Source organism: Perca fluviatilis, chromosome 23 (genome assembly GCF_010015445.1).
Source record: "Perca fluviatilis chromosome 23, GENO_Pfluv_1.0, whole genome shotgun sequence".
NCBI classification, from domain to species: Eukaryota; Metazoa; Chordata; class Actinopteri; order Perciformes; family Percidae; genus Perca; species Perca fluviatilis.
In genome coordinates, this window is record NC_053134.1 from 25532807 (window position 1) to 25653136 (window position 120330).

Consider the following 120330-nt stretch of genomic DNA (forward strand, 5'->3'; position numbering starts at 1 on the left):
GGAAGGATGGAGGAGAGAAAGAGAGACAGAGAGGGAGGAAAACCAGGATGGAGAAGGAGAAAAAGACAAGGGAGAGGGAGGAGAAGTAGGGATGGAGAGAGAAGGAGAGAGAGAAAAAGAAGAGAGACAAGGGAGAGAGGGAGGAGAGAGTAGGGATGGAGAGAGGGACAGAGAGAGAGAGGAGGGAGAAAGAGGTATGGAGAGAGAGAGGAAAAAAAAGAGGGAGGGAGGGATGAGAGAAAGAGAGAAAAAGAAAAAAGAGAGACAAGAGAGAGGGAGGAGAAAGCGGGATGAGAGAGAGAAGGAGAGAGAGAGAGAGAGGGAGGGAGAAGGAGGGATGGAGAGAAGGGACAGAAAGAGAAAAATAAAGAAGGAACAAGGAGAGAGAGAAAAAGAGAAACAGAGAGAGATAGAGGGAGGAAGAAGCGGGATGGAGAGAGAAGGAGAGAAAAAGAGAGAGAGAGAGAGAGACAGAGAGAGAGGAAGGAGAAGGAGGGATGGAGAGGACAGAGAGGGAGGGAGAAGGGATGGAGAAAAGAAAAGAGAGAAAGAGAGAGAGAGAGGCAGAGAAAAAGAGACAGAGAGAGAGAAAAAGGGAAAGAGAGAGATGGAGGAGGGCCTGTAGCCTGTAGTATCTGGGTGTGTCTGTGAAAGTGTTGTCATGGTAACGAATGGCCAGTGGATATGTTTATAAACATGATTTGATGTCTGTAATCAAGAGTTGATGAGCAACACCTGCTGAATCTGTCAGCTGTGCTGTGCTTCAGCTATTCAGAGTCCCTGAGGCGAGCTCTCAAACAAAAGCCTCACAGTGGCAAAGCGATAACTGCTATCAGTCAAATGACGTGATCCTGAGCATCACAAGGCCTTTGTGAGCGTATCGTTATAAAATTTATATGGATAAGCAGTAAAAATGTGGTCATATCAGCGATTTCAAAAGTGTGGTTCGTTCAGTGTTTCGCTGGGAAATATCTAGGAGTTTGATCATTGAAGCCAATGGAGAACGATATGGACATCTTGTCATTTGGAAGCTCAACCAGCCAAAGTAAAGGCGTATCACAAAACTTGAGCAGATCTTCTGAAACTAGACAAAAATACCTACGTTTTGATGTATAAATTGTGTATGACAAGTAGATATTGTGGGCGTAGAGCAGTTTACAGACAAAGGAACTAATATAATTTTTGAAGCTTCACCTCTAGCTGTGATGTCATCCACTCTAGCTAAAGCATGCAATACACACCCTGTTTAATCGATAAAATTTCCTGAAATAATCACTAAACTTAAACAGATTTTTCACAAAAACTGTAAAAGATATCAAAACACTAGAGCACCCCGAATACCTGAATATTTTGTGAACATTTTACATTTTGAATCCACGTCTGTAGGTGGAAGAATGTAGGAGGAGATACATGTTGAAGCAGAAGAAGATTTTAAGGAGATGAAGGCTGCTCTCATTGACTTTAATGTTAAAAAAGTGTTAAAAAGCTTAAAATTTTAAAAGGTATAAATAGTAGAAAGAAAGTTGAAGAAGTCCCATCATTAGCTGAAAGAGCTGAACATTTGAAAAGTTGAATGGTTTAAAATAGCTGAAAGTATGCAGAAGTTACAGAGAGCCAAAAACGTCGGAAGAGGATAAGCAGAAGCAGAAAAATAAAGAAAATGGCCGACAGAGAACAACAATAGTTGGAATGCTGTAGAACAGCATTCCCACTAATGAAGTTCGGAGGTGTTTAGGCCCAGCACAATAACTTCAATTTTGTTAGGGTTTAACATCAGAAAATTATAGGTCATCCAGGATTTTACATCCTTAATGCACGCTTGAAATTTAGCTAGCTGACTGGTTTCGTCTGGTTTGATTGACAAGTATAATTGGGTGTCATCTGCATAACAGTGAAAGTTAATTGAGTGTTTTCTAATAATATTGCCTAGAGGAAGCATATATAAGGCGAATAGAATTGGTCCAAGCACTGAGCCTTGAGGAACCCCATGACTAACTTTAGCGTACTTGGAGGATTTATCATTAACATTCACAAATTGAGATCGATCAGAGAAATAGGACCTAAACCAACCCAGAGCAATTCCTTTAATGCCAACCAAGTGTTCCAATCTCTGTAACAGGATTGAATGGTCAATAGTGTCAAATGCAGCACTAAGATCTAGTAAAACAAGAATGGAGACAAGTCCTTTGTCTGCAGCAGTTAAAAGGTCGTTAGTAATTTTCACCAGTGCCGTCTCTGTGCTATGATTCTTTCTAAATCCTGATTGAAAGTCATCAAATAAACTATTGCTATGTAGAAAATCACATAACTGATTAGCAACCTTCTCAAGGATCTTGGATAGAAAGGGAAGGTTAGATATAGGTCTATAGTTTGCTAAGACCTCAGGATCCAGGGTGGGTTTTTTCAGAAGAGGTTTTATCACAGCTACTTTAAATGACTGTGGTACATAACCTGTTAATAGAGACATATTGATCATATCTAGTAATGAGGTGTTAACCACAGGTAATGCTTCTTTGAGTAGTCTCGTTGGGATGGGGTCTAAGAGACAGGTAGATGGCTTAGCTGAGGATATCTTTAACATTAATTGTTGAAGGTCTATAGGATAAAAGCAGTCTAAGTATATGTCGAGACTAGTCGTTATTTCTAGCAACTCTGCGTTTAAAGGTGAACCGTTAGAAGTTGAGTGTAAAAGGTGATGAATTTTATCTCTAATTGTTGTAATTGTATCATTAAAGAAGCTCATGAAGTCATCACTACTCAAAAAAAAAAAAATAAAAAAAAAAAAAAAACAAAAAAAAAAAAATAAAACAAATCCTAAAATGATAGTCAGCACAAGCGCTGTTGTTGGAGATGTCCTCTTGGGTGGGGTTGGATTGGGGGATGACCGCCTGGTGCCTCCAATACGACACATCATCAGTTGTTCACCCTGGCCTCATTGGGTGTTTCGGCCTTTTATCACAATACACCCTCACCCGAGGCTGGCCCACCCTACGTTGATCAGACCTGGGTGTGTGTCGCACTGGAGGCTCCATGAGGTCACTTGACAGCCGATACAGTCTCCTTCCGCTTCAGCCACAGCCAGTAACCTAACCCCATTAACATTCATTCATATTTAATTTATCATAGAATGCCTGCACTCTGCTTTGGCTATCAGCAATTATTTGTTTAAAATTCAAAAGACAATACGTTTGGGGCACCACTCTCCTATAGGAGGAAAGCTGATGAACCATGCTTTAATTTGGTCTCATAATCTGAAGGTCTGCTAAAAAAGTATTTCCATAACTCTGTGTACAAGTGGCGTGGTATACTTCAAACACACAAGAACACGTAATCAGGTTCTTTATAAATGTAGCATTTATTGAAGCAGAAAACAAGGCACGGCGGCTGAGATCTAAGAGAGATTAAACTACAAAGAACCCTTTTTTTTCACTAAATCTGCCCTGCACAACCCAGAGAGACTCAACATGCATGTTTACAGGCAAACCAAGTTTTGACCTACTTGGATGGAGAGGTGGATGGAGGCAGTGTGCCTGCGGGAGGATTACAGTGAGAGGAAAAAGTTTGGGCGTTTCACAAAGGTTCTTCAGTCCAGAGGGGCAGGGCCACAGTTCACTAATCCCTCATGACAACTTGCCCTTAACTTGTTCTGAACTAAATCTTCTCTATTCTAGTCTCACTAACCTAAATCTCCCATAATTGAAATCTAGAGGTATTTAGCTGCAAGTAGAATACAAACATTGCTAACATTATGATTTATAAAACACATCATAAAATACTGCAACCATCAAACCATTGAAAATCCTTCTATTATCAAGAATGATGTTACCTAACAAAACATCAAGGCACTCTTACATGTCTATATAGATATACTGTATACAGTATATAGAGGTATGAGTATTTGTGTATGCAGAATTTAAACAGAAATACATGATTACATTTTGATGAAGTCCCACGCTTGCTTGTGTGCTGTTAAATGTTTCCCCCTGTTCTCCTCATCCGAGGAGCACGGGGGTTGGGACACTGGGCTGGAGCGCCATCATCTCACAGCATGTGTGGTGTGAGACATCTTTCCTGGGGTTTGAGTATCCTTTGATCAGACATTTTAAATAATTAACATACACATTACCATAACCATCTGGTACACTGCTGCCACCACCCAGGACAAGGGCAAGACTGCAGCGTATCATCCGCTCTGCTGAGAAGTCCCTCCAGGACCTTACGTCTACCAGAACCCCGAAGCAGGCAGCAGATGAACGCAGTGGCGGCGCCAGAGATGTTCTTTTGCTGGTGCTTTGGGGTTGCTGGACGTTTCAGTGAGGGTGCTCTGAAATTTTGAGTTTCCCTTGACACAAATAACCTAACATTACACACACTCGCGCAGATGTCCAGCCACCTCCGCCGCGGTTTACTAAGCGAGCGAACGAGAGAGATTGATTTAAAGTTGCCGATACAACAGCACCATAGAACTCTGATTAGCCCACCAAACATATTTCAAATACCAGCCAACAAGCCGGGGTTCAAACAATCATTACTGCAGCTCTCATGCATTGGCTCAGAAGAGTAATGCAGCAGGCCAAATACACCACCCATAGTCAAGCACACACATAAAGAACACACGCGCATGTATCCTCACACAGTTTTCACATTTGCACGTATGGTCAAAATACTGTAGTCATATCTGTAGTGACTTAATATATCTAAATAAGCCACGAAGGGCGAACATGTTTTCTGGGTTAAAAATAAACCGATGTCCAGTGCGCTGTATAACTTAGATTCGGTGATCCATTTATTCACATTTCTGTAAAACACGTTTACTGTAATGCTCTTCCACGAGACAGAGGTTGTTATGGTTTTGGTGTCTTGTCTTATTTTGGTGGTCTGTTTTGTGCTCGGTTTCCTGTTTTATTTTGAAGTCTCTGATTTTCTGTCTTGTCTTGTCCACTTTACTTCCTGTCTTGTGTTTCCCTCCTTTTGTTGATTGCTCTGCCCTGCCTAATGTGTTTCACCTGTTTCCCAGCCCTTGTGTCACCTGTCTTGTGTTATCTCATTAGTCTGTGTATTTAGTCTTGGCTGTGTTCCCCTGTCCAGTGTCAGATCATTGTTTGTGTTTGTGTTTGTGTGTTCCTGTCGCGTCTCCCGGTGTCCGGTTTTTTGCTCTTGTTTTTTATGGACTATTAAACCCTCCACCTCTACATTCTCCTGCCTGCCTGCCTGCCTCTGCATTTTGGGTCCACTATTCCCTACTCCTCCCTGCTACACCTAACATAATGATCTGACCACCATGGACCCAGCAGAGACAATGGCATACGACCTCAGTGACCTCACCTGCAGGCTTATTTGTGCTGTTGGGGAGTGGAGGTTCACTAGAGGTCGGAAGGCCAAGGAGGCAGTTCTCCAGGCTGCTTTCGCGCGAGCGGCGCTTCCATCCCTGGCTCCGAGCTCCCTCCCAGACTGGATTCAAGACTTCCTGGAGTCTCCTAACGGTGAGCCTGAACCTTCGCTCTGTGACTTTCCCAGTGCTCTCTGGTGTTCCCAGGCCTTCCAGTGGCCACGAGCCGACTCCTGGTCCCCGTGCCTGTCCGGGGGCCTGCCCCTGCTGCCTTGTCGGCACCCCTGTTGACCTCTGTTCCCGAGCTGCGTGCAACCCTTCTGTTCCCGAGCTGACGGGCAACCCTTCTGTTCCCCGAGCTGACGTGCAACCCTTCTGTTCCCGAGCTGACGTGTAACCCTTCTGTTCCCAAGCCGACGTGCAACCCTTCTGTTCCCGGGCTGGCGTGCAGCTCTGCTGACCCTGGGGACGTGCAGTTCTCCTTACTGTGGGTTGATGTTGGGTCCCTTCCCAGACTCCCAGCTAGCTAGCGGCTTTCCAGAGTCCCAGCTAGCAGCGCCGCTTCCAGAGTCCCGGCTAGCTAGCGGCTTTCCAGAGTCCCGGCTAGGCTAGCATCTCCCTGAGTCCAGGCCAGCTAGCATCTCCCCTGAGTCCAGGCCAGCTAGCATCTCCCCTGAGTGCCAGCTAGCTCCCCTGAGTCCAGGCCAGCTAGCATCTCCCCTGAGTCCAGGCCAGCTAGCATCTCCCCTGAGTCCAGGCCAGCTAGCATCTCCCCCTGAGTCCAGGCCAGCTAGCATCTCCCCTGAGTCCAGGCCAGCTAGCATCTCCCCTGAGTCCAGGCCAGCTAGCATCTCCCCTGAGTCCAGGCCAGCTAGCATCTCCCCTGAGTCCAGGCCAGCTAGCATCTCCCCAGTCCAGCAGCATTCCCCTGAGTCCAGGCCAGCTAGCATCTCCCCTGAGTCCAGGCCAGCTAGCATCTCCCCTGAGTCCAGGCCAGCTAGCATCTCCCCTGAGTCCAGGCCAGCTAGCATCCCCCTGAGTCCAGGCCAGCTAGCAGCCCCCTAGAGTTCCTTGAGTCCCGGCCGTAGCCCCCTTGACTGCGCCAGCTAGCAGCCCCCTGACTCGCAGCCAGCCGCAGCCCCCCTGACTCGCAGCTAGCTAGCAGCCCCCTGACCTCGCAGCTAGCTAGCAGCCCCCTGACTTCGCGCTAGCTAGCAGCCCCCTGACTCCCAGCTAGCTTCCAGCCCGGCTGACTCTTCGCCTGGCTCCAGCCCCGCTGGACTCTTCGGCTGGCTCCAGCCCGCGACTCTGCGCCTGGCTCCAGCCCCGCTGACTCCTCGGCCTGGCTCCCGCCCGCGCTGACTCTGCCTTTGGCTCCAGCTCAGCTGACCCGTTGCTTGCCCGGCCCTCGGAGGGTTTTAGCTTTCGCCTGCCACCCTCCCTGAGGGCTGCCGCACGGGCCTCAGAGGGGTTCTCGCCCTCACGCCGCCTGAGGGGGTTGGCTGCCTCCTGAGGGTGTGCCCTGCGCGCCGGCCTCCTGAGGGGTATCGCCGGGCCGCCTCCAGAGGGAACTCTCCTTCGCCGACGGCCCCAGAGGGGATATCTCCTCCACCGACGGGCCTCCAGAGGGATATCTCCTCCCTGCACCGCCTCCTGAGGGATATCTCCCCGCCTCCGCCGGCCTCCAGAGGGACTCTCCTTGCCACCCGGCCTCCAGAGGGGACTCCTCCCTTGCGCCGGCCTCCAGAGGGATATTATCGCCGCCCGCCCGGCCTCCTGAGGGGATATACGCTTCGCCGACGGCCACCAGAGGGGTTGGGCCTTGCGCCGCCGCCAGAGGGGTACCGCCTTCGCCCGCCGCTCTGAGAGACTTCCCCGTCCTGTTCGTCCTCCTGAGGGGATTCGCCCGTTGCAGACGGGCCTCCTACCGAACCCTCACCGTTCTGTTCGGCCGTCTGAGGGGTTCTGCCTTCGTCGGCCGCCTGAAGCATCCTGGCCTGCGCCTTCCGGCCTGTGGGATTCTGCCTTCTCTGTGGCCCCCTGTGCCCCCAGTGCTCTGTGTTTCCCCGTGCCCCCGGGACTCTCTGTTCCCTGTGCTCCTGGACTCCCTGTTCCCCCGTGCCCCAGGACTCTCTTTTCCCTCTGGTCTCTCTCTGTTTCCCTTGCCCCGAGTGTCTCCGGTGCCTTCCTCGCCCCTCCGGGGTTGATTTAGTTTGACTTTTTGGGTCGTCCCTCCTCCGGGCCCCCTCCTCCCTCCCTGGTTTGTCTTTTGCTTCTTTCTTGTTTTTTTTTGGACATCTGGGATCTGTCCCTTGGGGGGGGGGTACTGTTATGGTTTTGGTGTCTTGTCTTATTTTGGTGGTCTGTTTTGTGCTCGGTTTCCTGTTTTTATTTTGAAGTCTCTGGTTTTCTGTCTTGTCTTGTCCACTTTACTTCCTGTCTTGTGTTTCCCTCCTTTTGTTGATTGCTCTGCCCTGCCTAATGTGTTTCACCTGTTTCCCAGCCCTTGTGTCACCTGTCTTGTGTTATCTCATTAGTCTGTGTATTTAGTCTTGGTGTTCCCCTTGTCCAGTGTCAGATCATTGTTTGTGTTTGTGTGTTCCTGTCGCGTCTCCCGGTGTCCGGTTTTTTGCTCTCGTTTTTTATGGACTATTAAACCCTCCACCTCTACATTCTCCTGCCTGCCTGCCTGCCTCTGCATTTTGGGTCCACTATTCCCTACTCCTCCCTGCTACACCTAACAGAGGTAAGAGTAAAGTTCTTGCATGGACCCCTATCAGCTGACTCCCCCACTGTGGCCCTGCTGTGCGATCCACTGGTGTAATGTCATGTACAGCAGGGTGACGTTAAGCATCCTCAGCAGCAATCACGGCCGTGGTCAGATCAGCTTCCTCTGGCTGCTTTTCTTCGTCCCGGTTGGTGACAGGTTCACCATATCTCTCAGTCTCATTTACAGGTTTTGATAAAGTCTCCACACCTTGATGTAGGGAGTAAAAAACTATCCATTGCTAGCGTTAGACTCACTTCTCTAATCCTAACGGCTCCAAATACTGAGCTCTTCTTCTTCTGTGTGGCGACGTTACTGCGGAAGTAAGGTCAAAAGTTCACTGTGTGCTGCACCCTTTGTCCGAATACGATCACCTGTGTTTTTTAGCCTAAAAATAATCAGTTTATTACTACATTTAATACATTTATTAATGTATATATTCATTTTTCAAATATAAATTATACTATTTACACATTCATGATTTTTTATTTATTTATAAATCAACCACAGCAACTTCTTGGGGGTGCTAAGAGGGTGCTATGGCAATGCTAGGGGTAGCTATAGCACACCCTAGCCTCTCCCTGGCGCCGCCTATGGATGAACGGAGAGATGGTCTTGCTTGTCCACATAGTTGGGACCGTAGCCATAAGTCAGCTGATAGCCATTTTAACCTTTCCCTCAGTTTACTCTGATTTTGATTTGAAAACTTTGACCGACCAGGCTAACAGAGTTAGCAGGAGACCGAGTTGATTTCTCTATCCTGATCCTTAAATATGATGCTATGGTTTCAGACTGCCGGGAGACTTCCTCTGACACATTAAGCTCCTTTCTCTTTCCATCTGTGTGCATTCATGTCCCAGTAATGCTTCTTACTAACTTAGCTCCAGGGAGCTTATTCCCCGGAGTCCGCATGAAAAGCGACTCCGAGAGAGGGTGGTTTAAATACAGGGAGTACAGACGGAGCGTCAGGTGTCGGTGTCCCACCTGAGCTGCACACAGACCGGTTGCAGTCGATGGCAGAGGGTGACGTGTGTTACGCCATTTAAATTTAGGGTGGGAAAGTCGCCACACACACTCTTGTATTACTTGACAAAGCAGCAAATACAAGCGCTTTCATCAGTGGGTGATATGGTCAATCACCATTGTTTTAACTCACTTTTTGTCAACCATGCCAACATAGATATGAGAGGGAGTTGTCCATTTTGTAAGTATGCTTGGGGTTATATACGCTGTGTGTAGTACCGTACTTAAATTTGAAGAATTTTGTATTTTACATATTTAGATAAAGCTGTTGTGTTTCTGGTAACCATCTCCCACTTTGCATTAGTCAGAGATATGCCCAAGTCCCACTCCCATTGATGTTTGATGGAGGATAAGCTGTCAAAGGATGCAGTGGACAATAACGTATCTAACTTTGAAACTGTTCTCCTCCCTGTGGCAAGCTCCCTCCAATTTTTGTCCAGATCGTTGTCGCACCCTATGTAGGTTTCTTGAGAAATAAGTAACCCCAGGATTGATTTCAGTTGTAAATATGCAAAAATGTCAACATCTCTTAAATCATAGCAGATGGTTCATAAGGCGTTTCTTCCATATAGGGCATGATGGTAGGGATGCCCCTTTGAAAAGGAAACGCTCGCAAGATAATTTGATTAGAGTGTCAACTTGTTGTGGTTTCCGTGTTTTTTCTTGCATTCTGTTATGGTTTCTGTATTTTGCCTTGTGTTTTGTTCCTTTTCTGTTGCCTGGTTATAGAATTCCGTATGTATCCTGTTTTGTATATTCCGGTTGTGTATATTTCTGTTCCCGGTTATGTATATTTCTGTTTTTCTATTCCCCTGTTCATTGTGTTTTTCTGTTCTGTTTTCACTGTGTATCCCTATTTGTACTGTGTATTCCTGTTCGTTGATTATTATGTTCTGTTTCCTGTTTTATTTTGATAGTCTTGTTTTCTGTCTTGTCTTGTCCACTTAACTTCCTGTGTTTTCCCTCCTTTGTTGATTGTCCTGCTGCCCCACCCTGATGTGTTTCACCTGTTGTCGCACCTTTACTCATCCCCTCATGTATTTAGCCTCTGTGTTGCCTTTGTCTCTTGTTAGATCGTCTTGTGTTCTTCCCTGTGACTTGTGTTTTGCTCCCTCGTGGCTTGTGTTCCTGCCAGTGTTTTTGCCCGTCAGTTTATGCATTACTTTGTGAGTTTTCCAGTCTTTGTACTGCCGTTTTCTGTTATATTAAATTCCTGTGTTCAAACCATCTTCTGCCTGCCTGCCTCCACCTGCATTTGGGTCCTCTACCTTCCACTCACCACATCAACTATTTTCAAGTTGGTTTTAGGGTCAAACCATAAAGCACATGAGATTGACTTGGTTTGTTCAGATAAAATGTTTTCCTCAATCTCTTGCATGTATAAGCCCACATCAAAGGAAACCTAGCATTATGAGCAAGAAAAACATCTGGATCTCCCAGTCCTCCACTTTTCCTAGGTCTGGTTAATCTTTTGTAGTTGATTCTTGGTTTCTCATTCCTCCACAGGAAATCTGTGAATAACTTATTAATTTCTTTGAACCAGTAAGGAGGGAATTTGAGAGGTATCGCTGATATAAGAAATAAGTCTAGATAAAATATTTATTTTTAATCCCTTCTGTTCTTCTCTTGATATCCTACCTAATTGTCTTAAGAACAGGAGGTATATTTGAATCAAAAATCTCATCTATGGGAGTCTTAATGTTAATTACAAGATATCTCATACCTTGTAGTTTCCATTGAATGGGAACAGAACCAAGATGTGACGGATAGGTCAAGTGGTTTAATGGGATGGCTTCACCCTTATTTAAATTCACCTCATATCCTAAAAACTTTCCAACCTCCTCAACTGACTGTTGTGATAATGTTAATAACACATCAACGGCAAATAAATTGGCTTTAAAGTCACAACCCCCAATTTTGATACCAGTGATTTTCCTCTCTGCACGGATTGCACATGCTAGAGGTGCTGGTGCCAAAATGAAGAGGGATGGGGACAAGACACTGTTGCTATGGAACATGCATTGCTCGTTCTACCTCCACTCTGTCCCTTGTCAGCTTCAGCTATTATTAGGCTGAGCTGTTTTAGCTTTAATGTCAAAAAACACATTTTTCTCATACTATCTATTGCTGCAGCACCTGTGTTGACACTCTGTTTGAAATGCTTCCTTTTAGCACTAAGACCCCCCCTCCTGAAAAGTCCAGTCTGCTCTGATTGGTCAGCATCTGCCTGCGTCTTTGCAGCGTTATTGCAACTGTCAGGCACTGTCAAATTAATAAAAAAACAAACAAAAAGCATGCATCCAGAAAAAAGGGCACTTTCTCAAGAGATAAAGGGCAGGTGCTCAAGCCCCTTTTGATGTCTATGTGCGCACGTGCCTGATCCTAACCCATCCTAACTAATTAGGAGCAGTGGGCAGACATAGTCTGGTGCCCTCCAGTTGTAAATGCCAGTACCTACGTCAAGGACAATGGCAGGAGATACCTATAGCGTGCACGTCTTTTGGTGGGAGGTAACCGGAGTACCCAGAGGAAACCCATGCAAACACGGAGAAAACATGCAAACTCCACACAGAAAGGGACCGGGGATCAAAGTCTGCAGTGCCTACTTGCTACGAGGCAGCAGTGCTAACCACTGAGCCACCTTACCACCCATTTTTATTTTATTGTCAAAAGAAATTGTAATAATAGGAATAACAACCTTAAACGTTTCTATTAGCCAACTGATGATGTCTGACCAACACATAGAAAGATAACTGAGATTAACTGATCCAAGCTACAATTAGCTAGCTATTACTTGACGTCATTCAACTGGCTTTTCTAAACAACATGACATTCATTTACTGCTGCCCTATGGGGTGTTTGGTGTTTTAAGCCCCCAGCGCTGCCTGGAAGGCACTAGGATTATGCAAAGGTTAGGGTTAGGGTAGGGTGACCAAACGTCCTCTTTTGCCCGGACATGTCCACTGTTTACATACTGTCCGGGGCGTCTGTTTTTTTTTTATAAATTCATGAAAATGTCCGGTTTTCACTGTTTTTCATGGGACCATTAAGCGTGTACTTAGATTGACTGGCGCTTTGCACACAATACTATGTTACTTTGTTGCGTGACGTAATTCCCGAGAGGCTGCCTTGTGGGCGGCTCTGCCGCGACGCCAGAGGGGTCAAGTAACAAAGTACAAATACTTCGTTACCTTACCTAAGTAGAAATATAGTAGAAATGTTGGGTATCTATACTTTACTGGAGTAATTATTTTACAGCAGACATTTCACTTCTACTCCTTACATTTTCACGCAATTATCTGTACTTTCTACTCCTTACATTATAAAAATAGCCTTGATACTCCTATTTCAGTTCGGCTTGTTTTCATTCCGGCTCGTCATCGTTCAAAGACACACACACAAAAAAAGAAACCTATCCAGATAAATCGCGCCATCTGGAGAGAGCGAATTTGATTGTGGTTGGATGAGAAGTATAAACATATACCATTCCCACACCCTATTGGTTTGTACGCAATCCATCGCACCTGCACAGACCCGGTGCTAATACGGCACCGGTGCCTTAACGACCGTTATCTACCGGACCGAATAGCAACGCAGATTTCGGTGCCTTATTTAGGTGCTACTCTGATGCTCCGAAAACGGACATTAGAGGGAACCGAAACATTGCAGCATGGGACGCTAGTTAACACTACAGTTGGAAGCAGGTAACGTTAGCCTACCGTTAGCTAGTTAACACTGCACTACCTGCGACAGCAGGTAACGTTAGCCTGCCGTTAGCTAGTTAACACTACACTACCTGCGACAGCAGGTAACGTTAGCCTACCGTTAGCTAGTTAACACTACACTACCTGCGACAGCAGGTAACGTTAGCCTGCCGTTAGCTAGTTAACACTACACTACCTGCAACAGCAGGTAATGTTAGCCTACCGTTAGCTAGCAGCTGGATTAAACATGGTTAAAATGCTGACAGCTAAACGGTGTAAAAGTGTGTCTGTATTTCACTGGAGGATTGTAACCCCAGACTGTAGCTGCTGTTGTCTGAAAAACACAGACTCAGAGATGTGTCATGCCCTTCTGAGTTTGCAGGTATGATTTTAATATAACATTATTATAGATATTATGGCCTTTAGAAAAAATGTGGTGGGGTAGTGCACTATAGGCCCATGTGGGGCAGGCTAAGCTTTTGTCCTTAATGGCATTTTTTCACCTTACATTACTTTTACTTTTATACTTTACATTTTTACTTGAGTAAAAAGCTTGAGTTGATACTTCAACTTCTACAGAAGTCTTTTCAAACACTATTATTATTATTATTATTATTTTGTTACAGGTTGTTACATATTTTATTTTATTACAGAATTTATTGTTATACCACTGAGGCATAATAAAGCATGTTCATTAACCTCTGAGAAGCCTGTCTGAAGTTTGTGTCTCGTGTCCGGGCCAAGTGTCCTCTTTTATTGGAAATCAAAATATGGTCACCCTAGGTTAGGTTTGGGTTAAAACGCAGCGCCCAGAATGGGCGCTATGATGGGGCACGGGCACAAGGGGACCACTGGCGTGAATACAACACTTTAAAAAACTCCTAAAAAACGGGTTCGGTTAAATAAAAAAGTTAAACACCATTGTCATTCTGAGTTCATGAAGTTCACTCATCAGCTCTCTTTGTAGCGCTCTAAATGACCTTTTGGCTCTATATCTGTTCTCAAGCTGGAGGGCATGCAGACATTAGTCATAGGTACTGGAGCGTGCCGAGTGGATCCAAAGTGTCAATCGAATGACGCTTTGTTGGAATGATGTCCTTGGTTGATGATGTCATTGCTCTTGCAGACTGCCTAAGGTTACTCTATTATGATAGTCTTACTCACTCACACACACACACACACACACACACACACACACACACACACACACACACACACACACACACACACACACACAAACAAACTGCATGACCCCCTCCCTCTTCTCTCTCTCACTCTCTTTGCTATGTCCTGTAAGTGTAAAAGGGAAATGGTCAGTAAGGGACCCTCATATGAGGCTTCAGGGATCTTTGAATAGAAAAGCTTCTGCACCATCTGTTCGGAGACAAGAGCTCCTCCGTGCTCTGCAGGATGCCTCGAAACATCAGATCAGGTATTTCAGGAATACAACTTTGCATGAAGAAAGAACTGTCAGTCCTCTCTCCACTACTCCATTATGATTCTGTCTTTATATTTCATTCTGTTCTTGATTGATTTTCCATCCTGACTTAAACATATTGGGGGGAAAAAAACACTTTAAATACTTTTTCAAAAGCAGAGGACATGACATTTTCTCATTCTTAAGAATAATTCAGCTTGAGACTTGTGTGTTCTGTGTTTTGGATCTTTTTTTTTCAGTTCACCGTTTTGTTTTTATTTATCATTTTTGTTGTCCCCTTGGTCTTTCTTCTAGTGTCTTTTGAGGTGTTGGTCTGTCTGTTGTTCTGCAGCAGACTGACCAGCGTGGGTGCATCACCTATCTGTACCAATGCCCACGCTGGGTGCCACGTCCTCTCCCTGTCTAACCTGTTTGACCGGGTCATCCAGCACTCAGCCAGGATGCACGGTATTTCAAATGACCTTCACTCCGAGTTTGTAAGTCGCCTTTATGCAATTTGTCTGACAACGGGTTTCCAGTGATGGTTATCAAATAAGTTTGATGTTGTAACAGGATATTTATGTTTGCTAAATGTGTTAAATAGACTCTATATATATATATATATATATATATATATATATATATATTGATCATTTAATTGATTAGACAAGGAGCATTTTATACTGCATACATACATACGTACACTCAGTGGTCAGTTTTATTAGGTACAGCTAGCTGAAACTAATGCTGTCTAACACAACAGCCATGCAATAAATCCTCTCTTTATGAAGGTTCCAATGTTCAGTTGTTTGTTTATTACTCCAAAATGATGTAGTTTGAGCTGCTGTGGAACTATATTGGTTATACTGACAGAGATTCTCTTATTTAGCCTACCCGCATTGATAAATGCGATATATCAGGGTATCTAGAATGCAGGTTTGGACCCAAGTGCAGAACACAGATGAGGATGAGGCAGGTGGAGTTCAATGATTTAATTAAGAAAAACTTCCAAAAACAGGCAGAGAACTGAGGCAAATCCAAAAGAAAACCAGGAACACCGAAACACTGGGAAACTAACTAATTAAAGCAGGCAAGACTTCTGACACAAAATACAACAACCTGACGCCAGACAAAGGGAGCACACAAAGTAAATACACAAGGCAATGAGGGTTGTAACGAGAGACAGGTGACATGAGGGCTGATGAACACGCAAAATGCTTTAGGGCAGGGCAGACAATCACAAAGGCGGGAAAACACAGGTAGGAAGTCAGGCAGATCATATAAGTCATGACACATGAGAAGTGAAACAGGAAACTAAACTGACAGTACCCCTCCCCCCTTTAAATGACGGATTCCAGATGACGCAAAACACACGGAAAGTAACAAAAGTCCAAGTGGAGTTGGGTGGGTGGAGTGGGATTTGAGAAGGAACTCAGTGGCAAGTATCCAGGGAACAGAAGGAGAAAAAACAGGAGCGGAGCCGAATGCCTCAGGCAGGTGGCCTGGGGACAGGGCAAAGGCGGAGCTGGAGGCAGGGCAGACGCATAGTGGAAGACCTCAGGCAGGTGGCCTCAGAGCAAGGCAGACACAGAAATGAAGACTTCAGGCAGCTGGCCTGGGGGCAGGGCAGACAGGCAGAATACCTCTGGTGAACCGTCTAGGGACTTGTTGTCCGGAACAGCTTCTGGTCGAACCAGGGACACAGGCACTGAAGACTGCCAGGGCTCTGGACCTGGGGACTGCAGGGGCCCTGGGACTGGGAACAGCAGAGGCTCTAGAACTGGGGACAACAGACGACTTAGAACTGGGGACAGGCGTGGAGGATGGAACCCATCTGGAGGCCGGCGACGATGACGGTGAGACCTCTCCGGAGGTTGTGAAGACCCTTTGGAGGTTGGCAAGGAAGGTGAACCCTCTGTGATGGTAGACAGCGAAGGAGATGTCTCTCACGTGGCCAGTGGCGAACGCGGAGACCCTCTGGAGATCAGCAGGAGGTTGACGGCGGTCAATCCGGAAACCTTAGCTTGGACACTGGGCTGCAGGAATGGAGACATGTCAGCTGGACTGATGACCAGCGACAGGGCAGCTGGGTTGGGGGCCAGCAACAGGGCAGCTGGAGAAACAACGGGCTGCTGAGGCAAAGCTTAGTCCGAGTAGAGGTGGAGTTAATCGGGGCAGGCAGTTGCTTCACAGAGTCCGAGAACTGCAGCAGGTGAGGTGTCAGGAGATGGCTGCTGTATTTCAGGGGGAACCAGAGGTGACTGTAGAAGCAGGGTTCTGTTGCAGCTCTGAAACTTGGGGCTGTTGCAGGTCAACAGAAACTTGGGCCAACTCAGGAACAGTTGAGACGTTGGCCAGAATGGTCAACTCAGGAACAGACGAGACGTTGGCCAGATTGGTCAACTCAGGAACAGACAAGATGTTGGCCAGAATGGTCAACTCAGGAACAGACAAGACGTTGACCAGACAGGAGAACTCAGAAACAGGCTCAGGGTCCGGCTGGATGGCAAACATATCGCTGGGCTGCGTAGACTCTGGGTTGCTGGATGCTAGCAGGCTGGAGGCTAGCTGACAGAGAAGAAGGCAGGGAATCAGGGGCTTCTAAGAAGTCCTTTAACCAATCAGGCAATGAGCTCCTGAGCCATGGTTTTGAGGTAGCCTTCTGGCGTACAACCCTTATACTTCTTATACCCATACACAAGGCAGGAAGTCAGGCAAGATATCGAACAAGACATGACACATAGGAAGGGACCCTACGAAATAAAACAGGAAACTAAACAAAACCCAGGATTATGACAGGATGGACAAAATAATTGATTATGAATGGCAATTGAGTGTACACTAGGGGTGTAAATCATGAGTTTCCTCCTGATCCGATATTAAGTTGATTCTTTGGATGATATTTGCTCACAAATAAATAATATACATGTCGTAAAGTCTGCCACGATAAATTTAATTCAATGAAATTCAGGGGCCTGAGATCAATATAATATAATCCCATTTAACATTTATATCAACTCACTAAAAAGCAACTAAACTATGATTTAACAATTTAATTACCGAGCTTCTCCAGACATTTAAAAGAAAACAAACTATTCTTTTGAATCATGAACAATGCACATGATATGTATCAATATTTTCACTTTGCATCGATGAAATTGGATTGTTGATCGTTGAAACGATATATCGTTCCAGATCGATGTATCATTAGACCCCTAGTGTACACACACATACAGTATGTATATACCATACGTGATTCTTTGCAATTGCAAGCCATTCTACTATTTCATTCATAACTTCTTTACTCCAGACACAGTTGACATTTAGGAGACCCTAACCTCTGACATCTCATTCTTGCATTCATGTCTGTACTGTCAGGAGCAGTATTTCCTGCCCAGTAGGAATCAAATTGGCCGGGTCAGTCGCAACTGTCATACCTCCACCATCCTCACCCCAAATGGCAAGGAGAACGCTCAGAGAATGGCGGTGAATTAACCTTTATAAAAACTATTTCCTGTTATTGGCATGCACTGTCCGCATCATAAAGTTTCCTTTATTCTATATTTAATCCATTGTACAACATGTGTTTTTCAGTTTTTTTCAATGATTGATATCAATTCCATCCTAACTACACACAACTGTCATGACTTAAAAGGATGGCTTGAGTTTGAACTGACTTTTTAATGTCCTGTTGTCACTGTAGAGAGAAGAGCTGACGGAGGTGATTCTGAAGCTCTTGGTGGCATGGAGGGATCCTCTGTGGCATTTCCATCATAGCATGGCTCACTATGATGACTTCAACAACTTCAGCTCCAATAAAGCTCTTGAGATGAGCGACATGGTGCACGAGCTACGCAAAGGTGTAGAGAAAGTGGCTGAGAAGGTACTACATGTATCCATGAATGCCAAAGTCAAAAGATGTGGCACATAGTTTAGATGAGCAGTGTAGAGTTAATTCCAAACATCTCTACGTCACAGTTTGGCAATATGTAGGTTATATGCTTAGCCTGGATGCCAGCCGAACTTAGCCCCGCCCACAACATTTGAGGTTGGGAAGTTCGGTCTGGACTTGATCTGTTGTGGAGCAACTATGCTCCAACCAGAGCTGTTCGGACCAATCAAATTGTCAGGGCGGGCTTTATACGATGATGGACAGATGATCAACAGTAACGTAATCAACCACGTCACCAAAGAGCGCCTGGGTTGAATTTGTTTACAACAAAGATGGCTGCCGCTGTAGATTTGTGTCTGTTATAGAAGATATCGACAGCACATTCATTTTAAAAGAGGAACAGAGAACGGCGATCAAGGCATTTGTCAATCGGAATGATGTTTTTTCCATCCTTCCTACGGGATTCGGCAAAACATACGTCACATACTCCGTTGCTCTGATTGGTTGTAGGTGTATCCAATTGAGTGCAGAGGCATTTTCTTTCCTGGTTCGGTTGAAACGCGCCCCATAATCACAGCCCAGTGGAGCAGCGTCAGACTCATATTCTGACTCGAATCTGAGTAGGACCACGTCAGGCTAGTATGTGCTTGGAGCTGCTGTGTAATGTAGCTTCCAGGGATGTACTGTAGCTTCTTGTTAGATTGTGTAACCTCAGGGACGCAGATGACAAAGTCCCTGCGTCACACAAAATGAATCCAAAACTGCGTTGTTCACCCTCAGATGACCTATTGTTCAGATTCAGCCCAAAGCATTCAGCTGTTATCTAGCAAGAAAGGAAGAGCACCCGGCCTTCAGGCATACCGCCCTCAACTCATCTCCCAACACATCTTCTTTCTTAGTGCGGAGAGAATGACGTACAGATGACATCAAATGTTCTGTTTCCAACATGTCTTAAAATAGATGGTATTATATGGGCGCCTGGGTAGCTCACCCGGTAGAGTTTATAGAGGTTTATTCCTCGACGCGGCGGCTGCGGGTTTGACTCCGACGTGCGGGACTTTGCTGCATGTCATTCCCCCCCTCTCTCTCTCTTTCTCTCTCTCTCCCCTTTCATGTCTTTAGCTGTCCTATAAAAATAAAGGCCTAAAATGCCAGAGAGGGAAGCTCATGTTCACAAAAAAATGGAAATAACATATTGGGATTTGTTATTTAGGTGGTGTTCTCCTTTAATGTATGGTCAGCTGCTGGGTTTTCTTTTTCTAGAAAGATGTTTTAATATGTAATATATATTATTATATCTTTAGAATGAATTTGGTTGTAAGCAAAAGACATGTCTTAAGATTTTCTTCTCCCTGCTCTGAATGCGCATACGTCAATTAGGTCATATTCTGTGTGAACTTTGGGTATAAACATTGAATGAATACACAAAATCGAGATAAAAACAAGACAAAAAAATAAGAAGCAAAATATCTCTACAAATCAAGAGGGTGTCTCCTTATACTGACAGGTGTTTCTCTTATTTTGTCCACCCCATTTACATCTAATGGGGTTGGCTAAATCAGTGATTGTGTTTGCTCAGCAAGAGCCTAATGGCTTCTTTCTTGAGCTGATGTGTGTATGTGTCCTCTCCTCTCCAGATGCAGGTGTCGGGGGTAACAAGTAACACCGTCAACAGCCTGACTTCTCCCAAGGCTTTGCTGCCATCTGAAAGTACAGAGTGGCGCCTGATGAAAGACTACGACCTCCTCTACTGCTTCCGCCGAGACTCCAACAAGGTTCAAAACTACCTGAAAATCCTCAAATGTCGCATTGTGCCAGACCACGGATGCTGAAGGCCAGAAACTTCTCGGAAATATCAACACGTTGGAATGGAAATGCTTCGGTTAGAGACTCCGCGGATAACGCACGCATGTTCACTTCTATCACGACTGGAGTTCTGCTGTGAGTGTGGACATTGTGACTTTACTACAGACAGGATGGAATGAGTGCAATGCATGTTATGATGCTGTATGCCATGTTTAAATAAAATACCATATAAAACATTTCAAAAAACATCGATGGAATGCCTTTTTTTTTGGGTCATTTCTACAGAGGGAAATAAACTCGGTGCTTACACTGCTGCCGCAATGCATTTCCAACCGGGAAATCACATCAATCACAGCATCATGACTAGAGCCCGACCGATGAAGGATTTTTAAGGCCGATATCGATACAAATATTTGGTGATTTAAAAATCCGATATCCCGATATATTGGCCAATATATATATATATATATATATATATATATATATATATATATATATATATTTTTTTTTTTTAATCCAGAAACGCATAACAAAACATAAACAGATTTCCCTAACATTAGTTATTTGTAGTTATTTAGGAGTCCTCACTAAAATAATATGATAATGCAGTTTAACAATAAACTTGTTTGTTTTATTGTTACAACAGAACAGAGGAACATCACAATATATTAAAGTTGTGATAAATAAAATGTATAAAAATACAAACTTAAGATATGAAACTTAAAGTCCTTTGAACAAAAAAATAAATAGATCAAAGAGTGTTGCCAACAGAGACTGTTAATATTAATGGATAAAGCATCCGGTTCGGTGAAGTGCTGCAAATGCGGAAGTGCCTTAAACCTGCATTCTATCTGAATTCCAGCAGGGGGCGACACGTAGGGTTGCAAAAGGAGGGTAACACTTTATAATAACCATCATTAATAGATGGTAAATTGATAGTTAATTAATCTTAAGTAAATTGTCATTTAACTGTCAGCAAACAGCCATTTTACTGTTAACAAACAATGAAATTATAATTAATAATGTTTACTAATTATTAGTAGTGCTGTTAATGAAGGGATTTTTGTTACACACATTATATCCCTCATATACTATATTAGGTATCTGGTAATGATTAAAAGATGTTTGTAAACCTTTAGAAACCATTTTTAAAACCTCTATAAATATTACATAGATAGATGGACCAGATATTCCTAACACTTTGTTAAGGGTTACTAGTTGCTTTGTAAACCATCTATAAATATTATCTGAATGGCTATTGTAAAGTTGCGATATACACTACCGGTCAAATGTTTTAGAACACCCCAATTTTTTCAGGTTTTTATTGAAATTCATGCAGTTCAATGTCTTATTTTACTCTGAAATTAAAGAATAGAACAAATTAACAATTTAAGTTAAAAAAGAAATCATGGAATCAATTTATAAACCAAAATGTATTCTAAAGTTTTGACTCATCAAAGTAGCCCCCTTTGGCAGATATAACAGCTGAACACACTCTTGGCATTCTTTCTACAATGGAAATCAAATATTCTTCAGAAAGTTCTTCCCAACTCTGTTGCAGAAGTTCCCATAAATGTGTGGCACTTGTAGGTTGCTTTGCTTTCACTTTTCTGTCCAGTTCATCCCAAACCAGCTCAATGGGGTTTAAGTCTGGTGACTGTGCTGGCCACTCCATGTTTTTAAGCTTACCATCTTGTTCTTTTTTCCTGAGGTAGTTCTGACATAGCTTGGACTTATGTTTTGGGTCATAATCTTGATGTAGGATGAACCCCTGACCAACTAGGCGCATACCAGAGGGTACTGCATGGCGCTGCAAAATGCTGTGGTAGCCGTTTTGGTTCAGGGTGCCTTTCACTCTGTACAAATCACAGACCCTGGATCCAGCAAAACAGCCCCAGACCATCACGCTTCCTCCTCCATGTTTGACAGCTGATGTCACACACTGAGGAACCATCCTTTCGCCTACTCGACGGCGTACAAAAATCCTACGTGATGAACCGAAGATTTCAAATTTTGATTCATCAGTCCATAGCACCTTCTTCCAGTCTTCAGTAGTCCATTGAAGATGTTTCTTGGCCCAGGCAAGCCTCTTTTTCTTATTCTGACGTCTTAGCAAATTGCTTATTACGACCACTATTAAGCTGTGCTTGAAGCTGTTGTCCTGTGAGCCGCCTATCACGCAAGCTGTTAACTCTCAGAAACTTGTCTTCTGATTCTGTTGTGGCTTTGGGTCTGCCAGACCTCTTCCTGTCAGAGTTCCCCCCAGTCTCTAAGTGCCTTTTGATGGTGAAGAATACTGTACTCACTGACACCTTGACTTTCTTCACAATTTCTCTGTAGGAAAGACCAACATTCTTAAGTGTTATGATGGTCTGTCTCTCTTCCAATGTTAATTGCCTTTTCCTGCCATTTTTATAGCAACACACTACTTTCTGCAGTACAATACTGTTCAAATAATGCTCACGAGGGTACGGTACCACAGTGTGTTCCAACAATACTTTTATACAAACAGAGGGGGTTGTAAGTCATCCAGACAAGTGTGAACACCTGTGGGAATTGGTAGCACCAACTTTCAAAGCTTGATCAACCTCCATTGCTGCAGAACAGCTTTACGTTGTTTACCCATTTCTTGTTCCCTGAAAAAGGCCTTTTTGTAAAATACTGAAATGTACATTATTTTTCAGTTTTGGGTAACTTTACTTTTTTTTTTAACCTCAGGCAGTTCACCACTTACCTTTGTACCATGTTAAGCTATTCATTGGACTGGAACTGCTAAAATTTCAATAAAAAAATAAAATAAAAAAATGTTTTAATATATCCTAGGCTATTTATTTCAGATAACTTTCATTAACATGTGTTGAAGCTGTATATTTTCAAACTGGTAAAGGAAACCCTGTCTTTGCATTTTATTTGAATCACAATCTGTTTTAATAAAAGAGCTTGTGAAAATTGGCTTTGACTTAAAACTGAACATTTAGCCCACTTTGTAAAAAAATACAGAGCTATATATCGTGTATCGCCATTCAGCGTTAACGGCGACGCAAGGAAAAATTTGGGTGCACCTAAAGTTAGCAAAAAGTTAGTCTGGAGCCCTGATATGTGTGTGTGTGTGTCTGTGTGTATATACATAGTAACCAATAACTATGAAAAATATCAGTCGCAACTTTACAATAGCCATCCAGACAATATTTATAGATGGTTTACAAAGTATTTTTTAACTATTAGGTATTAGGTAACTAACAAGGTATTATAGTCATCTGTTGCAACTTTATAATAAGCATCCAGACACTGTTTCTAGACGGTTTACAAAGCAACTAATAACCCTTAACAAAGTGTTAAGTGAATATCTGGTCCATATATCTATGTAATGTTTATAGAGGTTTTAAAAATGGTTTCTTAAAGGTTTACAAAAATGTTTTAATTATTACCAGATACCTAATATAGTATATGAGGGATATAATGTGTGTAACAATAATCTGTTAATTAACAGCACTACATTCTGCACTACGAATAATTAGTAAACATTAATTATAACTTGTTTGTTAACTGTAAAATGTCTGATTGCTAACAGTTAAATGACAATTAACTAAAGATGAATTAACTATCAATTTACCATCTATTAATGATGGTTATTATAAAGTATTACCGATTTATTACCTCAGTAAACATCATCATAATGAGTTTATGGTCTCAATCGCTAGTTTCAAGTCTTCTGCAACACAGAATGATGTTAATTTTTTGAGTTATGCTCTCGTTGATTTTAAAATCGGCGATAAAGCGGGGGGAGGTTTTAGGGTGTGACTATGATGTGATTGCCAGTGAAAGTGTGTAACATAACGTAGAGTGTAAGCAGCTCCTCCCTCTCGTCTAAAATAGTCACATCCACAACCAGGACGGCTGCGCCCGTTAACGCAAACTCGACGACTCGTAGCTGATCTCCACAAATCAATGGGTGGCGTCACATGTAGAGCGCCCTCTGGTGGACAAACTATTCAACGCCAACACATTTTATTTTTTAAATATTCATTATAAATGCCGATAGCGTTTTGGAAAATGCTAATATCGGTCGGGCTCTAATCATGACTGATCAAACTCATAACCATGAAGCTCATTGAAAGACTTACTGGTTGCTTACAATGGACATTTATTCTCACGTAAGATTTTATGTTAGTTTGTTATGTTTGAGGGGTGTGTGCAGTGTGCGCATAATGCCAGCTGCAGCTAAAGGAACAGTTCCGCAGCACGGTGGCTCAGTGGTTAGTACTTCTGCCTCACAGCAAGAAGGTTCCGGCTTCGAATCTAGGACATTCTGGACCTTTGGGTGTGGAAAGGCGTGCATGTAACTAGGACTACAGTTGAAAATTAGCCGACTAGCTAACACTTGCGCATTTACAGAAATGTTGATTAATGTGCACTGTCCTCATCAAAATAAACTGTCAATTCTGCATTATTCCACAATTGCATAAAAATCCAGAAGGTAATAAATCTGAGCATATATAGTTTGGGTTTGATTAGGTTTATTGAGTGAAACAAAACGGAACATTGCACTGACGGTGTGTGTTCTGGCGTGTGGTTTAGACGGCAGACCAGCGGCTTCACGATGCGGCAGCTGCTATAGTAACGACCTCTGGCCTTCCACTGTTCTGCTCTCCACAGGACACGTGAACGGAGCCGTCCCTGCAACATACGCAAATAATGATATAAAAACAATCCCATCAAGTGACTGATTTATATTCTGATCCTGGACGGGGATATATATATATATATATATATATATACCTTTTCATGGTAACCACAGTATCGATGTCGTGGTTCTCCTCTCTGGGCTGCAGGTTTCTTAAGACAATCTATACATTATACACACAAGCAGACACATGGTTCATTGTGTTATTAATAATAATGGATGAATACTCATTTTTACATTTGTTCAATTCCGATGAAGTTGGGACATTGTGTAAAACGTAAATAAAAAACAGAACACAATGATGTGAAAATACTTTTTTTTTTTCCAACCTATATTCAATTGAATACACTACAAAGACAAGATATTTAATGTTCAAACTGATCAACTTTAATGTTTTTTTTTTTTGCAAAAATATTCACTCATTTTGAATTTGATGCCTGCACGTTCCAAAAAAATTTACCACTGTGTTACATCACTCAATAAGCATTTGGGAACTGAGGACACGAATTGCTGAAGCTTTGTAGGTGGAATTCAATCAAGCAAGAATGGCATCAAATTCAAGATGAGTGAATGTTTTGCAAAAAAAACAATAAAGTTGATCAGTTTGAACATGAAATATCTTGTCTTGTATCTAACCGTGTTCAATTGAAAAGGATTTGCAAATCATTGTATTATGTTTTTATTGACGTTTTACACAACGTCCCAACTTCATTGGAAACACAAAAGTTCTGATCAGTCATGAATAGCTGTGGTTTGAAATATTAATAACCATTTTCAGTCTGGCTGGGCTATCACACAAGAAGCCCTCATTCTCCTTTAAAATAATTCACCACATATTTACAATACAGTAGGCAAACTCATTCAAATATGCAATGATTAAGATCAGTCTATATATGATGGGATATTGGCATTAGAATGTGCCAGAGGCCACCAAATTTGGGCTTTCACAGCCCAAATGTTTCTCCAGGGGCCCCTGCTGCTTCCAACTGGCTGACTACTTATTTTCGGTTACACTTTACTTGAAGGTATCTACATAAGAGTGACATGACACGGTCATGAGCGTGTCATAAACATTATAAACAAGTCATAAACGTTTATGACATAATGCTTCTTTTAGTAAGTGTTCGGTTTTTGTCATGACAGGTTATGGTTAGGGTTAAGAGTTCATGTGTTCATGACAGTTTCAGGTCACTCTTAAGTAGATACCGTCAAGTAAAGTGTCACCATATTTTTTGTAAAGCCTTGCATAGTTGACATAATCCGCGAGTTAACCAGAGAACTTGAAGGTGGTACTAGGCACTCCTTAAAAATGACAATGTGTACGTGGGTGGACATTTGATCCGTGTCAGTGTCTTTCTATACCTTGGCTAGCTTTTCGGGCTGCTCGGCGAGGGATCTCTGGTAAATCTCCAGACAGAACGAGGAGAGTTCCCCCCCTCCACTCAGGACGTGATGTCTGCGGGCAGGGAGGGGCGTGCCCGACGGAAGGAGAACGGTGAACACCTCAGCTCCGGATTCATTCACCTCCTGCAACGTTCACACCCCACCAAGCCAGACAGGAAAAGATGAGATTACATCTGTTAGAGTAAGATCCACTAATCACTCAAGCACATGCCAAACAGATTCATATTCCCCTATCATATCGCGTGGGTTTGAAGTGACCAGTATACCTTCACTAGTATGTCCGTGGCGGATACATCCACCGTGACAGACTCTTCCTCGGGGGCGAGGCCATCTTTGCCAACCAGCAGGCCTGCTTCCAGCGCCGCTCCCACGGCAATGACCTCGTCGGGAGGCGCCGAGCTGAGGAGCTCCACGTCGAAAAACATCTCGCGGATCATCTGCTGGAGGCGAGGGATCCTGGCCGAGCCGCCGCAGAGGACCACCTAAAAACACACCCATGGCGTGAACAACATCGCATTTATTACCGACCGTTCCAAGGCCTTTGAACTCACATTCACATCAATTCACTGTCGCAATAAAAGGTCACTCTCATCCTCATAATTACAACTATAATTGCAGCTGTGTCATTTCACAGAATGGACCATCATACAACAATGCTGGAAGTGGGGGGGGGCTTTAGGGGCTGTAGCCCTTGCAGCTTTCACTTCGTAATGACCTTAAACAAAGCAGTTCCTGTGGAAAATGAGCCAGAGGGTATTTGGGTCAGTCACCTATGCGTTTTCCGACTGTATTTGATGGGTAGTAAAGTATACGCATTGACCCGCCTCACATGGACGTAATCAAGCCTCCGAGTTGGTTAGACTCTCGCGGGAATGCTAATACGCTTGTTTATTTGCTTTTAGCGACAAAGCTAACGACCGTAAACGTTAATGGATGGACGATAATGGATGAAATATGGACAACAAGACTATCAATACTTGATCTAGGAGTATGGATTTATTGTACCCAAGTCCCTGAGAAGAAGCACAAGTTCCAGACTGGATGGAAAGTATTTTGTACGGGCTACGACCTCCCCCGGAACAGGACAGCGTCGGAAAGCCACAGCCGTTAGCTCACAGAGGACGACGACGGTACGGAGCCAGCGTTTACCGATGTTATTAAATCATCAATAAACTGCGCATTTTGTTATTGTATATGACAAGCTCAGTCTCAGAGGGTTTAAGCGCATGCACGGACAGTAGCCTATATAATAAGGTGACCATTTCTCAAATGAAAACCAGGGGCAATTTGAGTTTGGCGCCAAATATTATCAAAATAGGCCTATCTGATGTCCTTAACTATTAGAGAAAACCGGGAGACGATTCCAGTTCAATGTCATTTGACCATAGTAACTGTTGTTGTGCTGCAGTAAACGGATGTGCAGACATATTGGGAAAAATGGGTACTAGCCTAACAATTTTTTTAAGCAGATTAAATGATTAAACCTTAGTAGGCCATAGCCTAAAAACTTTTTTTATCAAAAAAAAGTGACTAATGTAAAACCATATGTAGCCCTAATATTGGATAGTAATAAAGAAAATGGAAAGACAAATATGTGTATTAAAGCTGCTCTAGTAGGCCTACAATTTTACCAAACCCTGCAGAGCAGCACAAAGCAGAATTCCTACAATTAAACGGGACAGTGAAGTGTTCTTGCATGTTTGTGTGTGGGGCGATCACATAGACCGTATAAAAAAAAGAAGAAGAAAAAAAACGCGATTGAGACGTCAACTCTGTTACCCAGGTTGTTGTTTTTTAACTCAAAACAGCAATTTTTTAAATTTCTTATACACACAAATCAACTCCTATATTTCTTAGGTAAAAGTTTGGGAGTGTATGCATATATTGTATGTGTATACGTATATATTTATAGATGTATGATTAGAAGTGTATAGGGGTGCAGATGTAGGTGTATATGCTTATACATAGATATATTTCCTTACTTTTTATTTATATTTATTCGTTATGAGGGTTGTTTTTGTTATTTTATTATTATTATTATTATTATTATCATCATCAGCACTGGGTGGTGCCATCATAGAAAGCACAACACCCCAAAAACACAACACACACACACACACACACACACACACACACACAATACCTGGTTAATGTCGCTGGTGGAGAGTCCCGCCTTCTCCAGCAGGGGTCTGATTGGCTGGATGCTCTTGTTGAAGAGTGCGGAGCACAGCAGCTCAAATCGAGCTCTGAGAAAACAACACACTGAGGTTGTCATGTCTGTAACAACTACTTATCCACAAATCCCATTAGCATAAAAACATATTTCTGCATATCAATATACCGACAATAAATGCTTCCACTAAATCTGCACGGGGCGCGTTACCCAGCACCGGTCGGGATCACTTTACGTGGCCGTTTTTGTGAGTATCCAACTCAGGTACAATATAATTCAATGCCAGTACACAAATGTTGAAATGACATAAAATGACCTGTGGGCTATGCTATGCAGGAGAATGTCAAGCCTGATAGGCTTTCGCGACTTTCGCGTCTGACTGAAAATGCTAAATATGGCGTCTATTCGCGGTGACTTTATGTGCAATCGTGCCACGCAAAACGCTCGCTTCACATTTGGTGCGCGCACACCATTAGGCATTGTGTTGCATCATCACAGCTCGTATGTATCGAGATTATCTATTGGTTCTATACGTGCACTAATGCCTACGTAAAGCTGGAATATAATAGTCACGTGCGTGGTGTCGTGTCGACAGAGTGTCAGCTTTAGAGCGTACCTCGAGATATTGCAGTCAAAGTCCATGCCGTCGTGCAGCGAGTCAACGAAGCAGTTGGCCGACTCCAGCGAGGACAGAGAGTGTTTGGCCATGTCCGCGCCGTTCATCAGCTTCATCATCGCCCGGGCGTTGGTGCTCACGTCGTGCTTATAGGTGCTGCGCAGAAAAACACACACAAATGACATGAGGACGGCTGGCCGAGTCTAACCCAAACAAGCCGTGGAACACGTTGGAGAGGTGCAGAGGTGCGTTTGTTAATCAGGATACAAGAGTTCAGACCGTACGGTCGAATCGGCACCTCTCCAAAACAGTTTCAACACAAACATTAGGGCTCCTGCACGCCGGCTGCGTGGCGTGAGCGGGTCCGCTTTGGAGGCGTGTTCGTTCTCATTTTCGGCTCCCATGTTAATGGGTTAGAGATCGTGCACACTGCCTGCGTGACACGCACGTCTCAGTCGCCGAAAACGCGCGCATGCTAGCAATAGAACCGATGCCTATTTTTCACCCGACACGCAAGCGTGTTAGAAGCGTTTCCAGGCATAATAGAATACAAAAAGATGTTTATATGTCGTTTTGACACAAATATATCTAATAAATGACATTTTAATGTTTGAAAGTCTCGAGGTTTTGACATAAATGCAGCTATAAACTTCTTTTTAAAAATTGTATTTCAATTGGATTGTGATAAAACAATAACATGGACTTTATTATCTCAGGAAAGGGAATTGAAATATAAAAATACATATATATATCGAAATATGTGCAAACAAACGTACAAACACAAAAGTATTGACAAAATAAAGTTGAAGAACACACTATTATTTCATTTTATCGATGGGAAACATGCATGGGTACAGACGAGGCTAGCAGCAGCAGCGCCGCGTCAGACACGTTTCTGGTGTGTAAAGACAGAAAACGCCACGCAGCCGCCACGCAACAGAAACGCCACGCTCACGCCACATAGCCAGTGTGCAGGAGCCCTTAGAACCTACAGGACTGTTGCTTTAAACTGCATTGGTGTTACCCAGCTGTACTTAATAAACAACCAAGTATATTTATGCTTTTGCAGAGGACAAGTCGCAGTACAAAGTTCACCGTGCTGCGATGTATATCTGTAATTTCTGAGCGAGCAGCAGAAAACTCAGTAGCTACCGTTTGAACTCGGCGGCGAGGTGCTGGGCCAACGCCTCGGTGAATCTCTCTCCGCCGATGCTGTGGTCAGTGTGGGTGTTGAGGACCCGGAACATTCCTCCGTTGACCTGCAGCACGGTCACACTCAGGGACGTCCCTCCCAGCTTATACACCAGGACATGGCTGTCAACACAGTACAGGTCAATATGAGGGAAAAAAATAATAATAATAATAATAATAATAATTTGCATAGAATGGACACACTTTTATGTCTTAATGAGTCAATTAACCCTCAGGTCAAATCTGACCCATTTTCTAAAAGTTTCTATATCAGAAATTTGGGCTTCTATCAACCAAAATGTCCCAAAAAATAATGTGGATGGTTCCATACGACGCTCTTAACAAGTACAAATCAATGATCAGTTCACTACTTTCTTTGAATTTGGGTGTTTTAGTCAATTTTATAGCATTTGAAAAAAGAATTGATAAAAGAACGTTGAAAAAAGTGACTAAAATGACGGAAAAAGCTTAAAAAATGTTGGAGAAAAAAAAACAAACTAAAATGTCAAAAAAGCGCAGAAGAAAAGTGACAAAAACATCGGGAAAAGGGAGGAAAAGAAAATTGGAAAAAGGTAACAAAAACGACGAAAAAAGTGACAAAAACATAAAGTTGCACAGTGGGCAGAAGGACAACACCGGGGTTAACCAACTCTAATAACATGCAACATGTGCTAGGAACACAGCGCTCTTCCTTTTCAGCAGCAGCGTACCTCTTTCCAGAAGGACAGTCCTGTCCGATGTTGTAGGCCAACAGAGCAGCGGCAGGCTCGTGGATCAGCCTCAGGACGTGGAAGCCTGCAGCTTCAGCTGCCTCCCTGCACAAAGCAAACGGTCCGTTTTTAAAAAGGTTTCACGATCTGACCACAAGACATTACAGTTGTAGTGGGGTAGTACTGTGGCCTACCTCAGAGCACGCTTCTGAGCCTGTGCAAACTCAAAAGGGACAGTGATGACCGCCTCGGTGACATCAGAGCCAAGAGCCGACTGAGCCGTTTCTGTGGAAATGGGAATGATCCATTAACCTACTGTTCTACGAAGCATGTATCTCGGTGTGTGTGTGTGTGTGTGTGTGTCACAAACTACCTTTCATTTTGTGGAAGATGAGTTTTGCAACATCCTCTGGAGCAATATATTGTGGGTGTTCTCCTGCTGTGATCTCATAATAAGGCTTCTGTTGTCTGTTGACCACCTGAACACAGCACAGTACGATCAGTCAGTCAGTCAATGTGGGCTCAGCGAGTGTTTTCAGGACTACAGATACGAGACGAAACTGACACGCCAGCATCGATTCTAACGAACAGCGTCAGAGAAATCAACGTGAACGCAGGAAAACAGATCTATGTTGTAAAGCAAGCTTTCCCACTGTCATCACTCTACTGAACACTGATAAGTGGGGTCACCCCACTTTGGCCACTCACCCACTTCTCTACACATTACATTCTTATCATTCCAATATGCATCTTGCACACTACTTTGTACTATTACGTTTTGCACTTTACATCCCACTTCATGTGTACTTGTCTTGATATTATGCCTCATTTGTATATTTGTATTTTTGTATATCATGTTGATATGTGCCTATATGTATATTGTTGTCTCTATTGTACAGTAGGTGTCTATATTACTATTTGTCTACGAAATTTTACTACTACGTAGGGCTGCTCAATTATGGAAAAAAATATAATCACGATTATTTCGGTCAATATTGAAATCACGATAATTTAACACGATTACTTGTTGACTCCTGGAAAGATGTTGCAATTATTGAACTTAAAAAAGCAGTGGAAAAAGTTAAATAAATACACAAAAAAAACACATACAACGGTGTTCATTTTTTCATTCAGAACTCAAGAGAAAATAAGAGTTTAAACTTGCAAAACGTAATCAGCTAAATAATTGTTTTTCTTGATTATTCTGTTTTGTGATCATTGGGAGCCAAAATCATAATCACGATTAAATTTCGATTAATTGCACAGCCCTACTACTACGTGTCTATTTGTTGAATGGATAGAGAGTTAACACCTACCAAAGTCAAATTCCTTGTGTATGTAAGTATATAATAATAATAATAATAATAATAAAACTGATTCTGATCAATGCAGACATGTCATGCTAACAAGACAAGACACAGAGTGGACCAGTCAACAAACTCACCTGACACTTGGTCTCCGTTTTGTGAGCTTGTGTCTCTGGATCGTCAAAGCTGTGCATTCAGAGACAGAAGAAGAGAAAATCTATTAGTCTGTCACTTTAGGCAACTCAGGTCCTTTATATATCACGAATAACTGCCTCATCAAGCATTAAAGTCAAAAGTCAGACAACTAATTATTCTGTGAAAGCACAAATGTTCTCAGAAATGACATTTAATGAGACAGTCATTAAGTGGCTTCATTGTTGGTAACCACGGTGAATTTACCGAACTAATACAACTCGTTACATAAAAGGCTTTCCAGACAGATGAAGAGCTCCAGCTTCAGTGGGATAATAATATTCAACACCATTGTTCTGCCTGCTGACATATTATTTAGATTGGAATATTTAACAAGTGAGTCGAGCTATTATGATGGCTGTGTCACCAGTGGCTTTAAGATGTGCAAACAAGACAGTATAAAGTGAAAAAGTATAAAATGTCACCTTCTGCCCAGCACTTGTTTCACTTTAACAACCGTGTTGGCTGCGTTGCGGACCCGTCCTTGCTTTGCTGCGATACCTACAATCTGCATAAGACAGAGATCAAACCAAGCAATAAGCAGACAGGCTTTACAGCCCAATCACAATCACGATCAGTAATGGAATCATTTGGTTTAACGGAAGACAAACGATGTGTAGGTGGTGGAATTCGACTCTGGGGATATGGGATATAACGTTCCACGCAATACACAACAATATAAAAAAATAAATAAATCAGACAAGGTCTAAAAAGAGCACAACACTTTGATTACCTAAAAACTATAAAAAGTATGATAACTGAGGTGAAGAGAAGTGAAGTATATGCTGTACCTGCTCAGTGTCTCTGTAGCCCACAACAGCTGGAGTCACTCTGTCTCCTGCATCGTTAGCCACCACATCAGCCCGCCCATCCTAACACACACACACACACACACACACACACACACACACACACACACACACACACACACACACACACACACACACACACAAACAACACACACAAATCAAATAAGGGATGTGAGATGTTCCTATGATATCTCCACCTAGTCCTGGGTCTTCCCTGACGCCAGCCACCGTCCTGAAAAAAACTAATTTCGGCCGGGACCTTGTTTTTTCGGTCATGACCCAGCCTTCATGACCATAGTCGATATACATAAAGATCATCTTTTGCCCAGCCAGTCTCCATGTGTTTTGTGGACTTAAAGGTTTCTGACAGCGTCCCTCTGGGTATCTTGTGTGGATACTGCTGGGCCAAGGGGCAGTGACTATGAGCCATTTGGGCCTTGTTTAAACCAAGTGAGAGGAATTTAAGCAACTTCCAATGCTGGGTTCGTGGACATATGTGCGATGGCAGGGATGGCAATCAGCCCCTCCAAGTCTGAGGCCATGGTACTCTGCCGTGTAAAAAAAAAAAAAGTGGGTTGATCCTTCCTGCCCCAAGTGAAGGAGATCAAGTATCTCAGGGTCATGAGTAGAATAAGATGGAGCATGAGATCAGCAGGAGAACTGCTGTTGTGTCAGACTCAGCTGTAATGTGGACTGCCATGGAGGAAAGAGCTGAGCCTAAAGACAAAGCTATCTCATTACCAGTCCAGCCCTAAGTTATGGACATGGGCTTTGGGATGACCAGAAGGGGAGCTTGCCTATGTTCCCACAGCCCCTATGTTCCCACACTTCAAAGATTTTTTTCCAAAAGAAATTTCCTTTTTCATAAATTTGTGTCAGATGTTATCCCCCTTTCTCCCAATTTGGTAGCCAATTACACCCAACCTATTATCCAGTAGCATTGGACTACAGATGGAATGTAACCCTAACCCTAACATAGGGCCTAATTTTAAGAAAAAATCTTAGAAATGTGGGAACATAGGGCTGACCCCAGCAGAAGTATGAGATTCCGGTTCCAGGCTGCCTTGAAGTGCATGGTGGCTGGACTGTAGGGTAAGCTGAGGTTCTTCAGCATCTGGGGTTCCAAACAACGTTATGTTGTCCATGCTAGTCTACAGCACAACAGATCCCCCAAACTGTTAGAAAAACACTAAAGGTAAGCTATAGCCTAGCTAGCTATATCGTTAGAACCACAGACTGTATAAAGAAATGTTAGAAGTTAGAACTATCATATATGAAAGGACTTGATTCATCTCATATGTAGTAACGTTAGTGTATTAGCATCTTAACAACTAGCGTTATGTCAGTGGGACTTTGGAGTTGACATTAGTTACGCCACTATCTTGTGAACCAGAAGGAAAAGAACACCGTAAGAAAAGGCCGATGGATAAAACGGAGCGTTATTCACCTTAAATATCGCAGCACAAGCGCAAGTATATCCGAAGTGCACTCCAATGGCAGCCATGCTGGAAGTTCTCAATGGAAGGGCTGCCCCACGCGCATGCGGTTCGCCCGTAGACAGGGTTCGCCTACTCGTGTTCCGCTCGTTTCCGCTCCCAGGAACAACTTCCGGTAGAACCTTTTCAGAATAAGGGTATCTATGAACCTACGGAACTCGGAATAACATGATTATTTGATAACATATGCTACAATAACACAATTAAATTTAAATGAAATGCAATATGTATAAATAAAATCATGGTAATTATTTTTATTTTTAAATAAGAATTTTAAACCCAGAAACACATTTTCTAAATAGAAAATTCAGACCTTTTATATAGGCGAAACTAATACCACAATGTAAAAATGACTCTATTACAAGTAAAATGCCTGCACTTCAAGCACAGGAGTATTTACAGGTTAATGTTCTTGAGGTGTCAAAAGGATTGCTTAAAGATGGCTCCTGTGTGTTAGGCCTACATTATATATATTTATATTATATTTTGTTAGTCCGTTTGCACTTAATGTCTGAATTGCATCATAATGTTATAGCTGGTGGAGGTTAATCTTAATTTACTGTTGGTATAATCTGTAAATCATTTTTTTTTACCTGTTAATTCAAATTTAAGACGTGATGACGTCAATCTCTGTGCTGAAGGAGCTCGACTGAAGGACTGCTGGCAAAACAATACATATAGGATTGTCAACCTAGTAATTCTACAAGGGAAATTACATATCCATAAACAGAAATTTTCTAAATCTCGGCCAGCTTTTACTCACTTCAGAATTGAATTTCGGAATTTTTTTTGAGTCTATCCAAATTATTATTAATAAGAAAAGTATTTATATAGCTGATGTACTGCTTTGATTTTTTCAAGGAAATGTGATTATATAGCTTACATTCCATTTCACCTTATCTTTGTATTGTATTTTCTGTATTTTGTATTGTTTTCTTTTTTTAACCTATTTTTTTCTCTTTGTGTATTGAAGTGCCTTTCTTCTTGAGTTTTTTTTTTATCATTAAGTAAGGTTGTAATGTTCTTTGGATGGAAATTAATATCTTTTTGATATTTTTTGTAAGTACGATGCCGATTTGTTCAAAAACTGTATAACATATTTGCAAAGTATGCAAATAATAAAAAAAGAACAAAAAAAAAACTGACGGACTGCTGGTTGGGTTACCTTACCTTGCGTAAGCATGGACGCCTGGCCAATAGTAGAGTGTGAATGCTATTGAAGGGCGGGTCTTGGCGTGGCCATAGTAGGATTGGTAAATACATACGCGGCTGGGACACCATGTAGCTAATAATAACGCCAAACGCTGTCATGTCGGTGTTGTCCCTCGCCATTCTGCTGCTGGTCAGAGGGTTTACCTTTTCTGCGGCAGGCAACTGTGAAGGTTAGACAGCATGGTGTGAGCAAAAGTCGTACAGTGCTCTGCTAACCCTATATGTTACCAACACTACAATGTGCTGATAGCAGCAACAGGTTTGTCAGCTCTGCATGCCTGTGGGTGGCCACAGTTCTCCAACCCTAATCTGCCCTGCATGTGTGTACGAAAGAGTTGTTGTTAAATCATTTTACAACGACTTGAGTCAGAATATAGTAGTATATGAGTTATATTGTGGAAATTAATCTAAAATGACATCACTATAGTCTATAGCAGTGATTCCCAACCAGGGGTATTTGTAGCCCAGGGGGTATTTCTGCTAATGCCAGGGGGTAGGCTACTTACATGTAGAATGTTGTGGAGCAGCTCATCTAATTTGAAAAAAAACTAGAAATTGTGATTTGATTAAAGGAATATAACAGCTGTAACACATGAACACAGGCATTTTAAACTAGTAGCAAAAAGTAATGAAAACATGAGCTAAACGGTAGAAATAAATAGGGCACATAGATAATCTGTGCCCTCTGTTTTATAAACGTGAGCAAAGTTAGAAAGATATTCACAGATTCGAACTTCCGAGATCAATTAATCTATAGTGAAATGTTATTAAATCACAAACGACCCATCTTTCCTAGCGTAGTAAGGTAAACAACGAGCTACAAACTCATTTTCATCAAAACAAGCCGTCCTCCGACCTGGAGAAACAGGGGTGATTCTAGGATCAGACCTTTAGGGGGGCTCAGCCCCTAATGAGAATGTTTTTATTATTATATTTTTTAGGGGGGCGGAGATGAAATTTAGGGGGGCTTGAGCCTCCTCCCCGCCCCCCCAAAAAAAGGGTCTCAAATCGCCCATGTGGAGAAATAACATTGGTCTCTATGAGCAGCCGGCAGTAAGACAAGTGCTTGACTGCCAGTGAATACTGTGGTGCTACATTCAAAGTCGTACGTGGAAGTGGGAGAAGTCATTGTCCCTGCTGAAGTGCACAATCTGGCACAGTTTATTGCTCTTATAGTGTAATTGGTACCACGTGTTGTCCAAAACATTTTTTTAAATGGAACTTTGTCACTGGCATCAGTTTGTTAAGTAAAAATCACATGTATATAGTGGATAGAAAGCATTCAGTCATAGTTTTCACAATAACACCATTTCCTGAAGGCAACATGACAGAGGAGTCTTCTGCCTTCTTTGTTAGGCTGTCACTCATAATTCCACACCCTCTGAGTTGAAGCCACGCCCCCAAGCAAAATTGGGGCCAAAAGTCTGAAACTGAAAAAAACTGATCTGAAACTGAAAAACAGATCTGAAACTGAAAAAAAAGATTTGAAGCCATAAAAAAATAATAAATTTTGAATCTGAAAAAAAAATGTGGAACTGAAAACAAATTAATAAATAAGTTATTCAAAATAATTCCAGAATTTAATCTAAATTTTATTCAAACTGAAAGAAAAATTGGTACACTTAATTTTAGTTTGAATACATGGTTTTATTTTTAGACCAAAACTTAAATTTTCTATTTAAAGCTTTAGTTTTTCAACTATATATATTTTTTTCAAATTAACAAAACATTTGGCCCTGATTTAGCTCCATACAGGATCTGTTGGTCCATGTTATATATGTCTATGGGAGAGACCAGTGTTAATTCTCCAGGTCGGAGGACGGCTCCTTTTGATGAAAATAAGTTTGTAGCTCGTTGTTAACCTTACTACATTAGGAAAGATGCGTTTGTGATTTAATAACATTTCGCTATAGAGTTATTGATCCAGGAAGTTCAAATCTAACTTTGCTCACGTTTATAAAACAGAGGGCACAGATTATGAATCCGTGCGAACAGTTTATAAAACCGAGGGAACGGATTTTTATTCTGTGCACACGGTTTAGTTTTTTTTTTCTCAGCTGACCCCAGGTGGGGGGGCTCCTTAGTAACACACAGCTTTACTCCAAAGAAGTAGTAGTACGATTGCTGACCAAAACAACATTATTGACAGTTCAGTTGTATGAAAAAAAATGAACAATACCCACTATTATTTAATGAATAGTGTAATCCATTTGGAACAGATTGGGAATTGATGAAGGGGTAGGGGAGTTGATCTAACAGGGCTGAGGGGGGGGGGGGGCTACCTCAGACCAAAAAGGTTGGGAACCACTGGCCTATAGGATATAGCTTGAGAGAATTTCAAGGCAGCAAACATAAATAAAGGGATGAGTTTATTCATTTCACACTTGTATCCCATGTCCTGCACACTACAGTACCTCCGATACAGGCCTGTCTACTCATGCTATAGCCAATAAGCACATAGCTGTACAACAACACACAATTACACAATTCAATCCCTGTATTCAAGAAAAGTTACTGAATATATTAAAACAGACACCAGGCTATACTCAACACATTCATTTTGATCTCATTTATATTTATTTGTCTTATTTATAATTTGGAGTGAGGGTGGGCCAAGGAGCATGACATTGGAGTCAGAATAATCTACACATCATATACAGTACATGCACCATACATCTACAAAAATTAAAACGCAAACTCATTTTACTATAACAGATGGTCCACTGTACCAGGAATGGGGTTAATTGGTAAAGTCACAAAATATATTCATTAAAATATTAATGATATAAATATGTCTCTCTCTCTCTCTCACACACACACACACACACACTAACAATGAACTGGTGTGCAGTGTGTGTGGACTTTCTCTACAGATTGTATGGCAGTCTGACGTCAGCCCACAGTGAGCTCACTTCTTCCCTGGTGGAGGAAGAGCTGATCCAGGCCTGCGCTGTCGCCCAGGGGAAGGAAGCGAGGCTGGTGAGAACACAGACCCCCCCAAACTCGTTCTGCCATGTAACCATATTAGCAGAGACTTGCATTTCTACAATTGGACACCTACTTGTCCATTGTGGTCTGTCTTTGACCACCAAGGCACAGGAGAGCCATTGCTCTCAATCCACCCTTTCTTTTTCTAAACCGACAACCCTTCTAGTGTCCTCCTTTCCGAATGCCATTTTTGATTTTGCAACAGAGTTAAAACAGACACCACTCTACAAAGCCAATATTGCCAAACAGATATTCTACAAACCGCCCAGGTTATCTTGCATGACAATCTTTTGTGTTGTTCGATGACAACGTTTCTTAAATCATTTTTTTCTACAATATCTGCACACTCCAGAATCTCTCCCAACTGTAACCATACTGTAGTGGCCATCAGTATGGTTAGGGTTGGGAAAGATTGTGGGTATGGCAATTCAACTATGGTTAAGGCAACTTAAACAAGGTTAAAGGTCCAGTGTGTAACGTGTTTAGTTGTTCATTATCAAAATCTGTGTTGCCCGTTCACAAACTTGTCATTTTTCATGAATATTTACCACCACCATCAATTCCAAGTATTCCTATTGGCTTGAAATTTGACATTTCCATTCGCATGAACTGGGGTAGACGCTCCATATTCATGCTCCATCTTGAAATACGTTAGCCGGTAAGGGACATACAGGACATACTGCTCCACCTTTGGGGTTTCGCTGTCACATGATAACCTCACAGCTGCTGCTAATGCTGCTAGCCCCGGCAACTTTGAAGAAAGAAACATGGAAGAACACACGTATTCAAAATCCAAATTTCAGGAACAAGAGTCTTCTTCTTCTTCGCCCAGAAAAAGAAAAAGGAGATTGAAAAGAGCAAGAGACCGGCGTTTTGGAGCGTGAAGGCTACCGTAGCTGTAATACCTACTTTGAACTGCGTTTAAGAATAGGTTTAGATTTTTCCTCAGCCAACCCTTCTTCGGTAAGGACCTCTTGGCCAAGTCTTTGGTGGGCGGTCTCGGCTTCGGTGAAATGGTGTTTCTGTCAGGGGTGGAAATGAATTGCCTCTAATGTCAATGAACGACTTTTAGGATTGGGCATCGAGAACCGATTCCTACTCGGAATCCTTTCAAAAATTAGGATTCCAGCAGAATCGTTTCTTTACAGGAATCCTTTGGAGGGTTTGGTTTCAAATCTGATCACGGGTTCCAGATTTAACACGTGCGAGTTTTGGTTTCCGTAGCGGCCAGCTGCTTGTTGTGTTGCAGCCGTGGAGCACAGTAAGCGGCGCTCTAGTCTGGCTTTATTTTACGTTGGAAAAAGCCCGGGAAAAACTGCAAACCACCACTGAATCAAAATAAAACTTTCCTCTTATTTGTGAAATAAGCATGTGACCCGTTTCAACTCCACCCCTCAAAGAATCGAGAATCAATAAGAACCGGAATTAGAATCAGAATTGTTAAAATCCAAACGATGCCCAACCCTAACGACTCTCCATGTCAAGTGCAGAATTCACCGATATGAACACAGTTCCCAGGATACTGGGCTGATTTCTGTGTTTCTGTTCTGTTAGTGTTACTACCTGGGAGCCAGTAGTGACGCAGCGACCCGCGTCACAGCATCAGTGTCTCGACCCCTGGCCTCCCATGTCCCCGTTGAGAAGATCTGCCAGCGCCTCAGCAGCAGAGACACGCAGATCTGTCAGCTCAGATATGGTAAAGCGTGTGCAAATACACCACAGAGACTAACCATTCGTCTGTGCATGGACCCAATGTAAAGCTTGTTTCTGTGTGTTGTCTGCAGAGCCTCAGCCGAAGGATCTGAGCAGCGACGGGCTGAAAAAGCTGAGAGTCTTGGAGCTGAGGAACATTCTAGCCTCGTGGGGTGAAGAGTGTCGAGGCTGTCTGGAGAAACACGAGTTTGTCAGCCTCATCCAGGAGAAAGCACCGCTGCATGCTCACAGTACGGAACTTTGAACTAGTAACTTCTGCCCCTTCTCATCCCCACTGCAAAAAAGTCAATTTTCTCTCACTCCATTTTCAAGAATATGCACACTGCAATCACTACACTGCACTGTTCCATACCGCCACTCACAAGAAACATCGGTTTGTTCGCTGGTACAAGTGTTTTCCAAGCTGAAGGTAGTTGTACGTCCTGGGGAAAACATTTTTCTCCAAATTGGCAGTAGAGTTCTGAAATGTAGTTTACATCCAGCTGCTACCATTTCCTTTGAGCCACATTATGCAGCCTGACAGACGACATGGTGGGAAAAATAATCATTTGAATGCATGATTTACTAACTCATGCTCCCACGTGACTTAACTTGTATCTATTTGTGCTAATGTGTACCTGACTGATAGCAGCCACACCGATAGCAGCATTAATGCTTTTGTCTATAGAATGTCATCAAATAGTCAAAATGACCATTAAAGGTGCAGTAGATAAGACTTCTAAAACTAACTTTCTGTCATATTAGCTGAAACTGACCCTATGTTCCAGTAGAACTACATGAAGCAGGTCATTTAAAAAAGAAATCCAGCTCCTCTGGCTCCACCTACAGCCTGTAGTGGGATTTGCAAAAATCCACAGCTCCCTGTTCAGATGCACCAATCAGGGCCAGGGGGGGGTGTCTAACTGCATGTCAATCACTGCTCATGCACACACATTCATTCTCCCTTGTGGGGGGAGGGGCTTAGGATACCGTTGGGCTTTAGCGGAAAGGGGGGGAGGGACTGAGAAGTTGTTGATGTTTAAATTTTTTGGACTAAGTCCTGGATCTTCACAACCCTTCCTACAGCACCTTTAAATGTATCCAGAGGCCAATGTGACATCATTGAAATGTGTGTGTTTTCTCAATTAACAGTCATATAAAACGGAGAAAATAGCAAATCTTCATGCTGGAATATTACATTACATTTTTAATATTATAGCAATTAAAATATTTTAAAGATTCTTTTTGAAAATGAATTTTCTGTTAATCTCCTAATCACATTAGCTGTATTTGAAAGCATAGCTTACTATATTGGTGTGCATATAGGACTTTCTTCTCTATGACACCCTGGGTTCTCCCTGGGCTCTGCAGAATCTACTATCTTTTTATTTTTTTTACAAAAGGTAACAAATTCTCTAATAATAAATAGATTTACTTATACAGGGTATTTCTGACCATAGTTTGGATTATAGTCAGGCCTGAGGGTTAATACCTGGCCCTACTATATACATCATATGTAACTAGTGTATGTTGTCAACAGACAAAACCATTTCAATAAGTATTTAGGAATATTAACAACTGTTCTGTGGAGCTTCAGGTTGTATAAAGTTAGCAGCTCATTTTATTTATAGAACAAGTCCACCCTAATAGTAATAATAATAACTTTATTTGATATAGCACATTTTACAGACAAAGTCACAAAGTGTTTCACATGATCATATTCATAAAATTAGACCCATAACGGTAAAATGAACAAGCAAACAAGAAATAAAATACCAATTGAAAAAAAAAATATGAAAAAGTCTTAAAAACACAAAATTATAAACATGAGACAAAAGCCAGTTTACAGTTTTTCTCAATCGCTTTGGCACAATCGTTGAATTTTAAACTTCGTCAAACTATATATGACTTTTTAGTCATTTTTGTCAGTTTTTTTTCAAATGCTATAAAATTAAATAAAACACCCAAATTCAATAAAAAAGTAGTGAACTGATCATTTATTTGACCTGTGAAGAGAAATGGTTGTACAGAACCAATCCACGTTATAGTTTCCTTGACAATTTGGTTGAGAGAAACCCAAATTTCTGATATGGAAACTTTTTTTAAAATGGGTCAAATTTGACCCGAGGACATCAGGAGGGTTAATAACACCCACAATGCAATGCATTCTCAACACTGCCCATAACGATGAAGATTAAAAAGTGCAAATGTAGCAAATAAGCTATCTAAAGAAAAGTCAAATGAAATGTATAAACAGGAGGATGAGTTTAACTGGATTGGAAAAGAAATGCTTCAACAATCAGTGAAATCAATTTAAAAGAATTTTGTTAACAATGCTTGTGTTTTCATTTATTCCACTCCGCGCCGTGTCTCAGTCCGAGCACATTTCTTACATTCCTGACGCAACATTTCCGTCAGCTCTGATGTAATGAAGAGGGATACAGTCGGTTTCTCTCCCGAAACATTTCAAACTGCACCAGTTGGCCTGGTCCTTGGCCAGACCAATTCTTAGGGTTTTACACCTGTATCTGAATGGCTGATTCAGTGGCGACTACATGGATACTGTAATAAAGCTCTGCTATCTGTACTGTACTGAAGGCCAAAGTGTCACCTGGAGCTCCGCATTACTAATAAACTATTCTCGCTTTGCCAGACCCTCCTCCAAAGCGTGCTGAAGGAGGGTCCGGCTACTCCACATAGCATTCGGGGATGGGAGGAAAACGTGCTCTGGTTTAATGGCATTTCTTTAAACCAATCAGAATCGTCATGGGCGGTGCTAAGCTCCGCACAGAGCTGCTGCTGCGACAGAAAACTCTGATTGGACAGATAGTCTAGCTAGCTGTCTGGATTTACCCTGCAGAGATCTGAGGAGCAGTTAACCATAGTCCTCATGAATCCACCGGAGGTTAGAACGCCAACACAGAGAAGAGGAAGGTAACGGAAAATACATGGATCCGGCGGAATTTCCTGCAGCAACCGGAGCAATCCCGGAAGTGGAACGTCAAGGATATAGACTACTAATAAACTAACCGGTGACCTCACAGTGAGAGTAGCAGTTCCACCTTTTGTTTTCATTTTATGTCATTAAAATAAATTAAAGGTGCTCTAAGTGATGTTGGGTGACGTCACTTCTTGTTGACGTCTGAAGTATTTTCAAACAAAACCAGGCTAGCTCGCCCCTCCCTCCTCCTCATCCCCTCCCCCTCCCTTCCGTGCTTCCGCACACTAACCCCCCCAACCCCGACCCCCAAATCCTTCTCATTGGTTATTGGCTGGAACAGTTTGTTATGTTTGGTGGTGCAGGTTGGCCACTTTGTTTTTGTTGGCGTTTGTGGAGCCTGGATTGTCTACAGAGACAGCGTTTTTTTACAGTGTGTTCAGGGGACAGGCAGCTAGTAGATAGTGAGGAGATGTTTTTTACAGTGTGTTCAGGGGACAGGCAGCTAGTAGATAGTGAGGAGATGTTTTTTACAGTGTGTTCAGGGGACAGGCAGCTAGTAGATAGTGAGGAGATGTTTTTTACAGTGTGTTCAGGGGACAGGCAGCTAGCAGATAGGGAGGAGATGTTTTTTACAGTGTGTTCAGGGGACAGGCAGCTAGTAGATAGTGAGGAGATGTTTTTTACAGTGTGTTCAGGGGACAGGCAGCTAGCAGATAGTGAGGAGATGTTTTTTACAGTGTGTTCAGGGGACAGGCAGCTAGTAGATAGTGAGGAGATGTTTTTACAGTGTGTTCAGGGGACAGGCAGCTAGTAGATAGTGAGGAGATGTTTTTACAGTGTGTTCAGGGGACAGGCAGCTAGTAGATAGTGAGGAGATGTTTTTTACAGTGTGTTCAGGGACAGGCAGCTAGCAGATAGGGAGGAGATGTTTTTACAGTGTGTTCAGGGGACAGGCAGCTAGTAGATAGTGAGGGAGATGTTTTTACAGTGTGTTCAGGGGACAGGCAGCTAGCAGATAGTGAGGAGATGTTTTTTACAGTGTGTTCAGGGGACAGGCAGCTAGTAGATAGTGAGGAGATGTTTTTTACAGTGTGTTCAGGGGACAGGCAGGTAGTGAGGAGATGTTTTTTACAGTGTGTTCAGGGGACAGGCAGCTAGCAGATAGTGAGGAGATGTTTGCTGTATGTGACAAAAAATGTTGTAGCTTAAAAAACACGTGACATCGCTTAGAGCACCTTTAAAGAAATGAAACAGAGACAGAAACCAAAGCTCTTCCTACCGTTAGTACAACAGACAACCAATGTGAAGGGTTTTAAATAAGGATGCTTTTATTTTAATAAATCATTGCATCAAACATTGGTTTTAAAGAAAATGCTAATTACCCTGAACTTGGCTGTGTCACATACTGTACTGTTTAATGCCATGTTGTATCTCCCACGCGTTCACTTTTAAGTAAGTTTGGGAGCTTTACCTTCATTCAAAAAAAGGCTGCTAAAAGTTCTCTTTTTGTTTTTTTATTAGTTATTTTTACCTTTAAAATACTCTAATATATATATATATATATATATATATATATATATATGTTTACTATGTTCAGCTTTGTGGCTGCAGGCGTAGCATTTGTTTTTTCATAGTCCTCTTTACTGTGAACTAATAGGATGTGGTGCGGTTGTTAAACAGGACTTTTCTTGGCCTGATCACTTCATCAGCTCTAAGTTGGCTTTATGAAACACTTTAATGCTGGACACACATGACAGCCACAAAAAGGGGCAGCTGCCAGGACTGTTACAGGAAGTGGGCTCTCTAATGCAGTCCTGTGTCAGAAAACAGTTCCTGTGTGTTAATCACCCCTCTGTCATAAAGACTCAGTTTGTTCCTCAATCTCTCCTTGGCTGGGCTTTCCACCACAACGGAGTCAGCTGAAACACACAAAACACAGCAACTGATCACTTAGGTTAGTTCACACCGCAAGTCTTAATGCTTAATTCGGATTTTTTTTTTGCTCAGATCAGATTTTTTGTTTGGCTGTTCACGTGACCTTTTTAAAATGTGGCCTATATCAGATTCCAGTGTGAACCGTATGCCGCATGCTCAAAAGACCAACAATAATGACATCAGACTCAGCACGCTGTTGCACTAAAGATAGGGAAGTCATAGGGGAAGTAAGAATTTTCGCTTTTATTTCAAAATGTTTGTGCAATGGCAGCTGTGACATTAATGAGCATACACTAATTAGGTCTAACACCTCCCTCTCACTCCATTGACTTGATCCATCACTGTTCTCCATGTTGTAGCCTAGTCAAGTTTTTAATCTTACTGTCTGTGTCTAGGGCTAACTCCCGGCCGGCGCATAATTGGGACAAATGTCGATGTAGATTGAGGTAAAAGTCACATCAAATCCGCCTTGGTTGTTCACACTGCGGCCATATTGAAAAATAAAAATAAAAAAATCAGACCTGGGTCTGATTCAGGACCACATATGGAAGTGGTCTAAATCTGATTTAAAAAACGCACTGCATATTCCATATGTACTCAAATGTGATCATACGCAGGTTTGTCTCACCACGTTTGTGTGGAATCTTAACAACACTTACTCTGGGAACTGTCTGTGAGATTGAGGGTGAAGCCGTTGGCTCTGCAGTCCTCACAGGCCAGACCCCCTGTCTCGGCAGGGCAGCTGCACTGTACGGGCCAGCTGTTGTACAGGTCTGCTGCTGCCTTGCCGTCGGCGCCCGTGACGTCACTCAGATACGTCACCTCCGACTGGCTGCATTCGCAGGGCCCCGCCTGTGTTGAAGAACCAGGGAGGCTGTGCTGCTCATCGTGCTCTACAGGCATGGAGGACGAGGGGCTTGACTGGGCATTAAAATGGTCTCCATCATCCAAGCTGTGGGGTTGGTCGGCAGGGGGGTAGCTAGGCGGAGGAAGCAGCTTGCTTAATGCCAAAAGTACCTGAGGACAGTTGAAATTATTAGTATTTATCTTCTCCAGACTAGTTTTCAGAACATGAGGCGCAGTGGAAAAGCGCTACAAGTTAGCATTTGGACCTGTGAGCTTAGAATATATATATTTTTATATATAAACTGTTCCTAAAAGTCAAGAATGCTCACATTCTCCATGTTTGGTCTGCTGCGGTGGCGGCTAGCAGTGCAGTCCAAGGCCAGACGCAGAAGGCCGAGGGCCACGGCAGCTGGCCACCGACCGGCCGCCACATCCAAAAACTGCAGACAAGAGTCCACCCCACCGCTGTCCTCCACCTCAGTTACAAGCAGTTCTCTCTGACGGAGCACACAGAGAGGTCGGTGAGTACAGCGCATCAGAAAGGCACAACACTTCACGTGAGCACATACAACTGTTGCTGTAAGACATCCCGTGTATTACGTAACCATGAAGTCCCCATTTCCATCTCCAGTGTTGACTCACCAGTGGTGTTTGTTTAGGCACGTCCTCTATCACCTTCCGTCCTGTTACTGTTTCCATTATAACCTGGAAGCAAGCAAACTGTACTTAATGGCTTGAGTGACATTGGTTCCATCATAAATTATAGTGCTGTTTTCATTATAGCAACATTTACTCCCAATTACATCTATTCCAGTACTTATTTCAAATTTCTGCTACTTTTATAATTCTACTCCACTACATTTCAGAGGGAAATACTGTACTTTGCTGATAAAACTGAGGTTCTGGTTGTTGCTGCAGACAGCATTGTTTCTGAGGTGGCTAGCAGTACTGGATCACTGAACTCCAACGTGCGCTCCAGCCTGAAAAATCTTGGTGTGACTTTAGATCAGGCTTAGAGCCTTGACAAACATGTTTAAGTCCTTAACCCACACTTGTTTTTTCCACCTCAGAAACATTGCAAAACTCAGGCGTGTTGTATCCTGCGCTGAATTAGAAATGGTTATACATGCCTTTGTTTCCTCGTGTTAGGATTACTGTAACTCTCTTTTTACTTGCCTCAGTAAATCATCTGTAGATCGTTTACAATCAGTCCAGAATGCTGCTGCTAGGCTGCAGACAAAATCAGGGAGGTCATGATATATTACCTCTATCCTGGCCTCTTTACACTCGCTGCCGGTTCAATTCAGGGTCAAGTTCAAGATTCTTGTGATTATACACAGAGCCATCAATGGTCATGCAACGGCTAGTGAGCTGTTACACCCTTATGTTGTCAGCAGATCTTTGAGGTCCTCTGATCAGGGCTTACTGGCTGTTCCCTGTACTAAGCTGAAAACTTAAGGTGACAGAGATTTTAGACTTTGGAACGCTTTGCCACATGTTGTAAGAGTGGCTGTCTCTGCTGACATCTTTAATAAGCAGCTAAAGACACATCTATTTAGTCAGGCATTTTTTTTTAACCACATTACTGACTGCATTCCTATGTATTTTATATACTGATTTACTGTGAGTAATTGTGCTTTTTATGATTATAGATTTGTTATGATGTATTTATTTAGCCTGTGAAACACTTTGTGACTTTACTTCCTTATATATTTATATATTATCAAAGATGTATAATATAATACTAATATAATACTACTGATGTATTAATGTACAGAGGAAGTTAAAAGTGATTTTAACTTCCTCAACAATAGTTATAGCAATACCAAGTAAAAAATTAAGTAGTGGATCAAGTAGCAAGAGCACACTTAAAGGGTAACTACCCTATTTTTCAACCCTATGTTCCTACGTTTTTGTGTCTAAGTGACTGATGGGAACAACAATCTGTGACATCAGTCCAGTATTAAAGTGATGGTTCGGAGTAATTTACCCTAGGGTCCTTTGCACCATGACCTCGAGCCAAACACCCTCCCAGAAGCTTTTTTCACCTGGGTCGAACATTGGGAGAGTTAGCGTAGAGTAGCGTTATCAGCTGAATAGCTTAGCGCAGGGGCTAACGGACCCACGTTTGTATCTTGTAAGTTACCCCACTAATAATGCCCGAAATGATACCAAACGTCTACAAGTAGTACAAATAGGTTATGCTCTCATAAAACGATGGATTGGAAAGTTTGTAAGTACACCAGAAGTTTATGAACACTTGCCTGCTCTCTTCAGCTCTCTGTTGCTGCTGCTGCTACCTGCAGTTAGACGAGTGCTTAGGGCCGTCTACAAATTACTACACCAACAAAAATATTTATTAATTCAATGATTAAATAATGTAATGTCTCCAAACTTACCTCAATTATTACTTGTCTCCTGCTAGTTATACTACAGCACTTACTTAAAAAAAAAATTAAATTAATAAATATTTTTGTTGCATCTCTTTTCGGTGTTGTAATTTGTAGACGACCCTAAGCACTCGTCTTACAGCAGCAACAACAACAGCAGAGAGCAGAAGCCAGCAGGCAAGTGTTATTTACATAAACTTCTGGTGTACTTACAAACTTTCCAATCCATCGTTTTATGAGAGAGCACAAACATACATATTTGTACTACTTTTAGACGTTTGGTATCATTTTGGGCATAATTAGTGAAGTAACTCGTAAACGTCGTCCGTTAACCCTACTACTACTCCCAATGTTAGACCCAGGTGAAAAAAGCTTCTGGGGGGGTGTTTGGCTCGAGGTCATGGTGCAAAGGACCCTAGGGTGAATTACTCCGAACCATCACTTTAAGCGAGATCGCTGCAGTCGGCAGCGGAGAAACAAGCTCCAATGTAAGTTAATAAGACAATTGTCTAACTTGTATTTACCTTCACAAAAGTGCTCGTTTTGCCGCTGACAGACTCAGATTATTATCTGTCTGACAACATCATGGAAAGGATCCCTACAGAGATAGACCTTTAAAACCTCTATGAGACCTTTCTGTTTAACCAGAAACAGCTCTGAGTTCGCTAGCGCTAAACCCACCAGACTCCATTTAAATAAACAATACTTTTAGCGTGTCAACCAAAACTAGAGTTGTGATGGTTGGAAAAGTGGAAAGACGTCCCAAAACGGCTTTTCATAGTTTTATTTTGTTTCTTTTGGATCTTACTCTTTAACAGAGAGGTCGATCTCCTTAGAAATCCTTTCCATAATGATGTCAGACACTTAGAATATTAATCTGAGTCTGTCAGCGGCAAAACGAGCACTTTTGTGAAGGTAAATACAAGCTGGACAATTGCCCTGTTAACTTACATTGGAGCTTGTTTCTCTGCTGCCGACTGCAGCGATCTCTCTTAATACTGAACCAATGTCAAAGATTGTTGTTCCCATCAGTCACTTAGACACAAAAACATAGGAAAATAGGGTCCAGGTTGAAAAAAAAAACAGTAGTTACCCTTTAAGTCAGCAATCTCGACTGCCCCTGTTCAAATTGTTCCATTCATTTAAATTAACCATAGTCTTCGCAATAACTTGTCTTCTTTATATCAGCATCAGTCACTCAACCGCATATTACAATGGATTTCTTTTTTTATTTAAAGATTCTTTTTGGGGGCTTTTCCCTTTCATTGAAAGTGGATAGATATGAAAGGGGGAGAAAGAGATGGGGAATGACACGCAGCAAAGGGCATCAGGTCGGATTTGAACCCTGCGCCGCTGCAGGACTCAGACAACATTGGGCGAATGCTCTTACTGGGGGAGCTAGAGGCCGCCCCTTACAATGGATTTCTAATGTTGGTTTTGTCACGTTTAATCATCTTATGCCAGATGTACACACAGGATGAAAAAAGTTAAGCTAAGCTGTTAAAATCACCATTCCAAAGCTGTAAACATCCAGGCTGAAGGACAGCTTGCCATCTCGAATATATTCCTCAGGGAGGTATCCCAGGTTGCCGTGGGACCTGGTATCCAGAGTGATGGTGCAGTGATGATTGGCTGTATGAGGACGGAGACGAGCCAACCCAAAATCAGACAGCTTGGGCTGCAGGGCATCATCCAAGAGTATGTTAGCACTGTGTAGAGAAGCCATTATGTGTCAACTTCTGAACTTCACAGACAGCAGAGAGACACAAGACCGATGGAAGGCAACTTACAGTGGAGGTCCTAAAACCCACAATCCTGAAGGTGCATGGTATGAACTTTTGAAACCAATATATACAGTTGAAACCAGATATTTACATACACTTCAGAAAAAAACACAAAAACTTGTATTTCTTTACTGTCATACATTAAATCAGAGTAAACTTTTTCTGTTTTAGATCAATACATATTAACATATTTTTTGCATTTGTTAAATGTCAGAATCGAGCGAGGGAGAATTTTTATGTATTTTTTTAATCACTTTCATCAAAGTCAGAAGTATACATACACTTCCTTAGTATTTGGTAGAATTGCCCCGAAACTGTTTCACTTGGGCCAAACGTTTTGGGTATCCTTCCACAAGCTTTCTACAATAGTTTGCTGGAATTTTGGCCCACTCCTCTTGACAGAACTGGTGTAACTGGGTCAGGTTTGTAGGCCTTCTTGCTCGCACTCGCCTTTTCAGTGCCGCCCACAAATTCTCTATGGGATTGAGATCAGGGCTTTGTGATGGCCACTCCAATACATTGACTTTGTTGTCCTTAAGCCACATGGTAACTAATTTGGAGGTATGCTTGGGGTCATTGTCCATTTGGAAGACCCATTTGCGCCCAAGCTTTAACTTCCTGGCTGATGTCTTCAGATGTTGCTTCAATATATCCACAAAATTCTCTTTTCTCGTGATGCAATCTATTTTGTGAAGTGCAACAGTCCCTTCTGCAGCAAAGCAGCCCCACAACATTATACTACCACCCCCATACTTCACAGCTGGGATGGTGTTCTGCGGCTTCAAAGCTTTTCCTCCAAATATACCGTTTATCATTATGGCCAAACAGTTCAATTTTTGTTTCGTCAGACCACAGGACATGTCTCCAGAAATTAAGATTTTTGTCCCCATGTGCAGTTGCAAACTGTAGTCTGGCTTTTTTATGGTGGTTTTGAAGTAATAGCTTTCTTCTCCCAGAGTAACCTTTTAGCTCATGGTGGTACAGGACTCGTTTTACTGTGGATAATGACACTGTCTTACCAGTTTCAGCTAGCATCTTCACAAGGTCTTTTGCTGTTGTCCTGGGATTGATTCGCACATTTCGCACCAAAAAACGTTCCTCTCTGGGACTCCGACGTCTCCTTCCTGAGCGCTATGATGGTTGTACATTCCCATGTTTTTTATACTTGCGTATTATTGTCTGAACAGATGAACGTGGGACCTTCAGGCATCTGGAAATTGCACCTAAGGATGAGCCACACTTGTGGAGGTCCACAATTCTTTTCCTGATGTCTTGGTTGATTTCTCTTGATTTTCCCATGATGTCAAAGAAAGAGGCTCTGTGTTTGAGGTGTGCCTTTATATGCATCCACAGGTGTGCCACCAATTAACTTAAATGGAATCAATTAACCTATCAGAAACTTCTTAAGCTCAGAATGGAATCATCTGGAGTTTTCTTTTTGTTTAAAGACACAATAAACTTAGTGTATGTATACTTCTGACTTTGATGAAAGTGATAAAAAATACATAAAAATTCTCCCTCGCTCGATTCTGACATTTAACAAATGCAAAAAAATATGTTAATATTTATTGATCTAAAACAGAAAAAGTTTACTCTGATTTAATGTATGACAGTAAAGAAATAAAAGTTTTTGTGTTTTTTTCTGAAGTGTATGTAAATATCTGGTTTCAACTGTAAAAAAAAGATATATTATTATATTTAAAAATGATTGATGTGAAGTGATTTGCGCGCAGCACCTGAGAAGCCGTGGTGAGGAGCAGAGAGTTTGTCTGCAGTTCTGCGAGCAAATCACTCCGCCCAGCTAGCAGAAGTAGCAGTGCTTCGTCTTTCTGAGAATATAGTTCCCAATATGTATACGGTTAGAAGATGGCGGTGTCTCATGTGACCTTGTTATTTGTACACACTGTGACTAAACAAATCACAACATGGAAATAGGAACATGTTGGTGTTATTTTGTCACTTATTGGGAGCAGTAGGCTAGATGGAGCCGGATACCTCCAGGATCTGTGCTAAGCTAGGCTAGCGGTGGGGGCGTCAGACAGAGTTACGACACGAATGGAGATGGGAAGGGTATGTATGGGCTTATCTAACTCTGGGGAATACGGTGAATAAGACAAAGTCCCAATAAGTCGGTGTGTTCCTTTAAAGCTAGAGTGAAGATATTGGTATCATATGAAACTAACTGACCTAAGGCAGCAAATGGTACCAACGTCAATGCTAGCTTGTCGGGAAGGGGGCTAAATAAATACATTTTGGCGAGGGAAAAACTGGCACGGCCATTTTCAAAGGGATACCTTGACCTCTGACATCAAAATATCCGAATGAAAATAGGTTCTATGTGTAATATCTATGGGTCTAAACTAATCCCATGCAGTTTTCTCATGCAGTATAAATACAATAAATGGTGTGTTTGAATATTTATGCATTCTGGGGTCCCTAAACAGTCCTGGAATCACGTGATTTGGGTCTGACTGAAAAGCCGAGACTCACGTGGATTCAATGAGCCCTATTGTAACCCTGTGTGATGAGGTTAGTCCCCATAGTAGCCATTTCATTGAATTAAGACCATTTTTGGAAAACCTCACTATATTACACGATCTGTTGTGACCTCTAGGATAATCCCAGCCTCATGAAACTTTACAACCCCAAAGTAGAGTCCTAGGGCATTCAGAGGATCTATGGCTTTCCTAGGTACATTGACAATAATGGGGTTTCTGAGCAGTTCCCAGAACAGAAGTGCTCGCCATCCAATCACCGAAAAATGTGATTCTTGCAGAAATCTCCAAGTATTGCATTTTCTATGGTGTTCCTCATCTTAATTACACATAGCTAATAACAATAATAAATCGTAGAAATAACCTCTTTTAGTGTAATAAATTGTAGTCACTTCATTTTGACCACTTTCCTTCTAACATGGACCATGCCCTCTTCCAAGAGACGACAGACAGAGGGAGAATCCTAGATACTGTATGTTGTACCTGGAGATGTTGCCACAGATCACTGGGCAGGGCTGGGCTGTATGGAGGTGATGCAGGGCCTTTGCAGTTCCTTTAATGATGGCGAGACGCTCTTGCCAGGACAGACGGGGCTCTCCATCCTGTACGGGGACAACATACCATTTTAGATTTAACACAAATATATGCTATCAAATAGCCAAATTAACATTAGGTATTGGTAAAGTGGATGTAACGCTTGTTATCTGTGGAGTTAGACTACAACCTGAGTTACTTTTAGCACTGTGAAATATGTTTCTATTCTTACTGTCTGTAGGTGCATACAGCTGCAGCATCCTTGGGCAGTATGAGAACAATAAAGTGCTTTTAAACATTAAATCATGTCAACATGTTCTAGTAGAAAACCAAAATACAAGTGTGAACCTGAAAATGAGCAGAATAGGTTTGTGTCCCCTTTAAACCCCCTAGACCAAAAAGTTGAAATATTTTACCAATATTGCATGTGCCGTGACATAAAGTCTTCATGGCACAGGTAAAAAAAAAAAAATGTTGCGTTCAGTTTGTAAATGTATGTATGTTTACATGCACACAAAAGTGCACTGGCAGTAAATACCTGTTTGAGCAGTCTACTACATGACTGCAATAATTAGAATTTCCTCATAATAATAGGGTTAAACACCGTATTACATGATGAACAGTTTTCTTCAAGCAGTTGTGGTTTAATAACAAAGTCTAGCCTCTGCCTGAGTCGCATTGCAAGTTTTCTTCCGCATCATATTTCTTCAAATGTTTCAGTTATATACTTTTCTAAAACACGTCACACTCGTGCACGCTTGGCTTCCCACAAAGCACACTTCCTGTTTTCTGATATTGAATTACCTAGCAACTGCTCGTCACACACAGAAACACACTTCCTGATGGCCCTAAAGCAAAATGAACAACTGCGGTGACAAACGTACCTGATGGTGTAGTCTGTGAAAGAGCGAGCCGTTGGGGAGGTACGGATACACCAGGCAGTAGCGGTCTTCGTCAGAAAAACAACACAACAAGTCTAAGATGTTTGGATGTTGGTACCTGTAAACACATCGCCACACTTCATATTAACCCTTGTGTTGTCCTCGGGTCAAATTCAAAGTTTTTTTATATCATAAATATGGGTTTCTTAACAACCAAATTGCCCCAAAATAACTTGGATGCGTGCATGTACGTTGCATGGAACCCATACAACATATACATCCATGCATCCATGTTCTTCGCAGGTCAAATAAAAGATTACATCCATTGAATTTTGGTTGATTTATTTAATTTCATGGCATTTGAAATTTCTTCTTTTTTTTAAATGGTTTCACAACAGCATCCTGACCAAACTTTCTGTGATTCACTCAACATCCTCTGATCTTTACTACTCTATTAGTCAAAATAATTCATAATATCTGCTTTTTTTCCAAACTCAAAAATTAGGTATAAGCCATTGAAATTAGGTTTATTGACCATGAATTAAAAAAAAGTGTTGAAAAGAGAGAAAAAAACCCGCCAAAATGTCAGAAAAGGTTCAAAAACAAATGTTGACCCAGAATGACAGGTTCATGGACGATGGTGAAGACAACACAAGGGTTAAACACACTCTATCAGATCAAATATAGAAAAGGTATTTTGAAAGTGAGGGGTTAACACGTACAAATGATGGATTTCCATTTCTTTTCTAAAGATATCCCACAGCTTCTTCCATGGCTCCATATTTACCTGGAGAAGGATGGATGAGGAATGCATTTCAGTTTGATGTTTATTCATTAGAAGGCCGTTGTAGACGAGTTTACAGGAGTCAAACACACGTCTGTGTTCACACAGGACACACGGAGCTCACACTGATAGCAGTCCTCCTGAGAGGGTTTAAAGGTCCCATGGCATGAAAATGTCCCTTTATGAGGTTTTGTAACATTAATATGAGTTCCAGCCTGCCTATGGTCCCCCAGTGGCTAGCAATGGTGATAGGTGTAAACCGAGCCCTGGGTATCCTGCTCTGCCTTTGAGAAAATGAAAGCTCAGATGAGCCAATCAGGAATCTTCTCCTTATGAGGTCATAAGGAGCAAGGTTACCTCCCCTTTCTCTGCTTTGCCCCCCCAGAGAATTTGGCCCACCCATGAGAGAGAGAAAAAAAAAAAAAAAAAAAAAAAAAAAAAAAAAAAAAAAAAAAAAAGAGAGAGACATCATGGCTTTCAAACAAGCAAAGTGGCAGTTGGTCAAGCGTCACACCCCACCCTCCACCTTGCCCCCCTCTCCGCCTCAATAGCTACAGACACAGAAATGGCACATCCTAAGGAAAGCTCATTGTGGGACTGGCTCTAGTGGCTGTAATTCTGCACCAAGGCTGAATTTGGAAAAAAAGGTCTATATAAAAGAGACTTCAGATACAGTATTAGGGGACCACTAAGGTCTATATAAAAAGAGACTTCAGATACAGTATTAGGGGACAACAGATACAGTATTCCGGGACCACTAAGGTCTATATAAAAAAAAATATATAAAAGAGACTTCAGATACAGTAATAGGGGACCACTAAGGTCTATATAAAAGAGACTTCAGATACAGTATTAGGGGACCACTAAGGTCTATATAAAAGAGACTTCAGATACAGTATTAAGGGACCACTAAGGTCTATATAAAAGAGACTTCAGATACAGTATTAGTGGACCACTAAGGTCTATATAAAAGAGACTTCAGATACAGTATTAGGGGACCACTAAGGTCTATATAAAAGAGACTTCAGATACAGTATTAGGGGACCACTAAGGTCTATATAAAAGAGACTTCAGATACAGTATTAGGGGACCACTAAGGTCTATATAAAAGAGACTTCAGATACAGTATTAGGGGACCACTAAGGTCTATATAAAAGAGACTTCAGATACAGTATTAGAGGACCACTAAGGTCTATATAAAAGCATCCAAAAAGCAGCATGTCATAGGACCTTTAACAGCAAGCAGGCCATATTTCCCAACATGTCAGTGTTAGAATTCATCAATCACCTGTTTAAAAAGCTTCACTGCAATCTTTTGATTTCCTATCTGTGCACTGTAGACGTCTGAAAAGTGGCCCTCTGCAATCCTCATGTGATGATGGAAATCCCTGGTTCCCTCCAAGATGTCTTGGAAAGTGATTGTGGGCGGCTGAATTTCTCCAGCGGAGTTCACTGGAACACAGACATATCAGTATTAGTATGAACCCCAAACGGCTTCATTCATGCTGATTCACACTTGTTCACACACAAAAATCAACACCAGCGTGAATCCTAGTGGAAAGGCAGATCAGCGGTGTAGTCTACGTGATACGCAGGTATATACGCAGTATACCCACCAAAGAAGCTCCAGGATTTCCATATACCCGCTTAAAAATGCCCAATGACACACAACAACATACTTTCCATTATATTTTTGATATATTTTGAATTGTCATCTGTGTTTTCCTTCGCATAGACTAAATAAAGGGATTTCCACTGTAAATTAGTGCAAACAAAGTCTATCAGAATGCAGGATATTAAGTCTGTGACACTCAAAATGTCCCTGGGGGAGGACACCCAGACCCCCACACTATGGTATGTCCATTCTGGTCCATATATTTATATAGTACAGTATACACGCTAAAATACATTAGACCACCACTGAGGGAGAGTCCATTGAAACATTATATTTCACAAATGTATGTAAGATGAATGATTTAAATTAATTCATTCTAATGCTTTTTTTATTACTTACTGGAACATGAGGCTTGACTTGCAGAACTCGCCTGTAGTTGGAAGTCTGAAGACACGTTCGGCAACTCTACCTTCACTTTAGTTGTTGACATCGGCCCTTTGGACTCTGCGTGCTGATTGCTGGGGGGCACAGGCAACTCTGAAATAGAATTTTGAAGTCAAAAATGTAATTTTTTTGTGCTCTTTTTCCGATGCCTTTGACGCTTATTTTACAATGTTTTTGTCACATTTTTCCTTTTTAACCAATTTATATAACATTATACCTATTTCTTTTTAGTTAAAACAAAGCAGAAATTATGAATTATTTTGACCAATAGTTAAGGTACCTGTCAAAGTTTAGTCTTGATACTGTTTTTTTTTTTTTTTTTTTTAAATGCTATGAAATTGAATAAAACACCCAAAATGCAATGAAAGTAATCATTCATTTTACCTGCAAAGAACGTTGTATGGGTTCCATACAACATACTGTACATTCACGCATCCAGGTTATTTTTTGGGCAATTGGGTTGAAAGAAACCCATATTTCTGACATAAAAAAACTTTGAAAACTGGTCAAATTTGACCCGATTACAACACAAGGGTTAAACATTTTAGGAAATATTTTATTCTTATGTCTTTGTATTCAGAACATTAGAAATATATTTCTGTTTGAATGCCCTTGTAGCAGTGTGTACAAACCCATTCCCATCTTGGTCGGCACAATTTCACTCTGTGACCTTTTTTCATATTTTCAACTCATGGTCACTGATTCAGTATTTCGTTGTTTTGAAATATTCTGCTACTTGGATATTTCTGTTCAGGGATTGATAACAGTGTTGCATTTTTGTGCCGCTTTTTCTTTTCATTTGTCTACTGTTCTGCATATTCATCTTTTAATTTATTTTGGATTTTTTTTTTTTTATTGAACGAGATTGATTACATTCTCCTTTCTGTGTGAATGATGTGCTTCATTTTGGCTTCCTGTGTATGGAGGACGGAACATGACTTAAGTCTCAATGACGCTTTTGACTTTTTTTGGACGGTTTTAACGCTTTTGGAGGCTTTTCTCTGACAATTCAGACGCACTTCCCTACGTACTCACGTGCTGGTCTCCTCTGGTTTGTAAAGTATACATGATCACCCAATTCGGTGTTACATCTAGGCTTCTATCCAACTTCATTCAGTTATTTTTTGGGAAATCTGGTTGAAAGAAACCCAGATTTCTGATCTAGAAACGGGTCAAATTACCCGAGGAAAACAGGAGGGTTAAATAAAAGTATAAATAAAAGAAGAAATGAATGTTTTACATTTATTTCTACATTTTTGTCCACCTACATTTATTTATTGCTGTGTCCATATGTCAATGAGGTAGGAGGTCCTAACCTAGGGTGACCAGACGTCCCGGTTTAGAGTTGCATGTCCCGAGTCCCGACAAAAAACCTGTCGGGATGCTAAAATGTCCCGGTTTACACCAACCAATGTGAAATCGTCCCGTTTGTCTGCGATTACATAGCCGACGTGGTCTTATTATAGCCCGATCATTAACTAAACCCATGTAGAAAGACTAATAAAGCGTCCAGCGTATGATTTTAACAATGTGTGTGTGTGTGTGTGTGTGTGTGTGTCAGTCAATCATAGCGGTCTGCGTCTGCATAATCTGTGCAGCCAGCGTTACGATGTATATTGGTAAACATTGCTGCAATGCCTCTTCTTATCTGTCTCGTTTTAGGTCATCGTGTCGTCTCATCTCGGGTTTTTCCTGCATCCGCCGTGTGTGTTTGTGTGTGTGTGTGTGCGAAGGAGAACTGAGCCGCAGCCCCGCCAGCTGCAGAGAGCCGACAGGAAACAGCAACCGCTTCAGCGACTTTAGAGTGAAAAATGCTTCCAGCGTACATTGATGTTAAAATGTACACAGGTAGGCAGGACGGTCTGACACGTTTTGCACGGTCTTTTCGCTGTAAATGTGAGATTCTGATTTGAACACAACTTGTGCATAATGAGCCACCTTACCTAATGCTTTAGTTGATGTGTTCATGCATGAGGTCATGAATGAGAGGCTATGAACTCATGTCAACTCCTGATGATTCAGAAGATATACAGGAATGAAGTAATGCACAAATCATTAATTAATTAATGCATTAATTCATAATTCATGTACCCTTCCCGTAAAGCGTTACCATAACTTTAGGTCAAGCCTGTGGCAGAAGTTCCAAATAATTTGTTTAGTGCCATGCAATGAAAAATACCTTTTCACAAGTTCAGTGGGTGCATTTTCCAAAAGAATGCTTTAATCCTGAAAAAATAAAGTTGGTCCCCCACGAAACTCACTCAGTGAATATTAACTGAGATAGCCCATTATGTTGTGAGCAGTAGGCCTACGTGTGCTGTTGGCAAAATTGTGTCTAATCTGTCTGTGTCTATGTGCGTGCACGAGCACTACGGTCGCGCGCAAAGTGTCCCGGTTTTAGTTCTGGGAAATCTGGTCACCGTATCCTAACCTCAGTCTAAACCATGACTGGTTACAGGAGTGAGATTCAGGTTTACTACATCTGCCTTGCAGTGAGATATTGCACAGAGGAACAGCAGGTGACAGCTGCTCTCCCCTGCTCTCTGCTATGTTCACAGTAATATTTTCCATTGATGTAGTCATTATTGCCTTTAATTGTTTGTAACTGACCTTGAGCTGGACCCTGGAAGAGCTGCAGGGCCCTGAGGTGGCCGATGTCTTGCAGCACCTTAAGCAGGTCCTGCACTCTTGAATTCTCCTGAGCCCAGGACCACAGCAGCTCCCTGGTGGGACTCCGACCTGCTGCCTCCACGCGCTCCAACATGCGGACCTCTAACAGGCTGTGGACAACTCGGACAGCTGGAGATCAGGACAAACGGTGAACATTAAACCACGTCAAACTGAGCTCACAGGAGGAAAGCGGTCTGTATACACAGGTTCATGAAAAGTTCAGATCAAATTGAACTTGATTTAATGAAGCAGATCTTTATTAATTGGAGTGAAACTAAAAGCCAAAGTAGATTAAGAGTGTTATCTGGCCCTAAAAAGAGATTATGAGCATACTATCTCTCTGCTATCAGAGATAGACCGATGGTAACCAAGTTCAGGCTCAGTAACCACAAACTGGCAATCGAGAACAGGAAGACACACGGGATGATGGAAACCAAAAGAACACAAAGGGATGTGTGGTCACTAGACAGGTGAGGCTCTTTCTCCTACAGTGTAAAACATTCAGACACACACACACACAGACTGTAAATATTAACACACACACACACACAGACTGTAAATATTAACACACACATACACACACACAGACTGTAAATATTAACACACACACACACAGACTGTAAACATTCAGACACACACACACACTTCTCCTACAGTGTAAAACATTCAGACACACACACACACACACACACACACACTTCTCCTACAATGTAAAACATTCAGACACAAGAGATACACACACACACACACACACACACACACACTTCTACAATGTAAAACATTCAGACACAAGAGATACGCGCGCGCGCGCGCACGCACACACACACACACACACACACACACACACACACACACACACACACACACACACATATAATAATACTGCAGGCTATTAATATAATCAATCTTAATGACTGTTGGATATTTAACATATTACTATTTGACCATTTATACATTTGTATTGAAACTTTCATGCCAATAAAGCTTCTTTGAATTTGAACAGATATGTAGGCTATGTCTGGGTGAGAAGTTAGAAGGTGAAAGCCTGTTTTATGTGGCTGCGCTAGACCTCTCTCTATCAGACCTGTCTCTCTCTATCAGACCTGTCTCTATCAGTCTCAACCCAAACCTCTAACCACCATGATAACAGCTGCTCCTCACCTAGTCCGCGCCACCCGAACCGGCCATCTCCGCTGTCCATTATCTCACAGAACCTCTCGACGACAACCGGCGGGACATCGTAGAGGAAAGTGGAGGAGTCCATGTCAACGGGCGCTCTGACAGGAGGACACTGGTCCACTTAGCCTACACCGTTGTTGTGGTTCAGTGTTGCTCAAATACGGAAACTCCGCCCGCGAGCTACATGACTGAAGGCAGTATTCAGCGAGTCAATAAACTGACTCACACGCTGCCATTTCAAAGGAAAACCCAAAAGTTCAACAGTCAAACAACCGCGTATGAAGCGAACAGTGGCGGAGGGATACCGGCACGACGTAAGTTGGATTTCACGATGAGACGCTTCCTCCTTGCTGTACCACTGACATATGGTTTTTACAAGTACAACGCGGCTTTTGTTGTCTTCCCGTCGACCTGCAACTTAGTTTTTCTGGGTCAGAATTTAAAACTAAAATTGGTCGACACTTTTTCTCACTTTTCCCGACGTTTTTGTCACTTTTTAAAATCTTTTTTTAGACATTTTGTCAAATTTTTCAATGTTCTTGTGTCGTTTTTTTTCTTCAAAATGCTGTAAATTGAAAAAAACACCCAAATTCAATGAAATAGTTTTTGGCAAATTTTTGGCAATGTGGTTGAAAGAAAAAAAGTGGGGCTTTTCCCTATATTAGATAGTGACAGTGGATAGACAGGGATGTGGGGAGACAGAGAGAGAAAATGACACGCAGGAGAAGGCCACAAGTCGGATTCGAACCCAGGCCGCTGCAAAGGACTCAGCCTACATGACAGACACGCTCTACTGGGTGAGCTAGGGGCCGCCCGGAACAATTTGCGTTTTGCCCTAAACTCCAATTTGCATTTCTCCAAACAAATGTTAGGCTATTGTTACTGTATATGTATTCATTGCAATATTTGGAAAATGATGTATAGCCTTCATAAGTTTATTTAAAATTCATACCATTAATAACTAAGTCAGTATGAAGCTAGTCTCACAGAATCCTGAAAAGGAACCCACTGAAAAGATGAAGTCACCCTTTAACCTTTATCTGATTTAGAGGAGTAAGGACAACACATTCATTAACATGTTTGTAAATGGACCACCGTGGTCTTTGTCTTCTAAAAGCATACACACTCCAGGACAGTGAAAAAGGACTTTATTTGAAATGTCCCACACACTCCTAATTGTTGCTTACCAGTCCTTATTTAAGTTCAAATATGTTCGGTGAGAGTTGACAGTAGGTAGGCTACTTTGAGACAGTATTGAGTCAATGTTGGGATTTGCATGTTCAAAACGTGACACTTAAAAGAACGTTGACGTAATAACGTTTTCAACATAAACTATGACCGTAGTCAAAATGTCAAAAATCCAATGTTTCTGACAATTCAGATTCCTTCCTAATGTGCCTCCAATTGAAGTTATGGTGGCCAACATCCATAACTTGTTCTGTGCAAAGATATGATCCCAAATGTATCTGAAGCCAGTATGAGGCTTCAGCAGCCTTAATGAAGTGAATCAAATGAAGTGGCCATGTTCCAAAGTGAAGTATTTTAGTGTGAGGTTCCCCTTTGTTGTTTCCCCAGGAAGTTTTACTGAATTTCCCCTCTGGAGATTTGTCCTCCATTACTTCACATTGAAATTGCATTATAGGAAGGCGTTTGCTAATTGCCAGTGTGAACAGGAGGAATGGTTACAGCACAGCCTGTTTATTTCTTCATACGGTCACCTGACAGACATGAAAAATACTCTTTGGACTCTTCAGTGCTGCTAATATTTCACTGCAAAAGCCCCTTTCCTTCCACAACGCTAAAGTTTTGAAACTCTAGTGTGAAATGTAATATATATATATGAACAATAATCTGAACAGGGAAGCGTGATAAACACCTTTATTACCCAACCATATTGTATAGGATACATTCTGACATTCTGAGCCTAACATGTCAATATTCATCAACTGAGATCTACATAAATAAGTGCTCAGGTTTGGGAGTCCTTCTGCATAATGAACTGGAAAATAATAAGCTTAATATTTCAGAAGATAAAATGGTGCACAAGATAATTAAAAAAGCAATTTCATGTATATTCAAATGATTAAGAAGAGTTATGATTAAAATATTTTAGCCATTACAGATTAAGCATTAAAAACACAGAATGCAAACACTTACATGTCCAATCACTAAAGGCTTCCTTAAAGCTCCATTAAGCAGTACAATGGTAAAGTTGGTTGTGGGCTCAAAGCTGACTGGATGCCAACATCAATCATTCAATTTAACTAAAAACTGATTTCATATTTTGTTCATGCACATTATTTTGGAGAGATAAACCGAATGGACAGGTATGTATTGTATTTATCTTTGTGATCACTTACCCTCCACCTTATTTATTATTATTATTATTATTATTATTATTTATTGATCTGTTCCTGTGTGGCTACACACTAACAGGCACATCTAGTGGTTCAACTACTACTTAATGGAGCTTTATTGCCATTTGCTATTTCTGGTATAAAAACATACAGAGAAGTTGAAGTGCAATTGTTTCTGACATTTTCATGATGCTCAAACTTTCACGATAAAACCCCAAGGTTACAGATAGTCAATTAATCTTCTTCATCTTCCTGATACTGAGCACACCTGTGGTCATCAAACAAAAGGGTTAGAAACAGTGTCACTTGTTTACCGAATTTAAAAATGACATTTAGAATGAATATGGGTACACACCTGGAGCAAGGCCGAGCGTAGAGCTTACATATCTGACTCTGTAGAGAGAAACAAAAACATGTTAAAAACAATATCCGCGGACTCCTGCGTTTGCAGATTTCGCGTGGTCTTGCTTATCTGGGGCACGTCCAATCTCTAAACGGCACGCGCCGTTTTCCTACGGCGTCCGTGTGGAGCGACATGTTTCCTCGGAACGGTGTGAAAAAAGTATCCCTCTTAGAAACTGTTGTTTACACTGTAAAAAATTGCAATTACTTGTATTAGTTTTTTGTACACTTATTTTATATGAAACTTTGGAACTCTAATACTGAAAGCGTACTGGTGATTTTGTATCTTGACAGTTTACATTTGGTTTTTATATAAGCCATTACAGGCTCTACCACATCCTCACATGTATTTTATATTTCTTCAATGTGATTTGTATTTGTGTGTGAAACAAATACACATCAACTATAGTATATTAATGTAGTTTCATAGTGCAATTTAGAGAATGTTGTATAGAAGTGGTTCTCAAATGGGGGTCCGTGTCCCCCCAGGGGGTACGTGTCCCCCTAGGGGTACTCTGGAGGACTGCAGGGGGTACATGTCCCCCTAGGGGTACTTTGGAGGACTGCAGGGGGTACGTGACATTTTTTGCTAAATGTTTTTCAGTTCCAAGGCATTAGTTACTTCTGCTGTCTTTTTTTTCTCCTAGTTTGTCGCTTTTTTCAAAGTTTTTGTCTCTGTTTCTGAAGTTTGTCACCTTTTTCTGAAGGTCTTGTCGTTTGTTTTGACCTATTCTTGCCTTTCTTCCTTACTTTGTTCTGCTTTCTTTTTTTCTTGTAAGTTTTTGTCACTTTTTTCAGTCTGTCACTTATTTGAATTTTTTGTCACTTTTGTCACCCTAGTGTCGCCTTCCTTCTTTCTACTTTTTTTTTTTCGAAGTTATTATTACTATTTTCGACCTATTCTTGCCTTACTTCCTTTCTACCTTCTTTTCCAAGGTTTGTCGTTTTTTATTTTAATTTTTTTACAGTTTTTGTGTCCTTTTCTCATCATCATTTAAATATGTTCCAGGTCCAAGTAAATAGATTAGTAAATCTATCGCTGACATCGCTGTATTCTTCCTCTTTATAGAGACTTTGTTTTTTCTACCAAAAATAGTTCGCGCTGGTCAGGGGGTACATGGCTTAAAAACACTGTTCAAAGGGGGGGAACATTGTTGAAAAAAGCTGGAGAACCACTGGTGTAGAGTGTAGTGTTATGTGTAAATCCTTTCTCGTCTTTTTTTTCTTATTCTAAATGAGTATACTCTGACTGTAAACCTAATACTGTAATTAATGGGGGTAGACAGTAGACAGAGAAAGAAAAACAAAACAAAACAGAGAGACAGACACATACCCCAGACGTATGTTTGGGTCTTTCCCATGTGAGTCACTTTGCAGGCAAAATTGTCTTCGCTCTTTGGGGTAAAGGGCACATGTTTGGTTAGGTGGTAGTGCCAGTTCTCCTCGAAGGCCAGGTCGGTCTGCTGGGATCCTGGCAGTTCCTGTTGGTTCTTGAGCAGTTGGATGGTGATCTCTGGTGGGTGGAAGCCGCTCACGTGACAGATGAGGGTGTTGACTTTATCAAAGTGTCCCGGTTCCCGGCTGTAAACCTGGACCTTGGGCGGCGCTACCAAGAAACAGAAGAACTTTCACACATGTGCAGAAAGTATTTGATGCAGTGGTGTTGTCTAATGTACTGTAGTCGATATACTGTACTGTGTGTATATATATATATATATATGGGGTGGGGGACCAATTTACAGTGGAAATACCTATATTTTGTGTAGAAGAAAACCACAGATGACAATTCAAAATATATCAAATATAATGGAAAGTATGTTGTTGTGTGTCATTGGGCATTTTTAAGTGGCTGGAGCTTTCTTAGTGGGTATACTGCGTGTATACCTGCGTATCACGTAGACTACACCACTGGTTTGATGTGAATATGAATGAGCTGGCGGACTAATGTAGATTTCACTCCCTTACTTGCTCTACTCAATACATTATAGATTCTGCCCCCTTTTCATCCTACTATTAAACTACCAGACTGATCTCATAAAGTGGTGTATGTATGACACGCCAATTCGTATGCCATTTTGGCATGTTATGAAGACGCATAATCGTTTTATAGCGTGTTTATCAACGCCGTTTGGCCTCCATTGACCTACATGACATGTAAATTACGGATAGGGAGTAGTACCTTACATCCACTGTATACAGCGTAGACATACACGCGGAAAGCTCAAAATGCGTACAGATAACACGCCATTTGGCTTTAGGAAAGTGGCGTGTATGTTTACGCAAAGTCACGATGCCATGTTGAAACTACAATGATATGCTGTAGTATTATGCACTGTTGTAATGTAACGTTACTGTACTTGAGTCTAATTTTCACGTATCTGTACTTTACTTTGTTATTCATATTTCTGGATACTTTTACTCCACTACATATCCTAAATCAAATGTTTACTTTTACTCCACTACATTTCCCCTAAGCATCTTAGTTACGCGTTACTTGCTAAGAAATGTTTTCGTACGTTGGAGTGAAAGAATCTTCCTCACAAAAATAAAATCTAATTCTTGACTTGATGTTTAAGAAGGTGTGGAAGGTACGGACCTTTTTTCACAGCAGACATGTTGACTTGTCATAGCAGGAAAAGCACAGCTGAAACTGATAACCTTAACGATAGCTCCGTTCCATCAAGTGTTCCAGGAAGCTATTACAGTGAGTCAGCATGCACAATACCAGGACCTCTGTCAGTACCCGATCCGTTCCACCGGCACGATCCGTTCTGCGCATGTGCAAGATGACATGTATGCCATGACGTATGCGCAGATGATAATACCGTTTTACGACCTGCCCAATCTGTTCCACACTAGCCTCCACCGGGATAGCTAACAGCTAATTCGGCTAACCGCTAGCCGACAGCCTTCAGTCTAAAATAAGGCATTCGCAGAACGGATCGTGCAGGCAGAACGGACAGCTAGATTCAGTCTAAAATAACGTTAAGTCAAACATAATGGGAAAAGCAGGCTACAACTAAATTAAGACTTTACAGTAATAACAATAAAGACAAGTATTGAGTGATTGTATTTTAAATGAAAGTAGAACTGACGTAACAGCTGTTATATATGTTAACGTTTATTTTCAAGTTTTATTTTGAGGGTCTTTTAAAGTTTACATGCTGTCTCAGCTAGCGGTTAGCCGAATTAGCTGTTAGCTAAACTAACATTAGCTTAACTGTGGAGGCTAACGGCAGACCGCTACAATCACCTAGCGGTTAGCCAAATTAACCGTTAGCTAAACTAACGTTAGCTTTCCGGTGGAGGCTAACGGCAGACCGCTATAATCACCTAGTGGTCCACCGAATTAGCTATTAGCTAAACTAACGTTAGCTGGAGGCTAACGTGGGAACAGATTGGGTAGTGTCGTAAATCCTCGTACCACAGCGCATGCGTGAACATCTTGCGCAGAACGGATTGTGCAGGTGGAACGGATCGGGTACTGACAGCCTCTCCTAAGTGGAATGCAGCCATCAGTAATGGTTTAATACCAGGACCTCTCCTAAGTGGAATGCAGCCATCAGTAATGGTTTAATACCAGGACCTCTCCTAAGTGGAATGCAGCCATCAGTAATGGTTTAATACCAGGACCTCTCCTAAGTGGAATGCAGCCATCAGTAATGGTTTAATACCAGGACCTCTCCTAAGTGGAATGCAGCCATCAGTAATGGTTTAATACCAGGGTCTCTCCTAAGTGGAATGCAGCCATCAGTAATGGTTTAATACCAGGACCTCTCCTAAGTGGAATGCAGCCATCATTAATCGTTTAATACCAGGGCCTCTCCTAAGTGGAATGCAGCCATCAGTAATGGTTCTGAATACACCTGTGCTTTTCCTGCTATGACATGTCAACATGTCTGCCGTGAAAAAGGCCTATTGTACTTCACTATAAAGGAAGCCACAATAAAGTTCATAATCAAAGTTTTTTCTACTTTCACTTCTAATAGTTAACATGTAATATCATAAAATGACTTTTGATACTTAAGTACAGTAAATATCAGATACTTTAAAAGACTTTTACTCAATTAATATTCTAAATGGGGACTTAAGTCCCCATTTAGAATATTACTATAACTGGGAACGTTCTGACAACGTTCGGAGAACTTTCGATGTAACCAAAAACGAACGTTCAACCAACTTTCCATAATAACCAAAACACAACCAAACCAAAACACAACCAAACCTAACCTTCAGGGAACGTTCGCGCAACCAAAAACGAACGTTCCCAGAACGTTCTGGGAACCAAAAATTGTTAGCTGGGTTTAACTTCTACCAAAGTCATGTTCTGGTAAGACACTTTGACTCAAGTGTAGCTTTCTAAGTACTGTATACAAGACTGATAATATGTTATTACTACCATATAACACGACATTAGAGCGCCTCCCCTTTAAACTCATGATTCTAATACACCGCATTTCTCTAAGTTTCTACTTTACTTTTAGCGGACCTATTCATTTGGCTATTTCTTCACATGTTTGTGTTTAAGTAGGCTGTGAACTAAACGGGAACTTTCAACCTAGTTAGACCCGAGCCCTTTTGGTCCTACTTGCCATTTCAGAGAGGCTTCCGCGTAATAACACAGCGCCATTTCTAACTATATTGTCACATATAAAAGTACAGTAGATTACTTACATTCTTTGGCTGTTGAAGGACAGAGACAGAGCAGACCGACGAGAAGTGCGCAGACAAATGTCTTCATGATTTTACCTTCAGTTGGTCTCCGTAACGTTACAGAAAAGTGTCGTATCGTCAAATAAAGCTGCCCCGCGAGCCAAAACGAAAGTAAATGTGTTTTTTATTCGGGAGTTCTTTCTGTTAAACGGCGGGGACGCTGTCGGCTGTCGGTCCGGTCGAAATGACTAAAAGTGCTTCCGGGAGGTTTTCCACTTCCTCCACCAATAGAATAATCCAGATGAAGTGTTGCTAGGTAGATTTTACTACGAGATGTTGCCCTGTGTGGCGCAGTTCTTTTCTGTCAAATAAATAAACCCTCCATGTTTGTTTGAGCTGCCTACGAGTTGCTAGCTAGTCTATGGTTGCTAGTCGCCATAGTTGATATGTTTTGTGATATCTTTTATTCCTCACACACAAAGATAGACCTACTATTGATATTTTGTCATTTGAAAAGAAAAGTCAACCACAGCAGTGGGAATACTATTGAAATTGTTCAAAGTTAATTGTATTTGTCATTTTACAACACGGGTTGCACAATGGCATGTATTTGTAAATAGTAGCAATTAGCTATGCAAATATTTAAAAAGGAATAGATTAAAAAAAATTAAAATACAGTTACTTAACATAAATACCTTGGCTGTACACACAAAATATGTACAGAATGACAACATTTAAACAGTGTTTCCACTGAATATTGCTTATAGCACTGTGATAAATCACCTGATGTTATTATAACAAGCCACTTCCTTATATTAGTCATATGATAGGCATTTCTCACAGCAGACATTTTGACTTGTCATAGTAGGCCTATAGGACGAGCACACGGGATGTTTAGTTTATTCGTGATTTCTGTGAACTAGAAGAGAGTATTTTCCATTTTTTTTCACTGTATTTATTTATTTAAGAATGTTCTGGGTGGATGTCAGACAAACTTTCTAAAAAAGAAACTTAAGATGATTGTTTGATGTGTTTGAATATGAATATGTTTGATATGATGCCATATTTGAGTCCAGAACAGATTGAGATTGAATTTGTTATTTATGTTGTTGTTGTATAATTCCATATTCATAAGAAAAAAAGGGTCAGGAACCAAGCCAACTTTCCTGCTCTTTATTAATGCATTTCAGCAGTAAAGCGCAATCGTATTTGATTTTAAAAACCATCAATACCTATAAGTTAATGATTATATGATGTACATAACACAAACGCTGACATTATAACATGTAAATGATTTTTACATTTATGTCCTATCTTTTGTTCTTGTTTTTTACTGTCTATTTTTTCTTTTCTTTTTACATCTGTATAGTATGACCTTTTGTAGTAGTAGGAAAAGCACACAAATTACCCTAATGATGGCTCTGTTTTTAGTAAGAGTGTACAGTGAGCAAGCATACACAATACTAGGCAGATGAAAATCACACTTTTAGTGAAGTCACTGATCAGAGGGTCAATGTTAACCCTTCTGTTGTCCTTGGGTCAAATTTCACCCGTTTTTAAAGTCTCTGTATCAGAAATATAGGTTACTTAAAACCAAATTGCATAAAATAAAAAAAAATAAAAAATAAAAAATGAAGGATCGGATCATTACTCTCATTGAATTGTGTTTTTTTTTAATTCAACTTTATAGCATTTGAAAAGAAAGTGAAATTGTTTCAAAACCGTTTCCTGACTAAACATTGACACATACCAGCCTGGGATCCACTCCACATCCTTTGTTAGTCAAAATAATTCATAATTTGTGCTTCTTTTTTTGAACTCAGAAAGTAGGTGTAAGTTCATATTAAAGAGGTTTATTGACCATAAATTCCAGAAATAAGTGTAACACTAGTGGTAATAGGTTGGAATGAAGTGGGCTAAGGAGATGTAACAGAATGGGGTGATCATTTATACTTTACAGACAGTATATATACTGTGTCATTTACAGTATATATACACATAGGGACAGCTGTCCTTATATGGAATAGTAGTTTTCTGTGTGATCAGCATTCCACTGCCTGCCCTAAATGCATGTGTCTCAGGTTGAACCCTGACCTGAAAGGAAACATTCTAGATGACTTTTTTTTTGCCCACCTGAAATGGATCCATACATGTTACCATGTTCATCTTCATAAAGCCACAAAGACAACATGTCGATCAATATCCCTATGATACAAGTATACATTGTAGAGGTTTGTGTTTAAAAAAAAAAACGAAGACATCAAGGCATTTTTATGAGGCATTTTATTTAATAGAGGGCACTGACAAATCGCCCTACCTTAAATCACAAATCAAAATAGTTTAACACAACTTTTACTTGGTCCGGAAAGAAAACTCAATTTGTGTATTTATAACTCTGACCAATTACAATTTGATTGCCTCGTTTAGGTACAGGAAAGAGTTGTGTACAGAAAAAACTAACTTCTATCACTTTATTTTAATAGACTGTACATACATTTCATTATCAAAGGCTGGAATATAAGCAATCTAAGCAACACACCGCTACATTACAAAATGTCTAAATGTCCCCGCAGCCCATGCAGTCTCTCACATTAAATTAGTAAATGAAAATTCCCCCTGAATATCATATTGATTTTTGTTGTTTTGTGAAAAGAAAAGCGAGGATGTCCGGAGAAACTGTGATCCTGTTAATTGGAGATGTGAAGAATTATTTGCCGGATGGGGGCCCAAAACATCCGGCGTCGATCTGGACAGAGAAAAACAAGGTGGCAGCACCCTGCAGCAGACACCGACAAATCAACGTCTGACAATACAACGTGACACTCACTTCACTGGAGGGTAAAAAGGACGAGAACTCACCAGTCTGGGCCTGCTGACGGTTACATGTTTGGCTCTATCAAAAAAAGAAAAAAGCATACATTAGTTATTGTTTTTTAAATCAATCTCAGAAAAGCTGGTGAAATAAAATAATGCAATTGTCTTTAACCTGTAGATCGTGAACTTTTTTTGGCTCTTTTCCCAACTTTTTTTGACGCTTTCTGAAACGTTTGTGTCACTTTTTTCCGACGCTTTTTTAATTACATCGTTAATAAACATAATTTAAATGACATAATACCTTTTTTGTTTAAAAAACAAAACAGAAATTGTGGATTATTTTGACTGATCGTTAAGATCAGAGGATGATCACAGTTTATTTCAAATGCTATAAAATTGAAAAATAAATTAAAAAAAACACCCACAATTCAATGAAAGTAGTCATTAATTCTACCTGCCAAGAATGTTACATGGCTTCCATACAACGTACATCCACCCATTCATGTTATTTTGGGGCAATTTGGTTCAAAGAAACCCATAATTCTGATATAAAATGGGTCAAATTTGACCCGAGGACAACACAAGGTTTCAATTTAGAGAACGTTTTGTCAGCCTTGGCAAAAGTATGTGGTCTCTGAATGTTTTCAAGTTTACTGCTATCATTTATTTCTTCCTATTGTCTCTTTTCATTGCCTTGACTTTTCTGGCTGCATCGCATGCTGATACAGTTTGAATTTCTCTGTCCACTCCTCGGTTATGAGAATATTACAACACACGTTTGGGCTGATCCTTACTCACCCCAGGCATAGTCTTTCACGGTGCTTCCATGAGTGACTTTGCAGGTGTACTTCTCTCCGTCCATGGGTGTGAAGGGCACACTCTTTGTCAGATGGAAGTGCCAGTCCTGTTTGAAGGCCAGGTCGGTCTGCTTGGCGTTGGGGAGCTCCACCCCATCCTTCATGACCTGGATGGTGATGTCAGGGGGGTGGAAGCCAGTCACGTGGCAGATCAGGGTGTTGTCTTTCCCGAACTCTCCTGGATTGTGGCTGTACACCTGAACCTTGGGGGGAGCTAGAGGCAACACGGAGAAGGGAATGACGCCAAACCACCATTACACAAGGGACTGAGTCGAGCACATTAAAAACTGAAAGCACTTTTAAAACAATGTAGTTTGCCGGTGATACAGACACACACAAAGACATCTACATTGAAAAAATAATTGTACTAATTGCTTTCCTATTATAAAGCACCTGTGGTGATTTTAGACCATTTTTATGGGGGCTTGAGACCCCCTAAATTTAATCTCAGCCCCCCCTAAAAATTATAATAACTAATTTCTTTTTTTTTAAATTAATTTTAGTGGTTCAAGTGAGAGTTTGCAAACTTGTCTGTTAATGCTAGAGGGCAAACTATTACAGGTTCAAAGGGCTTGATTTAATATCCTGTGTCGCTGTTGCTAATGCTATGCACCTGCAACCCAGTCAAGGAAAGTTTTATTATTTATTTAGTTATTGTTTACACCTCATTATCATTTCATTTGATTCTGGTAGTCCATAAAGGGACTTTCGTAGTGTTTTCACATGTTCAATATTTTGCATTTATCCTCTGTTATAATAATAAATACAATAGTCATTGTTATCCAGTGAAATTACTGATTTAGTGGGGGCTGTATCCGTGTCACATTTTCATTAGGGGGCTGAGCCCCCCTAAAGGTCTGATCCTAGAACTGCCCCTGTAAAAGCACATGTTGAAACCCCTCAAATCCCCTTCAATGTTAGCTGACTGAACAACTAAGAAAATGGAAGAAATGTTCCACAGTCATCCTCCGAACTCTTCATCAGTATCTGTGTGTGTGTGTGTGTGTGTGTGTGTGTGTGTGTGTGTGTGTGTGTGTGTGTGTGTGTGTGTGTGTGTGTGTGTGTGTGTGTGTGTGTGTGTGTGTGTGTGTGTGTGTGTGTGCCAGTGGAGGGTGCTGTGACAGCAGAGCTGGGATTACAGGAAACCGAAAGCAAATTCAAACTGTTGAGGGGAATTCCACCGTGATTAAAAACAATGGCAGACAAGTTGTACAATGCTTCTCTCCTTTAACTTTGACTCTTACATCAGCCTCTTCCAGAGCCCGAGCAGCTTATTAAAGATGTAGGCCTACACCTTGTTGCCTGTTTGGACTCTGTGTTGGCCATCAGAAACACACATACAGCCCTCATTATTCATCTGTGATGTAGTTTGATGGCAGACACCAGGATGGAGGCCATTTTACTTGAGGTAGTTTCTTCAGTAAAATGTTTAAAACAGCTATTGTACATCATTTTTTAAATCGTGTTTATTTATTTTATTGTAATCTATGTTACATGTACGTTTCTTGTCTACGCACCAAAACACCAAAGCAAATTCCTTGTTTGTGAAAACATAACTTGGCAATAAACCGGATTCTGATTAAGTTACGGCTTAAAAAAAAAAAAAAAAAAAAATAGTACTTACTGTGTTTGGAATCAGCTGCAAAGGAGACAGCTACCAGGGCTGCTAGACACCAAGCAAGCATCATGGTCGATTGGATCCTCTTTGATATGTTTTACAGAACGTGGGGATGACACACAGATGCGTGTTATCTGCTTTCTTCAGAGAGCTAAACTAAAGTGAAAGTAGAACGCGGAGCAGAATTATCCAGTGCCCTGAGACAGCCCCACTACACCACACCAGCCAATCATAAATTCCCATCACACTGTTACTAGGTGAAATATGTCCAAACAGGTTTGGTTCATTGTGTACAGGGAGGCTTGTGGAAACTCCCTGAAGACCCACGTTCACCACTGTCACATGCCCCGAAAAACTGCATCTAAGAACAGATCAACATGACAGCCAGACCCCTGTGACACGAAGGATGTATTTTATATAGAGAAGAAGAGATATCATTTTCATACCCCCCTGCTTTGTTTGTTCCTCTATTTTCCTTAATATCTTCAAGTCTTACAATCCTTGCCTGTCCCCCGTTGCTTCCTGTAATCTAATTTCGTTGTATATTAACTGTGCTTTTTTTTGTGGTCATAAGCAATATCTTTCCCTCAATGTTCCTCATGAGGCTATATACTATATAATACTATATAATACATGCATGTATTATATAGTATTATATAGGTGACGAGGACCCTCTTGTGAAATAAATCACAGAGACCATGGCCAGACTTACTATAAGTCAGTGATCTTCAATTGGGGGTCCGCGAACCCTGGGGGGTCCTCAGAGTCACTGCAGGGCTGTCGGCCAAATTATTGTTTAATAATATTTTGTTTTTAAAAAAAAGCATAAAGGCCATCAGAAAGTTTTTGGTTCTGGTTTTGAAAAGCTGTACACATTATTGTAGGCCCAGTTATATATATATATATATATATATATATATATATATATATATATATATATATATATATATATACAGTATGAGTACACCCCTCACATTTTAGTAAATATTTAATTATATCTTTTAATGGGACAACACTGAAGAAATTACACGTTGCTACAATGTAAAGTATTAAGTGTGCAGCTTGTATAACTGTAAATGTGCTGTCCCCTCAAAATAACTCAACACACAGCCATTAATGTCTAAACCGCTGGCAACAACAAAAGTAAGTACACCCCTATGTTAAATTCCCATATCAGGCAGATGTTTATTTTAAAGGCCAGTTATTTCATGGATCCAGGATACTATACATCATGATAAAGTTCCCTTGGCCTTTGGAATTAAAATACCCCACATCATCACATACCCTTCACCATACCTAGAGATTGGCATTGGGTACTTTCCATATTCACTTTATACAACTTTTGTTGCCAGCGGTTTAGACATTAATGGCTGTGTGTTGAGTTATTTTCAGGGGACACCACATTTACACTGTTATACAAGCTGTACACTTAATACTTTACATTTTAGCAAAATGTAATTTCTTCAGTGTTGTCCCATTAAAAGATATAATTAAATATTTACTAAAATGTGAGGGGAGTACTCACTTTTGTGAGATAGGCCTACTGTATATATATATGTGTGACTAGAACAAAGCATAAGCCCTAACATATTCAGAATATTTGGTACCCTTAAAATCGCACGTGGCCCCAGCCTGGGCCCTCCTTCCATTTGAAATAGTCTCAAACCGCCATTGCTTCCTTCCCTTGGGCAGCAGCAGGGCTTCTTGCTTTTCTTAAGAATAATAATTCATAATTCCTTTAAGCTCTACTGGCACCATTTTGTTATTGTTTTGGAACAATGGTGGTTTCCATTGTTTCCTTAATGGTGTCCATTATCTTATTCATGTGCCACTGTGGTAGAGCCTGTTCCAATAACAAAAAAAACTCACACTGTTTCTTTTTCAAAAAGAGGTTGTTTCTATTCCACGTTATGTTTAGCTATATACTTACACATATTTATGCTGTAAAATACTTAAGTAGTGTATTGTGTGTTCCCTGTGTGCAACCTGAAACTTTCTTTTTTATCAGCCTATTATTCATTCCGTCACTCAGCATTGTCCCTTGTACATAGTCAATAAAGATTGTCGAAAAAAAGAGAGCTTTACTTTTTTTCTTTTTAAGTCAGCTTGCTGACGTCACTGCATTGTAAACACCAGTGTTTCCGTATTCTCTTCCATCCACATAATCTACCTTTCTTTATCTAACGTTGGCTGAGAACAGTAACACGATGAGTAGTGAAACATACCCCAGGTCTTCTATTGAAGACGACTTCAACTATGGCACGAATGTTGCTACAGCAAGTGTCCAGATACGTATGGGTAAGCAAAACAAGGCTTGCGTCGTAGCTAGCTAGTGCTAACGGCACTTTAGCCACGTCAGCTAACGCTAGTAACGTTGAACGTTACTTAGCTAGCTACTTACTCTAGAAATATACATTAACGTTACTGCCACTGACTGTTGTTATTATAGCTAACATTTTATCCTTAACAACCACGTATTACCTCGGTGTCACAAAAAGCCAGCCCAGTATTAACTGGATAGCACTGGTTAAAACATTACGTTAGCTACAGTGTCAATGTTGTTAGCATTGGTCTTTTAGAGGCTTTACCTGACGTTGTTGGCTTAAGTTGAACGAGCCAATCCTATGTTTACTATTACAGAAACGTATCCAGCTGCAGTGGTGGAAGAAGTAACGTTACTGAGATCTTTTATTTAAGTAGAAGTAACGTTAATGTTTTATTGCTTTTTAAAGATTTTTTTGGGGGGGCATTTTAGGCCCTTATTTTGATAGGACCGCTGAAGACATGATAGAGAGAGACATGGAGCAAAGCAGGTCGGAGTCGAACCCGGGTCCGCTGCGTCGAGGAGTAAACCTCTGTATATGGGCGCCCGCTCTACCAACTGAGCTATCCCAGCGTAGACATGCTGTTAAATACAGTTAACCAGTAGGCCTAAAAGTCATTTATTCAAAATATGACTTAAGTAAACCGCTGGGTAGCTTATGAACCTTCACCTGGGACCAAAAAAGTCTTGTCTCAATCTTTTAATAGTACATCATGATTTATTTGTTAATTATGTTTTTAAATCTTAATTAGCTAAATAATTAAAGTTGTTTCTGTGTGGTTTTGACCCCATTGCTGTCTTTGTTAATCAGACTTCCTCAGGAAGGTGTACACCCTGCTCAGCCTGCAGATCATTCTGACCACAGCCACCTCGGCCCTCTTCATGTTCTCTCAACCCATCAAGGAGTTTGTCCACGCCAGGTGAGGATGGTCAGCTTCTGACTGGCTAGTAGTCCTTAACTAGCTACTGTCAGGGCACGCCCTCATACTCTGCTAGTAGTCCTTACCTAGGTACTGTCAGGGCACGCCCTCATACTCTGCTTCTGACTGGCTAGTAGTCCTTACCTAGCTACTGTCAGGGCATGCTCTCATACTCTGCTTCTGACTGGCTAGTAGTCCTTACCTAGGTACTGTCAGGGCATGCCCTCATACTCTGCTTCTGACTGGTTAGTAGTCCTTAGTAGAGGAGCTGCAGCAATGTGAAGTACAACAAAAATATGGTGTTTTTTGAAAATAAAACCATGTAAACCTATTCTGATATAACCTCTAAATACAATTATGAACCTGAAAATGAGCAGAATATGAGCACTTTAAATTAATTGTATTATTTAGATACTATTTCGATAATGAAACAATCGGTTGAAAGTAAAACTTCTCTGATTTCAGCTTGTTAAATGTGAATATGTTCTAGTTTCTTCTCTCCTCTTTGACAGTAAACTGAATATCTTTGAGTTATGGACAAAACAAGACATTTGAGGATGTCATCTTGGGACTTTGGGAAACACTGATCCACATTTTTCAAAGTTTTCTGACATTTTAGAGACAAAACTACTAATCTAATCGAGAAAATAATCAACAGATTAATCGACAATGAAAGTAATCGTTAGTTGCAGCCCTACACATTAGTTACTGAACATATAGCCTACAACAATATCCAATTGCAAACCTGTGTTAAAGGGAAATTTCACCCAAATCACACAAAACAGATTTGTCGGGATTGTGAGATATCTTAAAGTTGTGCTGCAACCCGATAACATAGGCGTTGCGTTTATAATGATTGTCTGTACAGTCCTATGTTGACCATTTTTGAAAACCTGATAAACAACTGATGTTGGAATTGGTTGGTAGTGTACATCTTCTCTGACTAATATTTCTGAAGCTTGTGTTGGCTGCGTTGTCTGACTGTGTTCTGGTTCCTCCCCCCAGTCCTGCTGTGGTTTTGGTTTCGGCTCTGGGCTCTCTGGTTCTCCTGCTGGCCCTGGCCGTGTACAGACACCAGCATCCAGTCAACCTCTACCTGCTGCTCATATTTGTAAGCCGTTTTTTGTGTCCAGTCTGTTAAGTCCTAATTGTTGGCTAAATGTTAGGGACCGTAACATTTAGGTTGGCTGGCCGGTGAATGTAACATCTGTTAAGCCGGAGCACCACAATAAATCCCACGCTGTCCAGCACTCACACATGGTGTAGAGCAGTGGTTCTCAAATGGGGGTAGGTGTCCCCCTAGGGGTACTCTGGAGGACTGCAGGAGGTACGTGTCCCCCTAGGGGTACTCCGGAGGACTACGTGGGGGAGGGTGGTATGTGACATTTTTAGCAAAATGTTTTTCAGTTCCAAGGCTGTAGTTACTTTAAGTTTTGGTCTCTTTCTGAAGTTTGTCACCTTTTTTTTTGATGGTCTTGTCGTTTGTTTTGATTTATTCTTGCCTTTCTTCCTTACTTTTTTCTATTGTCAGTTTTTGTCACTTTTTTTGAAGTTTGTCGCTAATTTGAATTTTGTCGCCATTGTGTTGCCTTCCTTCTTTCTACTGTTTTTTTTTTTCGAAATTTTTATTATTTTCAACCTTTTTTTGCCTTATTTCCTTCTTTCTACCGTTTTTTTTTTTTTTTTTTTTTTTTTTCGTTATTTTTTAAAGTTAAGATGTCTCCATTTGTCATCAACATTAAATATGTTCCAGGTCCAAAGCTGTTGTTTAGTAAATCTATCGCTGACATCGCTGTATTCTTCCTCTTTATAGAGACTTTTTTTTTTTTCTACCAAAAATGATTAAAAACACTGTTCAAAGGGGGAACATTATCGAAAAAAGCTGGAGAACCACTGGTGTAGAGTGTGAAGGTTTCATGTTGTGATGCTAGCTCCGCTGCTGTCCTCTTTATTTATCAGAATTGTGTCTTCTTTTCAGACTCTGCTGGAAGCAGTTTCTGTGGCCACAGCTCGTAAGTGTTTTTGAAGGAGTTTGGTCACTTTCCGTGGTTAGAGCCTGTTTGCAGACTGTCCTGACTGCAGAGTCTCTCTCTCTCTCCCCCCCCCACAGTGACCTTCTATGAATACTCCACCGTGCTGCAAGCCTTGTTCCTGACTTGTGCTGTGTTTGCTGGACTGACAGTCTACACCTTGCAGTCCAAGAGAGACTTCAGCAAAATGGGAGCAGGGTGAGTGTGTCATGGCTGCTGCACAGTGTTTTTTTTTTTTATTTTTTTTAATCAAAGCTGTATAACCCCGACTGACTGTACCTGATCTGTTCTGTCTTCACAGGCTGTTCGCCTGCCTGTGGATCCTCCTCATTGCAAGCTTCATGAGGGTAAGTGACATTAGCGTGTCTTTCATATGATATAAATAAAAAGGGAGACAACGAAGAGGCCTTCATTCGGACAGAAAACGGCACTACAGGTGCTAAAGGTCAAATCTGATCCAGGAAGCCTGATGTGAGTAACAGATCCACGAGTCTGAAAGCTTATCAGAGAATAGAATATAGAGAAAGGATTTTACAATTCTGGAAAGTTATCACAGGGACATGTAATCCTCCATCTTGTTTATCTAGCAGAATGCACGGTAATGTACCAGGAGGAGTGTATGTGTTTGGCCAAAGCAGCACCTTGCCAGATGAGGTTGCATTAAGCCACGTTTGACTTTTTTCGCCTACAACTGCATGTTCTTTTGCCAGATCACTTTGTCGTGACTCCCATGGCCTTACAAAATGGCCTCAAGTCAGTCTGCAAGCAGCCACTTAATATAAATAAATGGAGAAAAGAAAACCGAAAGAAAGAAGATCTCCAAAGAAAAAGAAAGTAAAAATAACAAACAACAGAAAGAGAAACAAATAGAGAAATAAAGAAACTGAAACAAAGACATAATGTAAAAATATGTATTCAAGTTTTTGAAGTAGGTTTGTCTCTGTGGAGTGTGTTTATTTATTTATAATTTTTTTTATATATCCACTCAGATGAGTGCTTATTTTATACCCAGCGGCTAGAGAGCAGGATATGATGAATGCTATTCGTCAGTAGCATTATACAGTAAAGCATATACAATGCAAAGAAAGCATGTATAGATGTAAAGAAAGCATGAATGCATACAGAGTCAGTGGAACGTTGTAAATGAAGGCAAACCGATTGGCTGTAGGCAATGCAAAGCTAGGCAAAGTTCAAGCTGAAACCTGTTTCACTTTTGCCGTGATCCTAAATTGCATGGTCCCTGTTCACGGATGTGCAGAAATGAGCCTTACACGCAGAAACCGACACACCACACACATGGGTGTGGGTATGGGATGTTATAGAAAGTCATATTGTCAGACAGGAAACAAAGAGTTAAGAGTCTGTGTCAGTGGGGGTCCGGGGTAGTCTGGCTATAACCAGACCAAACAAACAGTTTGTGTCTGGGGTGAGAGGGAATCGGCTACAATCTTTCCTGCCCCGCCTCGGCCTCCCGGAGGTGCACAGGTCCTGGAGAGACGGCAGATCCAGCCAATCCCCTTCTCAGCAGGGCGGACGATGCGCTGCACTCTGCCCTTGTCCTGGGCAGAGGCAGCAGCGTATACCAGGTGAGGATGGACGCAACGATGGCAGTGCAGAAGTGCACCATTGCGTCCTGCGTCCTTCCTAAAGTTTGTCCCATGCGTTGGTGTCTAAATGACTGTGAACAAAACTCTTTGAAATTGGTCCAGTATTGAGCGAGTAACGCTGTAACAGGCAGCTGCAAAACGGGCTACGTAATCCTATAGGACAGATGTGTGGCGTCAATTTCCGTCCCAAGTTCTGTTTTTGCAACCAACAGGCTCAGATTGTTATTCTGTTATTCAGTGTCTGCCTTCATTATGGAAAGGATCCCTACAGAGACGGACCTTTCTTTTTTATTAAATCATAAGATCCCTTTTGATGAGCCAGAAAGGGCCTCCTTCATGCTGACTCTGTCCTCTCCGCAGCTCTTCTTCAACAGTGACGGCACCGAGCTGGTCATGGCCGGAGCCGGGGCCCTGGTCTTCTGCGGCTTCATCATCTATGACACCCACCTGCTGATGAAGCAGCTCTCCCCCGAGGAGCACATCCTGGCCTCCATCAACCTCTACCTGGACATTGTCAACCTCTTCCTGCACATCCTGCGTCTCCTGGACTCCATGAAGAAGCACTGAAAGCCGTAGGGACCGCTTCAGACTCGGCTCAGTGGGAGCCCGCGCTGTGATTACCCAGGGTTCATGTGAGTTTCTGTCCTGAAGTTGACCAAATCTGGGCTGTACCGAATGTCTTTATGTTCATTTTTATTTTTTTTTTTACCTTCGAAGCTTCTATTGAGGTTTTCAATTGAAGCTTTGAATGTTTGTCGTCATATTTTAGGATGTCATCACACCAAAAAAATCGTCAATTAGAATAAAATGATACAACGGATCGTTTTTTTATTATAGTGTTAGAGCTGAAATAGATTTTATGATTGCTGCGAGCTCCCCCCCCCCATTAATACAGCTGTTGCAGTGAAAATGTTGTTTTTGAAAGTTCTAAAAGCCAACAAATATGGATTGAAGCAGAATATTTAGTCAGATAACTACATGTTTCCAACGCTCTAGAGTGGAAATGTTTGGATAACCTGAGTCGGATACGATCCTATGCAGCCACTACTGGAATATTAATTCTGCAAATAGTATAGGCTAATACTAATAATATTAGTGTAGTCTAACCTTTTATCTGGTTCAAACAGAATGAATAGATATGCCAAAAACAAACAGCTGCGCAACATTCGAATGTTGATTTATAATTTGAATGTCAACGTTATTCGGTACAGCCCTAGATTTCAGGACGGAAACCGGTCTGTGCCCGGTGAACTATCTTTACCGGCGTCTCTGCACTTCATACTTCTGCTTATCTCCCCCATGATCTACATTTTCTAGCTAATAGAGCTTTTGTAAAATCAAATGAAGTAGTTCTACAGTATATCAGTGAAGTTTGGAAACCAAAATGCACTCATCATAGGTCACAGCCATCAGAGTGACACTACTTAATTTGATATAGTGCCCCCCCCCCCAGTGACCTACTTGAGACTCACCTTGTGTTTTGGACCCTTTCCAGTTCACTCAGCGAGCCGCTGGACCGCAGCAAAGCGACTGACTGAGTGAGTGAACGTCATTGGTCGGTGGAGCGTTGGAGGTTCTCCATTGGCCGTTGCTCTTTCAAAATGACTAGGCGTGACTAGAGCTGACGATATTTTTGACCAAATACCTCTATCGACCCTGGCGATAATGTAGGGTCTGACAATTGGTGCTTTCGCGAAATATGCACACAATGAGATTTTAGATAAATAATCATCAGTTATGTTGATATAATAACTATGTGGGTAAAGGCAAATAATAGAACAGTTACAACAGTCTGGTAAGTTCAGAAAATGACATCACTCTAATGTAATGCAGCCTTTAAAACCAGGAAAAGACAACACTTATGTCATTACAGGATATTTCCATATCCAAAATTTAAGACGATATCTAGTCTCATATATCGATATATTGCCTAGCCCTAGGCGTGACAGTGTTTCTGCGAACAATCATCCAATCCACTTCCTCGCCATGTACATGGTTGCTGTGACAGCTTACCTCGCATATTAATGTTTAGAATAAACGGCGGACAAAAAACTGAAAGTGATTAGAAGGCCACTGTGTGTGTGGTGTTTAGTCAACATGTTATTGATGATGCGTCACGTGTCAGATGTCCATCCTATCCTCCGTAACATACACGGACAGCCATATGCTAGGTTTCCACCAAGTGTTGTTACACTAAGTCAACAATGTTTTTATTTTGGTTGACTGTCAGTTGAGCAAATGTAACTGAAACAGGAGGAAGTCATGCATATGTTGGGGACTATTTTCAGTGGCAGATTAACCCACATTTTGTGCTCCGGCGTATGTGGAATTAAGTCAAACTAAAAGTGCAACGGAGCTCTAGGGCACAGAAATATTTCATGGGTTTGGTTGACAATAAGATGAATATAGTATCTCACGTCTTATCTTTCAAAATATTGAGTCTTTGGTGCCCAGATAGCTCAGCTGGTGGAGCGGGCGCCCATATAGAGGTTTACTTATATATGCGGGCCGGGGTTTTACTCCGACCTGCGGTCCTTTGCTGCATGTCATTCCCCCCCCCCCTCTCTACCCTTTCATGTCTTCAGCTGTCCTGTCAATAAAGGCCTAAAAATGCCCAAAAAATAATCTTTAAAAAAAGGCCCTGGCCCTGACATGTTTTGCGCTTCTAAAAATGGAACACAGTTGAGTTTCAAACACTAACGGTGAGTTGTAGGACATTTTGTCACACGAGGCACTAGTGGGTGCTCTAACAAATGAAGGAAGGGCATTTTTTCAAAGTATATTTTTCCAACAGTACAGGGTTTCATATTTCTCATTCCACGGATTTCTTCTGAAACTGAATTTATTGTGGAATATTTTCAATGTTGTCAAAAATTTGTTTATATTCCATCAGTTTCACTGCACCCATCTCATGTTCCATATCTGCTTATAATGTACGTCAGCAGAAAGGTGACCCGTTGTATATTCAGTTTAATAATATTAATATATTGTGATTGTACATATTGTAATGGTGTAAATGTACAGTTTAGTACTGAGGTACTTGTTGGTGAGGAATGTAATCTGAAGCCTTGGGATATGGGTCAATGTTATGAAGGCCTTTGCTTTTATTGTTCTTAATGAATGATGTAATAAAAGGACCACATGTAATGTTTTTCATTTTCAAACTACGGTTGTGCATGTCTTAAATGAGCTGTAATTTACTCTTGGTTTTGTACTGTTCTAAACGGCACATTTCTGTCTTCTCTCCCATTGTTTGTTTTGTTGATTATGGTTTATGATTAATTTTTGCTCCCCTTTTGCCCTTTTAACTGCTGTAAACTCTGTTAAACATTCTTTATGGAGCTGCCACAGTCACGTGAAAATAAAGATTGCCGTATTTTCCAAATGGAAAAAGTATGGGGGAGGGGGGGGAGCTATCAGAGAGGTATTGGACATATGGATTCCTCTTCTGGAACATCTTTTAGCTACTGTATACGTGCGACGTTCATACTGCCGCAGAGCAGCAGGAACAAATTCAATTAGTATTACAATTATAACTTTTGTCTCACTTTTTTTCCGAAACTTGCAAATTAATTTTATAATTTTTTCCGAAAGAATGTGGAGGGAAAACCAACTGGCTTCAAAATATTAATAGGGGTAAAATCTTTCACTGTCACATAGGGCCGGGTACCGAATTCAATACTTTTTGGCACCGACCGAATCACCTCCTTAGTATCGAAAAAATGCCTCATCATTCAATACAATTGAATTACAATACCTAGGGAGCAAATCTCCAAATTAAGCCTTAAGACTTGCAGTGTGAACGTAGCGTTCCATCGTATCAGATTCCAGTGTAAACGGTTTGCGGTTTCGAACTTACCCGCATGCGCTAAAGAACAATAACGATGACCTCAGACGCCGCACGCTGTTGCACTAAAGTTAGGGAGGTTATGGAGGAAGGAAGCATTTTTGCTTTTATTTCAAAATGTTTGTGTAATGGCAGCCGTAACATTAATGAGCAGGTGCTGAGGAGGAGGAGGAGAATGTAGCTTTAAGGCTCCTCACCTTCCTTTGACACTGTTGCCACGTTCTCCTGTGTCCCCGTTCTTCCATTTAGCTATTTCTTCTCAAAAACGGAGCGGTTACTGTATGATCCTTCTATTTTACCCCCCCAACCCCCACAAACCCCCCAACCCCCCCCCCCTTACTCCATTGCATTCTTGATTCACCACTTTTCTCCCTTTTGTCGCCTTTTTCTTTTTTTTAATTTTCTGTCTGTGTCTAGGGCTAACTCCCAGCGGCGCTTCATTGGGACAAATGTCGATGTAGATTGACGTAAAAGTTTCATCAAATCCGCCTTGGTTGGTCACACTGCGGCCACATTGAAATAAAAATCAGACCTGGGTCTGATTCAGGACCACATATGGAAGTGGTCTAAATCTGATTTGAAAAAAATCAGATCTGGTCCAGATTTGAGTGTTCACACTACTTCTGAAGAAGTCTGACCTGGTCACTTGACCCCAAAAAAAATCTGATTTGGGCCTGCAGTCTGAACGTAGCCATAGTCCGTGAGCCAATCCACATGCAGCATGTTTCTACCAAGATCTAATAGGGTAACGCGCAGAGGCTGGGCTCACGTAGTAGAAGGCAGAGAGTGCAGAACTCCGCCAAGGCATGCCCTATTTCACAATGTTAATGGAATGTGAATATTCCCAGTCTGGAACTTAATTTACTGATTATTCCAACACCACATGAATGAAGCACAAACGCCCTATCTCGCAATGACATAAAGTGCTCATATTTTGCTCATTTTCAGGTTCATAATTGTATTTAGAGGTTGTACCAGAATAGGTTTGTGTGGTTTAATTTTTAAAAAACACCATATTTTTGTTGTACTGCACATTGCTGCAGCTCCTCTTTTCACCCTGTGTGTTGAGCTCTCTGTTTTAGCTACAGAGTGAGACCTCACTTCTGTTCCATCTTTGTTGGGAGTCGCACATGCTCAGTAGCTAGGTAAGGACTACTAGCCAGTCAGAAGCAGAGTATGAGGGCGTGCTCTGATAGTAGCTAGATAAGGACTACTAGCCAGTCAGAAGCAGTGTATGAGGCGACGTGCCCTGACAGTACCTAGGTAAGGACTACTAGCCAGTCAGAAGCAGAGTATGAGGGCGTGCCCTGCTAGCAGCTAGGCGAGCATTAGAACGTGTGTTATAAAGTGACCACGTTTGTCTCTGAAGTAAAGGCTGGACTACAGTAGAGCCGTTTGGAGCAGTTGGTGAACAGTGTTTTCTGTTGGAGATGGTAAGTCCCTTTGGGGGGGGACTTTGGGCTTTTTCACTTTGTAAACCTATAACGTGCACACAAAAAAGATATATAACACAATAAAGGATAAGGGGAAAAGCCAAAAAGCATAATATGAGCACTTTAATTAAAGTGAAATATAATTTGTGTGTCTGTCCCTTGTTTCAGATCCTCTCTAACATGTAATGGATTCCTTTTCTTCCGCAAAGTTTTATGAAAATCGGGCCAGTAGTTTGAAATCCTGCTGACAGACATGATTGAGTGACTGATTTATTGATAAACATGCTGCCCTTGACCAATATGTGGTGCATGTTTCACAGAACACGGGCGACATGAAACCCCAAACCAGGCATCCATTTCATCATCGTTAGTATATAGACAAAATATATTACATTGGTAAAGTGAATATCTAAAATGTGCAATAGTTACACATTGAGTTGAATCAAGACACAAAACGTCCATAGAGAAATACTATGATAAAATACAAATTAGTACAAACGTAAAAAAGTGAGAGGGGAGAAATACTACTATTAATAATACATATATTAATAATATAAGCAGATTAATAAATAAAAAACATATGAAATAAATTACAGAAAACTAAGTTGCAGAAAAACCTTAAGATGTATTTGTATGGTGTTTGATTGGCAAAATAATCCTTGTTTTCTCCAGAACAATGCTGCATATAAACATTAATTTAAAAAAAATGTTTTATTGTGTCAATGTTTACAAAAAAATATCACATTTGCTGATGACATCTCAACAGATGTAATAAGAAATAGGCTATATGTTCAGTATATGCACACATTTCCAGTGTATTTATCTTAATTTGTTGGGAATAACAATTTGAACAATTTGTATGGAAGAAGCCATGTCTTGCCACTGAATCTCACTAAGTTCCACACACACACATTTTCCACGTGGAGTAACTACTGTTGAAAAAAATAATCCTTATATGTTTATTTGTACATTATAGCTGTTAGTAAGCTATATTCCATTTTTCAAAAAGGTAAATTCTGATATTTGCGCACAAATTTTTTTGGGATTTTTGCTACAGCTGCTCAGAGTCATCAGCTCGGCTGTAGGATCCCACTAGGAATAGCACGTATTAGCTTTTGATAGAAAAAAAAATTAGAACACAGCTAACACGTGTATATACAGTGCCTTGCGAAAGTATTCGGCCCCCTTGAACTTTTCGACCTTTTGCCACATTTCAGGCTTCAAACATAGAGATATAAAACTGTAATTTTTTGTGAAGAATCAACAACAAGTGGGACACAATCATGAAGTGGAACAAAATTTATTGGATATTTCAAACTTTTTTAACAAATAAAAAACTGAAAAATTGGGCGTGCAAAATTATTCAGCCCCCTTAAGTTAATACTTTGTAGCGCCACCTTTTGCTGCGATTACAGCTGTAAGTCGCTTGGGGTATGTCTCTATCAGTTTTGCACATCGAGAGACTGACATTTTTGCCCATTCCTCCTTGCAAAACAGCTCGAGCTCAGTGAGGTTGGATGGAGAGCGTTTGTGAACAGCAGTTTTCAGTTCTTTCCACAGATTCTCGATTGGATTCAGGTCTGGACTTTGACTTGGCCATTCTAACACCTGGATATGTTTATTTGTGAACCATTCCATTGTAGATTTTGCTTTATGTTCTGGATCATTGTCTTGTTGGAAGACAAATCTCCATCCCAGTCTCAGGTCTTTTGCAGACTCCATCAGGTTTTCTTCCAGAATGGTCCTGTCTTTGGCTCCATCCATCTTCCCATCAATTTTAACCATCTTCCCTGTCCCTGCTGAAGAAAAGCAGGCCCAAACCATGATGCTGCCACCACCATGTTTGACAGTGGGGATGGTGTGTTCAGGGTGATGAGCTGTGTTGCTTTTACGCCAAACATAACGTTTTGCATTGTTGCCAAAAAGTTCGATTTTGGTTTCATCTGACCACAGCACCTTGTTCCACATGTTTGGTGTGTCTCCCAGGTGGCTTGTGGCAAACTTTAAACAACACTTTTTATGGATATCTTTAAGAAATGGCTTTCTTCTTGCCACTCTTCCATAAAGGCCAGATTTGTGCAGTATACGACTGATTGTTGTCCTATGGACAGAGTCTCCCACCTCAGCTGTAGGTCTCTGCAGTTCATCCAGAGTGATCATGGGCCTCTTGGCTGCATCTCTGATCAGTCTTCTCATTGTATGAGCTGAAAGTTTAGAGGGACGGCCGGGTCCGTAGATTTGCAGTGGTCTGATACCCCTTCCATTTCAATATTATCGCGCTGCACAGTGCTCCTTGGGATGTTTAAAGCTTAGGAAATTTTTAACTTCTCCACAACAGTATCGCGGACCAGCCTGATGTGTTCCTTGTTCTTCGTGATGCTCTCTGCGCTTTACACGGACCTCTGAGACTATCACAGAGCAGGTGCATTTATACGGAGACTTGATTACACACAGCTGGATTCTATTTATCATCATTAGTCATTTAGGTCAACCTTGGATCATTCAGAGATCCTCACTGAACTTCTGGAGAGAGTTTGCTGCACTGAAAGTAAAGGGGCTGAATAATTTTGCACGTCCAATTTTTCAGTTTTTTATTTGTTAAAAAAGTTTGAAATATCCAATAAATTTCGTTCCACTTCATGATTGTGTCCCACTTGTTGTTGATTCTTCACAAAAAATTACAGTTTTATATCTTTATGTTTGAAGCCTGAAATGTGGCAAAAGGTCGAAAAGTTCAAGGGGGCCGAATACTTTCGCAAGGCACTGTATATCTATCATAACTTAACAGTAATAAACAGCTCTTGGTTTTGAACGCAGCCCAGTTTGTCTACCACTTCACCCCTACGTCATTTCCGTTACTCAACCTTCTCCGGAGAGTTTTGTCCAAGATGGCGTCAACGCAGTTAACGGATGAGGAGCTTTTCTCCGAATTAAAGCGCTTTGGTTTCACTCCAGGCCCGGTTACCGAAAACACTCGCCCGGTTTATTTGAAAAAACTGAAGAAGCTTCGGGAGGAGCAACAGCAGCGGGGCTCTAGGGCGGGTAAAACCCGTAGCGGTGGGGCCATCCACAGCACCGCTGGCGGAGGCAACACGGCGGGATCCAGGCCAGCCAGCCATGACGTCACGCACCTGAGCTCCAGCAGGAGACCGGGCAGGAAGCCCTCCGTCCTCGGCTTCAGCTCCGACGAGTCTGACGCTGAAACTCCGCTGAAAAGAAAAGGCCTCAATCACAGCGGTAGGGCAGACCGAAGTTCCAGTTTCCCGCAACAGCTGAAGATAAGGCCCGTTACGACGCAGACTGCAGCTACCAAGACTCAGTATGGCGCTACGAGTACGGTAAATAGCAACAATTCTTCCCCGGGTCCGGGCGGGCAGAGAAGTGTCTCGCTGGGCTGGGGAGTCCGTGCCAGATCCAGCCCTGAGGCTGAAGGGAGGGATTGCGACGACTCTGGGGACGACGACGATTATGAGGGGGGAACGGAGAAGAACTCTCGCTCTTTAAATGGCTGTGGGGCGTCTCACTTGAACGCTAGCAAGCTAGCTGGGGATTACTCCGACTCCGATGAGGAGGAGGTTGGGGGCCTTGGTGCCGGAGACAAACCGCGGGATAGGTTGGAGCCTAGACGGAGCCACCCTAAAGCGGAGTTTCCTTCCCACGTAGTGGGCCGAGGGTCTCAGACGGGAGGGGCAGCCAGACAGGTCAACCCGCCGGAGAGTCTAAATATGGTGGGGGGCCGGAGGCAGGAGGGGGAGGAAGACGAGGTGAAGAGAAGGGACTCGGACCCATCGGGAATCTTTCGGAGCCACAACTTTCCCAGGAAGTCCATCTACGTGTCCCTCGCCGAGAACCACGGAGGAGAGGCCGGGAAAAATAACCACGTCGACGGCGAGGACGGAGCCCCCAGAAGCAGCAGCAGCAGCACTAGTAGGTTTGCCATTGGGTTGAGACCGCGCTTCTCCAACTATAGCAGCCTGTCCCAGACCTACAGGGGCAACCACTCCAATCACACCGCCCCCAGTCCCAACCACTCGTATAGCCAGGCAGTGCTGAAGCAGAAGCTGTCCGTTCCGGAGGATGAGCTGCTCCAGCAGTTTAAAAGGGAGGAGGTGGCCTCCTCTGGTAGCTTCAGCGCTCACTACCTGTCCATGTTCCTGCTCACGGCAGCCTGCCTCTTCTTTCTGCTGCTGGGCCTCATGTACCTCAGGATGAGGGGCACTGGATCTTCGGAGGTGGATGGAGTCAGTAAGTATCCGACACGTGCAATTTGAGCTTTTTCCCCCCCGTAGTGCAACAATTTTGGGATTGTTTGACAATAATGGCAAAATTGATGTACTCCATGTAAACTGAGCAGCCGAACACACATGCTGTGGAGCCTCAACTACAGCTGCCCATTATGTCAAAAAATTAACTTTTGTTTATTTTTAAGCTTAGTAAGATTCAAAATGATAGATAGATAGATTGATACTTTATTGATCCCAAGGGGAAATTGAAGGTCCCAGTACCTTACAGACATCACACACAACATACATCATAACAGGTAACTACTTTCAAGCCTGGTATCATTTTATATATATATATAATAAAAAACTGCCGTGTTTCTTCACACGAGACATCAGCCTGGTATTCCAGGCAGCTGGCTAGCTAGCGCCAGCTACCCAATTATATAGTTGGGACAGACTAAACGACATGATCACTGTTCCCCTTGCACTGGCATTGGCTTGACTTCTTGTAACCAGTGACAATACCTTGTCAACAAACGCCAACCCTGAGCGCAGATCAGTGTGCACCGTCCCATTTTCAAACTATCCCTCCTCCAGGTGCAATCACAACATTTGCTTTGTAATAGCCGGAGCCAGCTATTTGACAGGAACGTGATCCCACCCCCAGAGTTCAACGGGAACCTTTTTCCCCCGAAGGCCTAAGTGGAAAAAATGTAGGAGCACATAAATAACTTTAGGGGCGCAATGAAAATGTATCAAATAATGTGTTTTTCTTTAATAAACGAAGAGACATTTACAAGCAAAGTGATTTCATTAATTTGAATAGAAAAATATACCAGATTTTTAATTATTTCTGCTTCACACTATATTTATTTAATATTTAGTAATTATTTATACTTTAAACGCCTTCTTTAAAGCGGTTCAAGGTTCATTTATTGTAATTTAACATCACAGGGTTGCACAACGAAATGCAGTTGTAGTCTCTTAATGCTGCACGAGAAAACCAAAACCAAAGCAGTCGTGCATTCCTGCAGTGCATGTTCTAAATGTGCATGAGAAGGAATGTAAACAGCAGCAACAAAAACACTGGTGAATTGATTGGGCAGATAATATGGCTGTCATCTTAACATAAAAAAATTCTACACCAGAGAAACATTGTCCATCAGCTTTGACTAAGTTTGAGCATCATTGATCTCAACATTTTCCCATTAAACTTATACAGGATACAGCTGTTGCTGTTGGTATACAGTGGTACTTGTAGCTGATTTGTACAATAATGCAATCATGTTATGAATACAAAACGTTATGAAATGTAATGTTTTCTATTTTGGAAATACATTTTCTATTGATCAATAAATTGGCAGTGATGTTGAGTCACGCGTGTGAAACGCGGATTAATTGCAAAGTTCTAACCATCATAGTGTAAAATAGAGTTTACTGCCGCGGTTACGTGACCATCAGAGAGACGGAGCGAAGGGAGTCAGGTCACTGCTGATGAAGCAGTCACACCTGTGGTTACTTTCCAAAACTCCACGCAGACGACGGGCGCTGCAGTTGCATGCTCGCTGCATTATAATAAAATGGCGAGCCTAAAGGCCCTGACACACCAACCCGATAATCGTCCGTTGGACAGTCTGGCGAGGTCGGTGACTCGAGTCTGTTCTGTGTGTTCCGTGCTGTCGTCAGTCGGAGGAGCCGTCGGCCTTCATTTTGGTCAACCTGACTTGCTGAGTAAGAGGGCGGGCAGTCTGACTCAATGACGAATCTGATTGGTGGAGTGCTAACCCGGAAATGACTAGCGGGATGAACGTGACGAATGCCTCTCAAAATCTGATGAAAATCTTTTAAACTGACCTTTGTCGATCTGAAATGAAGACAGATTCAGCAGCTGCACGGCACTTTTCTCACTTAAAATGTTTTCAGATTCACGTTTCAGTGAACTATTTTCATAAAATACCAGATCGTATTTCGAACAAGACGCCATTACTATCGGCTGGAGAAGTCAGACCCAGGTGACGCGTTTGTCATTTCCGTTTTTTTGTATTACGTCTTGCGCACGAGCAGAACATATGCTCAAGACGGCGTCGCTTCGGTGTGTTCCGAGGCACTTTTTGGACTTCGGGAGCCGGCCCATCAGTCCGACTGGCTTTTCTGCCGACGGTCAGCCATTGGGTTGCTGTGTCAGGGGCTTAAAGCAGCCTCGGTGTGGTTACACTTCCTCTAAATTACGCTTGTATGTGCTCCAGTCACAAAGACAACAAACTTAAATGTAGCAAGTTCGTGGGAGCTACTGGCCACCACATCTGCAAAAAAGGAAAGTGTAAAAAAATACCGTAATGTTATTCGCACACATGCTCATACATTTTACAGTGTAATGGTCAGTGTGCGGGATTTTCTTTGAACAAATTTTGATCTTCTACCTTTGATCATATCTTACGCACCTGCCCGACAAAAGAGGAGTGCAAAAAAGTTTTCTTACGTTGCACAGTTCATGACAGCACACATCTATCTTTAGTTGCAAATGTGAGTGAAACTCTTGCACTGTCGAGCCCTTCACCCTCTCTAAGAAATACTGGTCCAATCCTGGCCCCAAACACACTCTTGATAGGGTTCTTTCTGATGCATTAAATGACTTTTTAGCGGTCTCCAGGCAGTTGCTCGTTGATGGCCCAAACTTTCACCTGTCCTGTGGCTGAATACAAATGTCCTGACTTCTCTGCACTTGCAGACTTAAAGGGTGCGTTCCTAGGAAGTGTGTGAGTGCCAAGGGGTTGCCCAAATCCACAATTAAGTACACAAGGACTCTTGAATGCACTTTTCTGCAGACTCTGCTCGGTGTGCAAACTTTTTCAGACTTGGCTCAGAATACCCAATACTCATAACGCAAACTGATAACAACAATGGTAAACACAACCAGTTTGTCCGGCTGATGTTTATCGGCTTGGTGTGTCAGGGCCTTTAGGTGATGTCTGAACTACACTCATGTTCCACTGTCTTATTGTCAAAGACCAAGTTTTTCCTCCTCCTAATCCAGTTTGTGTGGTGTTTTTTTTTTTTTTTTTTTAGGTTTGTGTGTGGCTCTAGAGAGCCTGCTGATGTTTCTGTCTCCTTGAATGTATCTCTCTCTCCTTTGTTGCAGTTAAGAACCATCCTTTTGGCAGCGATTTTGACTCTTCTTATGTAAGTAGATATTTTCTGACTTGCTCTTTCCAAAACAGCAAAGTTGTGTTGCAAAGTTTTTGTTCAATATATTAAGCAGAGGAAGTGTTATGTTTGTACAATCGTTGTGAAATTAGATTGGATGTAATGGATGTGAGCAGTGAACCCAGCTGAAGTGCTGCCTTGTTAATGAATTGGCCTGGCCGGGCTGAGGCCAACTGTCCCAGAAGCGGCGCCGAGCGCTGCCCTTCATGCTTTTGACCTAAGTAGAGAAAACAGTTCACCTAAAACTGATACTGAATGCTGTTAATAAGCCACACTAGGTGTTATTTCAACAGTTCGCTAAATCTTGGGGCCTAGATTGTAGAGATGTCCCAAGCAGATCGAAACACCTTTATTTATCCAAATTAGCACACATTTGAGACAATGCAGAATTTGCACAATCAAACTAAAAAGATCAGAGAACTTGTAATAAAAAAATAAAAAATATCGTCTTAATGTAAATAACCAACTGGGGAAGTTGCATGGTGATATCTGTTAGTTACATTATTGACCCTATTCACCTGTAGTGTCTCCACCTAACATGGGCTGCAATGGGACATTGTGGCATCACTGATTATGTTTTTATGTTTATAGGGGAGACTTTTATGAGTAATAAACATTTTGACAGATTTTCTGTTGCAATTTCTGGGAGATTCACCCCCTTTGTTTTCTCACAAAATACTTGTACTAATCAGCATATAACTAATATTAATTTAATAACGTGTCAGAAATATGAAACTATTTTCATTCAGTTTCTGTAGAGAACTGAAATGATTTGCGTTCCTTTGTATTTTTTATTTTTTTAAATGGCAATATAGTTTCAGTTTTTATTGAAGATTTTAGTTTTTATTTATCTTCAGTTTACTTTAAAAAAATAAAGTCACCGCTTGTTTTGGTTTACTATGATAACCCTGGTTGGAACATATTTGAAACTATCAAAGTGCCATCACAAAGGTCTACAAATGAACTAATGAATATAATATACGCAGTTCTCTTGGTAGAGTGTGTCCACTAAGTATGTATCGTCTGCAGGAAAAGGCGGAGAAGGACCTGATCCTAAAGCTGCTGCTGAATCTACATGACCACCTGGCCCACGTCGCTGGTAGCTATTAACTCTGCACTATACTCTGTGGCCGCTGCCTGACTGACTGTACAGCTGTGTGAAGGAACTAGACATTATTAGGAAATGTAGCCAACATGGGCTGAAAATCTATGAAACTGATTTCCTAGTTCTTTGGAATTACAGTGACAGTGACTCTGACATTAAAAGACCGATATATTTGTACTTTCTATACTGTACACACAGATTAAGGAAAGATGATACATTGTCAAAACGGGTGAGAGAGCTTCTCAGTCAAACGGAGCCGGTGAAAGCAGCTTGTAATGTTATATATGTAACAGAAACTAAGTGATTATATCTTATTAAATTCCCAATCCAGAGTACTGTTGTACTTTATTTAAATCGCATCCTATTGAAACGATCCAATACTTGTATACCTATAGTATTTTTAAAATCTCCTGTGATATAAACTTCAGGGCATACCACCCAGTGAGTATACTGCTCAGTAGATTAACAGGCTGTTACGACACATGGTGTTGGAACAAGCAGAGGTTTTCCTTCAGTGATGGTTTGATATTCTGATTTCAGGCCAGCATGACTGTGGCGACCAGCAGCATCCCAACAGAAGTCTGTCCATGGATGAGGCCTCGGCGTACTTACTGGTACGTCCACACGTTAACACACCTCGGCCTTTTCCGATTCACAAACGTGTACCTCCTTGACTCCTCCATCCTCTGGCTTGTGACCTGGAAATCGTCTCGGCGTGTCATCCCTGAAGGACGCCCAAATTTCTAAAATGCGCATTGAGGAGAGAGGATCAAGGAGCGAGAAGGCTTTTTACCTGTGGCATGTAAACAGAGGTGTGAGAGAGAGGTAGAAAGAGAGAGAGATAAAAAAAAAAAAAAAAAAAAAAAAAAATATATATATATATATATATATATATAAATATAAATATAAATAAAAATAAAAGTTATATCCACTAACTCTAATGTGAGCATAGCAGAGCTGCTGTCGGACAGACAGCTTCATAGCTACAGTTTTGCCATATTAGCTGCAGTGACAGTACTGCGCGCATGGAAACGTTTACAAGCAACTAATCTGATCATTAAAGTAAATCGTTATGAAAAAAAACTCATACATTAATACAAGACATAATCGAAAAAAGCAATGTAGCCTACTGGGACTGTAGAGGGGCAGTGAAATGTCCATGCCGTTGTTGACGGCGCTTTAAAATGACCACTCCGAGCACGGATGTCTCATTTTGTTAAATGCCCGTTGCCTCGACACCTCTCTCCTCACGTCTCTTCCTCGACTCAAATCTTTGGTGGGGCGGGACTTAGAGCGCGAGGAGAGGAGTCAGGGATGCACAAACTGGGAATTGAGAAAGCCCCGCCTGTTAAAAAAACCTGAAACAGGCACTGTAGTGCCACTGACTACTGCATCTTTCTAACGATTGTCGATTAGTTGTTTGGTCTATAAAATGTCAGAAAATGGTGAAAAATGTATTATTCATTAATAATTATTAATATTCACTTCACTGTCATAGAGGAGTAAAGCAACTTGAAAATATTCACATTTAAGAAGCTGGAATCAGAATTATTATGACTCAAACCGATGAATCGATTATCAAAATAGTTGCCGATTAATTGACAACTAAGCGATTAATTAGATGCACCGATAGACCGGCCGGTGATCGGAATTGGCCGGTTTTGACGTGCTCGGCCATGACCGGCGACCGGCAGGTCAGTCTGACATATGGCGAATTTATGCCGGTCAACGCTACAGTTAACTGACAACATGAGTTATACGAGTTACAGTTCTCAAGGACGCACGCCCAGTACTGAAAGGCAGTATTAATAAAGCAGGACCCTTTGGAGTGGGAACTCCTGGATGCTGATTAGCTGTTCTATCCATCTGGTGAACTGTTCTCTGATCAGTAGCGTGTGTCTTTTGTTCAGGCTCAGAATAAGGAGTTTAAAGGCTTCATTCTTACTTCTCTGGAGTGGATCATCCGGACAGGCCAGGATGTCGGGATAAGGTAACACATGGTACACATGTTCATGCTGATCACAAGCCTTGCATGTGACATCCCCACTTACTCTGTGTGTGTGTGTGTGTGTGTGTGTGTGTGTGTGTGTGTGTGTGTGTGTGGTTGTGTGTTTTTGTGTTTGTGTGTGTGTGTGTGTGTGTGTGTGTGTGTGTGTGTGTGTGGGGTGTGTGTAGGCTGACTGGTCAGGTAGCTGATGATCCATTGACCGACGTGTCTGAGATCTCTCAGCTGGAGTCCACGCATCCCAAGATGCCCTTCGTGTGCCGCTTCCGCCGAGCCTTCCTCACCGTCATCAGCAGAGTCTTCCTGATTGCAGCCGGTGAGATTTAAGCCACGCCACATAAACAACAGCATGCCCGAAACACTTGGCGTGTAGATCAATGACTGTGTTCCCCAAAGTGCAGTGATTGATTAGAGCACCTGTTCCAGTTGTACTGCCAGCGTCACCAGTGATGACTGAATGTTAACTGACACAGCCGAGGGGAGGACAGCAACAATGTCAATCAGTAGAGCAGGTTTTCCTTTGTAAGTAACTCCCAAAAACATATTGAATTTTCTACATTAACCCTTGTGTTGTCTTCCCCGTCGACCATGCGACTTTTTGTTTTTCTGGGTCAAAATTTAAAATTAAAACCGTAAGACACTTTGAGTTTTTGTCACTTTTCCCGATGTTCTTTTATCAATTTTCTTCTTCCAAATGCTATAAAATTGAATAAAACACCCCAATTCAATGAAAGTAGTGATCATATATTTTACTTGTGAAGAGCGTCGTATGAATCATCCACGTTATTTTTGTGACAATTTGGTTGAGAGAAACCCAAATTTCTGATATAGAACCTTTTTGAAAATGGGTCAAATTTGACCCAAGGACAACAGGAGGGTTAAGATAGTACAACGCTGGAGAAAATAAAAATGGAAGTAAGGATTAACAAGGAGGAAAAACTTGTAACTTGTACTAAAAAAAAAAAAGTGACCTGTGCTGGAATTAGATTAGATCAAACACAAGGGAAATGGAGTATCAGGCACGTACAGAGGTAAGCAGTTGAATAATAGATAAAATAATAATAAATAGTAGGCGACTCAATGAAGTTGGCAGGATTCATCTTCCTTGGACCTGTAAAATCTGTACAAAAGTCCGTGGCAAAACATCCAATATTTGTCAAGATATTGACTTAGTTATTGAATTAGTGTCTTTTTTTTTTTTCCCTCTGCGTGCAGTGGTCGGCTGTGTGTGGAGTGGGGTCTGCTACATGAAGTATCGCTGGAGGAGAGAGGAGGAGGAGACCAGGCAGATGTATGACATGGTGGAGAGGATCATCGGTAAGGAACAACTCCCATTCACTAAACTCAAGCAAGTGAACGTGATGGGACTGTGAAACGCTGTGGTTTGCTCTATCTTCCACAGCGATTAGGAAACAGTTCTCACTTTCATCTGTGTGTTCGGCATTTTCTTTCCTGGTTCGGTTGAAACAAGCCCCCATAATCCCAGCCCAATGGAGCAGTGTATGAGTATGACCACGTCAGGCTAGGAAGCTGTTAGAATTTTAGCCCTAGGAACAACTTTTCAAGGAACTAAAAGGAAGGTTCCTTCAGCCCGTTGTTACCTGCATTTTCACTGCGGTATAAATACCGGTGAAGATTAGTCAAATATAATTAGATATTGCAGGGGTTAAAACTGTAGCTTGCAGTTCACTGTGAAAACAGAAATAACCCTTAGGTTTTGTCTCACTGCAAAAATGTACTGCTGTGCCGGGAAGCAGACAGACTTCCAACTTCACTTTTAGTGTTACCAAACAAAGAGAAATGTTCTCCCCTTGTCCAAAAATGGTCATAAATTGATATGGGAGTACTTTCTTGTTTTATAAAAAAAAAAAGCAGTCGGCGAGTTGAAGCAGCCGTGCTGTGTGTGTCAATCAGCGATGGTCATCCCTTCAAATCCCACTCCAAAGGTTCCTGCACTCTTAATTTAGACCCTGGTCCCTCAGAAGGTTCCTAGTTCCTGTGGTTGAAAAAGGGGCTTAATACGTAATCTTTAATCACATACTCAATATAGTAGAAAGTCTATGTGTGTCAAATGTCCTGATGATTTGTCAGTTGAAGTCACTGGCTGCTGGTTTTTGCTGTATATGAGTGCTGTAGATGATATGCTTTAATCCTGCTATCGATGGTGTTGTTGTTCAGATGTGTTGAGGAGCCACAGTGAGGCTTGCCAAGAGAACCAGGACTTGCAGCCATACCTGCCCATCCCCCATGTCAGAGACTCTCTGGTTCAGCCTCAGGACCGGTCAGTACTAACACTTTCACAGCCTGATCTTTGGTATCTGAATCCAGATTTTTTTATTTTTTTTTTTAAAACAACTCCTTAAGTGAAGACAAGTACATCAAGGCCTGAAATGAACAGCCGCCATACAGCAAACGCAAATCAATTGAACATCACCTACACCGCTGACTGATGCTGCCTTCTTCTCTCGTCCCAGTGTTGACTCTAGATTGGCATGGGGTACTTTCCATAAAATCATCTCTCAATGCAAATCACACCAGCTATTAGGCTAACTGAAATAAAACCATGCCAATCTCTAGGTATGGTGAAGGGTATATTATGGTGTGGGGGGGCTATTTTAATTCCAAAGGCCAAGGGAACTTTATCATGATTTATAGTATCCTGGATCCATGAAATAACTGGCCTTTAAAAATAAACATCTGCCTGCCTCTATGGGAATTTAACATAGGGGTGTACTGACTTATGCCCCCTGTATTTTAAGGAAGAACATTTATTTATTTACGACACATTATTCATTCACAAAGAAAATTGGGGTCCTTTTTAAAGGTTGGAATTTTTTTAAATTAAGGCATTAAGATCAATTTCCAAAAGATAATTTTTTTATTCCTCTTTTTAGTCAACTTAAGCATGGGTCTGTTCACTTATGCTTAGCACTGTAACTCTACACTGTACAAAACGTGTATTAATTATTATGGACAGTTAAATAATTTTAGTTATAAAAAAACAAACCTAATGCACACGAAGCATAATGCCATTTTGCTAGATTTCCATACAGAAAGCTGTTAAATGAATGAAAGATAAAAAAAAAATACTGATATTAATCTTATCTGACATGAACATCTAGTATACAGTATGTCACTATTTATTACACTAATGTGTGCAATGTGTCTGCATTCCTGTCCCAAGTGTTGCAGAAATGTTACTTGGTAGGGTTGTCATTTTGACTTTGACGGCGAAGGGACTTGCGAGCTTATCGAAAACAGGAAACTGTCACGTCCCATTGACCTATCAGGTAAAGAAGAAGTTGTGATATTTTGCAGGAAGAAAATGAAGAAGATTTGGGAGCGGGCTGAAAGGTTCCTCTCAGCCAACGAGTCCAGGATTCGAAAAGAGACCCAGAGGATCGGTGGAGCAGACTTTCTGGTCTGGAGGTGGATTCAGCCTTCTCTCAGTTGTGACAAGACCTCCTTGATGCCCTCCAAAGTCTGGCAGGGAAAAGGTAACGCGCTAAAAAAAATGTCCTAGTGGCTCCAGAGAGCATTTTTTCTCTCTCAAATTGTAGCAGTGACTTGTTCAGAAACCTGAAAATGCACTAGGGATGTCACGAGAACCGCTCCTTCGTTACTAAGACGATACCAAAAACGTGACGATACTCGTTAGGCACCTACAAGCAGGGGTTAAAGTGGGCTGGAATGATCCGGAAGGGTGTTTCGGCATCTTCGATTAATAAGTAAAAAAATCTAATTGGCAGTTTAAAGTGGCTCTATCAGGTTGTGTTGATTCCAGCGGCCCCTTTGGACAAAAGCGCTAGTATTTTTACCCCACCTGCTGTTGTAAAGCTCTTTTCTTCACGGTGCTGTATTGCCCACTGTATAGTACTGAGTTAGCGTTACCGGGAGGTCATATAGTTGCCATGAATGTTTCGCTCAGACAGAAAATCATTCATTTACAATAAGAGAATAATTTACAGATTGCATTTCAAGTGTTCATACGGTAACTTAGCCTACTTTGGATGGATCGCGAGCTAAACCAGAGATCACTGTCACTGGGTCACGAGCCAAAGCATTAAGAGATTGTTGTAGCAACCAACGTAATAATAACTTAACTTATAACGCATTTCATGAAAGTCAAGTACAGGGGGACAAAGGACCAGAAAATAGTAGGCCAACACAACCACGGACTGAAGGGAATAAAACATCCGCGCTAAATGGAAGGGGGAGGTGTAATTTAATGTCTGCTACTGACTACAACCACATCGTGCATTGTAAAGTTATTTTATGAATGAAATGGACATATTGCATACCTGAGGGCCAATTCGGGGTGGGTTTTGAATCCTTTACAATCCTGTAATTGTCTCCATCTGCTGAAAGCCCGACCAAGCTGTGACTTGGGGTTTTCACACATTGTCTTTCCCTTTTAGCTTTTAGTTGTTCTTTTTTTAATTTCCTTCTTTCCTGTGATGGTAAATGCCAACACAAAGAAAGACCAAGGTGACAGATATGCGGCCTAAATGAGTTAAATCCGGCGGAATTTCCGTCGGCAATGGCGCAATCCCGGAAGTGGAACGTCGTGGACGTAGACCACCTGCCCAGTTAACCCATGTTCACTAGACTGTACTGACCTGAACTTAGCGCTGTGTTCTGACATGATCTTCAGGGCATTGACTTTTTGCCTTCAGCTTTCCCGCTGGACCGCAGGAACTCGCCTCCCAACAGCCTGACGCCATGTCTGAAGATCAGAAACATGTTTGACCCAGTCATGTGAGTATCAGTCTCTGCTGCTTGCTTAATGCGCTGTCAGGGGGCGACCAAACCTAGTCTTTTTTAATTTTTTAACTGAGCTGACTTTCTGCTTGTGACCGCGATGTGTTTGTGTCGTCAGGGAGGTTGGGGAGAACTGGGATCTAGCCATCCACGAGGCCATCCTGGAGAAGTGCAACGACAACGACGGCATCGTCCACATCGCCGTCGACAAGAACTCGCGAGAGGTACGCCCTATCCTGTAAGCACACATCCATGCCGTTGGCTGCAGCCATGTCACACTGTACTCCCCTGCTCTCTCCACAGGGCTGCGTCTATGTCAAGTGTCTGTCTGCAGAGCACTCAGGGAGAGCCTTCAAGGCACTTCATGGCTCCTGGTTTGATGGTAAGTCACACTCTTTAATAACACTGACATTAGAGTGGGGCTGAACCTTTCCTCGAGTAACTCGAATAATTCCATTACTAAAAATCCTCGATGCAAAATGATTTGCCTCGAAGCTTTGTTTTAATCAATGTTACCAACGTTGTGTCGCTCACGGTGTTTCCGCACGGAAGATTGCGACGCATGCCGTGAAGACTGACGGCGCAGATTACAAAACGAAGAAAGAGCGTGACTAGTGAGGGGCTAAGAGTACGTCACGCGCAATTAAAACGAAAAATCTGTACAGTGTGTCTACTGCAGAATGGAACTAGCTTACCACAATAATAGCACGTAGACGTCAATGCTTCAGCATCTCAACAGAAAACATGGAGTCTAACTTAATCCTCCATTCCACCAAGCAGACCCGACAAAAGTTAATCAGAGTCGTATGGACGATGAAACTACACCAAACACAACGACCAAAAACAAAGACAAGAAAATACGTAGTGGTGACCACAATCTGATCTAAAGAGCCGACTTGTTGACTATCCCTTCAGAAAAACAGCTGATTATTGCGCACCATTTTTTTTCTCTCTCTATCCACGGAGAAACAGCTGATCAACGATCTACTAGCATAAATGTAACAGAGCTGTGTAGCATTGTAATCAAATATATACATGAAAATAGGTTGAGTATAACTAATATTTACATATACTGTAGGTCTATATACAGATTACTGTCAGGTTGAAACTTGCAGTTCTGAAAGTTAAGTTGCACAACTTAAAGTCATGTTTATGTATGTTTAATGTATGCCTTAGTTTGAGGGTGTTATTGCATTTCAGAACATGTTTTATTTAAAAACAATATGGCACTTAAATGCACTTCATATGTTTAGTTTTTTGAGAGATGATATTTTAAACAATGTAGGCAATAAAAATGTTGCTTTTCCCGAAAATTTAACCAAACTATTGTATATTATTGCTCTTCAATAAAACAAAAGTATTTCTTATCCGATTAATCAATGGAATAATCGATCGAATACTCGATGACTAAAATAAACGATAGCTGGGGGGGGGAGGGTTGTTGAATCATAAACAAATTGTTTGTATAGATATGAATGGTGATGATACAGCAACAAAAAGACCCACCCACAAAGCATGGTCAACGTGTCAAAACACCAAATCAACTAGAGCGTACATTTTGAGTTATCAAAGAAATTGATTGGGATTATGGGAGTTGTAGTTGCCGTAGAAGTGTCAAAAGTATTTCCATTCATTACTCAAGTAGAAGTGTAGATACTAGGGTTTGAAAAGACTTCTGTAGAAGTTGAAGTATCAACTCCAGCTTTTTACTCAAGTAAAAGTACTGGTTTCAAAACTACTTAAAGTACAAAAGTAAAAGTAATGTAAGGGGGAAAAAATGCCATTAAGGACAAAAGCTTAGCCTGCCCCACAGTGGCCTATAGGGCACTACCCCACCTCCACAAAAAAAAATGTTTTTCTAAATTCCATAATGACTAATAATAATGTTATATTAAAATCATACCTGCAAACTCAGAAGGGCTGAAAAAGATGACACATCTCTGTTTACTTCAGCTGCTAGCTAACGGTAGGCTAACGTTACCTTCTGTCAGGTGTAACGTTAACTAGCTAACGGTAGGCTAACGTTACCTTCTGTCAGGTGTAGTGTTAACTAGCTAACGGTAGGCTAATGTTATCTGCTGTCAGGTGTAGTGTTAACTAGCTAACGGTAGGCTAACGTTACCTGCTGTCAGCTGTAGTGTTAACTAGCTAACGGTAGGCTGCTGTCAGGTGTAGTGTTAACTAGCTAACGGTAGGCTAACGTTACCTGCTGTCAGGTGTAGTGTCAACTAGCATCCCGTGCTAAGGCACCGGCGCTATATTAGCACCGGGTCTGTGCAGGAGCGATGGATTGCATACAAACCAATAGGGTGTGGGAATGGTATATGTTTATACTTCTCATCCAACCATAATCAAATTCACTCTCAGCGGATGGCAGGATTTATCAGGGTAGTTTTTTTTTTTTGTGTGTGTGTGTGTTTCGTTTTTTGAACGATGACGAGCCGGAATGAAAACAAGCTGAACTGAAATAGGAGTAACGAGGCTATTTGTAAAATGTAAGGAGTAGAAAGTACAGATAATTGGGTGAAAATGTAAGGAGTAGAAGTAAAAAGTCTGCTGTAAAATAATTACTCCAGTAAAGTATAGATGACCAACGTTTCTACTTAACCCTCGTGTTGTCTTCCCGTCAACCTTGCTTTTTCCAACGTTTGAAATTGTAAAATTTTTCTTCTATACATTTTCAGCGCTTATTTTTACGTCCCATATTTTCTGATATAAAACAAAAATTGAAAACAGGTCAATTTGACCCGAAGTCAACACAAGGGTAAGGTAAGGTAACTACGTTACTTGACACCTCTGAGTTGCCGTTGCTAAAACACTATTCCCGATAAAAATGTGTCCGTTCACGGCCCGAGTTTATCTATTCATTTATCTTTCTCCATTTATTTACGTTACGTTCAGAAACATTTATCCGTGTCATTCCAATGAAATGGCTGCAGTTCTCCCACATAATTACTTTTTTTTCTTGATTCCATTGTGATTGGTAGCTGACCAGTCAGCGAACAAGCAAGCTAGCATTAGCCAGCAGCTAAAACCACAATATCACAATATATTTCACGTCAGTGTCACCAGGGTTGGACTTATAATCAGAGTTTTGTGGGGGTAAATAAAATAAATATATAAAAAAAAAGGGTTCGAAGTATGTTGATGCCTCGCACACTCATCAGCAGGCTTAGTTGGTGCAATACAATATTATTATAATAATAATAATAATAATAATAATAATAATAATAATAATAATAGAATATGGTGCGTAGTTCTTTTGGAAAACGTGTTTCTTTTAGCATATTTCTAGTTAAGTAACTCTTAGAAGACACTTGACAGGGAGTAAAGGCATGCCTTGTCTTGTACATATTATTATATTCACGCGTGTGTGTGGTTCTGAAAAGAGAGAAATCAGATACAATGTGAGGAATAATCATTCTATGTTGAAACAGCAGTAGAAGGTGCTGGGGAGGGACTGTTGATGTGTGATGTTTAGCTCCATTGTATGGAAGAGACCTGTGGCGATTGGTCAGTGACCGGCTGCCTTTCCCCCCCCCCCTTGGACAGGTAAGCTGGTGACGGTGAAGTATCTGCGTTTGGACCGCTACCACCAGCGCTTCCCGCAGGCCCAGGCCTGCAGCACCCCTCTGAAGGCCTCCGGGAGCACCACGAGCGCCACAAACACTACGCCCCGCCTGCAGCACCGAGGCGCCGCCAACTCGTCGGGCTTCTCGTGAGACGAGCGCCGGCGTTCTAGATTTAGCGTTGTTCTCTGTGCCCCTCCCAGCATGGCCGCGCCAGTCTGCTGCTGCTCCTTCACTGCTTCACAACGGGGAAGACTTGAGTCTGGGTCAAAGGGAGAGAGCTGGGTTTTCTTTTCTTTTTTTTGTTTGTTTTCTTTTTTTCAACGGAGGATCGCAAGAGAAGTTGTTGAGCGGCGCGGCGTTTGTTTTCAATAATCTTTTGTATTAAAATGTCATGGATTTGAACAAGGAAGCGGAGCTCTTCTGGAATATTTAAGATGTGTGCAGAGACTTCATCCTCCCTCCTCTTCCGCAGTCTCACGCCATGGATGGAGTTGATTTGGGCACCGTATGGAAATGGCTGCATGTATCAGAGTATGCCTCGATGTAAGCTCTCAATGCGACACAGTGTGGGTGTTGATTTCCCGGAAATTTCGATGTACTCCCTGTTATTGTTGTTATTATTGTTATTATTATTATTATTCTGATGATTATTATTTAGTCAAGTGAGGAAGGCATGAACAGACTTGTAGAGGGCGTGCTGTAAATACATGTGAATGGTGGCACAAGCTTTATTACATCCTCCGTATTAAAAGCAAACCGTAAGCTCACATTTTATTATTTTCCTCGCTGCTCACGTACCACAGACTCCAGCTGTATCCCAGGCTCCACGAGGGGTCGCGACAGCACCGCTAACGCAGAACAGGGTAACATTTTTGGTTCTAGCATCCAGCAAGCGCTCCCACACTCTCGGCACTCTCGGCTTCGGAGCGTTATATAACGAGAATCGGGGAGCGTACCTTTTTAACAGTCCCCCTGAAAGCTTTCCCCTCCAGATTGTAATCCAATATATTCCCAAATTATTCTTCTTATTATTTCACGTTATGTTTCATTATTCGCCTCCTTTTCAAGTCGGGTCGTTTTCACTGTGGGCGCAGCGTCCCCTCGTATTTCCAAACCTGTGCTGAACAAGCGCAGCGGGTGTGGGGTCACCTCTCTGTGCACAAAGGCCAACCAGACCAGAGGAACACACACACACACACACACACACACACACACACACACACACACACACACACACACACACACACACACACACAGAGGGTTCAGGGTGGCTTGTGGTCCAGTTTACAGTCGGCTCGTCTTCCTTTTGGAGAGGCTGATGTTCCCGCTCGTGATCCACCCTGATGCTGTCACTACTGCTCTGTCAACATATCAGCGTCCTGGGATTATGCTACCACTCTTTTTGTCACAAGGAGTACTGTGAGAATGTTGTTGTTTTTTTAACACTCAAACCCAAATATTCCCACCCCCTTGTTAAGAAGACTCTACTGAATTTAGGGATTCCTGATAGCCTGTGTTTTTAACAGCACCCTGTGTATTCCAAAAAAACCTGCTAGAAATCCAGGAGTTGCCAGACCTAATTTCAGTATTTTTTTATTTAATTTTTTTTATGCAGTGAATTAAAAGTTGGATTCCGTATTTGCAGTGTGAAATTGTACAAATGATGCACATTTCAAATGTTCAAAACCTGCTGCAACAGTTCGCGGCAGGCAACCCAACTGTGCCTTAAATTTGTGCTTTATTTTTTTTTCTTAAGACTGGCACTGCATTACTTGAGAATGTTCTGGATTTAAGAAATGTTTTAACTGTTAAGGGGAGGAACAAGGCCTGCCATAGATGTAGTTTTGGTAGAGTTTGACATCTTTCAGATTTGGTATTTTGTAGCAGTTTCCTTTGATATTAAACCAAATGCTTCTCTATTTATTATTATTATTTTAAAAAACAAATCAGCTGTGGTGATGTACTATTTTAATGTCACTAAACCTGTTACATATGTGTCATAACTTTTTTTTTTTTTTTTTTTTCCCTGGGGGATCGACCTTACATCCGCTTCCAGACAATTGTCAGGATGTGTAAAATGACAAAATAAAGTGAACACTTTTCTGAAATAAGCCAGTCGATAGTGCGTCACTGTAATCTATTTTTGTACGTCTCCAGCAGAATGGTCTCAGCCCACAACTGACTGGAATGAGGAGGAATGGAAATGTTGGTGCGATTGCGATGGCACTTCTCCAGCCTTGTGCTTCACCTTTTTTTTTTTCTTCCTATGATGTATTTTATGTAAACACTGTACATTGATATAACTGTCTATTACATGCAGCTTTATTTCTATTGCGTTGGCTGTTTGGAGTGACCAGTATCCCTAACCTTCTAGCCAGAGGGATAGGTGTACAATATACTACAGACATTTAAGAAGATCCAGACGTTTTAATGTAATTTGTCAATTGTACAAAAAAACCCAGCTCAAATTAAAGGTTTATTAGGAGTTTTTAAAATGGTTCTTGTTGTGCTGTTGTGTAATGTACACACACGGGGCAGAAACATTGTAGAAACGGCCTTCTGCCGTCTTCTGGGTTCGTAGCGGTTATTCGTCTGTCGAGGCTGTTTTAGGTTTTTAATTAAAATCCCAATTTTAATTCTCAAGCTTTAACCCTCGTGTTGTCTTCCCGTCGACCGTGCAACTTTTTTGGTTTTCTGGGTCCAAATTACAACGTTTTGGCCGTCTTTTTGGACACTTGTCACTTTACCTCAATGTTTTTGTCACTTTTTTTTTACATTTTTGTCACATTTCCCGACATTTGTCACTTTTCAACGTTTTTGAAGCTTTTTTTAAAGTTTTTTAAACTATTTTATCAATTATATTCTCCAAATGCTATAACATTGAATAAAACACCCACATTCAATGAAATTAGTGAACTGATCATTTATTTACTTGTGAAGAGCGTTGTATGGAACCATCTACGGTATTTATTTTTGACAATATGGTTGAAAGAAAAAAAAAAAATTTCTGATATAGAAACTTTTTGAAAATGGACAACAGGAGGTTTAAAATAAAGGCGTAAGTCCTAAATGCCCACCTCAGTTAAAACTGTCCACCAACATCCCTGGCTAGTTTTTCCACCCCACTAAAGCTTGTTGAATGGCTCTCTGTGATCTTTTTCTTGTATTCTAGTCCAGTATGTCCCAAACTTTTACATGTTAAGTACCCCTACGATGGGTCACGCAACACGCACACTGCTTGCTTTGTCTCAGGAAGCTGCGTTCCAGACACAATTTTTAGCCCGTAAGTTACGACTTCAAGTCACGACTCACGACTTGGTAGCGTTCCAGGCAAAGTCACCTCAAACCCAATACCAATGTGTCCCCATAGGGGTACTTTAGAGGACTGCAGGAGTCACATGACATTTTTGCACAATCCACAATCCTTTGCATTTTTTTTTATTTATTTATTTATTCGGGACAATGCACATTAATGAACAATCTAACATTTCTGTAAAGACTGTAAATGAGCCAGGTTATAGCATAAATGCTCATTTTCACCTGTAGTCCCAGAGGCAGGAAAACAACAACATGCAGAAAATATGTCATGCATAATTCCTAAAATAATGATACTATAATAATGAATGAAATAAGTGATGGATCCTAAACATTTGAAATGTAGCATTTAAATGCTTTTGTTTTTTTTAAAAAAGGTTGTAGTTTAGAGAATCTATCACTGCAATTGTATACTGTATTGTAATTGTAAACACTCTTTTTTTTTTTTTTTTTTTATACCAAAAATGTTTTCTGCTGGTCAGGGGGTACTTGGCTTAAAAAAAGCAATTCAAAGGGGGTACAATATTAAAAATAGTTTGAGAAACACTGCCCTAAAGGACCCCTGGGGGGTCTCCGGACCCCACTTTTGGAACCAGTGTTCTAGTCAGACAAACTCCTCCTATCTACATGTGACCTCTCCTCTCCCAGAAACATGTTTGCCCTTCAACAATACACTATGATTATGATTGGTATTTATCATAATTTAAATTTAATTTACTTAGTATTATGTTTGCATGGTATATGATTATGTCACAATTTACACTGACATTACGTTGATATTATAACGTAATGTCAGTTTATATTGTGATATTTATAACTGTTATAAAGTCAGAATTCTGAGAATTCAGTCATTTTTGTTTGTTAGCTCAGTCAGTGGATGAAAAAAAGCTAACTTTTTTTTCTTCAAAAAACTTTATTATTCAAGTACAGATACACAAACACCTTGAAAACATTACATGACAAAAAGGGGCGCATGGAATTTCCATTAAAGAGGTTGTTAGACATTGTAAATGTTCGGAGTCAGGATGGCGTCCTTATTTGTCCTTTTAAAGTTATATATAATATAATTCCATGTCATTTATTGTTGAAGAAGACGTTGTAGTCCGGTTACATCATGCTGTGACGAGGCTAGGGTCCTGTCCATAATTGGAGATGTTGAGGCACTCCAACCGTACACAAACACACAGTCTGTCGGTCAACGGGAAGGCTGTGGTGGGTTAGCCTTGGTGGGTTAGCCTTGGACACCTGCAGATTAACACTGGCGACACAACGCTTCTCTGTCACCGCTGCTTTCCTGTTGCTGCTCTTCTCAGGTAAGATATGGCGCTGTTTGTTTTTTGTATTTTGTGGACTATCTTACGGTTATGAAGGGAACGATAGTCAAAGTTAGCATTTAAACCGCGACATGGGGCGAATGTTGGTGAGTTCTCTGTTGCTGAGGAATGTAGCAGCTTAAAACGTCAAAGACGAATTTGAAACGGCAGCATGAATTTCCGAAAGGATTGCAAACTGTCGTAAAAAATGGAAATAGAACACACGCAGTGCAACGCAACGTAGTAACGTTACTGTAACTTAATGAAAATTGGCATTTCACAAGGTAACGTTACATGTACTGTATAAGCTGATTAGACCAGCGCCAGAATGGAGCTCCCTGTCCTGTAGGGTAGATATCCACAACAATTCCTGTGTTTCAATATGGCGCACTAGTGATTCAGGTTAAATAAAGCAGCTGCGTGCCTGGCTCGGGACTAAAGATAGGGCATTAAAGTGCTCATATTTTGCTCATTTTCAGGTTCATAATTGTATTTAGAGGTTATATCAGAATAGGTTTACATGGTTTCATTTTCAAAAAACACCATATTTTTGCAGTACAAACTGCCCATTGCTGCAGCTCCTCTTTTCACTCTGTGTGTTGAGCTCTCTGTTTTAGCTACAGAGTGGGACATCACACTTCTATTCTATCTTTGTTGTGTGTTGCACATGCGCAGTACCTAGGTAAGGACTACTAGCCAGTCAGAAGCAGAGTACGAGGGCGTGCCCTGACAGTACAGGTAAGGACTACTAGCCAGTCAGAAGCAGAGTATGAGGGCGTGCCCTGACAGTACCTAGGTAAGGACTACTAGCCAGTCAGAAGCAGAGTATGAGGGCGTGCCCTGACAGTACCTAGGTAAGGACTACTAGCCAGTCAGAAGCAGAGTATGAGGGTGCCCTGACAGTACCAGGTAAGACTACTAGCAGCGGAAACTGACAGTACCTAGGTAAGGACTACTAGCCAGTCAGAAGCAGAGTATGAGGGCGTGCCCTGACAGTACCTAGGTAAGGACTACTAGCCAGTCAGAAGCAGAGTATGAGGGCGTGCCATGCTAGCAGCTAGGCGAGCATTATAAAGTGTGTTCCAAAGTGACCCACGTTTGTCTCTGAAGTAAAGGCTGGACTACAATAGAGCTGTTTGGAGCAGTTGGTGAACAGTGTTTTCTGTTGGAGATGGTAAGTCCCTTTGGGGTGGACTTTGGGCTTTTTCACTTTGTTAACCTATAACGTGCACAAAAAAAGATATAACACAATAAAGGAAAGGGAAAGGCAACCTAAACTAAATTATAACTCGTTTGAAAACCTTGTTCTTTCACATCCAACTTGGAAAACATTACAGCCAATTCTATTTGTTGTTGTTTACTGGCTCCGGGTCCGTATTCTGCAAGCCCTATCACCACCTTTTATATATGCTTCCTCTAGGCAATATTATTAGGAAACAGTCTGTTAAGCTGGGAGAGGCTACGGTCGCTACTGCACAAGAACCGAGAAGAAAGTTAGCTAGAGGATGAAGAAAGACCGGAGATACACCAGAACAACGTGTGCTCAAGAGAGGAGCCGTCTGTTGTTCCCAAGTTTTTTCTTTCTAACAAATCGGACATAATTTAGCCACTGTTGTTGCCCGTCGCTCTAACGTTACTCGGCCGTGTTAACATTACTGTGCTAATGTTAAAGACCTGTCACTTCAAGCATGCAGCGGAGCAACGTTATGAACGCAATCCACCTCTGGTCCCGCTACAGACCGTTGAGAAAGATGGGTTCAGAGCAATGATTAAACTCTGGATTTAAGATGTCTCGCCTCGCTGAAATACGTCCGCCAACCTACCAACATTATTCAAACAGCGAAGGAGGCTGACAGCGGAGCTACGTTCAGTCCCCCACTACAACCACACTACTAGAACCTAACTTACCTGTGGCCAAGGTAGTGGTTACAGTACTAGCTTACAACTATTTAGTTTTGAAAGGGAAACAGTGTTAAAGTTGTTTGTATGTGTAGGCTATTCATTCGATTTGAGTTTATTTTACTACTTTGCAGTTTGCACAATACAAATAGTTTAGCTTCTGTAACTGTTTCATGGATTCCCCTTCATACAAAGTTATTGTATAATGTCGTGGAGCCAAGCAAACCCTTAATCAAAGCTTTAAGTAAACATGATGACATTAACATGTTTTTGTGATATTCTATGTACTCCTGACAGTTAGGGTTGGGCATCGTTTGGATATTAACGATTCTGATTCCAATTCCGATTCTTCCTTTCGATTCCGGTTCTTATCGATTCCGATTCTTTGAGGGGTGGAGTTGAAACGGGTCACATGCCTATTTTCACAAATAAGAGGAAAGTTTTATTTTGATTCAATGGTGGTTTGCAGTTTTACAGCTTTTTCAACGTAAAATGAAGCCACACTAGAGCGCCGCTTACTGTGCTCCATGGCTGCAACACAACAAGCACCTGGCCACTACGGAAACCAAAACTTGCACATGTTAAATTGGGAAGTGATGATCGGATTTGAAACCAAATCCTCCAAACGATTCCAAAACGATTCCAATACAGTACAATATTCCGATGGAATCGTAATTTTTGAAACGATTCCGATTAGGAATCGGTTCTCGATGCCCAACCCTACTGACAGTAGAATAAGCCATTATAAACCTATATAAAGGTGGCCCATTATTGATGGCCCATTATTATGTATTTAAATTTATTTTAAGAAGTTTGATTGCATTATATTTTCGATTTGAATGCACAATTGTTTTTTAATAACAAATAAATAAGAATTCAATACATTACATCTATGTTATTTTGTCTTAGTTAGGAAAGTAATGTTTAGTTAGGAAGGTCTGGTGCCTTTAGTGTCTTCCACATGGTGGAAGGAAGGTATGATGTGGAAGGTATACAGTTTATTATTAATTCAGCAACGGTATCGGATCGGTATCGGGTATCAACAGATACACAAAGCCCTGGCATCGGTATCGGGACTGAAAAAGTCGGATCGGTGCACCCCTAATGCAGATGATACCAAATTACAACTATCAATCAAGCCAGATGAAACCAGTCAGTTAGCTAAACTTCAAGCATGCATTAAGGACATAAAATCCTGGATGACCTACAATTTCCTGATGTTAAACTCAGACAAAACCGAGGTTATTGTGCTGCCCTAAACACCTCTGAAGCTCATTATCTAAAGATCAAGCTACAGATAGGTCATACAGGATTTTATGTCCTTAATGCATGCTTGAAGTTTAACTAACTGACTAGTTTCGTCTGGCTTGATTGATAGGTATAATTGGGTATCATCTGCATAACAGTGGAAGTTAATGGAATGTTTCCTAATAATATTGCCTAGAGGAAGCATATATAACGTGGTGATAGCCTTGCCTTGCCAGAGTTCCTCGCTCTCCAAGTGTCCTTCTAGTTGTAGGCTAATTGTAGTTCAGTGATAAAAGACCAAAGCACTGTGGCCCCTCCTGGCTTTAGTTGTTGTGCTCCTGCCAGCACCAGAATATATTTTCATTGTTTGGTACAGAGTGGTTTGGCTGACCTCATTCTGCAGCAGAGCTAATGGGCAGCAGAATTACATAGCAGTGCACAGAGCCGAATACAGAGAGTGGAGAAAGTAAAAACCTGAAAATATTGGTCCGCTTCTTCCCCCAGTGGACAGAACTGACGGCAAAGTCAAATTGATTTGCTTGCAAGACAGCAGAAAAGGGTGGGAAACTGATGTAAACACAGAATGTTAAAACAGGTTTTAAATAATTAAAAAGGGCTTTTTAATACTTTTTAAATAATGAAAAAGGGTTTTAAATAATTAAAAAGGGGTGGAATGATACACAGAAGTCACAGTTCGGTTCATACCTCAGTTCAGACATCACGGTTCGGTTCAGTACAATGGAGGGAAAAGCAAAACAAAAATGCAGAAGGCAGTTTCTCAGGCTGTACCACCTAGTGTCATACAGTCTCTCCCCTGAACTAGCTGCAGCAGCCTGAAGTGTGTAAAGTAAGATGTAAACCGTAAACAATAAGTACCCCAATCAGCTATAAAATTGAAAATACAGCATCTCTGTTCTCTGCAACATGAACTAAATCACCTGATTAATGCAACGTTACCACGACATCTCCCGGGCCATTTGTCACCGCAGAAAGCTGCTCCCTGCCTGGCTAAAGCTATTATAGTTAGCCTGAAGAAATAAGGCGTCTGTCCCAGCTAGAGATGCACAGATGACAACTTTCTAGGCCGGTTCCGATATCCGATTTTCTTTGAGTTATGCCAGCCGATACAGATTTTTAGCCGATTCCGATTTTCATTTTTTCTAACCACTTTACAGACAAATATTTATTTTCTATCTTTTCTTTAACAGAACATTTTGCACAGAACATAGAAAATGTTTTGAACAGATAATGGATCACTATAAAATAGAACTATATAAATTACTCCTGGTGTGGGAAATTCACACCCATCTAAAGAGCAATGTTAGAACCATATCTTTCTTTTCATATCCAGTATCCAACAAAACAAATGTGATTTTGGTTTTTGGTGTCATCCCTCCACGCCCTACTTTCTCCTTGCAGGTGTTCTATATTGCAAACTTGTTATCTTCTACACACACGCTGAAGAATGTCCAAACAGCTGACATGATGCAGGTTAATTCACGAGGTTCCCTACATGTGCGAAAATAGCGCGGACACGCTTTTTCTTTTTCCCGCTTGGCAAGCCGACCGGACGTGACATGGGGCCGTGGCAGCATCGACGATTCCCTTTTTTAATTCAAAGTTCGAGATTGTGACTTAATTTCGGTCGATTTCGAATTAAAATCAAAATTGTGACACCCTTAATGAGTATGGACAGCAGTGATGCCTTGGTAGCTCACCACGTTGAGCGTGCGCCCCATTTACACAGGCTTTAGTCTTTACCGCAGCGGCTGTAGGTTCGATTCCAACCCGTGGCCCTTTACTTGTCCTCAGCTGTCCTGTTAACTAAGTGCCTAAAATGCCCCAAAAATAATTAAAAAATATAGGTAGGCAGAGCTAGCAAACTTAGTATGCAGCCCCATTATTAAATACAGTGCTGTTGGAACACAGCCTTTCATTTATGATTATTAATACAAAACCTTCAGATTCAGATAGCATGTTTACTCCAGGTTAACATTTGACCATAATGTCAAGAAAAATGATCGATGATGAAGGTAGATTTATAGCAGGACTTTGTATTGACTGCATAGGCCTATGGTACAGTGTATATAATAAAGTGTTAATGCAGTGTACAGTATTATGGTAAACACTGGTAGAATACTGTTTTCCTGCTGGTTAATATTAGTCACACACTGCTGAAAACACTGCTATATAAGGCTGTCTTTGTAGAGCATTTTATCCCAAAGCACCCTTCTCAAACAGAGTGAGATTTTCCTCATGGATTTTGGCTGTCTGTCCATTATGTGAACGCTTTAGAGGATCTTTTCTCATGATGCCACAAAGAATAGATCCAGAGAGATTCAATATACAGTCCCTGACAAAAGTCTTGTTGCTTATCTATTTTGTAGAAACACCTGCTATTAACCTGACTTTTAATTAATCAATTGGTGTTAGAAATAGCTCATATGAAAAGCTAAAACCCTCCCAAATGATGTTTAATGCACTGAAATAAATTTGTTTCACTGAAAAAAGATTTATCATTTAATCAAGACAGGTCAAGTTTTGGTAAGACAAAAGTTTTGACGCCTATACAGAAATTGAACAAATTTACTGCAAATACAAAAGTATGTCAGCAAATTAAGTAGTTGTGCTGTGAGATCCAAATTTAATATCTTGTATGACTTCCATGAGCTTGAAGGACTGCATCCATGTGGTTTGGCAAGGATTCATACAATTTATTGATGAAGTCATCAGGAATAGCAAAGAAAGCAGTCTTGCATGCCTCCCAGAGTTCATCAATATTCTTTGGTTTCGTCTTCCATGCTTCCTCTTTCATCCTACCCCCACATATGCTCAATGATGTTCATGTCTGGTGACTGGGCTGGCCAATCCTGGAGCACCTTGGCCTTCTTCGCCTTGAGGAACTTTGATGTGGAGATGGAAGTATGCAATGGAGCACCGTCCTGCTGCAGGATTTGGCCTCTTTTATGGTTGTGAATATAAGAGGTAGCTAAGATTTCTCGGTATTTTAGACTATTGATGTTGCCTTCCACCCTGCAGATCTCTCGCACACCCCCATACTGGATGTAACCCCAGACCATGATTTTTCCGCCACCAAACTTCACTGTTTTCTGGGTGAATCTCGGATCCATGCGGGCTCCAGTAGGTCTCCTGCAATATTTGCGGCGACTGTGGTGTAATTCAACAGAAGATTCATCTGAAAAATCCACCTTCTTCCACTTTTCCAGCGTCCATCCTTTTAGCAGGCTGTGGGCCTTGGCAAATGCCACACGGTTTTTCAATTGTCTTTTGTTTAGTGCTGGCTTCTGGGCACTGATTCGACCATGGAGGCCATTTCGAGACAGAATCCGACAAACTGTTCTGGTTGACACAGGGACTTCAGGTGACCAGGTCTCGTGGAGCTCTGCTGCAGTGGCAAATGGGCTGGCCTTGGATTTTCCGGAACAACAAAACGGTCCTCTCGAACAGTTGTCTTGGGGGGTCTGCCTGACCTGGGCTTGTCAAAAACGTCTCCAGTGTCTTCAAATGTTTTTTTATCCTCTGTACTTGACGCTGAGACACATTGAAGGTGTCTGCCACATCAGCAGTGGATCTGGTCTTCAGCCTCTTGATAATCAAAACTTTAGTCTCAGGGTGAATCTTAGGCATGTTTGCAGAGGTCTAGTTGCAGTTGATGTGAAGGTCTAGTGTACTGGGGTTGTTTTTATACACACCTGAGACCTAATTGATCCATTATTAGTCACAGGTGAAGCTCATATGACAAGGCGACAACATTTATGTCTTTGCAAAAATTGACTCAATGGGCTTTACCAAGCTGTGAATATTAGAATACTGTTTTGACAGTTTCGTTTTGCACTGAAACATTATTAATAAAGCTGTTGGGATTAAAATGAGCCATTTCTTGTAAAAACATCTTGATTAGAAATATATTTCAGCGGCACTTCAGGTCAATCTGTACACAAGCGACAAGACTTTTGTCAGGGACTGTACTTCAACCTCTGGCGATGATCAGACTGTTCAACTATTCGATTCACTTATTAATCTTTGTAGCTGTAGTCAGAATATATTTATCTACAGATATGGGCAGATGTACCTCAGTATGTTTTTAAGTCCTAAATCCCAATCATGAACGGTCAATAAATATTTTTGGGCTTAGAAAATAATTCAACCGCTGTGCTTCGCTTTCTTTCTCCTCTCTTTGTCTCTCTGTCTCACTTCAGTGTGACTGTGTTTCTCATGGCTGTCCTCCTCAGACGTGGACTTTTCGTGGCCCTGCATCGCGCCCTTGCGCAAGGCAGCAACTCAGTCTGCCACCCTGCACTGCCTGCTGCTCTTCTAGGTAGAGTAACCTGTTAGCTTTGGTGTCAACATGTCCTGGTGTGACTGTAGCGTTTCTCTCTGTCTTTGAAGGAAGCTTACTGGCCTGCACAGAGCCCACTTACAAACTAGTTTTAATGTCACAAAGTCCTGCTCCCACATCCACATCTTAAAGCCATATTCAAGGTGAGCACAGTGCAACATTCTCAATGAATGGCAACACAGCCTTCTTCAAGCTCAAACTCATGCATCGTTCTGCACAGTGAAGGTTCAAAAATAGTAATGCTTTTGATCATTTTAGTGCGTATTGTATCATATTATGAGTCCCCCTTTTAAAATGTCCCCGTTTGGAACGGGCCGATTGCTTTCGCTTGTGATGGTGTTTTTTTGTAGCATTCTCCAGAACCAAATTGTACTACAGAATTACTTACAGAAAGACCCCAAAGCACTTAATATGCAACTCCACTGTACTGTATAGCCTACTACTGACTTACAGTGTACTTCTATCAGAGGAAAACATTGTACTACTACATTTACCTGACAGAGAATGTGGCAGAGTCAGAATTTTATCACAATGACAATGTGGAGTAATCGGACATTTGACTGATGGCAGTGTTTAGTCTTTATTGTTCAGCTGTTTGGTTTTATTCACATTTTTTTAAAGGGGTGATAGAATGATTATTTAGGGTATTTTACACTGTTCCTTAAGGTCTCCTAATGTTCCAAATGAGCTACGCGCTGATTGGTTTGAGCAAACTACATAGAAACATATGGGAGACTGGACAGCAGGTCTCATATTTCAGACACTGCAAAATTGTTTGTCGGGCTATTTCGTTATTAAATTCACTTCTGAGACTTTTTTAAGCGAGAAATCAACTATATAAAGCTCAAATATGGGCCGTTTTACGAAAATTGATGGCTAATTGCAAATTTGGTAAGACTGCCTCGCCGCCCGGCCTGCCTTCCTTCACAGACCCCGGCCTTCTATGAGGTACTTGGAGCTCCGTCACGGCTGGCAGCCCACAGCAGGGACTACCAACACCGCTGCCCTGACAGAGCTCCAGGGCCTGCAACTCCCCTCTTCCTGCTAGCTAAATGGCCCGTGTGTGAGAGTGAGAGCGCGGCCAGCGAGCTTGTTACACCAGCAATCTGTTACCTCATGTTACACACATGTCACGCCACTTATACAACATCTAACTAAATGTCTTATAAAGCTAACAACGGTGTCCGATTTCAAGTTAATGAATATTTGTGGAGAGTAGGTGTTTCGTTAGCTGCAACTGTCCCTTCAATCCTAATTAGCTATGTAGCTACAAATCACGGATAGTAATTTTCGGCGTAATTCGATTATATTTACAGTTTGAATTTCGTCACGCCACGTATACAACATCTACCTAAGGGTTTTATAAAGCTAACAACGGTGTCCGATTTCAAGTTAATGGATTTTTGTGAATTCCAGAGGAATTCTAAGAGGAGGCTAGCTAGCTCTCATTGATAGAGCTACATCCAGCTGCAGGCTCTATCAATGAGACTCGCAGACAAGCGGCGTTTATTTCCCCGATCGTTTGTTTAAATAACTCAACACATTATAATTACACACATTAAAAGATTAACTAGAACCTGTGGTAACAGATTGCTGGCGTAACAAGCTCGCTGACCGCACTCTCGCTCACACACACCTGGCATTAGGAAGAGGGGAACTGCAGGCCCTGGAGCTCTGTCAGGGCAGCGGCGTTTAGTAGTCATTCAGCCACAAAGCAGTGACTTTGCGCGGGTATAAAGTGCCGTGGGCTGCCAGCCTTGACGGAGCTCAATCGAGCTCACAGCAGGCCGGGGTCAGTGAAGGAAGGCAGGCCAGGCGGCGAGGCAGCAACACAGGCAGCACCGGCAGCTGAACTCCGACACACAGTCGGACAAAATTTGCAATTAGATATACATTTTTGTAAAACGGCCCATATTTGACCTCTACGTTGTTGATTTCTCGCATAAAAAAAGTCTCAGAAGTGAATTGAATGGTAAAATAGCAGATGAACAACAGATGAAATACTGTATAATTTCTGAGATCTGCACGACCTAGGCTATGTTTACACGGAAACGATCTGAAGAGAAAACGCAAAAGTGGTGTTGCGTTATCACTTTTTATTCTGCGTTTAGACGAGTGTTATGGAGGGGAAATCTGCGTGCATATGGTGACGCAAAAGTGTGTGAAATTCGATGTAGTATGCACTCCAGGTGACTAGGTGGCACTGCCACACAACACCACCAAGGCACCCACCTGCGTAGAACCATAGACAGTATAGAACATTCATTCTACTTCTCTCCTTAGTAGCGCGAAACCAAAACATGCCGAAGCGAACAACAAAAGCTCGTCTGGAAAGACGAGGAGGTGGAGTTGCATGTTTGTCTGATGATGACCGGCACAATTGACCGTGATAAGCCACAACACAGCACCCACGGGAGCACTACCAATACCCTGAGCCTCGCGGCCCTTCAGCCGCTGCTTGAGAGTGAGAGGCAGCGGGCAGAGGAGGCTGAAGCAGACCCTCCTCTGCCCGCTGACCTCTGCCCTCTGCCTGCTGACCGCTGCCGCTCGCTCTCTCTCTCTCTTCATCCGTAACGTTGTCGCCTGCTCTGGCTCAAACGAATAGCCTACATATCATCATCGAACTATAACAACCTTATCCACATTGTTGAAATCATTTAAATATTGAGCCATTACATTGAAATTCTAACAGGAGCCTAATTTCTGTAGCCTACTCCGTAACGCCTTTTTCTCGTCTCTCTCCACACCGCTGTCTTCAGACTTGTGCGTTTTTACCCTTTAGACGGTAACGCGACGGTGGAGCGTTTTTAAGATTTCCACTCTGGAGGGTGGTTTCACTTTTTTGCGTTTTTAAGCCCCAAAAACGCCGTCGGCGTATAAAGAAAGGCACATCCGATAAAATATTTTTTCGTTTTCACCCGAGAGCGTCATCGTGTAAACAGGGCCCTAGAGTCAGAAGACTAACTGATCTCAGGTCAGTTGTGTAGCCTATGCAAATGTTGGGGCGTGACAAACACAGACTAGAGCCAAATGAGGAGGAGCCGCAATAGTTGACGTCAGCTATGGGGCTTGTTGAGATTCGCCCGTTTTCAGAGGCAGTTTCAAATAGTGAGATTTGCAGAGAAAAGAGGTGTCAATGGGATTTAGAGGTTCTAAGTATGTCCTAGTTACCCACTAAACTGTCATTATTCAACTATGACAAGGTAAAATCAGTTTTGCATTCTATCACCCCTTTAATATCCGATATCCAAAATAAACGGTTCATGAGATATTTCAAAGACGTGTGTAGACACACACACACACACACACACACACACACACACACACGGGTTCCCCGATTTATTAGATAGATACCTAATGTTAAAGTTGGGTCATGTATGAATTTCATTTGATTAATTCTAATTTTTGTAATGAAGAAATTGGTCATAAGTGCAGGATAAGGTATTAATTCATGTTTTTAGTTTTTCTAGGTGTGTGTCCATGTTCCTTCCTCATGCCTTCAAACTCTGCATTATCAGTGGGAATCCCAAACAGATCCTGATCCAGCGCCTTTA

General features: G+C 41.5%; 9 protein-coding genes across 18 annotated transcripts in view; 5 read left to right on the forward strand and 4 right to left on the reverse strand.

The window, feature by feature from the left end:
* The first annotated feature begins 14133 nt into the window (after positions 1-14133).
* Positions 14134-20195, forward strand: prl2 (prolactin 2). The gene is made up of 5 exons (XM_039791084.1): positions 14134-14255; positions 14556-14737; positions 17619-17726; positions 17944-18123; positions 19770-20195. Exons 1-5 carry the CDS (start codon positions 14234-14236, stop codon positions 19962-19964), a joined length of 687 nt encoding a protein of 228 aa, XP_039647018.1. The 5' UTR covers positions 14134-14233; the 3' UTR covers positions 19965-20195.
* A 4240-nt stretch (positions 20196-24435) lies between these two features.
* Positions 24436-34624, reverse strand: hspa14 (heat shock protein 14). The gene is made up of 14 exons (XM_039791988.1): positions 34472-34624; positions 33007-33087; positions 32641-32723; positions 32161-32209; positions 31090-31195; positions 30911-31001; positions 30717-30821; positions 29968-30129; positions 28816-28971; positions 28170-28272; positions 26293-26508; positions 25985-26149; positions 24718-24785; positions 24436-24615 (listed from the first exon to the last, which is right to left on the reverse strand). The coding sequence occupies exons 1-14, from the start codon at positions 34526-34528 to the stop codon at positions 24534-24536; spliced, it is 1524 nt and encodes a 507-aa protein (XP_039647922.1). The 5' UTR covers positions 34529-34624; the 3' UTR covers positions 24436-24533.
* A 1108-nt stretch (positions 34625-35732) lies between these two features.
* Positions 35733-41216, forward strand: cdnf (cerebral dopamine neurotrophic factor). The gene is made up of 4 exons (XM_039791989.1): positions 35733-35902; positions 38584-38711; positions 40275-40416; positions 40505-41216. Exons 1-4 carry the CDS (start codon positions 35830-35832, stop codon positions 40675-40677), a joined length of 516 nt encoding a protein of 171 aa, XP_039647923.1. The 5' UTR covers positions 35733-35829; the 3' UTR covers positions 40678-41216.
* A 3440-nt stretch (positions 41217-44656) lies between these two features.
* Positions 44657-61292, reverse strand: irak3 (interleukin-1 receptor-associated kinase 3). Its single transcript, XM_039791990.1, has 12 exons — positions 60893-61292; positions 59672-59860; positions 57017-57154; positions 56291-56454; positions 54941-55005; positions 54222-54336; positions 53287-53405; positions 50035-50233; positions 46777-46839; positions 46464-46631; positions 45948-46305; positions 44657-45272 (listed from the first exon to the last, which is right to left on the reverse strand). The coding sequence occupies exons 1-12, from the start codon at positions 60993-60995 to the stop codon at positions 45157-45159; spliced, it is 1797 nt and encodes a 598-aa protein (XP_039647924.1). The 5' UTR covers positions 60996-61292; the 3' UTR covers positions 44657-45156.
* A 1479-nt stretch (positions 61293-62771) lies between these two features.
* Positions 62772-68574, reverse strand: LOC120553115 (beta-2-microglobulin-like). Its single transcript, XM_039791199.1, has 4 exons — positions 68344-68574; positions 65003-65275; positions 63623-63660; positions 62772-63535 (listed from the first exon to the last, which is right to left on the reverse strand). The coding sequence occupies exons 1-3, from the start codon at positions 68408-68410 to the stop codon at positions 63647-63649; spliced, it is 354 nt and encodes a 117-aa protein (XP_039647133.1). The 5' UTR covers positions 68411-68574; the 3' UTR covers positions 62772-63535; positions 63623-63646.
* Positions 68575-70587: 2013 nt separating this feature from the next.
* On the reverse strand, positions 70588-73782 carry LOC120553116 (beta-2-microglobulin-like). 2 transcript variants are annotated; one of them, XM_039791201.1, is made up of 4 exons: positions 73618-73782; positions 71935-72207; positions 71182-71215; positions 70588-71068 (listed from the first exon to the last, which is right to left on the reverse strand). In XM_039791201.1, exons 1-3 carry the CDS (start codon positions 73679-73681, stop codon positions 71202-71204), a joined length of 351 nt encoding a protein of 116 aa, XP_039647135.1. In that variant the 5' UTR covers positions 73682-73782; the 3' UTR covers positions 70588-71068; positions 71182-71201. The 2 variants fall into 2 exon arrangements, with proteins under 2 accessions (XP_039647135.1, XP_039647134.1); XM_039791200.1 differs by having other exon boundaries at positions 70588-71098.
* A 1917-nt stretch (positions 73783-75699) lies between these two features.
* tmbim4 (transmembrane BAX inhibitor motif containing 4) lies at positions 75700-81639 on the forward strand. The gene is made up of 7 exons (XM_039791198.1): positions 75700-75909; positions 76746-76854; positions 77860-77965; positions 78833-78866; positions 78965-79082; positions 79186-79231; positions 80852-81639. The coding sequence occupies exons 1-7, from the start codon at positions 75819-75821 to the stop codon at positions 81056-81058; spliced, it is 711 nt and encodes a 236-aa protein (XP_039647132.1). The 5' UTR covers positions 75700-75818; the 3' UTR covers positions 81059-81639.
* A 6997-nt stretch (positions 81640-88636) lies between these two features.
* Positions 88637-107284, forward strand: lemd3 (LEM domain containing 3). Of its 3 annotated transcripts, none has more exons than XM_039791311.1 (13): positions 88637-90016; positions 93134-93174; positions 94228-94297; positions 94844-94917; positions 96214-96293; positions 96479-96624; positions 97524-97625; positions 98487-98589; positions 99627-99805; positions 100985-101066; positions 101188-101293; positions 101373-101451; positions 104622-107284. In XM_039791311.1, exons 1-13 carry the CDS (start codon positions 88660-88662, stop codon positions 104789-104791), a joined length of 2589 nt encoding a protein of 862 aa, XP_039647245.1. In that variant the 5' UTR covers positions 88637-88659; the 3' UTR covers positions 104792-107284. The 3 variants fall into 3 exon arrangements, with proteins under 3 accessions (XP_039647245.1, XP_039647246.1, XP_039647247.1); XM_039791312.1 differs by having other exon boundaries at positions 106799-107284; XM_039791313.1 differs by having other exon boundaries at positions 106802-107284.
* Positions 107285-109033: 1749 nt separating this feature from the next.
* msrb3 (methionine sulfoxide reductase B3) overlaps positions 109034-120330 on the forward strand; it is a 20897-nt gene continuing 9600 nt past the window's right edge. For 2 of the 7 annotated variants that reach the window (XM_039791319.1, XM_039791321.1), the window contains exon 1: positions 116762-116919. Coding sequence is in view for 1 of the 7 variants with exons in the window: in XM_039791314.1 (XP_039647248.1) it covers positions 116653-116755 (103 nt within the window). In the remaining 6 variants the exon portion in view is untranslated. The other 5 variants (XM_039791314.1, XM_039791316.1, XM_039791320.1 and 2 more) reach the window with 5 other exon arrangements.

What these genes read in the sequence shown, in the direction of transcription:
- prl2 (XM_039791084.1), top strand. Translation starts at nt 14,234, where the DNA reads ATGCCTCGAAACATCAGATCAG. An exon ending in GCCTCGAAACATCAGATCAG is followed by an intron (nt 14,256 to 14,555) that starts GTATTTCAGGAA and finishes TCTTTCTTCTAG; the next exon opens with TGTCTTTTGAGGTGTTGGTC. An exon ending in TAGAGAAAGTGGCTGAGAAG is followed by an intron (nt 18,124 to 19,769) that starts GTACTACATGTA and finishes TCTCCTCTCCAG; the next exon opens with ATGCAGGTGTCGGGGGTAAC.
- hspa14 (XM_039791988.1), bottom strand. Translation starts at nt 34,528, where the DNA reads ATGGCTGCCATTGGAGTGCACTTCGGATATACTTGCGCTTGTGCTGCG. An exon ending in CTTGTGCTGCGATATTTAAG is followed by an intron (nt 33,088 to 34,471) that starts GTGAATAACGCT and finishes TGTGTGTGTTAG; the next exon opens with GATGGGCGGGCTGATGTGGT. An exon ending in GCTCAGAAGCGTGCTCTGAG is followed by an intron (nt 30,822 to 30,910) that starts GTAGGCCACAGT and finishes TGCTTTGTGCAG; the next exon opens with GGAGGCAGCTGAAGCTGCAG.
- cdnf (XM_039791989.1), top strand. Translation starts at nt 35,830, where the DNA reads ATGTCGGTGTTGTCCCTCGCCATTCTGCTGCTGGTCAGAGGGTTTACC. An exon ending in TGCGGCAGGCAACTGTGAAG is followed by an intron (nt 35,903 to 38,583) that starts GTTAGACAGCAT and finishes ACTGGTGTGCAG; the next exon opens with TGTGTGTGGACTTTCTCTAC. An exon ending in AGGGGAAGGAAGCGAGGCTG is followed by an intron (nt 38,712 to 40,274) that starts GTGAGAACACAG and finishes CTGTTCTGTTAG; the next exon opens with TGTTACTACCTGGGAGCCAG.
- irak3 (XM_039791990.1), bottom strand. Translation starts at nt 60,995, where the DNA reads ATGGACTCCTCCACTTTCCTCTACGATGTCCCGCCGGTTGTCGTCGAG. An exon ending in GAAATGGAAATCCATCATTT is followed by an intron (nt 54,337 to 54,940) that starts GTACGTGTTAAC and finishes ATGTGTTTACAG; the next exon opens with GTACCAACATCCAAACATCT. An exon ending in ATCTGTGGCAACATCTCCAG is followed by an intron (nt 50,234 to 53,286) that starts GTACAACATACA and finishes TTCTCTACACAG; the next exon opens with TGCTAACATACTCTTGGATG.
- LOC120553115 (XM_039791199.1), bottom strand. Translation starts at nt 68,410, where the DNA reads ATGAAGACATTTGTCTGCGCACTTCTCGTCGGTCTGCTCTGTCTCTGT. An exon ending in TCCTTCAACAGCCAAAGAAT is followed by an intron (nt 65,276 to 68,343) that starts GTAAGTAATCTA and finishes GTTTCTTGGTAG; the next exon opens with CGCCGCCCAAGGTCCAGGTT.
- LOC120553116 (XM_039791201.1), bottom strand. Translation starts at nt 73,681, where the DNA reads ATGATGCTTGCTTGGTGTCTAGCAGCCCTGGTAGCTGTCTCCTTTGCA. An exon ending in TGCAGCTGATTCCAAACACA is followed by an intron (nt 72,208 to 73,617) that starts GTAAGTACTATT and finishes TGTTGCCTCTAG; the next exon opens with CTCCCCCCAAGGTTCAGGTG.
- tmbim4 (XM_039791198.1), top strand. Translation starts at nt 75,819, where the DNA reads ATGAGTAGTGAAACATACCCCAGGTCTTCTATTGAAGACGACTTCAAC. An exon ending in AGTTTCTGTGGCCACAGCTC is followed by an intron (nt 78,867 to 78,964) that starts GTAAGTGTTTTT and finishes CCCCCCCCACAG; the next exon opens with TGACCTTCTATGAATACTCC. An exon ending in TTCAGCAAAATGGGAGCAGG is followed by an intron (nt 79,083 to 79,185) that starts GTGAGTGTGTCA and finishes CTGTCTTCACAG; the next exon opens with GCTGTTCGCCTGCCTGTGGA.
- lemd3 (XM_039791311.1), top strand. Translation starts at nt 88,660, where the DNA reads ATGGCGTCAACGCAGTTAACGGATGAGGAGCTTTTCTCCGAATTAAAG. An exon ending in GCGATTTTGACTCTTCTTAT is followed by an intron (nt 93,175 to 94,227) that starts GTAAGTAGATAT and finishes TATCGTCTGCAG; the next exon opens with GAAAAGGCGGAGAAGGACCT. An exon ending in AGGCCTCGGCGTACTTACTG is followed by an intron (nt 94,918 to 96,213) that starts GTACGTCCACAC and finishes TCTTTTGTTCAG; the next exon opens with GCTCAGAATAAGGAGTTTAA.